Consider the following 121,234-nt stretch of genomic DNA (forward strand, 5'->3'; position numbering starts at 1 on the left):
ATTTCTCTGAATAGATAAGATGTTGGGACTCATGAAAAAAAATTACGTGGGATCCCCTCCCCCCCCCCCCCCCCCCAGTCTATACCAGGCCCATACCAAAATGTAAAAAAATAAATGCAGTGGGGTCCCTCCAAAATCCATACCAGATTCTTAACCTGAACATGCAGTTTGGCAAGTCAGGAAAAGGGGGACAAGCGAGCTCCCTCCCTTCCAACCCATACAATGTCCTCACCATGGGGTGGGGTGGGTTTTTGTGCCAGCTCTGCCCTCCCCACCCCAAGGCACCTTGTCTCCAAGTTGACGGGGACAAGGGCCTCTTCCCCACAACCGTGGCCTGTGTTTGTGGGGGTCTGCAGGCAGTGGACCATAGTACCTGAACCTATTCACCAAAAAAGTGTCAAAAAGTAATAAAAACACAAACACGATTTTGGAAAAGACCTTTATGAAAAAATAAAAACCAGCCTCCCCCGATGTAAATACGTCATCAATCACAACGCCTGCCGCACCCAAAAAAATAAATTAAAAAAGACGCTCTCGCCGTCATGGAGGCCCTCTGCCTACTGCAGGCTCCCCGTTTCACATCTTTTATATAGGTAAGGGATGGGGTCACCTGTCTACATCACCTGGAGACCACGCCCCTTCTGACGTCAGGGATCTAGCATGCACTGGTCCATGAGGTCAGAAGGGGGCAGTGCCACCAGGTGACGTAGACAGGTGACCCCGCCCCTTACCTATGTAAGAAATGTAAAATGGAGGAGGAGCCTGCAGTAGTTATTTTTTAATAAAGGATTTTTCAAAAATTGTGTGTGTGTTTTTAATAATATTTGACACTTTTTTGGTGAATAGATACAGGTAATATGGTCCCGATACTCACATGGGGGGGGCGGGATCTGGGGGTCCCCTTGGTAAAAGGGTCTTTCAAATTACGACAAGCCCCCTGACAGCAGACTCCCACAACCACAGGCCACGGTTGTGGGGAAGAGGCCCTTGTCCCCATTAACATGGGGACAAAGTGCTTTGGGGTGGGGTGGGGGGGGGGCAGAGCTTCCCCAAAGCACCCACCCCCCATGTTGAGGACATGTGGCCTCGTATGGTTAAGGAGGGGGGGCCCTCACTCGTCCCTCTCACTTTCCTGACCTGCCAGGCTGCATGCCGGGATATGGTATGGATTTTAGGGGAGAACTCACGCTGCTTTTTTTTGGGCTCCTAAGGGCCTGGTATGGACTGGGTGGGGGGGACGTCATTTTCTTCTATTGCCGGGCAATGCCGACATTCTTTTCTTTACATTCAGCTGTCAGTGGGGAAGCCCGCTGACAGCTGATGAGTCTTGGTTGGTAAGGATGCGGGCGGCCGGCTTCCCGGCTTGCTGCCAAACAACCAGCTATTTCTTCACACAGAATTTGCATCAGTCGATCGTTTTTTTTGACTGATCCGAATTCGAATTGTTCTGAAAAGTTAGTATTCAGAAGAAAATGAATAAATGAAACTAATTTTAACAGATTTCAATGAGATTCATTGCAATTTCATTTGGATACATCCGAATCTAGGAATAGCCAAAAATTTGTCGGAATTTGTATTCTCACCGAAACAAATTTCATGTGTCTAACACTTAATGGCCACCCACTAACAGCTGGGCTCCCAGCCAATGCAAATGGCCGCCGATGGCAGGGCCCACTCTCCAGGCATGGATCCACTACATATGTGTGCCATAACACCACCCCGCTGATAGCTGGGGACTCAATGACCACTCGGGACATCCTGGAAGACTTCTGGATACCAAAGGAAGCTCCTGACATCCCGCACAGCTGCCCAGCACCAGACCCGCCCACCAATACTTCCAATAGGTAGGAAAAATTCATACAAAAAATGGTCCTATAAGTGAGGAGGACAAAAAAGGAACGCAGTCATTGGCTTATCCTGAACATTTATGGGGTCGTATGCTGTCATGGACATCTTTCAGGAAAGCACATTATGGCCACTAGATGGAACTGACCATTATAGGAAATCCCATTTCATCATGACTGGGGGAATGGGGGTCACATTTCATCAACACATTTATAACAACCAGATCTGTAAGTGTTTTTGAAATCTTCCCGCACAAAATGTACTCAGCCAATGAAAGGTAAGAACTCCATTTTTATTTTTATCCTGCTATCAATGGCCAACACGGGACAACACTTCATCCATGTCTCTGGTGATCTCTGATCTCCTTATGAAGTGTTTCTTACATGATGAAGATCAGCCATGGAGTATATCTGAGGTGTATATCAGGGTGTGCTTCTTCCCCACATGTCCACCAACATTCATATAGAAGACATTTCCCGCACTCAAGGCACTAATACACCTCAAGGGTTGTGTGGGACCCCTGATGTACAGGAAGACATCACTTCAGTGAGGAAAATTTCCCTCACTCAGGACAGGAATACGGCTTCTCCCCTGTGTGAGATCTCTGATGTCTGTAAAGATTGGACTTCCTTGCAAAACATTTCCCGCACTCAGGACAGGAATGCGGCTTTTCACCCGTGTGCAATTTCTGATGTGTGGAAAGATGTGATTTGCGTGAAAAACATTTCCCACACTCAGGACAGGAATACGGCTTCTCATCAGTGTGCGATCTCTGATGCGTGTAAAGAGTGGACTTCTGTGAAAAACATTTCCCGCACTCAGGACAGGAATACGGCTTCTCACCAGTGTGCGATCTCTGATGTGTGGAAAGATGGGACTTCTGTGCAAAACATTTCCCACACTCAGGACAGGAATACGGCTTCTCCCCTGTGTGAAATCTCTGATGTGACGAAAGATATGACTTGCTTGAAAAACATTTCCCACACTCAGGACAGGAATACAGCTTCTTACCAGTGTGCAATCCCTGATGTGTGGCAAGATTGGACTTCTGTGTAAAACATTTTCCGCATTTAGGACACGAATACGGCTTCTCACCAGTGTGCATTCTCTGATGTATAGAAAGAGTGGACTTCTGCATAAAACATTTCCCGCACTCAGGACAGGAATCTGACTTCTCACCCGTGTGCAATCTCTGATGTGTGGAAAGATATGACTTGCTTGAAAAACATTTCCCACACTCAAGACAGGAATACAGCTTCTTACCAGTGTGCAATCTCTGATGTGTGGAAAGATTGGACTTCTGTGAAAAACATTTCCCGCACTCAGGACAGGAATATGGCTTCTCCCCTGTGTGCAATCTCTGATGTTTGTAAAGATTGGACTTCACTGAAAAACATTTCCCACACTCAGGACAGGAATACGGCTTCTCACCAGTGTGCAATCTCTGATGCGTGAAAAGACTGGACTTCTCTGAAAAACATTTCCTGCACTCAGGACAGGAATAGGGCTTCTCACCAGTGTGCAATCTCTGATGCGTGAAAAGATTGAACTTCTCTGAAAAACATTTCCCGCACTCAGGACAGGAATACGGCTTCTCACCGGTGTGAGATCTTTTATGTACAATAAGCTTGTATTTAAAGCGGAAACACTTCCCGCACTCAGTACAGGAGAACCTCTTTTCTGTTGGAAGGACGGCACCGTCCCTCACAGTCTGAGGTTCCTCAGGATAAGAGGAATACGATGATCCGGCACTGTCCCTCACAGTCTGAGGTTCCTCAGGATAAGAGGAATACGATGGTCCAGCACCGTCCCTCACAGTCTGAGGTTCCTCAAGGTAAAAGGAATACGATGGTCCGGCACTGTCCCTCACAGTCTGAGGTTCCTCAAGGTAAAAGGAATACGATGGTCCGGCACTGTCCCTCACAGTCTGAGGTTCCTCAGGATAAAAGGAATATGATGGTCCATCTACACTGTGTGGTGCCGGATGGACATTTGAGGTAGCCGGGTTTTCTCCTGGACTATACTGTGTGATGTCCTCATCTTCTACTTTACAGTCTGGAGACAAAGTGAGACAATCCTCTGAGGTTTTCCTCATCTCCCATCCATCTACTAAAATAGAAATACAAAGATTATTACTAGACATCAGCAGATTGGTTCCCCTAAACCAGGACTCCGCCCACATTAGACAGCTTTGTCTCTGAGGATCTTACAATTCCCCACTCAAGGTAACTAGTAAATGGGTCCTCTGATCTCCTACCAGTTCATTTCTTTATTCATGGACCTTAGTCAGAGGGTGAGAAAACAATGAGAACTGTCTTTTATAGGAGTGACAGTAATGAGGGGAATATAGGACGAGTGTCCCCTTCCCCTCTATCACTCATTGCCATCTTCCTAACACAAGAAGTGCTGCACTTCCTTATTTAGTCCATGATTTAGTCATGAATAGCAGAGGGGCTGAGCCGCACCAGAGGTCAGAGAGTGAGGATAGGGGGAGAACAACCAAGATGAAGACTGAACTGATCCTGAAGACCACCATCATTGGGTTACTGTAAAAGTCTGTCCTCCAATCAAATCATCAGATATAAAATAAAATGTCCAGCTGGTAGGAAATGGGCTTAACAAAAGAGAATCCATAATATGTGTATATATAGCAGTGGGTAGAGGGGAGAAAGCAGAAGTCAGGAGTCTGTAATGTACAACATAGAGTATATAGTATAGGGGTCAGGAGTATGTAATGTACAACATGGAGTATATAATGCAGGGATCAGGAGAATGTAATGTACAACATGGAGTATATAGTGCAGAGGTCAGGAGTATGTAATGTACAACATAAAGTATATAGTGCAAAAGTCAAGACTCATAATATTGGTATTCAGTAATCAGTGGTGGCTTACACGTATTCATGTCATATATGTATTTAGTGTTAATGACCCACCTGTGCTGATCTCTGTAAGAATGTCCTCCTCTTTACATGTCCCCATTATTCCATCCTCCCCAATAGACTGCTGATCATCCCTCACTTCTTCTTCTGCTTTAACCTCAACTTTAGAATCTCTCAGCTTTCCACTCTGAATATATAATAAAAATCACATCAATGGTAACAATGCAGATAATGTACAGATCCTAATGATACTATCAGTGATTGTTCCTCATCTACCTGATGATGGTGGGGGATGGTGTGATCTTCCTGTGTGGAATCCCGGGAATACAGAGGACGGGGACATCTCTCTGGTGGGTTCCTGGTATTTGGTGGCTCCATCATATCCTTGTGTCCTTCTGAAAACTCCTCCATCACTCCATATTCCTCATCCTCCTCTTTAACAACAATATTATAATCCCAGACGTTTCCACTCTAAATATATAATAAAACATTCATTGTAACAAACATGCTGTGTATAAATAATAACTACTAATAAGTGTCAATCATCTACCTGATGATGGTGAGGGATGGTGTGACCTTCCTGTGTGGAATCCTGGGAATACAGAGGACGGGGACATTTCTCTGGTGGGTTTCTGTAGCTGGATGACTCCACCATGGTGTCCTGATACAGATCTTTGTGTTCTTTTGGAATCTCTGACTCCTTCATCACCCCATCCTCATCATCCTCCTCTTTTATCTCTTCTTTAACCTCAACTTTAGAATCTCTCAGGTTTCCACTCTGAATATATAATAAAAATGACATCAATGGTAACAATGCAGATAATGTACAGATCCTAATGATACTATCAGTGATTGTTCCCCATCTACCTGATGATGGTGGGGGATGGTGTGACCTTCCTGTGTGGAATCCCGGGAATACAGAGGACGGGGACATCTCTCTGGTGGGTTCCCATTACTGGATCCATCTGTAGGAAACACACACACTGACTGAATACATTGTTTCTATGTGTTTATCAGATGATGGGGGATCTAGGTGGAGCCCCCGTACTGCTCTCTCCTTTACAATAAAGTCTCCTCTTACCCGGTGATGTGAGGGGCGGCTGATTGTCCATCATGACGTCCTTGTAGAGATCCTTGTGTCCTTCTAAATACTCCCACTCCTCCATGGAGAAACAGACAGTGACATCCTGACACCTTATAGGAACCTGACACACACAATGATACAGTCACCATCCAGACACAAATAGAAGACACTGCTGGAAGAAGCAGCAGAGAAGTGATGCATGATGATATATGTGGAGCAGAGGAGCAGAGCAGAGCGTGGGATCAGTGGCTGTGTGCAAGTGAGAGGAGCGGGTGTGTGACCGACTGCTTGTGGGTGTGTGAGTAACCGCCCCCCCCAGTAGAGTGGCGGGGGCGAGCGGTGCTAGAACCCCCCCCCCCGGAAGTAAAAGCGGGCGGCGAGCGGGTCAGTAACCCCCCCCTCCCTTGTGCGGGCGGCGAGCGGTGCAGTAACCCCCCTTTTGCGGCGGGCAGCGAGCGGTGGGGTAACCTCCCCCCCCCGGACAGAGAGGGAGAAGAGGAGACTAACAGAGCAAAGGCTGACCGGGAAGTGACAGAGGGAGGCGGGTGCAGAGGGGAAGACTGACCGACTGAGGGAGGAGGGAGGAATCCTTGTCAGGAACTGCAAGTGACAGGCTTAAAGGGACACACACTAGGTAAGTAAGACTGGTGACTGAGATTGAACACTGAGTGTCTGTGAGTACCTATTACTACCTGAGTGCCTGTGAGTACCTATTACTACCTGAGTGCCTGTGAGTACCTATTACTACCTGAGTATCTGTGAGGACCTATTACTACCTGAGTGCCTGTGAGTACCTATTACTACCTGAGTGCCTGTGAGTACCTATTACTACCTGAGTATCTGTGAGGGCCTATTACTACCTGAGTGCCTGTGAGTACCTATTACTACCTGAGTGCCTGTGAGTACCTATTACTACCTGAGTATCTGTGAGGACCTATTACTACCTGAGTGTCAAGATGGGAGAGCTGGACCTGCTGAGGTCTGAGGAGGGTTTAGATTTTGTGGGGATTAGAGACTTGGTTTAACAACTGTCATGACTGGATGGCAACCATTCAGGGGTATTCCCTTTATCGCAGAGATAGAGAAGGTAAAAAAGGGGGAGGGGTATGTCTGTATATTAAGAACAGTGTACAGGTAAGTATGAGGGATGATATTAATAATGGAGCCATGAACGAGGTAGAATCCCTATGGGTAGAACTTCAAAGGGAAGGCACTGTGGGGAAGGCATACTTGCCAACTGTCCCGTTTTTGGTGAGGCAATCCCAGCAAGTAGGACCCTGTCACGTGTAATTTAGTCTGCCGGGACTAGTCCCAGCAAATCAGTGTTGCCTCGGGCTGCCCGTAATTTGCTAAACCACATTGGACACAGAAAATGGCCATCATAAGGCAGGACTAATCAAAACCAATTATAGCTCTCGTGGGGGCAGTGCTGCGGTGTATTATCGTGAGATTCAGGCTACAGTCTAATTTGAATGAAAGTTTGTTAGCCAGTCGAGAATGCGCCTTGTCTTTCCGCCTGAAGTCTGCTATTGTCCCCCTGGGTAAGGAGCTGTGTGAGGGGTTCTCTCTCCTGTGTGTCTCTATCTGTCCCTCTCCATAGTAAGGGCCAATGGCGTGCCAGCGGGGAAGCGCTGTCAGATCCCGGCATCTCTCAGTGTGAAGGCAGCTCGGCTGCAGTGACAGCTCCTTCAGTCCGGGGGGGGATGGGCGGAGCCGCAACGAGAAGAAGCCAGGTGAGTGCCCAAGTCAGTGTGTGTGCTGTTGTATAGGAGGGGGATGGGGCAGCTGCATATAGAGGAATTGATCTTTCCCTATTCCTCCTGCAGTATTCAGTGGCTGCAGGAGGAATAGGGAAAGACCAATTCCTCTATATGCAGCTGCCCATCCCCCTCCTATACAACTTCTTTTGCTGGCCCCCCCAGTGCTCTCCAGCCCCCCCTCAATGCTCTTAACCCCCCTCCAGTGCTCTTAACCTCCCCTTAGTGCCCTTAGCCCCCCCCCGCCATTGCTCTTTAGCCCCCCCAGTGCTTTTCATCCCCCCATGCTCTCTGGCTCCCCCAGTGCTCCCTGGCTCCACCCTCTGTGATTTCTAGTTTTCCCCCGTGCTCTTCATCCCCCTGGCTTTCCCTGCCCTCCCCCCCAGTGCTACCTGTTCCCCCCCTCCCCCCAGTGCTCTCCATCTCCTGCACCTTCCAACCCCCCTGCAATGCTTTCCAAACCCCTCCCTTAATTCTCTTCAGCCCCCCCCCCGTGCCCTTCAGCTCCTCTAGTGCTCTCTGCTTGCCCTGTGCTTTCCGGCCCCCTTAGTGCTCTTCTGCAGTCTCTGACCATCTCCTGTACTGTGTCCGCAGTCTCTGATCATCTCCTGTATCATGTCCTCAGTCTCTCTCTGACCATCTACTGTATCGTGTCCTCAGTCTCTGACCATCTACTGTATCATGTCCTCAGTCTCTGACCATCTATTGTATCATGTCCTCAGTCTCTTGTATCATGTCCTGAGTCTCTGACCATCTACTGTATCATGTCCTCAGTCTCTGACCATCTACTGCAGGGGTCTTCAAACTATGGCCCTCCAGTTGTTTAGGAACTACAATTCCCATCATGCCTAGTCATGTTTGTGAATGTCAGTTTTACAATGCCTCATGGGATGTGTAGTTCAACAACAGCTGGAGGGCCGTAGTTTGAGGACCCCTGATCTACTGTATCATGTCCTGAGTCTCTGATCATCTACTCTATCATGTCCTCAGTCTCTTGTATCATGTCCTCAGTCTCTGACCATCTACTGTATCATGTCCTCAGTCTCTGACCATCTCTTGAATTATGTCCTTTTCATCCAAGGCTCGGCAGTTCCTAAATGTTTTGCAGGACAATTTCATGGGTCAGATGGTGAATGCACCGACAAGAAACAATGCGGTACTATACCTACTGATTACCAACAATACAGACCTGCTCACAGATATAGAAATACGGGGCAACTTAGGAAACAGTGACCATAGGTCAATTAGTTTCAGTATTAATTATAGTATTAATTATAGTAATAGGAAACACAAGGGTAATATAAAAACACTGAATTTCAAAAGAGCCAATTTCCCTAAACTGCGCTCTCTGCTAGAAAATATCAAATGGGATAGAACCCTGGGAACAAAGAACACGGAGGAAAAATTGGAGTGCTTCAAGAGCATACTTAACAAAGGGATTGACCAGTGCATTCCAAAGGGAAATACATTTAAAAGAGCAAAACTAAACCCTGTGTGGCTAAACTCCCACATAAAAATGCATATTAATGCTAAAGGAAAGGCTGAGGGGTCATTGGCAGCATTCAAGCATTACAAAGAGTGTAATAAGAAATGTAAAGACAAAATTAGGGCGGCTAAAATAGAACACGAGAGACATATAGTGGAAGAGAGTAAAAAGAACCCCAAGAAATTCTTTAAGTATATAAACAGTAAGAAAGCGAGGCCAGAACACATTGGCCCCATAAAAGACGATAAGGGAGTTTTGGCCACAGAGGACAGGGAAAAGGCGGTAGTGTTAAATAATTTCTTCTCTTCAGTCTTTACAAAAGAATTGGGGGGGGGGGGGTACACTAACCACGCTTGTAAGGCCAAACTAAACAACACACCTCAGGAAATACCGCCATGGCTAACAGAAGATAGACTTAGAACTAAACTAGAGAAACTTAACATAAATAAATCCCCGGGACCGGATGGCTTGCACCCGAGGGTTCTTAAAGAGCTCAGCCAGGTGATTGCCAGACCATTATTCTTGACCTGTAAGGATGGTATACAGACGGGTATGGTGCCAGCTGATTGGAAAAAAGCCAACGTGGTACCAATATTTAAAAAAGGGCCGAGATATATCCGGGTAACTATAGGCCGGTCAGCCTAACATCAGTAGTCTGCAAGATTTTGGAGGGGATGTTAAGGGACCACATACAAGACTTTAGTAATGAAAATGGTATTATTAGTAGAGATGGCCTTGCAGTTCGCCCGACGGTCGGTTCGCGGCGAATTTTGCTTGTTCACTACCCACCAAATTTTTGGACACATGGCGTCGTGCGCGGCGGCCATATTTGTTTACATTGGGGAGAACTTTGACCCGTGACACAGCCGTCAGGTGGAACGGGACAGCCAATTGAAACATTCCAGCACATGGACAGTCCCCCTACCCTATAAACAGACCAGATCTGGCGGCCATTTCACATTCCGCTTTCTGCCAGTGTAGGGAGAGGTCTGCTGTGCTCATTAGGGAGAGTTTGCTAGACACATATAGCGCTGTGAAGATCCACAAAAGCCCTTTTCAGGGCTGGTATTTCGGTATAGGCCTTCTACAGTCTCTTTTCAGGTTAGGGACAGGTATCCTGTGGTTGCTTTAGGGGCAGTTACAGATCGGCTGCAGTCACACAGAAATCGCTTTGTCAATGTCCACAAAAGTCATTTAAAGGGCTGCAAATTTTTTGGTATTGCTGTGCAGTGCACTAAAAAGGGGGGGAGGGGGTTAATCCACAATATAATATACTTTGTAGAAAGCATATTATAGTGGATTAGTACTATTATTGTGCACTGTGCAGCATTGTGACAGGTGTGGTGGTAATACTGAGCGTTTCTGCAGCAACACTACACACATTGGCAAACTCCCTGGGCAATTATTTGTAGAACTGGTGTGACAGACCAGTAGCCCCCCAATAGCACATATTGAAGCGGGGTGTTATTTAACAGTATACTTTTATAAGAGTGTATTTTAGTCCTGCAAAAATGTGGCCTCTCTTGCTGTGTGCTACACACAGTGACAATAGTTACTGGCCAATTATTTGTAGAACTGGTGTGATAGACCAGTGGCCCCCCAATACCACAGATTGAAGTGGGGTGTTATCTACCTTTTTGCAGATATACTGCGATTCTCTAGAGACTTTTGTCACAGGGTAATTAAAAAACATGACAGGCAGAGGAAGAGGCAGAGACGTACGCAGGGGTGGTAAGGGTAGGGCAAGAGCAGTAGGCCAGAGCCTAACTGTGAACTTTCAAAAGCAGCGTGCAATTACGACAAAGGACGCACCAGACTTGGTTGAGTGGGTCACTCAGCCTTCCTCTTCTGCACCCTTCTCATCCTCTCTATCTGCACCCCCAAAGACATCACCACCACCACCACATACCCTCCACTTGAGCCACTGGAATTATTTTCAGATCCATCACAAGACATTTGCGATGCACAGCCATTGTTGGCATCGGATCAGGAAGAGGAGGTAGCAACAGCCGCCACTCAGCAGTCTGACGACAGTACCCAGATCAGCCCAAGGAGGTTGGTCCCTGCTGTTGCTGCCTACTCCCAGATCTCGAATGTTAGTGGTGGGGAAGATGACGTGGATGATGACGAGTCTATGGACGTCACGTGGGAGTCCACAAGAGAGGAAGAGGAAGGGAGTTCAGAGGGAGAGACGGACCGGAAGATAGGGAGGAGAGGCAGGCAGAACTTGCATTGCAGAAGAGGTAGAAAGCAGACTGCAAATGTATCAGGAGCGAGCCATCAACCATGTACAGTCACATCTGGCGCTCCCAGGATGCCGGCACATGGCTCTGCAGTGTGGGCTTTTTTTAATGTGTCCGTTGCTGACAACAGTATTGCCATCTGCAGCCTTTGCAGTCAACGCATAAGTCGCGGTAAGCCCAACACTCACCTAGGGACAACCGCCTTAAGAAGGCACCTAAACTCCCATCACCGAGCCCAGTGGGAGAAACACCTTCAGAACCCACAAAGCCACACTCCAGGCTCTCACTGTCCAGCTCCTTCTCCTTCTCCTCTCTCCTCACATTTTCCCTCCACTCCACCTTCCATGATGGCGTTGTCACGTTGTTCTGGAAAAAGGCAGGCTTCTGTGGTCCAAATGTTGGAGCGTAAAAAAATGATGACGCCGGATAACCCTCTTGCCCAACATTTGACTGCTGGCTTGTCGCAACTGATAGCCCGCCAACTACTGCCATATCAACTGGTGGACTCAGAGGCCTTTCGTAAATTTGTGGCCATTGGAACACCACAATGGAAGGTCCCAGGCAGGAAATACTTCTTGCAAAGGGCATTCCAGAGCTGTATGGCCATGTTAAGCGGCAAGTGAATATATCTCTGGCACACAGTGTTGGTGCCAAGATTCATCTGACCACAGACACATGATCTAGCAAACACGGGCAGGGAAGGTATATCACTTTTACTGCCCACTGGGTGAACCTTCTGACGGCCGTTAAGCATGTAACCCGTGGCACCCGTGTAGATTTAGTTGTACCGCAATGGATTGCAAGCAGGCCTGCCTCTTCTTCTCCTCCATCATCCTCCCTCTCCTCCTCGGCTGACTCCTCCTCTTCCGCTGCTACCGTCTCTTCTCCTGCGCCGCCCAACATCCCCAGAACCTATTCCACATACCAGGTGAGACGTTGCCATGCTGTGCTGCGTCTGTTGTGCCTGGAAGCCAAGAGCCACACTGGTCCTGCACTCCTTTCAGCTTTGCATACACAGGCAGATCAGTGGCTGACACTGCTGAATTTGTCAGTTGGTAAAGTGGTGTGCGACAACGGTGCCAATCTGCTGAGCGCGCTGAAACAGGGCAAAATGACACACGTGCCATGCATGGCACACGTCCTGAACTTGGTGGTGCAGCGATTCGTTGGCAAATACACTGGGGTCCAGGACATCTTGCGGCAGGCCAGGAAAATCTCGGGCCATTTCCAAAGATCTTACACAGCCATGGCTCGCCTTGCTGAGATTCAGCGGCGACATAACCTGCCCCTCAGGCGTCCTATTTGTGACTGCCCGACGCGATGGAACTCAACGTTGCATATGCTCAATAGGCTGCTCCAGCAGAAATGTGCAGTTAATGACTACCTGTTCGAACTCGGCGGCAGGACAGGTTGTGGGGAGCTTGGGTATTTTTCACCTCCCCAGTGGCAGCTCATGCGGGATGTATGCAGACTTCTGCGGCCATTCGATGAGATCACCAAACTGGTCAGTCACGGCCAGGGCGCCATAAGTGACATCATACATAATGCCTTCTTTCATGAGCGTGCATTGTGTCGTGTCATTGATCAAGCCATCGAGGAGCAGGAGCACGAAGATCAGGAAGTTGCAATGTTGGATGAATTCCCAGGGGGTGCTACTCCATCTGAGACAAATCAACAGCAGGAGTCTGAAGAGGAGTCAGAGGAGGAGGATGGTGCTGGGGGGGATGAGGAGGAGCAAGAAGAGCATGCTTTAAACCTTTCTGGGATCCCTGGTGTTATCCGTTCTGCTTTTCCGTGCGCTGGCAGAGGAATGTCCAGTCACAGAGAGACAGTTGCGGGTAGCAATCCAACAGCGCCTGCACGAAGAGGGCGGTTGGAAGATGTCTTGGTCACTTCAGATATGAGATCCTTCTTTCAGCCGAACCATCGACAGCTGTACTCCGGATCCAGCATGAGGGAATGCCTAGACCGACAGGTGTCCGACTACATCGGGTTAACGGTCGATGTGGACGCTCTGAGGAGTGATGAACCCCTGGACTACTGGGTGGGCAGGCTTGACCTCTGGCCAGAGCTTGCACAATTTGCAATGGAACTGTTGGCTTGCCCCCAGTCCAGTGTCCTGTCCGAAAGGACGTTCAGCGCAGCAGGGGGGAACGTGACCGATAAGCGCACTCGCCTAGCTCATGACAGTGTAGACTACCTTACATTTATAAAAAATGAATGAGGCATGGATCTCTGAGGAATTCAACACATGTGACCAGTAGACCAGGTTTCATTGAAATTCCTCCACCCACAACAATTCCTGGTCCTTGGATTTGCTACATACAGCGGCATAAAAGGCATTTCATGTCCATTGAATGGCAAATTTTAGGGGCCTTTCAGGGCTGACAATTATTTTTTCTGTGAATGCCTACCGTACCTCTAGCCATCAAAAAATATGTTTTTTGCTGTCAGGTCAAACCATGTGAGCTAATTTTTGGAGCCTATACAGGCCGACACTTACGGTTCTGTATCCTGTGAATTCCTACCGTACATCTAGCCATCAAACAATACATTTTTTGCTGTCAGTTAAAACCATGTGAGCTAATTTTTGGAGCCTATACAGGCCGACACTTATGGTTCTGTGTACTGTGAATGCCTACCGTACCTCTAGCCATCATATACTACGTTCTTTGCTGTCAGTTCAAACCATGTGAGCTCATTTTTGGAGCCTATACAGGCCGACACTTATGTTTCTGTATCCTGTGAATGCCTACCGTACATCTAGCAATCAAAAAATATGTTTTTTGCTGTCAGTTCAAACCATGGGAGCGAATATTTGGAGCCTATACAGGCCAACACTTACGGTTCTGTGTACTATGAATGCCTACCGTACCTCTAGCCATCATATACTACGTTCTTTGCTGTCAGTTCAAACCATGTGAGCTCATTTTTGGAGCCTATACAGGCCGCCACTTCTGTATACTGTGTGAATGCCTAATGTACCTTCAGCCACAGAATATTACGTACTTAGCTGTCAGGTAAACCCATGTGGGCTAATGTTTGGGGCCTGGAATGGGCGACACTTACTTCTGTATCCTGTGAATACCTAATGTACCTTCAGCCACAGAATACTACATTCTTAGCTGTCAGTTAAACCCATGTGGGCTATTTTTTGGTGCCTTTTATGGCCGACACTTACTTCTGTATCCTGTGAATGCCATATTTTTCAGACCTTTTTCATGTACCTTCAGAATACAACGTTCTTAGCTGTCAGGTAAATGCATGTGGGCTAATTTTTGGGGCCTGGAATGGCCGACACTTACTTCTTTATCCTGTGAATGCCATATTTTTCAGACTGGAAATGAAAAACAATGGGTCTGTAAAGGTTCCGCCAAATTGTGGAATGGATGCGGACCCATTTTATAGATTTGTGAATGGACCCAATATGTATTAGACAATGTATTTACCAGCTGCTGTCAGTTCTGGCTGATTTATGAAAAAATAAATAAAATATTTTTTGCTGTAAAAAAAAAAAAAATTTAGGGCAACTTTTTCAATTGCAATACTTCTGTTATGACATTGTCCATGTGCTGGGACTATTTGTGCACAGCTAGTACGTCTTTTGTGGCTGCAAATATGACCTAAAGGTTTTTAAAGTTTGCCTCCCATTAAAGTTAATGGGGCCCGCCACGAACTCGCAGTTCGCGGACTTTTGAGAAAATTTGCGGCTGGTATTCGCGAACCGCCCCGGCCGATGTTCGTCCATCACTAATTATTAGTAGTAATCAGCATGGATTCATGAAAAATCGTTCTTGCCAAACCAATCTATTAACCTTCTATGATGAAGTGAGCTGCCACCTAGATTAAGGTAAGCCTGTTGATGTGGTGTACCTGGACTTTGCAAAGGCCTTTGACACCGTTCCCCACAAACGCTTACTGTTCAAACTAAGGAAGGTAGGTATGGACCATAAGGTGAGTACCTGGATAGAGAACTGGCTCCAGGGTAGGTTGCAAAGGGTGGTGATTAATGGGGAGTACTCAGATTGGGCGGGTGTGGAAAACGGGGTCCCCCAAGGTTCTGTCCTGGGGCCAATCCTGTTTTATTTATTCATAAATGATCTAGAAGGAGGGGATATCTAGTACAATCGCAGTATTTGCGGATGATACTAAACTAAGCATGCCAATATCTTCTATGCAGGATGTGAAAACCTTACAAGCGGACCTGAACAAAATAATGGGGTGGGCAACTACATGGCAGATGATGTTTAATGTTGAAAAATGTAAAGTAATGCACTTGGGTGCCAGAAACCAGAAAGCAAGCAACTCACTAGGGGGGGAACCTCTGGGTGAATCTAAGATGGAAAAGGACCTGGGGGTACTGGTAGACAACAGGCTTGGCAGTGGCATGCAATGCCAAGCCGCTGCAAGCAAAGCCAACAGAATACTGGGATGTATAAAAAATTAAAGTTACTTACTGGTAACTTCTTTTCCAGTAGTCTTTCAGGACAGGCACTTCTGAGAAAACCTGGCTCCTCCCTTCCTAGGAAACACCATCCCAATCAATTGGATTTAAGCCTCCCTCCAGCTGGCTGCCTCAGTTCTTCAAGAGTACCTCCGGCCACTGGGGAGACACAAAGATATATCATACTAACCTCCATCCTTTGATCATCTTATATTCAGAACTTCTTTGGGTGGGTATTAGTGCTGTCCTGAAAGACTAGTGGAAAAGACGTTACCAGTAAGTAACTTTAATTTTCCCTTAACGTCTTTAAGGACAGGCACTTCTGAGAGGATAAGCGAGTACTTACTTTCAGGGTGGGACTACCGCTTGCAGGACTTTTTGCCCAAAAGCCTGATCTTTAGCGGATAGTAGGTCCAGTCTGTAGTATCTGGAAAAGGTTGTATAGCTGGACCAGGTTGCTGCCCGACAGATCTGCTCCGGGGTAGCTCCAGCTCTTTCCGCCTGAGAGGTCGCCATTGCTCTTGTAGAATGCGCCTTGATACCCATAGGAACCTCCTTCCCGGAAAGCCTATAAGCCCCACTAACGGCTAGCCTAAGCCATATGGCTATTGACCGTCTGGACGCTTTAGTACCCTTTTTTGAACTAGTAAATAAAACAAAAAAGGAATCTGACTTCCTGAACTCCTTCGTGATGTTTAAGTATTGCAGAACATATCTTCTGATATCTAATTTGTGAAAATTAATTTCCTGTTCCCTTACAGGATCTGAACAAAACGTCGCTATCACTATCTCCTGGTCTCTATGGAACTTCGAGACCACCTTGGGAAGAAATGCTGGATCGGTCTTAAAAATAATTTGATCTGCAAAAATCTGTAAGAAAGGTGCTTTAACTGAAAAGGCCTCTAGCTCACTAACCCGTCTGGCGGTAGTGATTGCCACTAAAAAAACTGTCTTGAGGGTTAAGGTTTTCACCGAACAAGACTCAAATGGCTCAAATGGTTCTTTAATGAGAGCCTGCAAAACTAAGGACAGATCCCACATTGGAAATGGGAGACTTCCTGCTGGTCTTTGTCTATTCAAAGCCTTAAAGAAACGGATCACCCAGGGATCCTTTGCTAAGGGAATTTCTAGGAACATGCTAATGGCTGAAACTTGGCTTTTCAGGGTGCTGATGGCTAACCGCTTGTTTGCCCCCTCTTGCAGGAACTCGAGTACTGACACTGTGCTTCCTGCGTCTAAAGAGCTTGCTTTACACCAACCTTTAAAAAACTTCCAAGTTTTTAGGTAAATGCTCTGTGTCTCTTTCTTTCTGCTTCTTAGCAGAGTTGGTACCAGTTGGTCCGAGAAACCCTTGCTCCTTAACAGTTCTTCTTCAGGCTGCAAGGCTCCAACGTTGTGCCTGAGGACAGAGTACTGGGCCCTGATAGAGGAGATCTTCTCTCACTGGTAATAACCAGGGGGGTTCTACCGCTAGGTGTTTTAGGGTCGAGAACCATGGCCTCCTTGGCCAGTGTGGCGCTATAAGGATTAGCGTCATACTTTCCTCCTGAAACTTCCTCAGGACCGCTGGTATTAGCACCAGCGGAGGGAAGGCATAAGATTTGGGGAAAGCCAAAGGTTGAGCCAGAGCGTCCACTCCTAGAGCTCCATCCCATCTGTTCAGGGAAAAGAATTGAGGTGACTTTGCGTTTTGCCGTGAGGCAAACAGGATATTCGGTATTTCCCATCTCTGGGTAATCCCATTGAACACCTCCTGGTTCAGAGTCCAGCAGTGTTAATTTTGGCAGCAAATTTCAATTTAGTTTTAGTCTTAGTCTTAGGACTAAAATGGCATTTTAGTTTTAGTCCCATTTTAGTCTTCTGCAAGTGTTTTAGTTTTAGTCGTATTTAGTCGACTAAAACTCCAGTACATTTTAGTCGACTAAAACGTCCTACATTTTTGTCGACTAAAACTCATTTTAGTCATCTATAATCGAATGGGTGTAGTTCAATTGTAATTTGTAATGCATTATTTAAGCATTTCTCTACAATTTCCAAACTCATTATATACTACTGCTGGTCCTGGAGTGAAAAATCTAATATGTTATTATTTATGGTATTAAGCTTTGAGCATGCACCAGTGTTAATTTTGGCAGCAAATATCAATTTAGTTTTAGTTTAGTCTTTTGACTAAAATGCCATTTTAGTTTTAGTCGTATTTTAGTCATCTGAATTGTTTTAGTTTTAGTCGTATTTTAGTCGACTAAAATTGTGTTAATTTAGTCGACGAAAACGTTTTAGTCGGTTTTAGTCGACGAAATTAACACTGGAGTCCAGTCGCCTTCCCTTACTGTTCTCCTGCTGAGAAAGTCGGTCAGTTGGTTTAACTCTCCCTTGAGGTGAACCGCAGAAAGAGAGAGAACTTGAACTTTGGCCCATTGCAAGATTCTTTTTGCCAAACCCCAAAGGAGATTGCTCCTGGTTCCCCCCTGTCGGTTTACATATGCCACCACTGTGGCATTGTCCGACCGAACCTGGATTCTGCATCCCTGCAAGTCTTCCTGGAAGGCTCTGAGGGCCAGCTCTACTGCCCTCAATTTCCTCCAGTTGGAGGATTGTTTCGCTTCTTCCGGTCCCCAAGACCCCTGCGTTAGCTTGGATCCTAGATGGGCCCCCCAGCCTGTGCTGCTTGCATCTGTGGTGATAATGGTGGAAGCTATCTGAACCCAATAGAGGCCCTGCAATAGGTTTGAAGTTTTTCTCCACCACCACAGGGATCGCTTTACTCCGGTTGGGATGTGGATTAGAGTATCCAGGGAGTCCTGGCTGTGGTCCCACGCTTCCAGAATGCACAGCTTTAAGGGACAGAAATGCAGGCCTGCCCACTGAACTGCTGGGATGGCGGCTGTTAGAAACCCCAGTATGGACATGGCCTGTCTGACTGAGATTGCTTGGTTGGATTGTAACAGCCCTACCGCCTTGTCTATCCTCTGCTTTTTGTCCAGAGGTAAGAAGATTTTCTGTACAGTGGAGTCTATCTCGTAGCCCAGAAATAATATCCTTTGTGTTGGTACTGGGGAGGATTTTTCTAGGTTTAGTAGCCAACCCAGACTTTCCAGCATCCGTGTTGCATCTCGGAGGTCCCTTAACAATTGTTCTCGGGAATGGGCAAAAAGTAACAGGTCGTCTAGGTAAGCTATGACCGACAACCCCTGCAGATGCATGAATGCCAAAGTCTCTGCCATGACCTTTGTAAATATTCGGGGGGAAGAGGATAGACCAAATGGGAGGGCCTGAAACTGCCAATGCTGTATGTCCTCTCTTGTTTTTATGGCTAACCTCAGGAACTTCTGGCTTCTCTCTGCAATGGGAATGTGCAGATAGGCATCCTTGAGGTCTATTGAGGCCATATAACAGTCTGGGGGAAGGATAGCCCTTATCGAATATAACAGAGTCCATCCTGAACTTCCTGTATCTGATTGCACGATTCAGGGGCTTTAGGTTTAAGATCAACCTGTAACTGCCTGAGGGCTTTACCACCACAAAAATGTGGGAGTAGAGCCCCTCTCCTACTTCCCCTGGTGATACCCTCCTGATGACCTTCTGTTTGCTCAGGTCCTTGAGGGAGGAGAGTATGGCTGTGGCCTTCTTCTCGCACCTTGGCAGATGGGTAACTAACATCCTGGCTTGAGAACTCCAGCTGATAGCCCCATCTTACGACATCCATGATAAAATAGCTGGAGGTGATCTCTTCCCACTGTGGAAGAAAAGCCCCCAGTCTCCCTCCCACTGTGGTGAGGCTGTCACTGTGACTTTCTGGGCTGTTCAGGAGGGTGAAAAATAGCCCCCCCCCCATGGCCCTTCCCTTTTTGACTCCAGGATTTTCTCTGTCCTTCAGATTTTCTTGGAGCCAAAAAATTCTTTTGGGGATATGATCTTTTATTGAATCCCACCTTTTTCCCCTGCTTTACCAGAAAGGATTTTTTCCGATCTGCCGTTTGGTCTAGGATGGTCTCTAACCCTGGACCAAATAAGTAGTCCCCCGTCAATGGGATCCCACACAGCTTAGATTTGGATCACCCGTCTCCCTGCCAAGTTTTTAACTAAAGGGCTCTCCTAGCCAAATTGGTTAAGGCAGATGACCTGGCCGTCATGCGCACCGACTTCACAGAGGCATCCGCAATATATGCTACTCCCCGTAGCAGCATGGGGAAAGACGACAATATGGTCTCCTTGGCCGTACCAGCCTCAATGTGCGCCTTTATCTGAGTTAGCCAATACTCCATGTTTCTTGCTACCACAGTAATTGCCATAGAAGGTTTTAGGTTTCCTAAAGAAGAGTCCCATGCTTTTTTGAGGAGGGAGTCTGCTCTCTTATCCATGGGATCAGGAAGAGATCCCATATCCTCAAAAGCCAGATCCGTATGTCTGGAGACTCGTGAAAAGGCTGCGTCCAGTTTAGGTGATTTATTCCAGACGGCCGAATCATCTTCAGAAAAAGGAAACCTCCTTTTTAAAGCCCCGGAAAAAATGGTTTTCTTTCTAGGTCCTGCCATTCTTCTTTTATGGTGTCTACCAGGACCTTGTGTACTAAAAAAAAAAAATTTTCTTAGGTTTTCCCAGACCCCCATACATCTGATCATGTAGGGATAAGGTTTTCTTTTCCTCTTGGATTCCCAGAGTGGTTTGGATGGCCAGTAGAAGGCCCTCCACCTCTTCCAAAGACAGTTTGTACCTAGAGGTTCTGTTGGATTCCCCATCCGACCCCTCTGCCTCAGATTCCCCTTGGGAATTGGGGGGGGGGTGTGTGCTGTCACACTCTTCCCCCTGATATTCAAGAACCACTGGTGCTTCCCCACTTGTAGAGGGTAGTACCTGTGGCGTTGGAGCAATTTCCTGCCGTGCCGACTGGGGGGAACTCTGCGGAAGCTGAATGGTAGCAAACAAATCTTTAAAAGACTGAAAAGTGCTAGTAAGCTCCTTGACTGATGTAGCTAAGGCTGCATTTTTACTTTCTGTGTGCTCCCTGACTAAACTATCCAGACAATCCTTGCATAAGGGTTTAGTCCAGGATTCCCCCATGTTAGCTTTGCAGGAAGGGCATCTCTTCTTTGCAATATGGGCTGTTTTTGCTATCTCAGAGGCCTTAATCTGAAAAAATTTAAACAAACATAGTAAAAACATGTACTCTCACTAGCGCCCCCAGCCCGCACAGCTTGCCCCAACCGAGGGTGTTACTAGGGACGACCATCACCAAAAGATCCCACAGTGTAACCCTCAAGCCTCCCCGATCCCCTTATAGAGCCTCTAGGGGAAGGAAATGGAGCTAGAGGGAGAAGGTAAAGGAGTACCACCCCAGGTCTCCTTATGGTGGCTTGTGCTGTTCTCCCCCGGAGCAGTCCCTGAGGCCTGTGCCTCCGACATGGCTCTTGGAGTGGCTCACAAATCCTTCAGGCAGCTGTCCCCCAGCTCTTTGAAATGCACCAGCCTTCATATCTGGCCCGCTCACCGGCGCGACCCGGAAGTCGCGGTTGCTGACGGAAGTGCCCGCCCCTACCGGAAGTGACATCCTCCGTCATCCGGCCCGGCTGCTCCATACCGGCCGTACAGTGGGGGGGGGGGGTGGGGGGCGGTGCACAATCGTCGGACGCTCTCCCCGAGCGCGGAGAGCAGCCCCCCCAGCCTGGGAAACCCCCTGAGCGGGGCTGGGGTGATAAACATCTTTTTGCGGCCGACAGGTAGGCGGGTGCCCCCCCGGTGCTGTCTTTATGGCCGCTTCTGAGAGTACCTGACTCCCTTGTAGCTTCAGCCTCCCCGCCTCAGCTATGGCTCCTCTTTGGACGGTGTCTCCCCGCTGGAGGAAACACCAGAACTGAGGCAGCCAGCTGGAGGGAGGCTTAAATCCAATTGATTGGGGCGGTGTTTCCTAGGAAGGGAGGAGCCAGGTTCTCTCAGAAATGCCTGTCCTGAAAGAAGATAAGGGAAAAGGGGATTCACTTCAGAAATAAAGAGATTATTCTCCCACTCTACAAGACTCTGGTCCGGCCACATCTGGAGTATGCTGTCCAGTTCTGGGCACCGGTCCTCAGGAAGGATGTGCTGGAACTGGAGAAAGTCCAGAGAAGGGCAACAAAAATAATTAGGGGAATGGAGGACATAAGCTATGAGGAAAGACTACAAGCACTGAACTTATTCTCTCTGGAGAAGAGACGATTGAGGGGTGATATGATATCAATGTACAAATACTGTACTGGCAACCCTAGCATATGGAAAAACCTATTCAGTGAAAGGGAATACAATAAGACACGTGACCACTCACTAAAACTAGAGGAAAAGCGGTTTAACCTTAAAATACGCAGAGGGTTCTTCACTGTAAGAGCAGTAAGGATGTGGAATTCTCTTCCGCAAACAGTCATATCTGCAGGGAGCATTGATAGTTTCAAAAAACGATTAGATGGACACCTTAAAGACCACAACATACAGGGGTATACAATGTACAACATACAGGGGTATACAATGTACGGTTAACAGAAAACACACACACACACACACATCATAGGTTGAACTGGATGGACTGATGTCTTTTTTCAACCTCGCTAACTATGTAACTATGTAGCTCCTATACTTTCCTCAGAGCCCTCACTATTTTCCTCCCTCTGACACCAATGATAGAACATATTCTTCATGGCAGGCTAGGGAATGTTTTCTTCCTCCTGACCAGCAATGTAAGGGGCTCCATACTCCTGACCCCTGCACTCCATCATTGTGTTGGCTGCATATTGTAATGATTGCCCATTGGCTGCCTGTGTTGTGTAATAATTGCCCTTTGTAGGTGTAGTGATGTGATAATTTCTTTGCCCATCTTTCAAGTGTGTGTTCCTGTTATGCAGTGTTTGTTTTGCCCTTTTTCAATATGGCAACGGTGTGCTCTTTATCTCTCTGCAAGAAGGATGAGGTCATCAAAAAGGGCAGAGCAAGGAATGATGGGTAAGACTGTGAAGAAAAGAGACATGAGGAGACAGACATGTTCCTGCTGGAGAACAGACTTGTAAGTGCTGTAACATCCCCTCACTGAGACACACAGAGACACTGCTGATGATTTCATGTTCCTGAGGAAAGTATCTTATGCTGTATGGTTCACTGAATGTTATTTCTTCAATACATGGACATTTAAACACTCTGCTGTGTGGATTACTGTCTATATGGATATGTTTTCTCAATTGGGATTTCACTTGCTAATCACAAGCCCTGATTGAGTGGAGGCACTGGCACTTACTATAAATCCTGTCCTGATCACACAGATTATATACTCTGCTCCTAAATACTACACAGGTGGCGTCATCATACCCCAGTAGCCGCCAAGAGTGATTAAAATAGCGCTACATTTGGAGGCACTGCTGAGATACAAATCTTGGATCAGGACATTAAGGAACGACCATGTCATTGTTATCTACAGAAGCTGTGAGGCAGTGGGCCCTGGAAGAGGGACTGCCACCTAAAAGGACATTTGCTATTTCATATGTACCTATCCGTGTGAGCATCCACAAACTGCAGGAGGCGCTAAAAGCAAATGAAACCTTGCGGTATGCCGCTCCTGTGGATAAAAGAGAGGAAGATGAGAGTTATGAACTGTATACCCATTATCTCTGTCTCAGTGAGGTGGATTTAAATCCAGTTAAAGGGCCCTTTTGTATATATCCGAAAGGGGCTGAAGAAATTGGTTGTGCTGTAGTATTTCCAGTAAGTTCACCTCCAGTAAGGCGGAAGTTACCAGCCCTGCCTGATAAGTGTGAACCATTGAATACAACTGCTGCATCAGGAGAAACTGTAAAGCTGACTGCTGCGGCTGTTAAGCAGGAAACAAATATTGAGCATCTGTTGCTAAAAGTCACTGAAGTCATTGCCCAGAATTTACATGCTGATTCTTATCGCAAATTAAAGGCTTTTTCAGGAGTGCTACCTGTCCCTGTTGGAGAAGAAAGCTTTGAGGTGTGGAGAGATTTTGCACAGCAAGTGATAGAGGAATGGACCTGCTCAGAGGAAAAGAAAAAACAGCGCATCATGGAAAGTTTAAGACCACCAGCATCCATTATCATCAGAGCTTACAAGGAGACTCATGTGAGTACCAGTGCTCAAGAATATATTGATATTTTGACAGATGCTTATGGACTGCACCGTGACCCTGATCAGATGCTTGCTGATTTTAAACAGACAAAGCATAAAGAGGGAGAGGATGTTTCTGTGTTTGTGAGGAGACTAGAAGTACTACTGGGGAGGTTGCTCACTGACAAGGTCATCTCTCCTACAGATGTTGACAGATTAAGGACTGCTCAAATAATAAAGGGGCTACTGCCGCATCACCCAATATCACCAGTTCTAAGAGTGGTTTTGAGGGAGAGGAACTTTACTTTCACTGAAATTATGACTGAAGTAAAGAGACAGGAGTCTTATATTATTTTTAGTACCCCTTCCAAGAGCAAAGTTAAACAGAATTCTGGGGTGGAGCCCACAAATGAGACTGTTGCTAAGAACAAAGAAGTGGGTAGACTCCCACAGCCTAGAGCTCTATCTGCTGATAAAACCTCCAGTGATAAGCCTCTCTTCCACATTAAATGTTTCCGCTGTGGACAAGCAGGCCATACAGTTCGTCAGTGTCCACTGCTTACTGACAGTTCTGAAATTCACAGTAAAGCTGGACATATGTACCAAAGAAAACATGGAAGATCAAGAAAACAAACGTTTACCAAGCTACCTGGGGTAGGCCGCAGATGTACTTTCAATTTGTTTGTAAATGATATACCCACTACTGCTCTGTTTGATACTGGTTCTCAGCTGACAATCATATACAGGCCCTTCTATCAGCAACACTTAAACCACCTCCCTTTGCAACCTGTGGACACTTTGCCTGTTTATGGTGTGGGAGAAAATCCTGTTTTTATGGATGGTTGCCTAGAAGTCGAGCTTCGCATTCCTGGCGTGATAGCTGAGGAGGATCCCCCACTTAAAGTTATTGCTTATGTGAGCCCTCCACCTGGGGGTAATGAGTATGCTCCTATGATTGTGGGTTCCAATGTTGAAGCTGTTGAGGCTGCTTTCATACGGTTTCTTCAGCCTCAACAGGGAACTCCCCTACCTTCACTGCCTGTTGCTCCAGAACTTCAAAATATCTGCCAAACTTTTGCTCCTGATCTTCCTGGAGGGTGTGTGGGAAATCCATGGCGTCCCATAGAGCTTCCAGCAGGGGGAGTGAGAGTGTTGCGGGTTTATGTGGAAATCTCACCAAGTGCAAATGGTAGTTTCTTTTTGCTAGAGACTGATACAAAAGAGGCTGCAAAGAATGGCTGGGAGATAGTACCAGAAAGGAAAGACTATCGTGTAAAATGTCCAAGAATGGATGTTGTTACTGTTCGGAACATTACCACACACCCAGTTATAATACCAGCCTGGAAAGAGGTAGCCTATTGTTACCCAGTGGAAACCATTAGCTCCTACACTGCTAAAGTCAAGGAGAAAGAAACCAAATTAGACTTTCACTTGAATGATGCTGATAGTCCTGCAGAGCACCAACAAGCACTAGGAGAGCAGCTAATGGAATACAATGATGTTTTCTCTACCGATGACATGGATGTTGGGTGTGCAAAGAGTATTCAGCACAGTATTCGCCTAACAGATAGCACCCCATTTAGAGAAAGATCCAGGCGCATACCTCTTAAAGATCTGGATGATGTTCGAGAGTGCTTGCACAAAATGAAAGATGAAAACATCATTGCTGAGTCTAAAAGCCCGTATGCATCCCCAATAGTGGTAGTCAGAAAGAAAAATGGTGGAGTGCGAATATGTGTTGACTACAGGACTCTAAATCGGCGAACAGTCCCAGATCAATACACGCTACCTCGCATTGAGGAAGCTCTTGATGCCCTGCAAGGCAGTAAATGGTTCACAGTAATGGACTTAAGATCTGGTTATTACCAGGTACCAATGAGTGAGGAAGATCAAGAAAAGACGGCTTTTATTTGCCCCCTGGGATTTTTCCAGTTTGTTCGCATGCCTCAGGGCATTAGTGGTGCACCTGCAACCTTTCAACGTCTAATGGATCGGACCCTGGGAGACCTTTGTCCCACTCAATGTATCGTCTACCTTGATGACATAATTGTCTTTGGCTCCACTCTGGAGGAGCATGACCAAAGACTGTTTAAAGTGCTAGATCGTTTGAGGAAGGAAGGTCTGAAACTTTCACTGGACAAATGTAAGTTTGCTCGTTCTTCAGTAAACTTTGTGGGTCACATCGTATCTGCAGAAGGGGTAGCAACTGATCCTGCTAAGGTGGAGGCTGTGGTAACCTGGCCCCGTCCCACAAATCTGACAGAACTGAGGTCCTTCTTGGGATTTTGTGGCTATTATCGTCGATTCATTAGAGGCTATTCCAAGACTGCTCGGCCTCTTAATGACTTGCTCAAAGAAACCCCTGGCATGGACACAAACCGCAAAACTCATTTCAGTGAGAGATGGACTTCTGCTTGTGAGGAAGCTTTTCTACAGCTTAAGAAAAGTCTTACAGAAGCACCAGTGTTGGCTTATGCAGACCCACAAAAGCCATACATTCTGCATGTGGATGCCAGCTATGATGGATTGGGAGGAGTCTTACATCAAGAGTACCCAGGAGGACTTAGGCCTGTTGCTTATATAAGTCGCAGTCTAAGCCCAGTAGAAAAGAATTATCCTGTTCATAAACTGGAATTTCTTGCCCTGAAGTGGGCTATTGTTGAAAAGCTGCATGATTACTTGTATGGAACTCAGTTTGAGGTGAGAACCGACAACAACCCCCTGACTTATGTTTTGACTACAGCAAAGCTAGATGCCACTGGTCATAGGTGGCTTGCTGCCTTGTCTAATTATCAGTTCACTCTCAAGTACAAGCCTGGTCCCAAGAATATTGGGGCTGATGCTCTTTCTAGGCGCCCTGGATTACCCATGAACTTGGAAGAAAGTGACTGGGAGGAAGTACCTGGGCCTATTGTGGCTGCCTATTGTGCTACAGCTGCTGTACAAGGAGACAATATTGTTTTCTCTGACCTACGAGCTATTGATTCCCTGGGAGCTGGTGAAGAGTGTATTCCAAACATGTATTGCTGCCCCACTGCTTTAGGGGTGCCAGAAAACATCCAGCTGCAAAAGAAAGACATGATCCTTCTACAAAAAAAGAGATCCAATAATCAGACATGTCAGAGAGTCTGTTTTCCGCAAAGATCCTAACTACATGAGAAAATACCTACCTGAGCAGAGTACCTACTATTTTAAGGAATGGGAGAAGCTCAAAATAATTGATGGACTTTTATACAGGGTACATTTGTTTCATGATCATCCTGGAAGGAGACAGCTAGTGCTGCCTCAAGTCTATAGAAACTCTGTTATGAGAAGTTTGCATGATCAACATGGGCATCTAGGAGTTGAAAAAACCTATGGATTAATCCAAGACCGATTCTTTTGGCCACGAATGAGGGAAGCTGTTGTGGACTATTGCCGCCGTTGTGTGAGATGTCTGCAACGGAAAACTCTGCCTACTCGAGCTGCTCCTATGGAACACTTGAAAAGTTCTGGTCCCATGGATTTAGTGTGCATGGACTTTTTGTGTATTGACAATGACAGCAGTGGTGTGGGAAATATTTTGATTGTGACTGATCACTATACTCGCTATGCTCAAGCCTATCCCACCAAAGATCAGAAAGCAGTAACTGTAGCCAAAGTGCTGTGGGAGAAGTTTTTTGTTCACTATGGATTGCCAAATCGACTTCACTCTGACCAGGGGCGGGACTTTGAAAGTCGCCTAATTAAAGAGCTGTTAACATTGCTTAACATCAACAAGAGCCGCACCACCCCTTATCATCCAGAGGGTGATGCTCTCCCTGAACGTTTCAATCGTACCTTGTTGAACATGTTGGGTACTCTCCCTAATGGTGCTAAGCAGACCTGGAGCCGACATGTTGGAGCTATGGTACATGCCTACAATTGCACCAGACATGAATCCACTGGCTTTTCTCCTTATTTTCTTATGTTTGGGAGAGAAGCCCGTCTCCCTATTGACATTCAGTTGGGCGTGTCTACTGATGGAGTGGAACAGAGAAATCACTATCAGTATGTGGCACGACTTAAACAGAGTTTGAAAGAGGCCTATCAGATGGCTGAGGAAAATGCTGCGAAATTAAATGCTGCCAATAAAAGGCGTTTTGATTCCAAAGTTCGTTACAAAGACTTACAACCTGGTGATAAAGTGTTTCTCCGCAATTTGGGACCCTCAGCCAAACATAAGTTAGCTGATCGCTGGAGAAATGAGTTGTTTGAAGTTGTGGAAAAACTGCCTAGGATTCCAGTATACAGGATTCGAGGACCTGAGGGTCGGATCAAAGCCTGGCATAGGAATCATTTGCTTCCGGTACCACAAAGTGCAACTGTTGATGAGGAGCCACAATCTGACATTGCTACAGATTCTAATGATGTGCCTTGTGGCAACAGCGGAGACCAGAGTGATGACAGTGACTGGTTTACACCTCCACCAGAGTCTCCTGCACAGGTTCCTTCACCTAGCATTGATGGGGGCCTTCCTCAGAGGGGAGGTTTGAACCCAGCTACTCCGGCTTTTGAACCAACAGCCCAAAATTTTATGCCTACAGTTCCAGGCATAGTTGGAGCACCAAGTTTTCCCACTAATGCTGTCCCAGAGTTTTCTGGATTTATGCCTGAGGGGTTGAGGAGAGGAGATCGTGTTCGACGTCCTCCACCGGTGTTTACTTATGACACTTTGGGAAGACCCTGCTATGCTGTGCAGAACTATGTACAACCTCATGTTCTGACGGACATGATTGCAGCTCATTCTAGACTGGTTAGCATGATGCCTATTTGTTTTTAACCATACTTTCTTTGCAGCTAGCTCTGTAATAGATTGCTTCTGGAGAAGTGGTCTGCAGAAGGCGACAACGATGTTAATTTTTGTTGTTATTTTATGTGTATATCCTTGCCGGGTCGGAAGGATTTTCAGCAGGAGGAGAATGTAGTGATGTGATAATTTCTTTGCCCATCTTTCAAGTGTGTGTTCCTGTTATGCAGTGTTTGTTTTGCCCTTTTTCAATATGGCAACGGTGTGCTCTTTATCTCTCTGCAAGAAGGATGAGGTCATCAAAAAGGGCAGAGCAAGGAATGATGGGTAAGACTGTGAAGAAAAGAGACATGAGGAGACAGACATGTTCCTGCTGGAGAACAGACTTGTAAGTGCTGTAACATCCCCTCACTGAGACACACAGAGACACTGCTGATGATTTCATGTTCCTGAGGAAAGTATCTTATGCTGTATGGTTCACTGAATGTTATTTCTTCAATACATGGACATTTAAACACTCTGCTGTGTGGATTACTGTCTATATGGATATGTTTTCTCAATTGGGATTTCACTTGCTAATCACAAGCCCTGATTGAGTGGAGGCACTGGCACTTACTATAAATCCTGTCCTGATCACACAGATTATATACTCTGCTCCTAAATACTACACAGGTGGCGTCATCATACCCCAGTAGCCGCCAAGAGTGATTAAAATAGCGCTACATAGGCAATGTATGGTCAGGATTAGAGATGGGCTTGGGCGTGGTCGAGTTCGCACGTGCCCGATCCCGCCAGGAAGCCAACACTGCAATCCACTAATCACAGGCAGTGAGACATTTACTGATCTGTGCACCTGCGGATCGGGAAAAGTCTCACTGTCTGTGATTAGCGGAGTGCAGTGTCGGCTTCCTGGCGGGATCGGGCACGTGCAAACTCGAACACGCCCGAGCCCATCTCTAGTCAGGATGGTCATTGTCTTGTCTATTTATTGTCAGTGCTGTTTGTTTAGAGGAACATATTACTAGAATTTATCTTCAAAATAAAGGGAATGTTCCGGCCACAAAAGTGGGTTCTAACCCTGAAGGGGTTAATCTAGGTTTCCACACTATGTGTGTATCATCATCTGCTGGAGATAAAAGAGGTCACAGTGACTATGGAGGAAGAGGAGGAACATGACGGGGGGTTACTGGGTGTTAATAGAAAATAAGATCTTATTACCTCCTCTGCTGCCTATTCCAACAACGTCTCCTCTCTACTTCCTTCCAACTCACCTCTCACCCGGAACTTCCTGTCTGTATCTGACATCACTTCCTGTCTGTATTCCACAGAGACTTTCTGTCCGAGGAAGAAGAGAGGAGAAGTGGCAGCAGAGGAGGTAATAAGATATTATTTTCTATTTATAATCTTTAATTACATAAAGAAAATGTTCTCCTTCCGTTTTTATGCCAGAGGAAAGAAACAGAGGAACGCATAACACTGAGAATCAGATTGCAGTCCCCCGGTGAAATCAAATAAGTAGGATGAGCAGCAAAACTTCCTCCAGCTCTCCTGTAGCACCCTCACCAGGCAGAGCTGAGGTACTCATAATCTATTTGGGGAAGAGGCAGAGCTTAGGGTGACCCCGACACTCACCTCTGGAAATATTCAGCAGCTTTCCTCCCTCGTCACTACTAACATTAATCCCTTCCTCTGCCCCAACACCAACTGGGTCCCCAGATCTGTATATAGTGGATGACCGGGAACCCCACCGTGTCTATGCCATCTATACTCTGCATGTGTCAGAAGACACCAGACACAGCTACCTGCCCCCATCTAACACCGCTGTCCCCCGCTCCTCACCCCCCATCTAACACCACTGTCCCCCATTCCTCACCCCCCATCTAACACTGCTGTCCCCCACTCCTCACCCCCCATCTAACACCACTGTCCCCCACTCCTCACCCCCTATCTAACACCACTGTCCCCTGCTCCTCACCCCCCCCCCATCTAACACTGCTGTTCCCTGCTCCTCACCCCCCATCTAACACCGCTGTCCCCCGCTCCTCACTCCCCATCTAACACCACTGTCCCCCGCTCCACACCCCCTATCTAACACTGTTGTCCCCCACTCCTCATTCCCTTATTTAACATTGCAGATCTCAACTCGTCACACCCCATATTTGATGCTTCTGCCCCCCACTCTTCACCCAAACCCCATGCTGCCACCTTGCTTTCTCTCGCTTCTCTCATGATATCGCTCTTATCTCTATTAATAACACACAGACCTGACCAGAGAGGTGAGGAGGATTCTCAGAAGATTCTTAGAAGGACACAAGGATCTCTACAAGGACATCATGATGGAGAATCAGCTGCCCCTCACATCACCGGGTAAGAGGAGACTTTATTGTAAAGGAGAGAGCAGTACGGAGGGTCCACCTAGATCCCCCATCATCTGATAAACTCATAGAAACAATGTATTCAGTCAGTGTGTGTGTTTCCTACAGATGGATCCAGTAATGGGAACCCACCAGAGAGATGTCCCCGTCCTCTGTATTCCTGGGATTCCACACAGGAAGGTCACACCATCCCTCACCATCATCAGGTAGGTGAAGATGGATGTCGAGATCCTAAAAGTGATCTGACTGTATGAAAATATATTCCACTTTTAGGTATAAGGTTATTTGTGCTCACAGTTTAAAGAAACCATCCCCCGCTATTTTGTTTGTTTAGAATGAAAATCTGATAGATATAAAAGATGAGGTTAAAGAGGAAGAAGAGACGTATGTGAGGGGTGATCAGCAGTTCAGGGAAGAAGTTGGGATGATGGACAAAGTTAAAGAGGAGGAATCTTCTCCAGATATCAGCACAGGTGAGTGATGGCCACTAAATACAAAAACTGTTTGGGTATATGGATTGATGTTTGAGGATCAGTAGCCGATATATCGGGGGCCAGTATGCACTTTCCCCGATATATCGGAATCGGCCACCAAGGTGACCGATATTGCCGATATTTCGGGAAAGTGCATGTACCGGAGCGGAGTGATTCCTGCATCACTCTGGTATCGGCGTCTATAGCCAACAGTCGGCTGTCTTGTAATGACAACCGATGCGGCTGAGAAGCCACTCAGCTTTCATTACAAGACAGCCTTCTGCGGCTCGCCCGAGTCTCCCGTCCCAACGGGAGACCCAGGCAACCAGCCTGCATGGCTGCCGAAGACCTGATCAAAGCCGCATTCATGACATCACTTCCGGGTACTCGGCGCCAGATTCCAAAAAATGACAGCATTCAAAAAATCCAAACTTGTCGTTTTGAATGGTGTTAAGTGCAGAGGAGGGGTTTGGGGTCTTTTAGACCCTCAGGTCCCTCCAAAAGAGTACCTGTCAAGTGCTTAAAATACATTTTTTTTTTTTTAAATGTACTAAAATATCAGCCGATACCGATATTCAATGGCCAAAGTATTGGTATCGGCAACGAAAAACATCAGATGGACTGAAACAGAATGTCCCAGAGATGTTCTATTGGATTCAGGTCAGGCGAGTGTGGGGGCCATTCAATGGTATCCATCCTCCAGGAACTGGCTGCATACTCTCACCACATAAGGCTGGGCATTGTCGTGCACCAGGAGGAACCCAGGACCCACTGCACCAGCGTAGGGTCTGACAATGGGTCCAAGGATTTCATCCCAATACCTAATGGCAGTCAGGGTGCCGTTGTCTAGCCTGTAGAGGTCTGTGCGTCCCTCCATGGATACGCCTCCCCAGACCATCACTGACCCACCACCCAACCGGTCATGCTGAACGATGTTACAGGCAGCATAATGTTCTCCACAGCTTCTCCAAACCCTTTCACGTCTGTCACATGTGCTCAGGGTGACCCTGCTCTCATCTGTGAAAAGCACAGGGTGCCAGTGGTGGAGCTGCCAATTCTGGTGGTCAATGGGAAATGCCAATCGAGCTCCACGATGCCGGGCAGTGAGCACAGCGCCCACTAGAGGACGTTGGGTCCTCGGGCCACCCTCATGAAGTCTGTTTCTGATTGTTTGGTCAGAGACATTCACACCAGTGTCCTGCTGGAGGTCATTTTGTAGGGCTCTGGCAGAGCTCATCCTGTTCCTCCTTGCACAAAGGAGCAGATACCGGTCCTGCTGATGGGTTAAGGACCTTCTACGGCCCTGTCCAGCTGAAACTGATTAACAACCCCCTCTGCTACTTCACTGAGCAGATGAATATCACAGGAGTTTCCCTGACTTGATGCTATACTCTGATTATAAAGTGTTGCGCAGTGTATATGAGTGTGGAAAACTCTTGGTAATTTTTCTTGTCTTCTGACAGACGGACTCTGTGGTGGGAATAGAAGGACATCGGAGGAAGATGTGACTACAGAAGATAATGACATGGCATCTTCTCCAGAAGTAAATCCCGTTCCTCATAATATACATGACAGACCTCACCATTGGAGGAGATCATTGGAATCTCCTGATACTTCACATAGTCCTCTAATATCTGACAGTGCCGGCGGGTGCGGGAAACTATCTAATCTCAGGGAATCTTCTTTAAATCATAAAGGGGGTCATACAGGAGAGAATTCATTGTCATGTTCAGGGTGTGGGAAATGTTTTAAACACAAAAAAAGCCTTCTTAGCCATCAGAGAAAACACACAGATGAGCGTCTTTATTCATGTTCAGAGTGCGGGAAATGTTTTAGTCAAAAAGCAAGCCTTCTTCAGCACCAGAGAATTCACACAGGGGAGCGTCCCTATTCATGTTTACAGTGCGGGAAATGTTTTAATCATGAAGGAAGCCTTCATAATCATCAGAAAATACACACAGGGGAGCGTCCCTATTCATGTTCAGAGTGCGGGAAATGTTTTAAACAGAAAAGATACCTTCTTCAGCACCACAGAATACACACAGGTGATCTTCCCTATTCATGTTCAGAGTGCGGGAAATATTTTAGCCAAAAAGGAACCCTTCTAAAGCACCAGAGAATTCACACAGGGGAGCGTCCCTATTCATGTTTACAGTGCGGGAAATGTTTTAATCATAAAGTAAGGCTTCTTCAGCACCAGAGAATTCACACAGGTGACCTTCCCTATTCATGTTCAGAGTGCGGGAAAAGTTTTAATCATAAAAGAAGCCTTCTTAGCCATCAGAGAATACACACAGGTGACCTTCCCTATTCATGTTCAGAGTGCGGGAAATGTTTTAATGATAAAGGAGTCCTTATTAGGCATCAGAGAATACACACGGATGAGCGTCCCTATTCATGTTCAGAGTGCGGGAAATGTTTTAAGGATAAAGGAAGCCTTCTTAACCACCAGAGAATACACACAGGTGAGCGTCCCTATTCATGTTTGGAGTGCGGGAAACGTTTTAATGAGAAAGGAACCCTTCTTAGCCATCAGAGAATACACACAGGGGAGCTTCCATATTCATGTTTAGAGTGCGGGAAATGTTTTAGTCAAAAAGAACACCTTCTTCAGCACCAGAGAATTCACACAGGTGAGCGTCCCTATTCATGTTCAGAGTGTGGGAAAAGTTTTACTCAAAAAGGAAACCTTCTTAGCCATCAGAGAATACACACAGGGGAGCTTCCATATTCATGTTCAGAGTGCGGGAAATGTTTTAATCATAAAATAAGCCTAAATAGCCATCAGAGAATACACACAGGTGAGCGCCCTATTCATGTTCAGAGTGCGGGAAATGTTTTACTCATGAAGTAAGCCTTCTAACCCATCAAAAGAATACACACTGTTGAACGTCCCTATTCATGTGCCAGGTGTGGGAAATGTTCTAATCACAAAAGAAACCTTCTTAGCCACAGGGGTGAGCTTCCCTGATCATTTTTAGAGTGTGGGAAATGTTTTAATTATAAAGGAAACCTTCTTAACCATCAGAGAATACACACAGGGGAGCGTCCCTATTCATGTTCAGCGTGTGGGAAATGTTTTACTCATAGAGGATTCCTTCTTAGCCATCAGAGAATACACACAGGTGAGCGTCCCTATTCATGTTCGGAGTGTGGGGGAAACATTTTAATGAGAAAGGAAATCTTCTTAGGCATCAGAGAATACACACAGGGGAGATTCCATATTCATGTTCAGAGTGCGGGAAATGTTTTACTCATGAAGTAAGCCCTCTTAGCCATCAGAAAATGCACAGGGGTGAGCTTCCCTGTTAATTTTCAGAGTTGTCAAGGAATTTACCTTTAGACCACAAGCTGATTCAAAGAAGAATTCATTGAATACTTGTATACGAGGAGATAGGTTATATCGACATACTTCTGTGAGCTTCTATAACCCGTCTGGTTTGCATACGTGGTTCCTATCCTTATTCCTTTGGACAATGAATGATGGCCTATACCGCCTTTAATATATCCTAAGGAGGGGGGTTGAACAGTAGTCTATTGTATTCTTCTTCATCTACAAACATCTGTACAGGATATACGGAGTCAGGCAATGTAGTAAGTCTTTGTAAATGTGAAAACTTTAACAAAGAACATATGACAGGATATGCAGTAGCCACTGTTTAAATTATTAGCAGAATCTGCTGAAGAAATGCAGTTTCTAGGTATACTCTATATATGTATACATAAATGATTATAACACACATAATAATTATGAAACATTCATAATTTCTTTAACAAGAGTGTGGGAAATGTTTTAATCATATAAGGAAACCTTCTTAAACAGCAGAGAATACACACAGTTAAGCCTCCCTATTCATGTTCAGAGTGCGGGAAATGTTTTAATAATAAAGGAAACTTTCTTAGCCTTTAGAGAATACACACTGGTGAGCTTCCCTATTCATGTTCAGAGTGCGGGAAATGTTTTGCACTCAAATGTTTACTTGTTAAACACCGGAAAGTTCCTAAAGGTGAGCGTCTCTAATCTTGTGCAGAGTGCGGGAAATGTTTAACTAAGAAAGAACACCTACTTACACACAGGTGAGCGCCCTTTTTAATGTTACGAGTGTGGGAAATGTCTTCCAAACAAAGGTTTATTTCTTAGAAACCAGAAAGTTCATACGGGCGAGTGTCCTATTTCATGCTCAGAGTGCGGGAAAGTTTACAAATAAAGGAAATATAATGAAACATCAGAATACGCTGGATTGTAACGGGTGGAACTGTTTAGGCCATAAAAAAATGTGAAACCACCACAGTCCACTCGGGGTTAGTTTACACCCGCATCGCCCTCTGACCCACTGTGGGTTTGGCAGGCAGCTGGGAGCCCTTATGTTAACCCTGTAAAGTCCACGCCAGTATGCCGCAACTGTATGCATCAGGGCTGTTGCAGAACAACCCCATTCAGTTGACTAGCATTGCCCAATGTGACCGGGGGGTGTGAGGTTTGCAGCAGCCGCAAATTGCAGTGCCATGTGTACCGCCCCATCCGACTGCAATTTAAGCTTAGGGGGTGGTAAAATCATGAGTCAACTGTCTACCTTTACTGATCCCTCCCCACATGAGGCAACAGGCGGGAAACCATGACAAGACATGGGGCAACAAGTGAGCAATTAAGACAAAACATGGGGCAACAGGTGGGCAATCCGGACAATACATGGGATAATTAATGGTCAATCCTGACAATATATGGGGCATAAAACCAATGAAAATGGTGGCACTCCAACAGGTTATAGCGATGATATTTATTGCAGACAGTCAATACGGGATACAGAAAGGTGGACGCGTTTCACACGTAATATTCACATAAATATCTAAAACTACCAATCATCAGGGTAGAGGGTAATTCATAAAATGTCACTGGTCTTTGGTTATGGGGGTACAATAAAGGAATGCACGGGACCACCTAAGGCTGCTGTCCTTGTGACTGGCTCTGTATAGACCAAGAGGAAAGCCTTGCTTCTCTTCTCGTCTGGTACCTCCTATCCTTCCAGTGCTGGCACATTCCCTGTGCCTTCCACACTGGTTAGCATGGCTTCTTGGGGCTCCTCCAGGCTCCCGAGCCAGCCATCTCTGTGCCCAGCAGCCGGAACAGAGGACAGCGGTCCTGCAGAATGGTTCTAAGAGGATCCATAGACTCTGACACCAGATAAGCACTTGTATATTTTACCTCATGTGAGTGTTTTTAATCCATCACTATTAAAACCCTTTAAATAGGATACTACACTTTGCTGGTGCTTCCTGTAGGGTTACCACCTATCTAGGATTCACCTGGACAGTTCAGGTTTTGAGTCATGTGTTTGGGTTTCAGGCCACCTGAAATCCAGACACAATATTCAGAATGGACTGTGGCTCCCGGAATAACCAAGTACCACAACCACTGAGTGCATACATGTACACACCGGCCCTACCCCCATACACAGACAGGAGAGAAGAAAGGGCTTGATCTACTCCTCTTCCTCCCACCCCTACCCCTCTGTCTGCCCACCCACACTCCAATCCCTGGCGTTCTGTGCTTCAGGAAAGGGATGTGTGGGCTGGAAGTTTTAAGCTCAGCAACCGGCAGATACAGGGTGGATTAAAGGCTTTGATGCCTAAACCTCCATCCTCGGTAGAGTGAGCTCACCATCCAATGTCTATGATTGAAGTCTCTGCCCTCTCTCCATTCTCTCTGATGCCTCCAAGTGAGTAAGTACACTAAGGTAAGATTTAAGAGGTGCTCTGTGGACTCTGATGTAAGGGGGGCTTTGGGAACCCAAATGAAAGGGGAAATGCTGGAGACTCTCATGTAAGTGGGAGGTTTGGTGAGTAGAAACCCCCTTACGTTAGAGTTCCCCTTTACATCAGAGTGCACAGGGTTCCTCTTTAAAAATAAGATTTTGCAGTGCGTGGCTAAAGTGTTCGGGTTTGGCTTGAAGAAAAGGTGGCAACCCGAGCTTCCTGTGTGTTTCTGCTAGGCAGGAACACGGATCTCTACATTCCCACAGTTAAAGCACCTCCCCCACAATGAGTAAGCACTCCCTAGGAACACATTTAACCCTTTGACCCCACCCCCCTGATGTTAACCTCCTTCCCTGCCATTGTCATTAGTACAGTAACAGTGCATATTTTTTTTTAACACTGATCACTGTATTGGTGGCACTGGTCCCAAAAAAAGCATCAGTTAGCTGTGCAATTTGTCCACCGCAATGTCGCAGTCCCGCTATAAGTCGCTGATCGCCGCCATTACTAGAAAATATTAAAAAGATAAAATTCTATAAAAATATCCCATAGTTTGTAGAGGATATAACTTTTGCGCAAACAAATGAATAAACACTTATTGGGATTTTCTTTTACCAAAAATATGTAGCAGAATACAAATTGGCCTAAATTGATGAAGAAATTAGATTTTTTTACATTTTTTTTATTGAATGTTTTATGGCAGAAATGAAAAAATATTGTTTTTTTTTGTCAAAATCATCTTTTTTTTCTCGGTTTATAGCATAAAAAATGAAAATCACAGAGGTGATCAAATACCACCAAAAGAACGCTCTATTTGTGGGGAAAAAGGACATCAATTTTATTTGGGTACAGCGTGTCACGATTTGACCACGCCCACAGCGACTAGCTAACCGAGACGTGGTAAACCGTGACTGGGGAGTATAAGGGGATGACAGAATAAAGAAAATTCCTACTGAGTAATTAGATTGGCTGCGATACTTTCACAGCCTGCACTGCCTTTGGTCACCACTAGAGGGAGACTCCACTCCAATCCAGCTGGCTGACCACACACAGGCAGATACAAATCATACATACAATCTGGTGCACTCTAAGGGTTGGGGAACAGTCTAGGAATTACCACACACTACTAGGATTCCTCCAGCTATCCTACAAGCCAGAACCCCTGTGTTAATTGAAGTTTGCTAATGAACAATTCAGAGGAGAACTGGGTGAAAGATTTGTGGTCAGATGAGACCAAAATCAAACTCTTTGGCATCAACTCAACTCACCATGTCAGAGGAGGAGGAATGCTGCCTATGACCCCAGGAACACCATCCACACCGTCAAACAGGGAGGTGGACACATTATGCTTTGGTGTTGTTTTTCTGCTAAGGGGACAGGACACTTCATCGCATCAAAGGGCCATGTACCATCACATCTTGGGTGAGAACCTCCTTCCCTCAGCCAGGGCATTGAGAATGGGTCGTGGATGGGTCTTCCAGCATAAGAATGACCCAAAACACACGGCCAAGGCAACAAAGGAGTGGCTCAAAAAGCACATTAAGGTCCTGGAGTGGCCTAGCCAGTCTCCAGATCTTAATCCCCTAGAAAATATATGGAGGGAGCTGAAGGTTCAAGTTACCAAACGTCAGCCTCGAAACCTTAATGACTTGGAGAGGATCTGCAAAGAGGAGTGGGACAAAATCCCTCCTAAGATGTTTGCAAACCTGGTGGCCAACTACAAGAAACGTCTGACCTCTGTGATTGCCAACAAGGGTTTTGCCACCAACTACCAAGTCATGTTTTGCAAAGGGGTCAAATACTTACAGTATATCACTCATTAAAATGCAAATCAATTTATAACTTTTTTGAAATGCATTTTTCTAGATATCTTTGTTGTTATTCTGTCTCTCACTGGTAAAATAAACCGACCATTAAAATTTTAGACTGATCATTTTTTTGTCACTGGACAAATGTACAAAATCAGCAGGGGATCAAATACTTTTTTTCCTCACTGTAAAAATAGTGATCTTATAATAGCCTCTACCTGGTCATGATCCAATGTGGAGAATCTACGCACCCCAGAAGAAATAGAACGGGATACAGAGTCAGCACAATATCATATACAGAATTTCGCTTATCTAACAGTTCCTGCCTATACCTATATAATCAATGAGACTTTCTAAACTCTGTGGACATCAAGGATGGATACTTGAATGTTCCTGTTTTTCTGACGCACCAGCAATTCTTCCCCTTTGCTGTGGGCCTTCAGCTTCTCTTGTTCATCATCTCTTCTGCACTTTGAGTGTTCACCAAGGCGCTGGCCCCCATGGCTAGCCTTGCTGTGCTCCCAGGGTATCCCCATTGTGGGATATCTGGAACACCTCCATTAGCTTAGGTTATGGCTGACAGCATAGCTAGAACTGTCCTGACATTGCAAAGGTTCAACTGGTCCTGAACCTTCAGAACTCAATACTGGAACCAACTCATCACTTACAATATCGGAGACTCATTCTAAACACAGCTCAAGCAAGAGTTTTTCTTCCCCAAGAGAATCTTAAAACTCTCTGTTCCTAGGCTCAGGCTCCTCAGTCCAAGGGTCACCCAACTTTTTGCTTCTGCATGAGATTTCTGGAGCTCATAGTAGTGTTCTTCTAGATCAGGGGGTCTCCATACTTTCTAAACAATGAGTCAGTTTACTGTGCTTCAGACTTTAGGGAGGGGGCATACTCTGGCCAATCGGAGGAGAAAGGGCCTCGTCAGTTGGGAAAAATGGGGCCATCTATGATTCAGGTTCAAGCGCAATTTGCTATCTCCTCCGTCACAGCAGCTCTGAGCTCAGAGCTTCTACGAAAAGGAAGTTGGATCACACAGTTGCAGGATTTGCATCGTAGAGACCTCCCTCTTGTAATAGTGAGGGTAAGCAGTAATGGCAGGGATTATCTTAGCAACAACCTAGCAACAAGGCAGGATGGGGAGGACGCCATCTCAGGGGGTTTTTTTGGGCTAGGCTCTGGTAGGTACATAAATGGCCTACACCTATAGGATGGGAATTATTCAACTTTATTCAAATCTGCACAGTTAGTTTTCATCTACAGGCGCTCCCCAACCTGAATACGCATTTTTTTGGGAACAACGAACTGATACCTGCTGACCGCAATACGTATATATATACATTGTGGTTTACTGGGGTTATGGCCAAAGCTATATGCCATAACCCCAGAATCGTTTTTTCAAGCCGGCGGCTGGCTTTCTCATGAAACCATTCTGAGCGGCTTATGAGCTTTCTGAAGCAGCGGGAAGGGACATACCCCCCTCTCCTGCCGCTCACCGGTGTTTGGGCTTACCGTTTTCATCGGTTCGCCTAAGAAACGATCGGATGGTGTGGCTGGCTGCTGCCATAGACGATCAAAGTGTAGATACTCTTTGATCACCCCAATGGCCTTGGAGGAACGGAGTGACATCATGACGTCAGTTCTGATCCAGGCTAGAAGTAAATCTTTTTTTCTTTTTGCTTTTAAAGTTAAAGAAGAGATTTGGGGTCTTTTTGACAGCCATAAAGAGGACCTGTCATCCTTATTTCTATTACAAGAGATGTTTACAATCCTTGTATTAGGAATAAAAGTGATGGAAAAAAAAAAGGGATAGAGTAAAGATAAACAGTAAAAAAATAAAAAATAAATAAGAAAAGAAAAATGTAAAGAGCCCCGTCCCTCCGTGCTCGCACGTAGAAGCGAACACATACGTTAGCTGTGCAGGCATATGTAAACCATATTCGCACCACACATGTGAGGCGAACATTAGAGCGAGAGCAAATATTCTAGTGCTAGATCTTCTGTGTAATTCTAAACAGGTCACCTGTGAAGGCTTTTTAAAGGTCACCTATGGAGATTTTTAAGTACCGCAATTTGTCTACGAGTGTACGCAATTTTAAAGCATGACATGTTAGGTATCTATTTACTCGGCATAACATCATCTTTCACATTATACAAAAAAAAATTGAGGTTTAGGGGTATTGTGTTTTTTTAATGAATTAAAATATATTTTCCAACCAAAAATTGAGTTTGCAAAATCGCTGCGCAAATACCATGTGACATAAAAAATTGCAACTTTCCCCATTTCTTTCTCTTGGGTCTCCGCTAAATAAAATGTATAATGTTTGGGGGTTCTAAGTAGTTTTCTAGCAAGAAATACTGATACTGTTCGGAAGAAGATGAAGGGAGAACACCCTGAAGGCCAGTCCTGAAAAGTTACCTGTTAGAGCAAATAACCAAAACATCACCGAGAGTACTCAACTGTTTTGCTGCGAGGAACAAATACGCCTACAGTCACCGTAAGTACGCTAAGTACAAAAATCCCAATATGGTCCACAAGGTGGTGACCTGACTTCTCTCAGATGGAACGCACAAACAGGAAGTGATGAGGTAAAGACAGGAAGTGACACTGACAGGAAGTGATGTAGGTCCACAGAGGAAGTGATGTCAGATATAGAAAGGAAAGAGGCGAGTCGGGAGGAAGAAGAGAGGAGAAGTGGCAGCAGAGGAGGTAATAAGATATTATTTTCTATATATAATCTTTAATTACATAAAGAAAATGTCCTCCTTCCGTTTTTATGCTGGAGGAACAGAAACAGTGGAACGCATAACACTGAGAATCAGATTGCAGTCCCCTGGTGAAATCACATAAGTAGGATGAGCAGCAAAACTTCCTCCAGCTCTCCTGTAGCGCCTTCATCAGGCAGAGCCGAGGTACTCATAATCTATCTGGGGAAGAGGCAGAGCTTAGGGTGACCCCGACACTCACCTCTGGAAATATTCAGCAGCTTTCCTCCCTCGTCACTACTAACATTAATCCCGTCCTCTGCCCCAACACCAACTGGGCCCCCAGATCTGTATATACAGGATGACCAGGAACCCCACCATGTCTGTGCCATCTATACTCTGCATGTGTCAGAAGATACCAGACATGGCTACCTGCCCCCATCTGACACCGCTGTTCCCGCTCCTCACCCCCCCATCTGACACCACTGTCCCCCGCTCCTCACCCCCCATCTGACACCACTGTCCCCCGCTCCTCACCCCCCCCCCCCCGTCTAACACTGCTGTACCCCACTCCTCACCCCCCATCTAACACCGCTGTTCCCCGCTCCTCACCCCCCCATCTAACACTGCTGTTCCCCGCTCCTCACCCCCCATCTAACATTGTTGTCCCCCACTCCTCATTCCCTTATTCAACATTGCAGATCTCAACTCCTCACAACCCTTATTTGATGCTTCTGTCCCCCACTCTTTACCCAGACCCAATGCTGCCACCTTGCTTTCTCTCGCTTGTCACATGATATTACTCTTATCTCTACTAATAAAACACAGATCTGACCAGAGAGGTGAGGAGAATTCTTTATTCTAATATAGAAAGCATATTATAGTGGATTTGCATTGTGCACTGTGCAGCATTGTGACTGGTGTGGTGAGTGTTTCTGCAGCGATACTACAACTACAAAGAGTGACAAGTATTATAACTGGCGCAATAGACCAGTGACCCCCCCTAAACCATAGATTGAAGCGGGGTGTTATCTAACAATATACTTTTAGAACAGTGTATTTGTGTCCTGCAAAAATATTGCCTCTTTTGCTGCGTTAACTGTGCTACACACAGTGACAACAGTTACTGGCCAATTTTTTGTAGAACTGGTGTGATAAATCAGTGCCCCCCCCAATACCACAGATTGAAGCGGGGTATTTATATGCAGGAGTGAGAATAAAAAGAACCTATGCGCTTGATCATATGCCAGATGTTATAGATAAAAACTGAGTGATAGATAAAGAGTCAAGATAGGGAATTAAAGGAATTAGCAGCCAATTCTGTATAGTGTCACCACATACATAAATAGATAAAAGGCAATAAAATCATCGTGCAATTGATCCCCCAATAAAACTTGATAAGAGAACTCACTTAAAATATACACATCAATAATAAATATCAAAAATTGTGACATCAAAATAAGTAATGTGATAAAGTGCATATGTGCCAAAAGTGCATAAAAATGCATAAATATGTGAGAACAGACTCCAATAAGTAGCAGCAAAAAGCTATAACCAATAATAGCGAACAAACGTCACTGTGAAGGAAAAGTGACAGTGAATGAAAGTGCCAAGTGGTGGTAGACTAAACAAAGTCACCAATAAGATATGATCCAAAGTGAAAATAATAAATAAATGCACAGTGAAGGAATAGCAATATATGATTGTGTAAATAAAAGCTGTGACTGTGACACATATGCACTTTATCACATCACTATTATTTTGATGTCACATTTTTTGATATTTATTATTGATGTGTATGTTTTAAGTGAGTTCTCTTATCAAGTTTTATTGGGGTATTTATATATCTTCTTCCACATATACTGCGCTTCTCTAGAGACTTTTGTCACAGGGTAATTTAAAATGCAGGCAGAGGAAGAGGCAGGCCCTTACGCAGGGGTGGTAGGGGTAGGGCAGAAGCAGTAGGCCGGAGCCAAAGTGTGAAGTTTCAGAAGGTGCGTTCAATTGCGTCAAAGGACGCACCAGACTTGTTTGAGTGTCTCACTCAGCTTTCCTCTTCTGCACCCTTCTCATCCTCTCTATCTGCACCCTCTTCACTCTCTGCTGTGTGCGCCACCAAAGACACCACCACCACCATATACCTTCCGCTTGAGTCCCTGGAATTATTTTCTGATCCATCACAAGACATTTGCGATGCGCAGCCATTCTTGGCATCGAATCAGGAAGAGGAGGTAGCAACAGCCGCCACTCAGCAGTCTGATGACTGTACCCAGATTAGCCCAAAGAGGTTGGTCCCGCTGTTGCTGCCTACTCCAAGATCTCAAATGTTAGTGGTGGGGAATGTGACGTCGATGATGAATTGTCTATGGACGTCACGTGGGTGCCCACAAGAAAGGAAGAGGAGGGGAGTTCAGAGGGAGAGATGGACCAGCAGATAGGGAGGAGAAGCAGGCGGAATGTACATTGCACAGGAGGGACAAAGCAGACTGCTAATGTATCGGGAGCGAGCCATCAACCATGTACAGTCACATCTGGCGCTCCCAAGACGCCGGCACATTGCTCTGCAGTGTTGGATTTTTTTAATGTGTCTGCTGCTGACAATAGTGTTGCCATCTGCAGCCTTTGCAGTCAACACATAAATCGCGGTAAGCCCAACACTCACCTAGGGACGACTGCCTTAAGAAGGCACCTGGATACCCATCACGAGCCCAGTGGGAGCAACGCCACCAGAACCCACAAAGCCACACTCCAGGCTCTCACCGTCCAGCCTCTTCTCCTTCTCCTCTCTCCTCACAATTGTCCTCCACTCCACCTTCCATCATGCCGTCCTCACGTTGTTCTGGAAAAAGGCAGGCTTCCGTGGCCCAAATGTTGGAGCTTAAAAAAAAAATGATGATGCCGGATAACCCTCTTGCTCAACGGTTGACTGCTGGCTTGTCGGAACTGATTGCCCGCCAACTACTGCCATATCAACTGGTGGACTCAGAGGCCTTTCGGAAATTTGTGGCCATTGGAACACAACAATGGAAGGTCCCAGGAAGGAAATGTTTCTCGCAGAAGGGCATTCCAGAGCTGTATGGCCATGTTCAGCAGCAAGTGAATATACAGTATCTCTGGCACACAGTGTCAGTGCCAAGATACATCTGACCACAGACACATGGTCTAGCAAACACGGGCAGGGAAGCTATATACAGTGGGTACGGAAAGTATTCAGACCCCCTTAAATTTTTCACTCTTTTGGTTTATTGCAGCCATTTGCTAAAATCATTTAAGTTCATTCTTCTTCATCATGAATGTACACATAGCACCCCATACTGACAGAAAAACACAGAATTGTTGACATTGTTGCAGATTTATTAAAAAAGAAAAACTGAAATATCACATGGTCCTAAGTATTCAGACCCTTTGCTCAGTATTTAGTAGAAGCCCCCTTTTGATCTAATACAGCCAGGAGTCTTTTTGGGAAAGATGCAACAAGTCTTTCACACCTGGATTTGGGGATCCTCTGCCATTCCTCCTTGCAGATCCTCTCCAGTTCTGTCAGGTTGGATGGTAAACGTTGGTGGACAGCCATTTTTAGGTCTCTCCAGAGATGCTCAATTGGGTTTAAGTCAGGGCTCTGGCTGGGCCATTCAAGAACAGTCACGGAGTTGTTGTGAAGCCACTCCTTCGTTATTTTAGCTGTGTGCTTAGGGTCATTGTCTTGTTGGAAGGTAAACCTTCAGCCCAGTCTGAGGTCCAGAGCACTCTGGAGAAGGTTTTTGTCCAGGATATCCCTGTACTTGGCCGCATTCATCTTTCCCTCGATTGCAACCAGTCGTCCTGTCCCTGACGCTGAAAAACACCCCCACAGCATGATACTGCCACCACCATGTTTCACTGTTGGGACTGTATTGGACAGGTGATGAGCAGTGCCTGGTTTTCTCCACACATACCGCTTAGAATTAAGGCCAAAAAGTTCTATTTTGGTCTCATCAGACAAAAGAATCTTATTTCTCATCATCCTGGAGTCCTTCAGGTGTTTTTTATCAAACTCCATGCAGGCTTTCATGTGTCTTACACTGAGGAGAGGCTTCCATCGGGCCACTCTGCCATAAAGCCCCGACTGGTGGAGGGCTGCAGTGATGGTTGACTTTCTACAACTTTCTCCCATCTCCTGACTGCATCTCTGGAGCTCAGCCACAGTGATCTTTGGGTTCTTCTTTACCTCTCTCACCAAGGCTCTTCTCCCCCGATAGCTCAGTTTGGCCGGGCGGCCAGCTCTAGGAAGGGTTCTGGTCGTCCCAAACGTCTTCCATTTGAGGATTATGGAGGCCACTGTGCTCTTAGGAACCTTAAGTGCAGCAGAAATATTTTTGTAACCTTGGCCAGATCTGTGCCTTGCCACAATTCTGTCTCTGAGCTCTTTTAGGCAGTTCCTTTGACCTCATGATTCTCATTTGCTCTGACATGCATTGTGATCTGGAAGGTCTTATACAGACAGGTGTGTGGCTTTCCTAATCAAGTCCAATCAGTATAATCAAACACAGCTGGACTCAAATGAAGGTGTAGAACCATCTCAAGGATGATCAGAAGAAATGGAAAGCACCTGAGTTAAATATATGAGTGTCACAGCAAAGGGTCTGAATACTTAGGACCATGTGATATTTCAGTTTTTCTTTTTTAATAAATCTGCAACAATGTCAACAATTCTGTGTTTTTCTGTCAGTATGGGGTGCTTTGTGTACATTCATGAGGGAGAAGAATGAACTTAAATGATTTTAGCAAATGGCTGCAATATAACAAAGAGTGAAAAATTTAAGGGGGTCTGAATACTTTCCGTACCCACTGTAACTTTTACTGCCCACTGGGTAAACCTTCTGTCGGCCGTCAAGCATGTAACCCGTGGCACCCGTGTAGATTTGGTTTTACCGCCACGGATTGCATGCAGGCCTGCCTCTTCTTCTCCTCCCCCTTCTCCATCCTCCCTCTCCTCCTTGGCTGACTCCTCCTTTTCCGCTGCTACCATCTCTTCCGATGCGCCGCCCAAGATCCCCAGAATCTATTCCACATGCAAGGTGAGACGTTGCCATGCTGTGCTGCGTCTGTTGTGCCTGGAAGGCAAGAGCCACACTGGTCCTGCACTACTTTCAGCTTTGCGTTCACAGGCAGATCAGTGGCTGACACCGCTCAATTTGACAGTTGGTAAAGTGGTGTGCGACAACGGTGCCAATCTGCTGAGCGCGCTGAAACAAGGCAAAATTACACACATGCCATGCATGGCACACGTCCTGAACTTGGTGGTGCAGCGATTCGTTGCCAAATACCCTGGGGTCCAGGACGTCTTGCGGCAGGCCAGGAAAATCTTGGGCCATTTCAGAAGATATTACACAGCCATGGCTTGCCTTGCTGACATTCAGCGGCGACACAACCTGCCCTTCGTCTTATTTGTGACTGCCTGACATGATGGAACTCAACGTTGCATATGCTTGATAGGCTGCTCCAGCAGAAACATGCAGGTAACGACTACCTGTACGAACTCTGCGGCAGGACAGGTTCTGGGGAGCTTGGGTTTTTTTCACCGTGCCAGTGGCTGCTCATGTGCGACGCATGCAGACTCCTGCGGCCATTCAATGAGATCACCAAACTGATCAGTGATATCGTACATTATGACTTCTTTCTGGAGCGTGCATTGTGTCGTGTCATTGATCAAGCCATCGTGGAGCAAGAGCAGGAAGATGAGGAAGTTGCAATGTTGGATGAAATCCCAGGGGGTGCTACTCCATCTGAGACAAGTCAACAACAGGAGTCTGAAGAGGAGTCAGAAGAGGAAGGTACCGGGGTGGATGAGGGGGAGCAAGAAGAGCATGCTTTAAACCTTTCTGGGATCCCTGGTGTTGTCCGTGGATGGGGGAGGAGAACAAGGATGACATTATCCTGGATGATGAGCTGGAGCCAGGCCACTAAACCGATTCCAGTTTAGTGCAAATGGGGGCCTTCGTGCTCCAGTGTTTTAAGGGGGGACCCCCATATAAAAAGCATTAAGGGCAAGGACCAGTACTGGGTGGCAACGTACTTAGACCCCCGGTACAAACAAAAAATGACGGAAATGTTTCCACCATCACAGAGGGCGATCAGAACGCAGCACTTCCAGGCCTTGCTTCGAGAAATGCTGCATTCTGATTTTGCGTTTGCTGGCAGAGGAATTTCCACTCACAGAGAAACCGTTCCGGGTACCAACCCAACAGCGGCTGCAAGAAGAGGGCATTTTGAAGATGTGTTGGTCACTTTAGATATGAGATCATTCTTTCAGCCGACCCATCGACAGCTGTACTCCGGATCCAGCATCAGGGAATGCCTAGATCGACAGGTGTCCGACTACATCTGGTTAACGGCCAATGTGGATGCTCTGAGGAGTGATGAACCCCTGGACTACTGGGTGAGCAGGCTTGACCTCTGGCCAGAGCTTGCACAATTTGCAATGGAACTGTTGGCTTGCCCCCCTGTCCAGTAGGGATGCACCGAAATGAAATTCTTGGCCGAAGCCGAATAATAATGAAATGTTTGGCCGAAGGCCGAATACCGAACGCGGTGTTTCGCATTTTTTCCATTTATTTTGCCAATTTTTTGTCCTCTCTCTTGTCCTCTCGTGTGTCTCTCTCTCTTGTCCTCTCACTCTCTCTCTCTTGTCCTCTCATGTCTCTCTCTCTCTCTCTCTCTCTCTCTCTCTCTCTCTCTCTCTTGTCCTCTCATGTCTCTCTCTCTCCCTAAATGTTACTGTAGGGAATGGGATTCAGTGCACACTGCAGCCTTTTACCATAGGGTTAATGTTAGTGACACTGTAGGGATTGGGAAGGATGCTGGGAATGGAAATCAGGAAGCATGCAGGCAGCCTTGTAAATTTTAATTGCAGATACAGGGCACTGGGCAGGTCAGGGTTAATGTGGTAACATCAATTACTCAGTGACAGTCAGTCAGTGTCAGTGTGGACTCGATCAGATTATAGTGACAGTCTCTCATAGTGGTGGTAGTAGGAGGCTGGAGGTTGACTAGTAGGAGCCTGGAAAGGAGCACAGCCGCATACATACATTACTCACTCGTGCACTGCAGCCCGCCCCACACATTCAGTGAGTCTTACTCTCCTCCCTAGTTTTTTCAATGGCACATTCAGGAAGCCAATCACGCCATTAGTAGCGGCACAGCGGAACCAATCAGGTGTGCAGGCACGCTTGATTGGTTCGCTGTGCAGCTAATCACGGCGTGACTGGCTTCCTGAATGTGCCATTGAAAAAACTAGGGAGGAGAGTAAGACTCACTGAATGTGTGGGGCGGGCTGCAGTGCACGAGTGAGTAATGTATGTATGTATGCTCACCGCTGAAGTGTCCCGGCTTCACGGAAGTCTGTGAGTCCTCCTGTCCTCCTCCAAGTCCCTTCCCCCTGTAAATTTCGTGACCTCGGCGATATGAATATCGCCTACGGCCACAGAACGATAGTCGATATCATATCGACTATCGTTCAGCCCTATTGTTCGGCACAAAATTATTCGGCCTTTTGACTTATTCGGCCGAATACCGAAAGTGCTATTTTTTCTATTTTCGGCCGAATAATGTTCGGCCGCCGAATATTCTGTGCATCCCTACTGTCCAGTGTCCTGTCCGAAAGGACGTTTAGCGTAGCAGGGGGGATCGTGACCGATAAGCGCACTCGCCTAGCTCATGACAGTGTTGACTACCTCACATTTATAAAAATGAATGAGGCATGGATCTCATAGGAATTCAACACATGTGACCAGTAGACCATGTTTGATTAAAATTCCTCATGACAGACCACAAATGTCCGCCAGACCGCTATCCACCCACAACAATTCATGGTCCTTGTCTTCGGTAAATACAGCGGCATAAAAGGCATTTCATGTCCATTGAATGTCTAATTTTTGGGGCCTTTCATGGCCGACAATTATTTTTCCTGTCAATGCCTAATGTACCACCGGCCACAGAATACAACGTTCTTAGCTGTCAGGTAAACGCATGTGGGCTCATTTTTGGGGCCTGGAATGGGCGACACTTACGTCTGTATCCTGTGAATGCCTAATGTACCTTCCGCCACAGAATACAACGTTCTTAGCCAGTGGCGGCCGGTTGATAGGGGGCTCAGGGGCGCCCCCCCCCCCCAACCAGCATCTTCAAAGAAAAAAAATTACCATTTAAAGCCCACTAGGGGCGCCGGACCTATTGCTGGCTATGGTGGGGGAAGGGTTTGGCATCCCACGTGCTGACAGCAGAGGCGCCGATTGGCGGCCTTCTGGGTGTCATCGGGGTGCAGAGCAATGCGCCCGACACTCCCCACTTCTACACTTGTAGTCCTGTGATTGGTCCAGACTCCAGCCTGGATCAATCATTCAGGACATCCCGGCTGACGTCATCGTGGGGGCGGTGCATGCGTCCCAGTTCCCGCCCGCCGTCAGAGCGAGGAGGAGCAGCGTGTGGTCAAGATGTCTCACAGAGTCACAGTCGAGTCAGCCAGCCCAGGAGAGCAGGTAAGTGATTGAAGCCGCTGCCTCAGTGCCTTGTGCATCCTCAGAACTGCGTACTAGGGCTTTGGTTGCTACGGGTTACTGCATCGTCAGCACTGGATGCTAGGGCTTTGGTTGCTAAGGGTTACCGCATCCTCAGCACTGATCTTTTACATTTGTGAATGCATGTATAGATATACATATATAGGTATGGGTGCGTTTTTACTCCTACATACAACGCCGGAATGGATCTGCTGGAATGCTGAGCTGCGTGCAATCCCCCCGTGTGTTATAATAGCATGCAGCACAATGTATTGTAATGTCAGGCTGCACACAGCCATGCATAATGTATATACCCACAAGGCGCTATATGAGATAATGATGATGGGTGTATAATACAATGATGAGGATGATGATGAAGGGTGTATTATATGGAGATGATGATGACAATGGGTGTATAATACAATGATGAGGATGATCATATTTTCAATATCCTATGTGTATGCGGTATCTATATCTTGGCACGGCATGATGAGAAACCTCCAATCACACCCCCCCCCCCCCAATTCTGTGTATAAATTATCTTATGTATATATGTAACCTATATATATATATTATGTATATATATATACAGTGGGTACGGAAAGTATTCAGACCCCCTTATATTTTTTACTCTTTGTTATATTGCAGCCATTTGCTAAAATCATTTAAGTTCATTCTTCTTCCTCATGAATGTACACATAGCACCCCATACGGACAGAAAAACACAGAATTGTTGACATTGTTGCAGATTTATTAAAAAAGAAAAACTGAAATATCACATGGTCCTAAGTATTCAGACCCTTTGCTGTGACACTCATATATTTAACTCGGGTGCTTTCCATTTCTTCTGATCATCCTTGAGATGGTTCTACACCTTCATTTGAGTCCAGCTGTGTTTGATTATACTGATTGGACTTGATTAGGAAAGCCACACACCTGTCTATATAAGACCTTCCAGATCACAATGCATGTCAGAGCAAATGAGAATCATGAGGTCAAAGGAACTGCCTGAAGAGCTCAGAGACAGAATTGTGGCAAGGCACAGATCTGGCCAAGGTTACAAAAAGATTTCTGCTGCACTTAAGGTTCCTAAGAGCACAGTGGCCTCCATAATCCTCAAATGGAAGACGTTTGGGACGACCAGAACCCTTCCTAGAGCTGGCCGTCCGGCCAAACTGAGCTATCGGGGGAGAAGAGCCTTGGTGAGAGGTAAAGAAGAACCCAAAGATCACTGTGGCTGAGCTCCAGAGATGCAGTCAGGAGATGGGAGAAAGTTGTAGAAAGTCAACCATCACTGCAGTCCTCCACCAGTCGGGGCTTTATGGCAGAGTGGCCCGACGGAAGCCTCTCCTCAGTGTAAGACACACGAAAGCCCGCATGGAGTTTGCTAAAAAACACTTGAAGGACTCCAAGATGGTGAGAAATAAGATTCTCTGGTCTGATGAGACCAAAATAGAACTTTTTGGCCTTAATTCTAAGCGGTATATGTGGAGAAAACCAGGCACTGCTCATCACCTGTCCAATACAGTCCCAACAGTGAAGCATGGTGGTGGCAGCATCATGCTGTGGGGGTGTTTTTCAGCTGCAGGGACAGGACGACTGGTTGCAATCGAGGGAAAGATGAATGCGGCCAAGTACAGGGATATCCTGGATAAAAACCTTCTCCAGAGTGCTCTGGACCTCAGACTGGGCCGAAGGTTTACCTTCCAACAAGACAATGACCCTAAGCACACAGCTAAAATAACGAAGGAGTGGCTTCACAACAACTCCGTGACTGTTCTTGAATGGCCCAGCCAGAGCCCTGATTTAAACCCAATTGAGCATCTCTGGAGAGACCTAAAAATGGCTGTCCACCAACGTTTACCATCCAACCTGACAGAACTGGAGAGGATCTGCAAGGAGGAATGGCAGAGGATCCCCAAATCCAGGTGTGAAAGACTTGTTGCATCTTTCCCAAAAAGACTCCTGGCTGTATTAGATCAAAAGGGGGCTTCTACTAAATACTGAGCAAAGGGTCTGAATACTTAGGACCATGTGAAATTTCAGTTTTTAATTTTTAATAAATCTGCAACAATGTCAACAATTCTGTGTTTTTCTGTCAGTATGGGGTGCTATGTGTACATTCATGAGGAAGAAGAATCAACTTAAATGATTTTAGCAAATGGCTGCAATATAACAAAGAGTGAAAAATTTAAGGGGGTCTGAATACTTTCTGTACCCACTGCATATATATATATATATATATATATATATATATATATATATATATATTCTAGATAGAGTGGTTAGATGTACACATTGTATTTAATATATATATATATATATTATTATTATTTTTTGAGTCATCCTTTTATCCTGCTGATCACATGTAGCCTCTTTGCAGCTCCTTCCTCTTTACATACATTCCAGCAATGACTCAATGACATTTCTTGAGGTGTGGTTAAAGGAGAGCTAAAGGTAGTTTTTTTTTTTTTTTTAGGGTAGGTGATAATTATTACCCCCGTAAGATATTTTTTGTGATCTGTGTCCAATTGGGGAGATTTCTCTTTGATTCCTGCCTCAAAGCCAATCAGGAAGTGGGAGGGAATCCTCGGTTGTCACCAGGAGTAATGTTTATATTATCAACAATCTCTATCAGTTTCCATGTGCTGCTGCACCTTTGTCTTGCTTTTGTTTACACAGCAATACCACTTCTCCTGATCATTGGCATATAGTCAGTACAACATGTCACTGTATAATGACCACTGTAAAAATCATTAAGTAGTCAATTATAAGGTTCATTTGTTCGATATTCTCATTGTGTGTGTACGAGGCTTCAGGGTGGCACGCAAAAAGCCTTCAAACCTCCTGTAAAACTGACATTCACAGACATGACTAGGCATGATGGGAATTGTAGTTCCAGAACAACTGGAGGGCCATGGTTTGAAGACCACTGAAATAGACACTTGCATAGAGCAGTGCCATACCGATCTCTCTTCTAAACATTCCCATATTGTCATTTGACTCCTAGGTACTGATCATTGTGGAAGCGAGGCAAATTTGTTAACCATGAAAGAAAATTCAGTTTTATCTTTAAAACAAAACCCCTTCACAAGGCGTTCAGATGAAGAGAAAAAGAAGATAAAGGAGCTTGGACCAGATCGGCCCAACTTGGAAATTAAGCAACAGTCAAGTGATCGTGGTCGAGCTTACAATCGGTGCTTTTCCACCACTTGTTATGAGAGACGGAGTTGGCTAGCTGGATGCAATGTGAGTCATGCCTTCTATTGTTTTCCCTGTTTGCTGTTTCAAAGTCCTGGAACTGAAACGTTGTGGACAACAACAGGGGTTCGCGACTTACAGCAGCTCACTGGAAAGTGCAAGCAGCATGAAAGTAGCCGAAGCCATCATGACAATGTTATGAGGCTCCAGTTTTTTGGGAGGCATAGCATTGCTGAACAGCTAGATGAAGGCTATGGGAGTGGCATTAGAAGGCACAATGAGGAAGTCACCAAAAATCGACACATCCTGTCTAGAATAATAGACTGTGTGAAATTTTGTGGTGCATTTGAACTGGCTTTGCATGACGAGAGTGAGACTTCAGATAATACTGGGATATTCCGTGGCTTGGTCGATTTTGTTGCTTCTCTAGATGGAGTTTTGAAAGAGTACCTCGAGAACGCCACTGTGTTTAAGGGAACTTCGAAAACCGTGCAGAACGAGCTATTGGACTGTATGTTGTCTGTTGTGAAAGAACACATTATCCAAGAAGCACGAAACAGTGATTTTCTGTCAATCCAGGCCGACGAGACCACTGATATTGCCACACAGTGCCAACTTGTGCTTGTGCTGCGCTACATTGATGCCAAAAGCAACATACAAGAGAGGTTTTTTGAGTTTATTTCTCTGCATTCAACTACAGCTGATTCCATTGCTACAGCACTACAAGAGCGTCTTGCTGTCATCCTTCCAGAGGATCAGAAGAGTAAACTCATCTGCCAAGCCTATGATGGAGCTAGTGTGATGAGGGGTGCCACTGCAGGTGTTCAGAGGAAGATACAAGATGTTTACCCAAATGCCCATTACATCCACTGCTATGCACATCAGCTTAATCTAATAATTCAGCAGGCCACTTCTCGCATATCCAAAGTAAGACATTTTTTCTCTAACCTTGGAGGGTTTGCCAGCTTTTTTTCAAGATCACCTAAGTGCACAGATGTTCTTGATAAAGTAGTTGCCCATAGACTACCAACATCAAGCAGCGTCAGATGGAACTTCCACAGCCGTGCCGTCAATACAGTGTTTGAGCACAGAGAGGACCTCGTTCGCTGTTTTAAAACAATACAGGATTCAGGTGACTTTGACCTAACTACCACCAGAGAGGCAAGAGGCTTTGCCATGCTGCTGGAGGATCAGGATTTTAGATTTTTTCTGACCCTTTTCCACAACATCATGCCACATGTGAACTTCCTCTATGCCAAACTCCAGCGGAAGGACATAGATTCGGTCTGCATTAAGGGGAGCATCCAGCAGTTCCAGCAGAGCATACAGAAGATCAGGTAGCAGCTTTATTCATCCTTTTCCTTGTTGTTGTTGTTGTTTCAATTATTATTACTTCTTCTACATTTTTCAGAGATTCTCTTCATTACTTGGTTGGCCAAATCAGTGAAGGTGGTTCTCAACCGAAGAGGTGGTGCTCGCTTGATCCAGAAGCCCATAAACTTATTGCAACCGAGGTTAGTTTTTATTTGTAGAAAGTATTTGGTTTTTTTGATAGCTCCCTCTTTTGGATATGAAGATTGGAAAGAAAAATATTTTTCTTACAATAAAAATGATGTGATCTATAAGAATTTGTTGTTTGGTTTTTTCCTCTAGTGGACAACATTGGTATTACAGCCTTCATAGCTCCCAGACCATCAGAAATGCCTACAATTAATAAAAATGTACTTAGAATGTCCTGTTCATGTGTATGGAGTTCTGAGAAATTCTGGATTCAAAAACACTGAAAATTATCTTCCTTTATAATAACTTAAAACTGAACATTTTAACAAGTGCTTTTTGAAATCATAATTTCTCAGCATTCCATACAAATGCCCAGGACATTCTGAGTACATATGTTAAGTTTCATGCATTTCTGATGCTCAGGGAGCTAACGCATGACATTGACATTTTGTCACCAGTAATCCCAAGATTCATCCACAGCGGGGCCCAAGGTGTAAAGGCTCCGCCCTGGATAGGGAAAATAGGGAAAAGAAAGGAAGGAAATAGAACAGGGAAGAAAACAGGGAGAAAAAAAGCATGAGCAAGAAAAAGTGAATGGGAGGGGAGAAAAGTGAAGAGAAAAGGGGATGGGAGAAGGGGAGGTGGAAAAGATAAGAGAATAGGAAAAAAGGGGAAAAGAGGGAAGGCAAGCGGGGAAAGAAAAAATAAATAGAATAGAAAGAATGGGAAGGAACAAAAGAAAAGAAACAGTGAGAAAAAAATGTGGAGGGCTGGTGGGATTTTAAGGGTACCAGATAGAAAATTAAATAACTAGAATATATAAAACATAAAATATTTATTGATGCATATTAAAAACAGGGTAGATTATACAAAAAAATAATCATGTAGAGAATGACATATATAACAGAAAAAGCTGTAAAAGCGACATATAGGCATAAGGCAATGTGGAAAATAAATTGCGGTCCAATGAGGAGCATCAGACAGATCCCGACATGTTTCGCGGGCACAAAGGGTCCGCTTCTTCAGGGGTGTGGAACACGTTCTGCACAGGATATGCCTTAATAAGCCTGTATGATACAACAACAGTCATTAATACAGTAATATAAATACATAAACCAGGGGAAGCATGCAAGTGTGGAACAACCATATGCACTCCAAAAGGGCCACCATGAATAGATCCTAATTAACCACACCAGGGCGGGAACGCCTCCCAGGGGGACGCCTCCCCAGCGGATGTGGAGGGAAAACACCAGGGGTGGAGCTCCAAGGATAGATACCACAGTGTCAAGGAGAGTTCTATGATATAGACATCCCCAGGGATGTGGTACCTTTTTTCTAAATTTAATACAAACATAACTTTTCTTCTTCATTTTGTCACCAGTACCTAATCTTGTTTTTTTTATCATTCTCGATAGGTCTGTGATACCATCCTCCTACACACCATGGAGCGCTTCTCCTTCACAAACCACCTGGTTAGTGCCACCCTGCTTCAAGCGAACAAGTTTAAACAGTATGCAAGGGAATTTCCAAAGGAGGCCCTGAGCACAACTGTGAAGACCTATCCTGTACTCGATGGGAGTAAGTTAAGAACAGAGCTTAGTCTCATCTACTCCAAGGAGGAATTTCGAACCTGCCATGGTGCTGTGGACCTATTCCAGCTGCTTGTGGAGAACAATCTTAAAGAAGTCTTTGGAGAGACTGTCACTCTCCTGAAGATTCTCATCACCACACCCATGACCACAGCAGAGGCTGAGAGGTGCTTCTCAACTCTGAAAAGAATAAAAACTTTTCTGAGGAACACCATGACCCAGGAGAGGTTGAATGCATTGGCCATGCTGTCAATGGAAAAGAGACTGGTGACAGAAATGAAAGATTTCAACCAGAAGGTGATAGAAAAATTTGCATGCCAAAAGGAAAGAAGAGCAAAATTTCTTTTCAAATAGTACCTGGTGACTTTTTGCGGTTTGGTTTTCTTGTTTCAGGTTTGTGAATTTTGTTAATAAAATGTTGAAAGCAATCCAATTGTCATTTTTCTTCCATTTTCCTTCCAGTTCACAATTTTTGTGCCGGTCTATCACATAAAATACATTTACGTTTTTGGTTGGAAGATAACATGACAAAATGTGGATTATTTCAAGGGGTGACTATGGATACTTTTTCAAGGCACTGTTCCTTGATTACTGAAGGCCCCTTTCACACTTGTGTGACGTCAAAGTCACACAATTTTTTGCAGCAAATCAATACCTATTACATTTTTCTTTTTGCGCCCCCCAAAAATTTTGAGCACCAGATGCCACTGATCTGCTTTATCATACAGCGATCTACATTGATTGTATTGTGTGGGGGTGCAGTGCACAATCTTTTTGCCCGAAGGGAGAGATAGGAGTTTACTGTAGGGCCAGGCTGGAGAGATTGCTTGTAGGGAAAACATAGGATAGGAACAATCTGCTTTAATCAGACAGCGATCTACATTGATTGTATTGTGTGGGGGTGCAGTGCACAATCTTTATGCCCTGACCTGAGCCAAGTGAGGAGGAGAAAGGAGAAAAAAAAAACTTTTATGAGTGTGTTAGGTGGGCGGCGTGCGGTGCTGCACATTTCATGCAACCTCAGTGCATATGTTTGTGCTTAATCTGCATTTTAAAAAGAAAAAACATTTTTTCCTTCATATTTTGCTTTGACATACAGTCTTTAGACAGACATTGCTTTTCTAACCTGCTCTTCAAAAAGCACCAATGTGAGCGGAAAATAATTCTTTTTCAGTATTTAGGGTAAAAAAAATATTTTTCAGTTTTTTTCATTCAAATCTTTTTTTTTTTTTTTTTTATTTTTTTTATTCAATAGCGGAATAGAACAACAACAGTATCCAACCTGTTAGGCGTGTAGCGGGCATTTCCTGCAAGCTCAGTGCATATGTGTCTGCTTAATCTGCATTTTAAAAAGAAAAAAAACTTTTTTCTTTCATATTTTACTGTGACTTACAGCATTTAGACAGACACTGCATTTCAAATCTGCTATTCAACAAGCACCAATTAAGGGGACAATTATTTTTCAGTTTTTCATTCATACGTTACAGTGACATACACCCATTGCATACTGTTGTATTGCACCTTGCAATAAAAAACAACTATTTAGGGGCAAAAAAAGTTAATTGAGGCCCTGTCTGCATATGTTAAAGTGAGATACACCCATTGCATACTGTTGTATTGCCCCTTGTATACTGTTGTTCTAGTCCGCTATTCAATAAACACCCATTTAGGGGAAAAATATTAAATTGCGGCATAGTCTGTATCTGTACGTGTGAGATACACCCGTTGTATACTGTTGTTCTATTCCGCTATTCAATAAACACCCATTTATGGAAAAAATATTACATTGCGGCTTAGTCTGCATATTTTACTGTGAGATACACTCTTTAGATACTGTTGTTCTATTCCGCTATTCAATAAACACCCATTTAGGGAAAAAATATTACATTGCGGCTTAGTCTGCATATGTTACAGTGAGATACACCCATTGGATACTGTTGTTCTATTCCGCTATTCAATAAACACCCATTTAGGGAAAAAATATTACATTGCGGCCTAGTCTGCATATGTTACAGCGCAACAAGGCACACAGGTCTCGCATGGAGGCCCAGTTACTGGTGGTGAAGTGGTGCTGTTCCGCAGAGTGACTCACGCGTGCGTGCTGCAGCTGAAACTCCACTATGGCCTGCTGCTGCTCGCACAGTCTGGCCAGCATGTGCAAGGTGGAGTTCCACCTTGTGGGCACGTCACCTATGAGGCGGTGAGCGGGAAGGCCGAGGTTACGCTGCAGCGCTGACAGGCGAGCAGCAGCAGGGTGAGAATGCCGAAAGTGCGCACAGACGGCCCGCACTTTCTGCAGCAGCTCTGACATATCGGGGTAATTTCTAAGGAACCTCTGCACCACCAAATTCAGCACATGCGCCAGGCAAGGGATGTGTGTCAAACCGGCTAGGCCCAGAGCTGCTACGAGAATTTCGCCCGTTATCGCACTTATATGCTGTGGACAGAGAAGAACTCCTGGAACTCTTCTGGCCTTAGCTCAGTGATATAGAGTTTGGAAGACTAATGTCATAGACAGGTTGGCAAAATGTTTAGGGCTTTAGAAAGGGCCTCCAATGGCTTGTCAATGTGGTGCCTTCTCCACTCTCCATCTCACTAATAAAACCCCAATGGATGACTCTCTATGAACTGATCACACTCCAATCACCGATCATCTAATCATTGGTAAAAAAGAAGACTCGGCACAGAATATTGTACGAAGAGTTTTTATTGTACAAGATCAGAATAAGCGATTACCACACAGTAATGATATGAATAAAATAAAGCTTAAATCTTTTATAATAGAATTAACAAATGTGTCAAATGTATTAATAATCATACATTGGTTGGACCAATAAAAGACTAAAAGGTCGGCTACTTCAATAAATCAAAAAGGAGCAACAACATGAAGCAATCAATAAAAAAGGTTCACCAGTGAAAGATAAATCCTGATTGGCTGCTGTGGGTTAATGCATGTTACAGTGATCTTTTTCCATCCAGTAGGTTAGATCTATATACATATTTATAAGTAGAACACAAAAAGAATAAAGCATTTCCCATTGGGTCCTCATGCAGTTGCATAATAGGCCATGTATTGTAATGATTGCCCACTTGTTGCCTTGTGTATTGCCCGTCTATTGCCTCATGTATTGTCATGAATGATCACCTGTTGCCTCATGCATTGCCATAATTGTCCATCTCTTGCCCCCTATAATGTAATGCTTGCCCACTTGTTGCCCCATGTCTTGTCATGATTTCCTGCCTCATGTGGGGAGGGATCGGTAAAGGTAGACATTTGAGTCATGATTTTTCCACCTCCTTAAGCTTAAATGGCAGCCGGATGGGGCGGGACACATGGCACTGCAATTTGCAGCTGCTGCAAACCTCACACCCCCTGTCACATTGGGCAAAGCTATTCAAATGAATTGGGTTGTACAGCAACAGCCCCGATGCATACGGTTGCGGCATACTGGCGTTGGCTTTACAGAGTTAACATAAGGGCTCCCAGCTGCCTGCCAACCCCACAGCGGCTCAGAGGGCGATGCGGGTGTAAACCAACCCCGAGTGGACTGTGGTGGTTTCACAGCTCCAATCGGGTCTCGGAAGTTGTAACCCGGAAGCGGCGGCATGACGTCAAGTCCGGGTAATTCGACGTCACGACGGCGCCAAATTCAAACATCTGTCACTATTCAAAAATGCAAATTTCAGCATATTGAATAGAGTGAAGTACGGGGGAGGGGTTTGGGGTCTTTTAGACCCCCGATCCCTCCATAAAGAGTACCTGTCACTGCCTATTACTGTCACATTCCTTCCCTCCCCCCGATCCCTCCATAAAGAGTACCTGTCACTGCCTATTACTGTCACATCCCCCCCTCCCCCCGATCCCTCCATAAAGAGTACCTGTCACTGCCTATTACTGTCACATCCCCCCGATCCCTCCATAAAGAGTACCTGTCACTGCCTATTACTGTCACATCCCCCCCCCTGATCCCTCCATAAAGAGTACCTGTCACTGCCTATTACTGTCACATCCCCCCCTCCCTCTGATCCCTCCATAAAGAGTACCTGTCACTGCCTATTACTGTCACATTCCCCCCCCCCCGATCCCTCCATAAAGAGTACCTGTCACTGCCTATTACTGTCACATCCCCCCCTCCCTCTGATCCCTCCATAAAGAGTACCTGTCACTGCCTATTACTGTCACATTCCCCCCTCCCTCTGATCCCTCCATAAAGAGTACCTGTCACTGCCTATTACTGTCACATTCCCCCCTCCCCCCCTCCCACCGATCCCTCCATAAAGAGTACCTGTCACTGCCTATTACTGTCACAAGGGATGTTTACATTCCTTCTCACACCAATAAAAGTCATCAGATTTTTTTTTTACAACTGTGCTAAAATTAAAAAGTTAAATAAAGTGAATAGGAAACTAAAACTTTAAAGCGCCCCGTCGCCGTGACCTCGCTCACGAAAGAAAACGCATACGCAAGTCGCACCCGCAAATGAAAATAGCGTTCAAACCACACATGTGAGATATCGCCGCGATCGCCAGAGTGAGAGAAATAAATAAAAAGATCTCCTCTGTAACTCTAAACTGGTAACCGCTAAAAATGTCTAAAGCGTCGCCTATGGAGATTTTTTTTTATATTGGTAGTTTCCTGACAGACTCCATGGCAGCATACGTATCGGGTTTGGCCCCGCCTCCAAACCTACCCATAGGACCTCACTCCCATAAATCTTTGCTCCTGTTCAGCACACGTGTTCTTTTTTTGTCCTCCAAAGGATTACCTGATATCCTACCTGAAGATGGATTCCGGGTGATGAATGGCTCTACCTGTCGGGTATGGAGCTCTCCAATAAGCCCCAGCTGCTGCGGGGTATGGAGGAGGGGCGAAGATGTAGCAGCCTTGGCCAAAAAGCCCAGCTGCTGCGGGTGGCCGGTACCCTTGAAAGAGATAAGTCCGGTGTGCATCCATCCCTGGTGGTCTGTGGTTCGTGAGTACACTCCATGGCAGCTATTTTGTATGCTTATATTGCCTTTGTTTATATGTTTTCTCTTACCTGGTCTTTCCTGCCTTCCCTGGTGGCTAGTGGTCCGGGGCCGGTCAGCGGTTCACTTCCTGACCGGCCGCCGGTGCGGTGCGCTACTGCGCATGTGTGGCGCCTCCAGAACGAGGCTTGGCTCTCGCGCGTGCGCAGTAAGAGCGCGGCGCATGCGCAGTGAGTTGGCGTCGGCGGCGAGCGCTGATGACGTCACCAGGCGCCATATTTAAACCCCAGAACTGTCAGCAGTGTTGTGTTTATACACACTGCTGATACTGGGTGTTCCATACTCCGCATCTGATCGGTTTTTGGACGCCTGCTGTTCGCTGCCGCTCTGCCTGCTAACCTCTGGTTCTTGGTGAGTACTGGCCCCAGTTTGGGAGCCCCCCCCCCCCTCCCCCCCCCTCCTCTTTTGCTGGTTTTCTGACATTGCTGTCCGGCTCATTCTTGTAGGTCAGCATCAGAATGGAAGCTACTTTGCCCTCCGGTGGTCAGCCCGCCCCTAACAGGTATTTGGGGCTTCTTAGTGGGGCTGTGGGTTATAGGGGGTGGGGGTAGGAACTCAAGTGTTCCTAGCTTCCTGTCTGTTTTTTCTGTTTTTTCTCTTGTTCACAGCCCTCCTCGTTCAGAGACTAGGCACTCTTCTCAAAGAAGTGAAAGACGCTCAAGCTCTCGCCACCGGCACTCTACAGGAAAGTCCCGTTCGGGCTCACATCATCAAAAATCATCTACTTCAGCCAGCCACGCACGGAGACCTGACAAAGCAGGTTGCAGAGGCTGTGGCGCTAGTGTCCCGGAGAGGAAGCTTTTCTGTGATAGATGTTTCTCCCAGGCTGCGGGAGAAAGGGATACTTCCGATCAGCGCATTGAGGCTTTGGTCAAGAGAGTGGTTAAGGACTCTTTGGCAGAGTTGGGTGTCAGTCGTTCTCAAGACACTGCAACGGCTTCCCCAAGCCCCTCCCCTGTAGCACTACAGGTACAGGAAGATTTCGAGTCAGCCCACACAAGCCATCAGTCGATGCTCTTGTCAGGTAGCGACTCTGAAGATGAGGATCCCTGCGTGGGTTTTGAATATACCTTGGTGCCTTCCCTGGTTAAAGCGGTCAGAGAGACCTTAAATTGGGAGGAGTCAGCTGTTCCCCCTCCCAAGCAGAAGAAGTACTTTAAACAGCTCAATAAGGAGCGTGTTAATTTTCCCTTCCTGGGAGAGTTGGGTGAAATCATCTTGGAGGAGTGGAAAAAGGTGGAACGAAAGAATTCCTTAGTATCCAAGATGGCTAAACTTTACCCCTTCAAAGAGGATGATGTGAAACATCTTGAGTCCCCTCCCCTAGTCGACGCAGCAGTCATGAGACTGGTCAAGCACGTGACCCTTCCCTTAGAGGATACGGTCTCATTTAAAGACCCGTTGGACCGAAGGATGGACTCTGATTTGAAGAGAATCTACCTTACAGCAGGTATGGCCTGTAAGCCAGTCCTGGCTTTGGCTGCTCTATCCAAAGCCATGGAGTCTTGGGCTGATGTGGTAGACGAATCGGTCAGATCGGTTTCGGAGGAGGTGGCCAGAAGCGCTCCAATCCAGGAGCTTAGGCTGGGCGCGTCGTTCCTTGGGGAGGCTTCCATAGACTTGATCCGTCTATTGGCAAGAGTTATGCTGTCCTCGGTCACAGCTAAGAGAGCTCTTTGGCTCCGCCCTTGGGTGGCGGATCCGGCATCAAAGCAAGTTTGGTGCCGTATTCCCTTTGAGGGGTCCTCCCTTTTCGGGAATAAACTGGACGAGGCCATAGCCCGGGCTACAGGCGGTAAGTCTGGGTTTCTTCCCCAGGATCGGCGCCAGTTCAACGTCAAGAAAGGACAGCCTACCAGAAAATTTGTGCCTGACCGGGCCAGGGAAGCTCGTTCTTATAGACCTGGTCGGGAGTTCAACCGGAACTGGAGATCCAGACAGTCTTCCAGGAAGACGACAAAGAACGTCTCCTCTGGGGACCGCGAGCCCACTAAGTCCTTTTGAAGGTGGGCCCGCTCAGACATGTCGGGTGGGTGCACGTCTACGCTCCTTCCGACATGTCTGGGCGGCTTCGATTCAGGACCCCTGGGCCGTCAGGACGGTGTCTTCAGGCCACAAGTGGGTCTTCAAGGAGAGGCCAGGCTCAAGGTTCCTGCCTACTGCCATACCATGTCTAGAAGAAAGGCGTCAGATTTTGTTTTCTTACGTCGAAGCTCTCATTGCTCAAGGGGCTGTCATCTCCGTTCCAGAGTCAGAGCGAGGCCAAGGAATATATTCTCCGCTCTTTCTGGTCCAAAAGAAGAACGGATCATGGAGACCAGTAATAGATTTGACCTTCTTGAACAAATTCATAAAAAAAGAAAGGTTCAAAATGGAGACCCTGTTGTCCATACAGCAGTCAGTCCAGCCGGCAGATTGGATGGTGTCCATCGACTTGAAAGACGCCTACTTTCATGTCCCTGTGGACGAAGATTTTCAAAGGTTTCTCCGGTTCGAAGTGGGAGGATTACATCTTCAGTTTATCTGTCTCCCATTCGGGCTCTCAACATCTCCACGGACCTTTTCAAAAATCTTATTGGCCGTGGTAGCCCTACTGAGATTGAAAGGTATTCGTCTTCACCACTATTTGGACGATCTACTCCTGTTGTCCCAAGACAGAGACCAACTATTAGTTCATCTGGAGCAGGTCGTGTCCACTCTCCAGAAGTTTGGTTGGTTACTCAACAAGGAGAAGAGTCACCTGATTCCAACTCAGTCCCTGATCTACTTGGGCGCTCTGTTCGACACAGAGAAGGCGACTATCTCTCTTCCAGAGGAAAAGATAGGGACTCTCCGAGACAGGATTCGCTTTGCCCTCTCATCCTCTCATCTTCAGGCACGTCAATGTCTGAAGGTGATCGGGACTATGGTCGCAGTAGTCCCCATGGTGAAGTGGGCCCTGTGGAGGATGAGACCCTTTCAGAAGGGATTCCTTCAGCAATGGGATACGTGGCATCTGGATCAACGCATCTTCCTAACCCCTTCAATGAGAGCGAGTCTTCCTTGGTGGCTATGCAGAGACCACCTGCTGAACTGCCACTCTCTGAAACCAGCTCCGTGGGTAGTGGTTACCTCGGACGCCAGCAACATAGGCTGGGGTGCCCACTGTCTGTCGGAGGTGGCACAGGGCAGGTGGGAGTTTTCCACTCGAGGAATAGTATCCAACATACTAGAACTCCGAGCAGCATTCCAAGCTCTTCGAGCATTTGCTCACCTGACAAAAGACCAACCTGTCATGCTGCGCCTGGACAACACCTCAGCAGTGGCATACATCAGGAAACAAGGGGGTACACGCAGCTGGTCCCTATTGAGGGAAGTGGAGCCGATTATGTCCTGGGCACAGAAAAATCTCTCGAATCTTTCAGCGGTTTATGTTCCAGGAGTCCAGAATGTCAAAGCAGACTTCTTGTCCAGAGTGGATCTGGACAACAACGAGTGGTCCCTTCACAAGGAAACGTTCGACTGGATCCTAACATTGGGGTTTTCTCCAGAGGTAGATCTCTTCGCCTCCCCCTGCAATCACAAACTGCCGAAGTACTACTCAAGATTCAGAGATCCACAAGCATCAGGGATAGATGCACTCTCGGATCAGTGGAGATTCCACAGGGCATACGCCTTCCCACCAATTCCGATTGTGTTGCAGTTCCTTCGGAGACTCAGGTCGGAGCCAGTGGAGGTAGTGGCGGTGATTCCCTTCTGGCCGAACAGGCCATGGTTTCCCCTTCTGACGCTACTCAGTGTCCAAGATCCAATCCCGCTACCCTTCAGACCGGACCTGTTGTCCCAGGGGTCTGTACTCCATCCGTGCCCAGACCGTTTACATCTCAAGGTCTGGATGTTGAGAGGAGGAGGTTACAGGCTTTAGGCTGTCCAGAAACGGCAATCTCGACATTACTTAGTGCTAGAAGAAGCTCAACGAACAGGGTGTATCAGAGAATCTGGGAAAAATTTTCTGCACAACTGAATACAAGGCCTGATCCTCAATCTTCAATTAAGATCCAGGATGTATTGAGCTTTCTCCAATCAGGACTGGATTTGCCTCTATCAGTGAGTTCGCTCAGAGTCCAGGTCTCGGCTATTTCTGCTTTTACAGGGATCTCCTGGGCCACTCATGCCCTAATTCGTCAGTTCTTCCAAGGGGCAGTGAGAATCAGACCTCAGAGAAAACCCAGGTTTCCCAAGTGGGATCTGCCACTAGTTCTGGATTTCCTGGCGAGTCAAATTCAAGACATGTTTGATTCTTTGACCATAAGAGAACTTACACTGATAACAGTATTTCTGGTGGCTATAACCTCAGCAAAAAGAGTGTCGGAAATTGGGTCCTTTGGGACACAAGAGCCTTTCTTAACCTTTTTTCCTGACAGAGTGGTGCTCATTCCCATGCTGGATGCGAGACCAAAAAGGACCTCTGTCTTCCATGAAAACATAGAAACAGTATTACCAACCTTTAGACAGGAAGAGGAAGATTCTTCGGTTCATCCGCTGGATGTTGGAGAGTGTATTAAGAAATATTTAAATGCCACTTCCTCTTTCAGAAAATCAGAACATCTTTTCGTTACCTTTTATGGAAAAAACAAAGGTTCAAGAGCCTCGACGAGATCCATTTCCTCTTGGATCATCCAGACCATCCAGTGGGCTTATAGGGCTAAGGGCTTGACCCCTCCAGCAGTAGTTACAGCTCATTCGACGCGGAGCATCTCTACCTCCTGGGCAGTATCCAGACATGTGGCTCCTGAAGTCATTTGCAGAGCAGCATCGTGGTCCTCTATTAACACTTTCTTATCCCATTACTGTGTTGAGCCAGCGGCTCTTTCTTCTGTGAATTTTGGTTTGCAAGTCCTGTCTGTTTGACAAAATGCATTAAAACTTTTCTGTTCAGCACCTGCCCACCCTGTGTGTACGGCGAGTTATTTCCCGATACGTATGCTGCCATGGAGTCTGTCAGGAAAACGGAAAATTTATATCAAATACTTACCGTAATTTTCCTTTCCTGATGGACTCCATGGCAGCAGGAGTTCCCTCCCGGATTTCTGTGGAGGATAGTTACAGAACACGTGTGCTGAACAGGAGCAAAGATTTATGGGAGTGAGGTCCTATGGGTAGGTTTGGAGGCGGGGCCAAACCCGATACGTATGCTGCCATGGAGTCCATCAGGAAAGGAAAATTACGGTAAGTATTTGATATAAATTTTCCGTTTTGTCGCCATTCCACGGGTGTGCGCAATTTTATTTTTTATTTTTTTTCCAATCATAAATTTTATTGAGGATTTAGACTGAGGCTATATAATAGAAAAAAAAAAAAAAAGAATGGCGTAGCCGTGCAAATAGGAAAAAGAATGAAAGAAAGAGAATTTCTTCCATAAACGATTAGGACAAAACAAGTTGGGATCTTCACCTCTTCTGGGCCGGAAGGATTTCCCCCTTTAATGACCCGGCCACTTTTTTCAACTTGGCACTGCGTTATTTTAACTGACAATTGCGCGGTCGTGTGACGCTGTACCCAAATAAAATTGATGTCCTTTTTCCCCCACAAATAGAGCTTTCTTTTGGTGGTATTTGATCACCTGTGCGATTTTTTAGTTTTTCACGCAATAAACAAAAATGTGAGCGACAATTCTGAAAAAAAATCCCAATATTTTTCACATTATGCTATATAACATTTCCAAAAAAAAAAAAATCTAAAGTTTTTATTATTTTACCCCAATTTGTTTTCGGCTACTTATTTTTGGTAAAACAAAAAAAAACGAAAAAAAAAAAATCGCAATAAGTGTATTTTAATTGGTTTGCGCAAAAGTTTTTGCGTCTACTAACTAGGGGAGAGATTTATGTCATTTTTATTGTATATTTTTTTTTTTTCTTACTAGTAATGACGGCGATCTGCGATATTTAGCGGGAATGCGACATTGCGGCGGACAGATCGGACCCCTAACTGACATTTTTGGGGGGGGAGCAGTGACATTACTACAGTAATCAGTGCTACAAATATGAACTATCACTGTACTAATGACACTGGCAGGGAAGGGGTTAATACTGTGGGTGATTAAAAGGTGTTAAATGTGTACCTAGGGGAGTGATTCTAACTGTGGGGGGGGGGGGGGCGTGGCTTGTGAAATGACCATAGAGACCTGTGATCCTATATAGAAGGCGCTCTGTGATCATTCCAGGGAGAAGAACGGTCAGATGTGTTTAACCACTTGCCTACTGTGCACTTAAACCCCCTTCCCATCCAGGCCAATTTTCAGCTTTCAGCGCTCTCACACTTTGAATGACAATTGCGCGGTCATGCTACACTGTACCCATATGAAATTTTTATCATTTTTTTCACACAAATAGAGCTTTCTTTTGGTGGTATTTAATCATCTCTGGGTTTTTTATTTTTTACAAAAAAAAAGAAAAAAGACAGAAAATTTTGAAAAAAAAAAACGTTTTTCTTATTTTCTGCGAGTAAATTTTGAAAATAAATTTTTCTCCTTCACTGATGTGCGCTGATGAGTCGGCACTGATGGGCACTGATAGGCTGCACTGATGGGCACAGATGAGGTGGCACTTATGGGCACTGATGAGGTGGCACTTATGGGCACTGATGAGGAGGTACTAATATGCCGCACTGATGAGCACTGATAGGTGGCACTGATGAGCACTGAGAGGGGGCACTGAGAGGTGGCACTGCTGGGCACTGAGAGGCGGCAGTGACGGGAGGCACTCATGGGCACTGGCGGATGGCACTGATGGACACTGACGGGTGGCACTGATAAGCACTGATGGGCAGCACCATCAGTGCCCACACTCAGTGCCCATAGTTCTGCCAGTCAGTGCTCATCAGTGCCTAGATGAGCAGGCACTGATGGGCACTGACTGACAGCACTATGAGCACTGATTGTGGGCATTGATGGGGGGCACTGATGGTGGGCACTGTGTGTGTTTTTTTACCTCTAGTAATCAGGGCACTGGTGATCGGTGCCCTGATTACATTTCTTCTGTGTCCCTGGCGCTGTGAGGCTCCCCCTCCTTCCTCACACTGCAGGCTTCGTGTGAGGAAGGCGCGCTGGTGATGAGAGATGATCTCATATGTTTACATATGAGATCATCTCTCATTGGACGGTCCGATCACGTGGTGAATGGCTGCTGTGATTGGCCATTCACCACGATCTGTGATCGGCTGTGTCCAAGGGACACGCCGACACAGATTTTCCCTGATGCGCGCTCGCGGGAGCGTGAGGGGAGACTGTTTCTGGGAGGCCGTATAAATACGGCCTCCCGAAAATTCAAGTCCGCGCTGCAGCCGTATATAGGCTGTAGCGCGGATGGGAAGAAGTTAACATCCGACCGTTCTTCTCTCTCAGCGGGGAACGATCGCGGATGACCAGAGGCAATCGGAGCTGCCTGACCCACGCATTGGCTTCCCTGCTGATGAGCGGGGGTGGGAGTGTTCCGGCGGCAAGCGCTCGCCCCCTAGCTGCCTCCAAGCGTCTGACGTAGACCTACGTGGGTTTGCCTGGGAGAGTAAAAAGGCGGCACGTGGTCGGGAAGTGGAGAAGTTTGAGTTGAGGTGACGGGGCGGAATATATGGAGGAAATCCATTAGAAGATAAATCTTCCCCCAATCCGATCTGTGTGAGAGGACAAAACATCAATTCCCACTTCTCACCATCAAACGCTCCCCACAGACACACGCGGTAGGCGGGATCTATCTGCTATGTGTAGGAGGGGCCTTCCTAGTATTATCTCTCACTTCTCTATTCCATATAAACCGCAATTCATCTAAACGGCTCTGCGCAATTTTATACCGGAACATGTTAGGTATCTATTTACTCGGCGTGACCTCATCTTTCACATTATACAGAAAAATTGGGAGAACTTTACTGTTTACTTATTTTTAAACGCGGCACAATGTAATTCTTCCCCAAAAAAAGGCGTTGGAAAGACCGCTGCGCAAATACCGCGTGACAAAAAAATATTGCAACGACCGCAATTTTATTCTCCAGAGTCTTTGCTAAAAAATATATTTAATGTTTGGGGGTTTAAAGTCATTTTCTAGCTAAAATATTGATTTTAACTTGTAAACCACTTAAGTCAGAAATGGGCTTGGTCCTGAAGGAGCTAAAACATTTCCCGCACTCTGAACATTAACAGGTAAGCTCACCTGTGTGTATTCTCTGATGGCGAACAAGGGTTCCTTTATTAGAAAAACATTTCCCGTACTCTGAACATGAATAGGGACGCTCACCTGTGTGTATTCTCTGATGGCTAAGAAGGTTTCCTTTTTTATTAAAACATGCACTCTGAACATGAATAGGGACGCTCACCTGTGTGTATTCTCTGATGGCTAAGAAGGGTTCCTTTATTATTAAAACATTTCCCGCACTCTGAACATGAATAGGCATGCTCACCTGTGTGTATTCTCTGATGACTAAGAAGGTTTCCTTTGTGATTGAAACATTTCCCGCACTCTGAACATGAATAGGGACGCTCACCTGTGTGTATTCTCTGATGCCTAATAAGAACTACTTTATCATGAAAACATTTCCCGCACTCTGAACATGAATAGGGACGCTCACCTGTGTGTATTGTCTGATGGCTAAGAAGGGATTCTTTTTGATTGAAACATTTCCCACACTCTGAACATGAAAAAGGTCGCTCCCCTGTGTGTATTCTCTGGTGCCTAAGAAGGTATGTTTTGTGACTAAAACATTTCCCGCACTCTGAACATGAAAAAGGTCGCTCCCCTGTGTGTATTCTCTGGTGCCTATGAAGGTATGTTTTGTGACTAAAACATTTCCCGCACTCTGAACATGAATAGGGAAGGTCACCTGTGTGTATTCTCTGGTGCTGAAGAAGGTTTCCTTTGTGACTAAAACATTTCCCGCACTCTGAACATGAAAAAGGTCGCTCCCCTGTGTGAATTTTCTGGTGCTGAAGAAGGTTTCCCTTGTGACTAAAACATTTCCCGCACTCTGAACATGACAATGAATTCTCCCCTGTATGGTATAAAGAAGATTCCCTGAGATGAGATGGTTTCCCGCACCCGTCTGCACTGTCAGATATTAGAGGACTATGTGAAGTATCAGGAGATTCCAATGATCTCCTCCAATGGTGAGGTCTGTCATGTATATTATGAGGAACGGGATTTACTTCTGGAGAAGATGCCATGTCATTATCTTCTGTAGTCACATCTTCCTCCGATGTCCTTCTATTCCCACCACAGAGTCCGTCTGTCAGAAGACAAGAAAAATTACCAAGAGTTTTCCACACTCATATACACTGCTCAACACTTTATAATCAGAGTATAGCATCAAGTCAGGGAAACTCCTGGGATATTCATCTGGTCAGTCAAGTAGCAGAGGGGGGTTGTTACCAACAGGTGCACTAGATGGGCAACAATGAGACGACCTCCAAAACAGGAATGGTTTTACAGGTGGAGGCCAGTGACATTTTCCCTACTCATCTTTTCTGAGTGTTTGTCACTAGTTTTGCATTTGGCTGGGGTCAGTGTCACTACTGGTAGCATGAGGCCATACCTGGACCCTATAGAGGTTGCACAGGCAGTCCAACTCCTCCAGGATGGCACCTCAATACCTCCCATTGCCAGAAGGTTTGCTGTGTCTCCCAGCACAGTCTCAGGAGCATGGAGGAGATTCCAGGAGACAGGCAGTTACTCTAGGAGAGCTGGACAGGGCCATAGAAGGTCCTTAACCCATCAGCAGGACCGGTATCTGCTCCTTTGTGAAAGGAGAAACAGGATGAGCCCTGCCAGAGCCCTACAAAATGACCTCCAGCAGGACACTGGTGTGAATGTCTCTGACCAAACAATCAGAAACAGACTTCATGAGGGTGGCCTGAGGGCCCGACGTCCTCTAGTGGGCGCTGTGCTCACTGCCCGGCACCGTGGAGCTCGATTGGCATTTGCCATTGAACACCAGAATTGGCAGCTCCACCACTGGCACCCTGTGCTTTTCACAGATGAGAGCAGGGTCACCCTGAGCACATGTGACAGACGTGAAAGGGTCTGGAGAAGCCGTGGAGAACATTATGCTGCCTGTAACATCGTTCAGCATGACCGGTTGGGTGGGGGGTCAGTGATGGTCTGGGGAGGCGTATCCATGGAGGGACGCACAGACCTATACAGGCTAGACAATGGCACCCTGACTGCCATTAGGTATTGGGATGAAATCCTTGGACCCATTGTCAGACCCATTCTGTTTCAGTCCATCCGATGCCCCCAGGTTACACCACAGTCGGTTCAGGAGCTCAGTAATTCCCTGGTCCAGATCTGGGAGGAAATACCCCAGGACACCATCCGTCGTCTCATTAGGAGAATGTCCCGACGTTGTCAGGCATGAATACAAGCACGTGGGGGCCATACACACTACTGAGGACCATTCTGAGGTCCTGCAGTGACATTTCACCAAAATGGACTCGCCTGCTGCATCATTTTTTTCACTTTGATTTTCGGGGTGTCTTTGAGTTCAGCCCTCTGTAGGGTGATAATTTTAATTTCCATCAAACTATGTGGCATCCTTTCCTTCCTAACACATTACCCAGTCCATACCAGTATAGATCCTAACACATTACCCAGTCCATACCAGTATAGATCCTAACACATTACCCAGTCCATACCAGTAAAGATCCTAACACATTACCCAGTCCATACCAGTAAAGATCCTAACACATTACCCAGTCCATACCAGTAAAGATCCTAACGGATTACCCAGTCCATACCAGTATAGATTCTAACTAATTACCCAGTCCATACCAGTATAGATTCTAACGAATTATCCAGTCCATACCAGTATAGATCCTAACACAATACCCAGTCCATACCAGTATAGATCCTAACACATTACACAGTCCATACCAGTATAGATCCTAACACATTACCCAGTCCATACCAGTATAGATTCTAACACATTGCCCAGTCCATACCAGTATCTAGGGCCTGAATCTAGGGAAGCAACTGGCAACAATGAAAAGAATCTCCATAGTGAAGGAGAGCTGGGAACGTATCCAGGTACAGACAGGGGCCTACACAGAGGAGGGCGGAGATACAAGGGTGCAGGCATCAAAGCAGAGTAGTTGGGTGACAGGAAGGGTTGAAGGGAAAAATGCCAGGAGGCCGATCCTGGGCTGGAGCACCCCAATAAATACGCCCTGATGCGTGATGTTGGGGAAACCAGTCAGGGACAACATTGCTGGAGCAGAGCGACGCCCCTAGATGCCAGGGGAAGAACTCCTCAAGTAGGGGCGGGAGCAAGGGAAAGGAAAGACAGGTTCTGGTGGTAAGGGACTCTGAAGGACAGAGAGTGCATTCTGTCAAAAAGACCATAGGTTTGACTAACCCTGACCTTAGTAAAACACTGTCTACTGTCTACAAGGAACTGTTCCGCCTCACCCCTCCGGGGATTGTGCGCTGCAAGCAGCGCTGGACGGAGGATATTCCTGACTTGCAGGGGGACGACTGGGATGACTTGTGGACAGATCCTTTTAAACACCTGGTGGCGGCTAGAGATAAGTTCATCCAATTTAAATTTCTCCACAGAGTGTATTATACGCCTGCCCGCCTGGCCAGGATCTTTCCGTCTGTGTCCGCTGAGTGTTGGCGATGCTCGGCTGCCCCAGCGGATGCCCGACATGTATTTTGGGACTGTGCTCTGGTTCAGCGCTACTGGTCGGAGGTTGTCTCCTGCCTTGGAAGGGTGCTTATGACTCCGGTTCCGCTGACCCAGAGCGTCTGTCTCCTGGGCCTGGTGGAGGAGGTGGTCCCCTCGGTGGCTCACAGGACGCTGTTGATTATACTACTGTTTTATGCCAAGAAGGCCATCCTACTACACTGGAAAAAAGTGTCACCCCCTTCGATTCCCTTCTGGAAGGGGCTGGTGAACGCTGTTTTACCTTTGTATAAGGCCACTTACGAGTCCCGTGGTTGTCTCCGGAAGTTCGAAAAGGTGTGGAAGGCATGGGTGGAATCCACCGAGACGGTGGGCTAATTGTGAATGGGAAGTGTCTGTATCTTATGGTTTATTTGGGCCCGCACTCTCACTGGTTCTTTTCTTTCAGTCAGGAAACCTCTGCTATTTCTGACCTGTAACTTTGTGTTCTGATCCAGTTGTCATGTATGTTTTTTTTTTTTTTTTTTTTTTTTGTGTGTCCTGTACCCCTGGGCCTGGGGGGGCGGTCTGGACCGGTTATGCTGTCCCGGCCGCCCCTGCCCCCCTATGCTTTACTCTGTTCTATAGGTAAGCTGCCAGGGTTGGGAGGGTGGGAGGGATGGGTCGGGAAGGGTTGTTGTGCTGTCCCGCCATGTTAGGGACTGGTGTTTGTCACTGTCTGTATTTTTTTCTTGTTATAAAACAATAAAAATAATTTCTCAAAAAAAAAAAATGTCCTCTAGTGGTCCCTGTGCTCACTGCCCGCCACTGTGGAGCTGGATTGGCATTTGCCATTGAACACCAGAATTGGCAGCTCCACCACTGGCACCCTGTGCTTTTCACAGATGAGAGCAGGTTCACCCTGAGCACATGTGACAGACATGAAAGGGTCTGGAGAAGCCGTGGAGAACATTATGCTGCCTGTAACATGGTTCAGCATGACCGGTTGGGTGGGGGGTCAGTGATGGTCTGGGGAGGCAAATCCATGGAGGGACGCACAGACCTCTACAGGCTAGACAATGGCACCCTGACTGCCATTAGGTATTGGGATGAAATCCTTGGACCCATTGTCAGACCCATTCTGTTTCAGTCCATCCGATGCCCCCAGGTTACACCACAGTCGGTTCAGGAGCTCAGTAATTCCCTGGTCCAGATCTGGGAGGAAATACCCCAGGACACCATCCGTCGTCTCATTAGGAGAATGTCCCGACGTTGTCAGGCATGTATACAAGCACGTGGGGGCCATACACACTACTGAGGACCATTCTGAGGTCCTGCAGTGACATTTCACCAAAATGGACTCGCCTGCTGCATCATTTTTTCACTTTGATTTTCGGGGTGTCTTTGAGTTCAGCCCTCTGTAGGGTGATAATTTTAATTTCCATCAAACTATGTGGCATCCTTTCCTTCCTAACACATTACCCAGTCCATACCAGTATAGATCCTAACACATTACCCAGTCCATACCAGTATAGATCCTAACACATTACCCAGTCCATACCAGTAAAGATCCTAACACATTACCCAGTCCATACCAGTAAAGATCCTAACGGATTACCCAGTCCATACCAGTATAGATTCTAACTAATTACCCAGTCCATACCAGTATAGATTCTAACGAATTACCCAGTCCATACCAGTATAGATCCTAACACAATACCCAGTCCATACCAGTATAGATCCTAACACATTACACAGTCCATACCAGTAGTAGTAGTAGTAGTACCATACCAAAAAGACCATAGGTGCCAGGCTGTCTTTTTTTTTTTTTTACCGGGCGCTCAGCTTCGGCACATCACGGATCTGTTGGACAGATTATTGGGTGGGGTTGGGGAAGACCCGGCTGTCATGGTACACGTGGGTACCAATGACAAAGTCAGAGGAAGATGGAGAGTCCTAAACAATTTCAGGGACTTAGGCGCTAAGTTGAGGACTAGGACCTCCAAGGTGATTTTTTTTAGAAATACTAACTGTACCTCGAGCCACACCAGAGAGGCAGCGGGAGATTAGGGAAGTTAACGAGTGGCTGAGGAGCTGGTGTAGTAAGGAGGGTTTCGGGTTCCTGGAGAACTGGGCTGACTTCTCAGCTGTCTACCGGCTCTTTAGTAGGTACGAATTGCACCTAAATGGGGAGGGTGCAACTGTACTGGGTGAGAAGATGGCCAACAAGTTAGAGGGGCTTTTAAACTAGGTGATGGGGGGGAGGGTACAGATGATGAATTAACCAGCGGGGAGCAAGGTTCAGCGGGCACAAATGGGGACATTAGCGGTAGGGTGCTCAGAGTTCCTAAACCCAAGGTGGGTATGGGGAAAAAAAAATAAATAAATCACAAGAGCAGCCTTAAAACAACATCAAACGAGGATATAGTATGCAACCGGACAAAACTACCAGGTCTGTACACCAATGCTAGAAGCCTGGCCAACAAGATGGGAGAGCTGGAGCAGCTGATGTATGAGGAGGACTTCAATTTCGTGTGGATTTTAGAGACTTGGTTTGACAGCTCTCATGATTGGCTGGCGACCATACAGGGGTATTCCCTTTATCGCAGAGATAGAGAAGGTAAAAAAGGGGGAGGGGTATGTCTGTATATTAAGAACAGTATACAGGTAAATATGAGGGATGATATTAATAATGGAGCTATGGACGAGGCAGAATCCCTATGGGTAGAACTTCAAAGGGAAGGCACTATGGGGAAAGTAATATTGGGCATATGCTAAAGGCCCCCCAACCAGAGGGAGGAGGGGGAGGTGGACCTCCTTTCACAGATTTGAATGGCAGCAAGGATGGGAAATGTCATTATAATGGGGGACTTTAATTATCCATATATAGATTGGGCAGAAGGAACCGCACATTCATCCAAGGCTCGGCAGTTCTTAAATGTTTTGCAGGACAATTTCATGGGTCAGATGGTGAATGCACCGACAAGAAACCATGAGGTACTTGACCTACTGATTACCAACAATACAGACCTGATCACGGATATAGAAATATGGGCCAAATTAGGAAACTGTGACCATAGGTGAATTGGTTTCAGTATTAATCATAGTAATAGGAAACACAAGGGCAATATAAGGACACTGAATTTCAAAAGAGCCAATTTCCCTAAAATGCGCTCTTTGCTAGACAATATCAAATGGTATAGAACCCTGGGAACAAAGAACACGGAGGAAAAATGGGAGTGCTTCAAGAGCATACTAAACAAAGGGATTGGCCAGTGCATTCCAAAAGGGAATACATTTAAAAGAGCTAAAATAAACCCTGGGTGGCTAAACTCCAACATAAAAATGCATATTAATACTAAAGAAAGGGCCTTCAAAAAATACAAGGCTGAGGGGTCATTGGCAGCATTCAAACATTACAAAGAGTGTAATAAGAAATGTAAAAGGTGAAATCAAAGCAGCTAAAATAGAACACGAGAGACATATAGCGGAAGAGAGTAAAAAAAAAAAAAACCCAAGAAATTCCTTAAGTATATAAATAGTAAGAAAGCGAGACCAGAACACATTGGCCCCATAAAAGACAGCAAAGAGAATCTGGCCACAGAGGACAGAGAGAAAGCGGAAGTGCTAAATAATTTTTTCTCTTCAGTCTTCACAAAAGAATCGGGGGGCTACACTAACCCAGCTTGTAATGCTAAATGAAATAATACACCTCAGGAAATACCACCATGGCTAACAGAAGATAGACTTAGAACTAAACTAGAGAAACTGAACATAAATAAATCACCGGGACCGGATGGCTTGCAACCGAGGGTTCATAAAGAGCTCAGCCAGGTGATAACCAGACCGTTATTCTTGATCTTTAAGGGTAGTCTACAGACGGGTATGGTGCCAGCTGATTGGAAAAATGCCAACGTGGTACCAATATTTAAAAAATGTCCGAGATATATCCCGGGTAACTATAGACCAGTCAGCCTAACATCAGTAGTCTGCAAGATTTTGGAGGGGATGTTAAGGGACCACATATAAGACTTTAGTAATGAAAACGGTATTATTAGTAGTAATCAGCATGAATTCATGAAAAATCGTTCTTGCCAAACCAATCTATTAACCTTCTATGATGAAGTGAGTTGCCATCTAGGTAAAGGAAGGCCTGTGGATGTGGTGTATCTGGATAAAGGAAGGTCTGTGGATGTGGTGTATCTGGATAAAGGAAGGCCTGTGGATGTGGTGTATCTGGATAAAGGAAAGCCTGTGGATGTGGTGTATCTGGATAAAGGAAGGCCTGTGGATGTGGTGTATCTGGATAAAGGAAGACCTGTGGATGTGGTGTATCTGGATAAAGGAAGGCCTGTGGATGTGGTGTATCTGGATAAAGGAAGGCCTATGGATGTGGTGTATCTAGGTAAAGGAAGGCTTGTGGATGTGGTGTATCTGGATAAAGGAAGGCCTATGGATGTGGTGTATCTAGGTAAAGGAAGGCCTGTGGATGTGGTGTATCTAGATAAAGGAAGGCCTGTGGATGTGGTGTATCTGGATAAAGGAAGGCCTGTGGATGTGGTGTATCTGGATAAAGGAAGGCCTGTGGATGTGGTGTATCTAGGTAAAGGAAGGCCTGTGGATGTGGTGTATCTGGATAAAGGATGGCCTGTGGATGTGGTGTATCTGGATAAAGGAAGGCTTGTGGATGTGGTGTATCTGGATAAAGGAAGGCCTATGGATGTGGTGTATCTAGGTAAAGGAAGGCCTGTGGATGTGGTGTATCTAGGTAAAGGAAGGCCTGTGGATGTGGTGTATCTGGATAAAGGAAGGCCTGTGGATGTGGTGTATCTGGATAAAGGAAGGCCTGTGGATGTGGTGTATCTAGGTAAAGGAAGGCCTGTGGATGTGGTGTATCTGGATAAAGGATGGCCTGTGGATGTGGTGTATCTGGATAAAGGATGGCCTGTGGATGTGGTGTATCTGGATAAAGGAAGGCCTGTGGATGTGGTGTATCTGGATAAAGGAAGGTCTGTGGATGGGGTGTATCTGGATAAAGGAAGGTCTGTAGATGTGGTGTATCTGGATAAAGGAAGGTCTGTGGATGTGGTGTATCTGGATAAAGGAAGGCCTGTGGATGTGGTGTATCTGGATAAAGGAAGGCCTGTGGATGTGGTGTATCTGGATAAAGGAAGGTCTGTGGATGTGGTGTATCTGGATAAAGGAAGGCCTGTGGATGTGGTGTATCTGGATTAAGGAAGGCCTGTGAATGTGGTATATCTGGATAAAGGAAGGCCTGTGGATGTGGTGTATCTAGATAAAGGAAGGCCTGTGGATGTGGTGTATCTGGATAAAGGAAGGCCTGTGGATGTGGTGTATCTGGATAAAGGAAGGCCTGTGGATGTGGTGTATCTAGGTAAAGGAAGGCCTGTGGATGTGGTGTATCTGGATAAAGGATGGCCTGTGGATGTGGTGTATCTGGATAAAGGAAGGCCTGTGGATGTGGTATATCTGGATAAAGGAAGATCTGTGGATGTGGTGTATCTGGATAAAGGAAGGTCTGTAGATGTGGTGTATCTGGATAAAGGAAGGTCTGTGGATGTGGTGTATCTGGATAAAGGAAGGCCTGTGGATGTGGTGTATCTGGATAAAGGAAGGCCTGTGGATGTGGTGTATCTGGATAAAGGAAGGCCTGTGGATGTGGTGTATCTGGATAAAGGAAGGTCTGTGGATGTGGTGTATCTGGATAAAGGAAGGCCTGTGGATGTGGTGTATCTGGATAAAGGAAGGCCTGTGAATGTGGTATATCTGGATAAAGGAAGGCCTGTGGATGTGGTGTATCTAGATAAAGGAAGGCCTGTGGATGTGGTGTATCTGGACTTTGCAAAGGCATTTGACACAGTTCCCCACAAATGCTTACTGTACAAACTAAGGTACATAGGTATGGACCATAGGGTGAGTACCTGAATAGAGAACTGGCTCCAGGGGAGAGTCCAGAGGGTGGTGATAAATAGGAAGTACTTGGGAGGGTGTGGAAAGTGGGGTCCCCCAAGGATCTGTCCTGGGACCAATCCTGTTTAATTTATTAATAAACGACCTAGAGGAGGGGATATCTATCACAATCTTTGTATTTGCGGACAATACTAAACTAAGCAGGCCAAATTCTTCTATGCCGTATGTGGTAACCTTACAAACGGACCTGAACAAAATAATGGGGGGGCAACTACATGGCAGATGGCAGTGGCCACTTACTAAAACTAGAGGGAAAAAGGTTTAACCTTAAAATACGTAAAGGGTTCTTTACTGTCAGAGCAGTGGGGATGTGAAATTCTCTTCCACAAGCAGTGGTATCAGCGGGGAGCATCGATAGTTTCAAAAGACTATTAGATCGGCACCTTAAAGACCACAACATAGAGGGGTATACAATGTACGGTTAACATAAAACACACACACACACATCATAGGTTGAACTGGATGGATTGATGTCTTTTTATCCTCACCAACTATGTAACAGTATAGATCCTAATACATTACCCAGTCCATACCAGTATAGATGCTAACACATTACCCAGTCTATACCAGTATAGATCCTAACACATTACCCAGTCCATACCAGTATAGATCCTAACACATTACCCAGTCCATACCAGTATAGATCCTAACACATTACCCAGTCCATACCAGTATAGATCCTAACACATTACCCAGTCCATACCAGTATAGATCCTAACACATTACCCAGTCCATACCAGTATAGATCCTAACGCATTACCCAGTCCATACCAGTATAGATATCCAGCATGATATTTTCCCCATTGAGATCTGATGAGTTTTCAAAGTGTTCCTTTCATTCTTTGGAGCAGTGTATGTTGGTCGAGCATTTCAAAGTGTAAAAGAGATCTGTGGTGGAACTGGGAGCAATCACAACACCAAACTGTGACAACTAACCAGATCAATGATACCACCCAACCAAACATCACTAAGTAAGCTTTAACCCATTCTTGCATAATTACCCGAGCTGATATCTGGAGAAGTTTCTTCCTCTTTAACTGCGTCCATCATCCCAACCTCCTCTGTAAAATGCTGATCACCCCTCACATACGTCTTTTCCTTTATAACCCCAATTTGTACATTTATCAGATCTTCATCCTAAACCAACAAAATGGCAGAAATAATATTAAATACAAAAAAATAATAATAATAGAAGAATGATATCTCTTAGGGCTTGGGATCACTTTCCTACATACTCATCTACCTGATGATGGTGGGGGATGGTGTAACCTTCCTGTGTGGAATCCCGGGAATACAGAGGACGGGGACATCTCTCTGGTGCATTTCTGTAACTGGATGACTCCACCATGGTGTCCTGGTACTGCTTTCTGTGACCATTTGGAAACTCTGCCTCCTCCATTACAAAATCCTCATCATTCTCCTCTTTTATCTCTTCTTTAATGTTGACCTGTGTGGAATCCCCGGAATACAGAGGACGGGGACATCTCTCTGGTGGGTTCCTGGTATTAGGTGGCTCCATCATATCCTTGTGTCCTTCTGAAAACTCCTCCATCACTCGATACTCCTCATCCTCCTCTTTATACTCTTCTTTAACAACAATATTATACTCACCGAGGTTTCCACTCTGAATATATAATAAAACATTTATTGTAACAAACACACTTGTGTATAAATCAGAACTATCAGTGATTGTTCCTCATCTACCTGATGATGGTGAGGGATGGTGTGATCTTCCTGTGTGGAATCCCGGGTATACAGAGGACGGGGACATCTCTCTGGTGGGTTCCCATTACTGGATCCATCTGTAGGAAACACACACACTGACTGAATACATTGTTTCTATGTGTTTATCAGATGATGGGGGATCTAGGTGGAGCCTCCGTACTGCTCTCTCCTTTACAATAAAGTCTCCTCTTACCCGGTGATGTGAGGGGCGGCTGATTCTCCATGATGACGTCTTTGTAGAAGTGGATCTACAAATCCTCAATCATAAATCCATATACCCAAACAGTTTTTGTATTTAGTGGCCATCACTCACCTGTGCTGATGTCTGGAGAAGATTCCTCCTCTTTAACTTTGTCCATCATCCCAACCTCTTCCCTGAACTGCTGATCACCCCTCACATACGTCTCTTCTTCCTCTTTAACCTCATCTTTTATATCTATCAGATTTTCATTCAAAACAAAAAAAATAGCAGGGAATGGTTGCTTTAAAATGTGAGCACAAATAACCTTATACCTAAAAGTGGAATATATTTTCATACAGTCAGATCACTTTTATGATCTCAACATCCATCTTCATCTACCTGATGATGGTGGGGGATGGTGTGATCTTCCTGTGTGGAATCCCGGGAATACAGAGGACGGGGACATCTCTCTGGTGGGTTCCCATTACTGGATCCATCTGTAGGAAACACACACACTGACTGAATACATTGTTTCTATGTGTTTATCAGATGATGGGGGATCTAGGTGGATCCTCCGTACTGCTCTCTCCTTTACAATAAAGTCTCCTCTTACCCGGTGATGTGAGGGACGGCTGATTCTCCATCATGACGTCCTTGTAGAGATCCTTGTGTACTTCCAAGAATCTTCTGAGAATCCTCCTCATCCCTCTGGTCAGGTCTGTGTTTTACTAATAGAAATAAGAGTGAGATCATGTGACCTCCCAGAATCCTCCTCACCTCTCCGGTCAGATCTGTGTTTTATTAATAGAGATAAGAGTGATATCATGAGAGAAACAAAAGAAAGCAAGGTGGCAGCATTGGGTCTGGGTGAAGAGTGGGGGACAGAAGTGTCAAATATGGGGTGTGAGGAGTTGAGATTTTCAATGTTGAATAAGGGAATGAGGAGTGAGGGACAACAGTGTCAGTGGGGGTTGTGGAATATAGGTGAGCAGTGTGGGAAGGGGGGTGAGGAGAGGGAAACAACAGTGTTGGAAGAGGAGTGAGAAGTAGTGAACAGGGGTGATAGATGGGGGTGAGGAATGGGGGACAGCGGTGTTAGATGGGGGTGAGGAATGGGGGACAGCTGTGTTAGATGGGGGGTGAGGAGTGGGGGACCAGTTGGTGTTGGGAGAGAGGATGGGATTAATGTTAGTAGTGACGAGGGAGGAAAGCTGCTGAATATTTCCAAAGGTGAGTGTCGGGTCACCCCGAGCTCTGCTTCTTTCCCAGATAGATTATGAGTACCTAGGCTCTGCCTGGTGAGGGTGCTACAGGAGAGCTGGAGGAAGTTTTGCTGCTCATCCTACTTATGTGATTTCACTGGGGGACTGCAATCTGATTCTCAGTGTTATGCGTTCCTCTGTTTCTTTTCCCCCGGCATAAACAGGGAAGGAGGACATTTTCTTTATGTTATTAAAGATTATATATAGAAAATAATATCTTAATACCTCCTCTGCTGCCACTTCCAGCTACGTCTCCTCTCTATTTCCTCCCGACTCGCCTCTGAAATTCCTATTTATATCTAATATCACTTCCTCTGTGGACCTACATCACTTCCTGTCAGTATCTTACATCACTTCCTGTCTGTGCGTTCCATCTGAGAGAAGTCAGGTCACCACCTTGTGGACCATATTGTAGGGTGACCAGATTTTTAAAATGAAATCCAGGGACGTATTTTTTTTTTTTGGCAAATGGTAAACTATTTTATGAGCATATTTCCTTGAAATGATCTATGCGGTGTATGTGGGATGTGTTTATGGAATGATTGTATGATATATATGTTATTTCTCACATTTCGTCCATGAGATAGAAAAAAAAAAGATAAAGATACTTTTTAGAATTTTTGGGATGGGGCTACCAAAAGTTAGGAAGATAAGATAAAGGAAAAACTTGGAGGGGGGATGGGGCGGCTAAATTCAAATCTAATTCGGGCAGGAGTAATGGTGTCACCCTCTCTGTAATAGGTAAGAAATACTGCAGAGCTGCAATGTGCAAATAGTGGTGAAACACCCCCCCCCCATATATAATTATAATAAAATGTAAAATATGCACATTAAAGTGGAGCTCCACCCATTTTTACAAGTTGAGATGTATGTAATCCCCTTCAAATATGCTTTTGACAATGTAAACAATTTTTTATTTTAAGGAAATACCTTTAATCTTCTTTATTAATCTGCACCTCCGGGTCCTGCTGCTTTCGGCGATTATGTCATTCGGCAATTCGCAAGGGCTCCTGGGACATGTATCCCAGCAGCCCTTGCAATTCGCCTAGTGACGAAATCTCGTGTGATTTCCAGTTCTCAGGGATGTATTGCATTCAGTCCGTGCTCCGCCCCCACCCCTCCTCGCCTCCTCTCAGTGAGCTCTATGGGATGTATTGCATTCAGTCCATGCTCCGCCCCCGCCCCACCTCCTCTCAGTAAGCTCTATGGGATGTATTGCATTCAGTCTGTGCTCCGCCCCGCCTCCTCTCAGTGACTGAAAGCATTACATTCCGTAGAGCTCACTGAGAGGAGGCGGGGCGGAGGCGGGGCAGTTTGTCGGATGCATTATCCGACGATAGACAGAGAGCAGAGGGGAGAGAATCTAATGTTAAAGGGCAACGCTGACTGGAACATTAAAGGGTAACTGACTGGAACATTAAAGGGGAACGCTGACTGGAACATTAAAGGGGAACGCTGAGTGGAACATTAAAGGGGAACTCTGACTGGAACATTAAAGGGGAAAGCTGACTGGAACAATAAAGGGGAACTCTGACAGGGACACAGATGTAAACGGGCACTCTGACAGGGACACTGATGTAAAGGAGGACTCTGACGGGTTCACATCCATGTCCCCGTCAGAGTGCTCCTTTATATCTAGTGTGTCCCCGTCAATGTCCTCCTTTACATCCATGTCCCCATCAGAGTGCCCCTTTACATCTAGTGTGTCCCTATCAGAGTCCTCCTTTACATCTGTGTCCCTGTCAGAGTGCCACTTTACATCCAGTGTCCCCACCAGAGTCCTCCTTTACATCCAGTGTCTCAGTCAGAGTGCACTTTATGTGTTCCCCTTTATTATTCCAGTCAGAGTTCCCCTTTAATATTGCGGTCAGATTTCCCCTTTAATATTCCAGTCAGAGCTGCCCTTTATTATTCCGGTCAGAGTTCCCCTTTAATATTCCGGTCAGAGCTCCCCTTTATTATTCCAGTCAGAGCTCCCCTTTATTATTCTGGTCAGAGTTCCCCTTTAATATTCCAGTCAGAGTTCCCCTTTAATATTCCAGTCAGAATTCCCCTTAATTATGTCGGTCAGAGCTCCCCTTAATTATTCCGGTCAGAGTTCCCCTTTATTATTCCGGTCAGAGTTCCCCTTTAATATTCCGTTCAGAGTTCCCCTTTATTATTTTGGTCAAAGTTCCCCTTTAATATTCCAGTCAGAGTTCCCCTTTAATATTCCGGTCAGAGTTCCGCTTTATTTTTCCGGTCAGAGTTCCCCTTTATTATTCCGGTCAGAGTTCACCTTTATTATTGCGGTCAGAGTTCCCCTTTATTATTCCGGTCAGAGTTCCCCTTCAATGTTCCAGTCAGAGTTCCCCTTTAATATTCCGGTCAGAGTTCCGCTTTATTTTTCCGGTCAGAGTTCCCCTTTATTATTCCGGTCAGAGTTCACCTTTATTATTCCGGTCAGAATTCCCCTTTATTATTCCGGTCAGAGTTCCCCTTCAATGTTCCAGTCAGAGTTCCCCTTTAATATTCCAGTCAGAATTCCCCTTAATTATGTCGGTCAGAGCTCCCCTTAATTGTTTCGGTCAGAGTTCCCCTTTATTATTCCGGTCAGAGTTCCCCTTTATTATTCCGGTCAGAGTTCCCCTTCAATGTTCCAGTCAGAGTTCCCCTTTATTATTCCGGTCAGAGTTCCCCTTCAATATTCCGTTCAGAGTTCCCCTTTATTATTTTGGTCAAAGTTCCCCTTTAATATTCCAGTCAGAGTTCCCCTTTAATATTCCGGTCAGAGTTCCCCTTTATTATTCCGGTCAGAGTTCCCCTTCAATGTTCCAGTCAGAGTTCCCCTTTAATATTCCGGTCAGAGTTCCGCTTTATTTTTCCGGTCAGAGTTCCCCTTTATTATTCCGGTCAGAGTTCACCTTTATTATTCCGGTCAGAGTTCCCCTTTATTATTCCGGTCAGAGTTCCCCTTTATTATTCCGGTCAGAGTTCCCCTTCAATGTTCCAGTCAGAGTTCCCCTTTAATATTCCAGTCAGAATTCCCCTTAATTATGTCGGTCAGAGCTCCCCTTAATTGTTCCGGTCAGAGTTCCCCTTTATTATTCCGGTCAGAGTTCCCCTTTATTATTCCGGTCAGAGTTCCCCTTCAATGTTCCAGTCAGAGTTCCCCTTTATTATTCCGGTCAGAGTTCCCCTTCAATATTCCGTTCAGAGTTCCCCTTTATTATTTTGGTCAAAGTTTCCCTTTAATATTCCAGTCAGAGTTCCCCTTTATTATTCCGGTCAGAGTTCCCCTTTATTATTCCGGTCAGCGTTCCCCTTTATTATTCCGGTCAGAGTTCCCCTTCAATGTTCCAGTCAGAGTTCCCCTTTAATATTCATATATTATATCTGTGTCCCCATGAGAGTTCTCTTTTACATCGTGTCCCCGTGCGGTGAGAGTGCCCCTTTAATGTGACTGTTCTGTAATCAGATAATATTCCGCCATTTCTCACTATGAATCTCACATAAGAATAATCCGTTCCGTCCCGCCATGCATTATTCCACAGGACACCGGTCTGGAAATAACACAAAATTTCATCATTAGGAGATTCGGAAGGGCTGCTGGGATACACGACGCCGCTATCCCAGGAGCCCTTGCCAATCGCAGAGTGATGTCATCGCCTATAGGTGGCCGGACCCGGAAGTGCGGATGAATAAAGAAGAAAAACGGTATTTCCATACAAAAATGAATAGTTTGCATTGTGTGTGTCTATGTCTGACTCCTCCTCTCTCTCTCTGTCTCCTGCACTTGTGTGTTCCGGGAAGCGGGGGAAGGGATATAGAGGGCGGCAACTTCCTACTCAGCCGATGTCTCTATAGCAACCTGTACTATGCCTAAACCATAGTACTGCCCATGTGTGGGATTGCCTGCTGCATTCTGGGTAGCCAGAATGAACAGCAAGCAGGAAGGTCACTAAGTCTTACACTGCGGCTTCAGATGCCCTTAGTAAAGATGGCAACGCACAGGCAGCAGTTTTAAAAGTAAGATTTTCACTAAACAAATACACTGTTCAACTCATAAATATGCAAATAGCGGTTTTGTCAAGCGAGATGTATTAATATTAATGGACTATTTTTGTTTAAAAAATGATTCTGAGGGTGGAACTCCGCTTTAATCTGTCCCATTACTTTTGGTCCCTTAAAAAGTGGGAGGCACATATACAAACTGTTGTAATTCCTTCACCGTTCACCTGATTTGGATGTAAATACCCTCAAATTAAAGCTGAAAGTCTGCAGTTAAAGCACATCTTGTTTGTTTCATTTCAAATCCATTGTGGTGGTGTATAGAGCCAAAAAGATTAGAATTGTGCCGATGTCCCAATATTGATGGCCCTGACTGTATATACATATATATATATATATATATACATACACACATGCATACACGTCCAATAATTAGTCACCAACTTTGAGCTAGGCTTGTATTGTCAGCTGAGTCAATACTGGATGTCCCAGGGATAGATAATTTCACCCTTAGAACGATGAGGACAGTCTATTCCTTTGTTTCTTTCTTAATGAAGTTTCATCTTTAACCTTTGGGTTTCAAATCCTTATCACATCTTTTTATTTATTGACCTGGAAGGTGGGGACCGTTCAGTATTGTCAATTGTGACCGACTCGTTACATAAGACTGTAGCTTCATTTGCACTGTTAAGGGTTGGTCAATATAGTTGTATGGGGCCCGGCCTCTCAAGGTTTTTCTTCCTGCCCTTGAATGAATCGCGTCAGACAAAGGTCAGATTCACATTCAGCAAAGTTATATTTCATCAATTTTTATCATTTTATATAGATATAACCTGACAATATGCAGATGACGGACAGGTACGTGATTCTGCACAGAACGGCCGCCCTGCCACAGTACATGTATGTGGGATGGTCAAAGAAAAAAGTCTCCCTGATAAAGAGAGTCTATGACCTGGTGGATTGCATGGAGAACTCCTAGGCCCAGCTGAGGACATTTAGCGCCTTAAGATTGAAGATGTGGTGGATGTCTCCTTTTGGTTTGGGAACTGTGGACAGAGAAGAACTCCTGGAACTCTTCTGGCCTTAGCTCAGTGAGATAGAGTTTGGAAGACTAATGTCATAGACAGGTTGCCAAAAAGTTTAGGGCTTTAGAAAGGGCCTCCAATGGCTGTCAATGTGGTGCCTTCTCCACTCTCCATCTCACTAATAAAACCCCAATGGATGACTCTCTATGAACTGATCACATTCCAATCACCGATCATCTAATCATTGGTAAAAAAGAAGACTCGGCACAGAATATTGTACGAAGAGTTTTTATTGTACAAGATCAGAATAAGCGATTACCACACAGTAATGATATGAATAAAATAAAGCTTAAATCTTTTATAATAGAATTAACAAATGTGTCAAATGTATTAATAATCATACATTGGTTGGACCAATAATAATCCGGCTAATTCAATAAATCAAAAGAAGCAAAAAATTTAAGCAACCAATCATCAGGTATGCATTCTTGACCGTGATGCTATTGAGGACCCTATAATCAATGCAAGGTATCAACTCACCCCCTTCTAAGAAGGTTCACCAGTGAAAGATAAATCCTGATTGGTTGCTGTGGGTTAATGCATGTTACAGTGATCTTTTTCCATCCCATAGGTTAGATCTATATACATATTTATAAGTAGAACACAAAAAGAATGTATTGTCAGAATTGTTTGTCTGCTGCCCCATGTATTGTCATGAATGCCCACTTGTTGCCCCCATGTATTACCAACAGGTGCGCACACCGTGGTGAACAAGCACGATATTACGTGTGAAACGCGTCCACCTTTCTGTATCCCGTATTGACTGTATGCAAAAAATATCATCGCTATAACCTGTTGGAGTGCGACCATTTTCATTGGTTTTATGCCCCATATATTGTCAGGATTGCCCACTTATTATCCCATGTATTGTGCGGATTGCCCACCTGTTGCCCCATGTTTTGTCTTAATTGCTCACTTGTTGCCCCATGCCTTGTCATGGTTTCCCGCCTGTTGTCTCATGTGGGGAGGGATCGGTAAAGGTAGACAGTTGAGTCATGATTTTACCACCCCCTTAAGCTACAATGGCAGCCGGATGGGGCTGTACACATGCCACTGCACTTTTCAGCTGCTGCAAACCTCACACCCCCCGGTCACATTGGGCAATGCTATTCAACTGAATGGGGTTGTGCCGCAACAGCCCCGATGCATACGGTTGCGGCGTACTGGCGTGGGCTCTACAGGGTTAACATAAGGGCTCCCATCTGCCTGCCAACCCCACAGCGGGTCAGAGGGCGATGCGGGTGTAAACCAACCCCGAGTGGACTGTGGTGGTTTCACATTTGTTTATGGACTAAACAGTTCCACCCGTTACAATCCAGCGTCCATTTCTCGTAGTACCAGCAGGGGGTGCACTCTGATGTTTCATTATAGTTCCTTTATTTTTACACTTTCCTGCACTCTGAACATGAAATAGGACGCTCGCCCGTATGAACTTTCTGGTTTCTAAGAAATAAACCTTTGTTTGGAAAACATTTCCCGCACTCGTAACAATAAAAAGAGCGCTCACCTGTGTGTTCTTTCTTACTTATATATTTCCCATACTCTGCACAAGATTAGAGACGCTCGCCTGTATGAACTTTCCAGTGTCTAACAAGAAAACATTTGAACACAAAACATTTCCCGCACATGAATAGGGAAGCTCACCTGTGTGTATTCTCTAAAGGCTAAGAATGTTTCCTTTATGATTAAAACATTTCCCACACTCTGAAAATTAACAGGGAGGCTCACTCCTGTGCATTTTCTGATGGCTAAGAAGGCTTATTTCATGAGTAAAACCTTTCCCACACTCTGAACATGAATATGGAGCTCATCTGTGTGTATTCTCTGATGGCGATTTAGGCTTACTTTATGATTAAAACATTTCCCGCACTCCAAACATGAATATGGAATCTCCCCTGTGTGTATTCTCTGATGGCTAAGAAGGTGTGCTTTATGAGTAAAACATTTACCGCACTCTGAACATGAATAGGGACGCTCCCCTGTGTGTATTCTCTGATGGCTAAGAAGGTTTCCTTTCTCATTAAAACGTTTCCCGCACTCCAAACATGAATATGGAAGCTCCCCTGTGTGTATGCTCTGATGGCTAAGAAGGCTTCCTTTATCCTTAAAACATTTCCCGCACTGTGAACATGAATAGGGACGCTCCCCTGTGTGTATTCTCTGATGGCTAAGAAGGTGTCCTTTCTCATTAAAACATTTCCCACATTCTGAACATGAATAGGGACGCTCCCCTGTGTGTATTCTCTGATGGCTAAGAAGGCTTCTTTTCTCATTAAAACATTTCCCACACTCTGAACATGAATAGGGAAGCTCACCTGTGTGAATTCTATTGTGCTGAAGAAGGTATCTTTTCTGTTTAAAACATTTCCCGCACTCTGAACATGAATAGGGACGCTCTCCTGTGTGTATTCTCTGATGCTGAAGAAAGTCTGCTTTGTGACTAAAACATTTCCCGCACTCTGAACATGAATAGGGACGCTCTCCTGTGTGTATTCTCTGGTGCTGAAGAAGGTTTCCTTTTCTACTAAAACATTTCCCACACTCTGAACATGAATAGGGACGCTCCCCTGTGTGTATTTTCTGATGATTATGAAGGGTTCTTTCATGATTAAAACATTTCCCGCACTGTAAACATGAATGGGGACGCTCCCCTGTGTGAATTCTCTGGTGCTGAAGAAGGTGTGCTTTTTGACTAAAACATTTCCCGCACTCTGAACATGAATAGGGACGCTCACCTGTGTGTATTCTCTGATGGCTAAGAAGGCTTCTTTTGTGTTTAAAACATTTCCCGCACTCTGAACATGACCATGAATTCTCTGCTGTATGAACCCCTTTATGGTATAAAGAAGATTCCCTGAGATGAGATGGTTTCCCACACCCGTCGGCACTGTCAGATATTAGAGGACTATGTGAAGTATCAGGAGATTCCAATGATCTCCTCCAATGGTGAGGTTTGTCATGTATATTATGAGGAACGGGATTTACTTCTGGAGAAGATGCCATGTCATTATCTTCTGTAGTCACATCTTCCTCCGATGTCCTTCTATTCCCACCACAGAGTCCGTCTGTCAGAAGACAAGAAAAATTACCAAGAGTTTTCCACACTCATATACACTGCTCAACACTTTATAATCAGAGTATAGCATCAAGTCAGGGAAACTCCTGAGATATTCATCTGCTCAGTGAAGTAGCAGAGGGGGTTGTTAATCAGTTTTAGCTGGACAGGGCCGTAGAAGGTCCTTAACCCATCAGCAGGACCGGTATCTGCTCCTTTGTGCAAGGAGGACCAGGATGAGCACTGCCAGAGCCCTACAAAATGACCTCCAGCAGGACACTGGTGTGAATGTCTCTGACCAAACAATCAGAAACAGACTTCATGAGGGTGGCCTGAGGGCCCGACGTCCCCTAGTGGGCTCTGTGCTCACTGCCCGGCACTGTGGAGCTCGATTGGCATTTGCCACTGAACAGCAGAATTGGCAGCTCCACCACTGGCACCCTGTGCTTTTCACAGATGAGAGCAGGTTCACCCTGAGCACATGTGACAGATATGAAAGGGACTGGAGAAGCCGTGGAGAACATTATGCTGACTGTAACATCGTTCAGCATGACCGGTTGGGTGGTGGGTCAGTGATGGTCTGGGGAGGCGTATCCATGGAGGGACACACAGACCTCTACAGGCTAGATAATGGCACCCTGACTGCCATTAGGTATTGGGATGAAATCCTTGGACCCATTGTCAAACCCTATGCTGGTGCAGTGGGTCCTGGGTTCCTCCTGGTGCACAACAATGCCCGGCCTTATATGGTGAGAGTATGCAGCCAGTTCCTGGAGGGTGAAGGAATTGATACCATTGAATGGCCCCCACGCTCGCCTGACCTGAATCCAATAGAACATCTCTGGGAAATTCTGTTTCAGTCCATCCGACGTTTTTCTTTGCCTATAACAATACTTTGGCCATTGAATATCGGTTTTGCCCGACATTGGCCAATATTTTCGTACATTTAAAAAAAAATATATATATATTTTAAGCATTTGACAGGTACTCTTGTGGAGGGATCTGAGGGTCTAAAAGACCCCAAACCCCTCCTCTGCACTTAACCCTCCTCTTATGTTAGAATTCCGTTACTATCCATGATGTTTAGGGTCGGTTTTGACCCGGGTTTTCATAAAATACCCTCTGAATAATTATTTATCATCAAATTTGTTTCTTACCTCTTGGTTACCTTGTTAGGCTTCTTTATCCTTGAAAAGATTGGTTTTAATATTTTTGGTGTGACCCCCTTTCTTTTGATAGCATACCTCTCATTTTCAAATTTAAAAAATGGTAAAATAAAGTCAGCAACTCTGAGAAGCAGACAAGCAGGAAGAGAGATAGGCCCCTCCCTAACTACAGCTCACAGGGTTGAGAGGGGATTGGCTGTCACTGTTACTAAGCAGAGAGAGTGTTTATGATTTCAGTTTTGGAACTTATTAGTGTCCTAAAATCCTATATTATAACTGGGTCAGAATTGACCCTAACACCATGAACGTCTTCATTTTCACCACAGTATTTTATAATTCAGTGAAAAGGATTATTTTTCTATTACATTGTTTAAATAGAGGTTCCTGACAAAGTAAAAAAATCTTGATGCAATAAACTAATTTATGTGATACTTATAGACATTCAAAACCTGAAAACGGGTCGGTTCTGATCCTAACATAAGAGGAGGGTTAAAAGCATTCAAAATGCCAAGTTTGGCTGTTTTGAATGCTGCCATTCTATTGAATCTGGCGCCGAGTACCCGGAAGTGATGTCATGACATCACTTCCGGGTTTTTACATGGAGACCCGATCAGAGCCGAATGCGGCTTTGATCGGGTCTTTGGCAGCCGTGCAGGCTGGTTGCCCGGGTCTCCCGTTGGGACGGGAGACCTGGGCAAGCCACGGAAGGCTGTCTTGTAATGACAGCTGAGCGGCTTCTCAGCCGCATCGGTTGTCATTACAAGACAGCCGACTGTCGGCTATGGATGCCCGTACCAGGGTGATGCAGGAATCACTCCGGTACATGCACTTTCCCGAAATATCGGCAATATCGGTCACCTTGGTGGCCAATTCAGATATATCAGGGAAAGTGCATATCAGCCCCAGTTTTTGTATTTAGTGGCCATCACTCACCTGTGCTGATGTCTGTACAAGATTCCTCCTCTTTAACTTTGTCCATCATCCCAACCTCTTCCCTGAACTGCTGATCACCCCTCACATACGTCTCTTCTTCCTCTTTAACCTCATCTTTTATATCTATCAGATTTTCATTCTAAACAAACAAATAGCACGGAATGGTTTCCTTAAAATGTGAGCACAAATAACCTTATACCTAAAAGTGGAATATATTTCCATACAGTCAGGTCACTGTACGATCTTGACATCCATCTTCACCTACCTGATGATGGTGGGGGATGGTGTGATCTTCCTGTGTGGAATCCCGGGAATACAGAGGACGTGGACATCTCTCTGGTGGGTTTCCATTACTGTATCCATCTGTAGGAAACACACACACTGACTGAATACATTGTTTCTATGTGTTTATCAGATGATGTGGGATCTAGGTGGACCCTCCGTACTGCTCTCTCCTTTACAATAAAGTCTCCTCTTACCCGGTGATGTGAGGGGCGGTGATTCTCCATCATGACGTCTTTGTAGAAGTGGATCTACCTATCCTCAAACATCAATCCATATACCCAAACAGTTTTTGTATTTAGTGGCCATCACTCACCTGTGCTGATGTCTGGAGAAGATTCCTCCTCTTTAACTTTGTCCATCATCCCAACCTCTTCCCTGAATTGCTGATCACCCCTCACATACGTCTCTTCTTCCTCTTTAACCTCATCTTTTATATCTATCAGATTTTCATTCTAAACAAACAAAACAGTGGGGGAATGGTTTCTTTAAAATGTGAGCACAAATAACCTTATACCTAAAAGTGGAATATATTTTCATACAGTCAGATCACTTTTACGATCTTGACATCCATCTTCATCTACCTGATGATGGTGAGGGATGGTGTGACCTTCCTGTGTGGAATCCCGGGAATACAGAGGACGGGGACATCTCTCTGGTGGGTTCCCATTACTGGATCCATCTGTAGGAAACACACACAGTGACTGAATACATTGTTTCTATGTGTCTATCAGATGATGGGGGATCTAGGTGGATCCTCCGTACTGCTCTCTCCTTTACAATAAAGTCTCCTTTTACCCGGTGATGTGAGGGGCGGCTGATTCTCCAGCATGACTTCCTTGTAGAGATCCTTGTGTTCTTCTGAGAATCCTCCTCACCTCTCTGGTCAGATCTGTGTTTTATTAATACAGATAAGAGTGATATCATGTGACAAGAGAGAGAAAGCAAGGTGGCAGCATTGGGTCTGGGTGAAGAGTGGGGGATAGAAGCATTGAATAAGGATTGTGAGGAGTTGAGATCTGCAATGTTGAATAAGGGAATGAGGAGTGGGGGACAACAGTGTTAGATGGGGGGCAAGGAGCGGGGGACAGCGGTGTTAGATGGGGGGTGAGGAGCGGGGGACAGCGATGTTAGATGGGGGGGGAGCGGGGGACAGCGATGTTGGATGGGGGTTGTGGAGTGGGGACAGCTGTGTTAGATGGGGGGTGAGGAGCAGGGGACAGCGGTGTTAGATGGGGGGTGAGGAGCAGAAGACAGTGGTGTTAGATGGGGGGTGAGGAGCAGGGGACAGTGGTGCTAGATGGGGGGTGAGGAGCAGGGGACAGCGGTGTAAGATGGGGGATGAGGAGCAGGCAGAGAGCAGCGATGTTAGATGGGGGTGAGGAGGGGGGAACAGCAGTGTTAGATGGGGGATGAGGAGCAGGGGACAGTGGTGTTAGATGGGGGTGAGGAGCGGGAGACAGTGGTGTTAGATGGGGGTGAGGAGCAGCGGACAGTGGTGTTAGATGGGGGCAGGTAGCTGTGTCTGGTATCTTCTGACACATGCAGAGTATAGGTGGCACAGGCATGGTGGGGTTCCCGGTCATCCAGTATATACAGATCTGGGGGCCCAGTTGGTGTTGGGACAGAGGACGGGATTAATGTTAATAGTGACGAGGAAGGAAAGCTGCTGAATATTTCCAGAGGTGAGTGTCGGGGTCACCCCAAGCTCTGCCTCTTCCCCAGATAGATTATGAGTACCTCGGCTCTGCCTGGTGAGGGCGGTACAGGAGAGCTGGAGGAAGTTTTGCTGCTCATCCTACTTATGTGATTTCACCGGGGGACTGCAATCTGATTCTCAGTGTTATGCGTTCCTCTGTTTCTTTCCTCTGGCATAAAAACGGAAGGAGGACATTTTCTTTATGTAATTAAAGATTATAAATAGAAAATAATATCTTATTACCTCCTCTGCTGCCACTTCCAGCTACGTCTCCTCTCTACTTCCTCCCGACTCGCCTCTGAAATTCCTATTTATATCTGACATCACTTCCTTCGTGGACCTACATCACTTCCTGTCAGTATCTTACATCACTTCCTGTCAGTATCTTACATCACTTCCTGTCTTTACTTCATCTTTTCTTGTCTGTGCGTTCCATCTGAGAGAAGTCAGGTCACCACCTTGTGGACCATATTGTGATTTTTGTATTTAGCACTTACGGTGATTGTAGGCGTATTTGTTCCTCGCAGCAAAACAGTTGAGTTCTCTCGGTGATGTTTTGGTTATTTGCTCTAACAGGTAACTTTTCAGGACTGGCCTTCAGGGTGTTCTCCCTTCATCTTAATCCCAACAGTATCAGTATTTCTTGCTAGAAAACTGTTTAGAACCCCCAAACATTATACAATTTTTTTAGCAGAGACTCAAGAAAAAAAATGGGGATAATTGAAATTTTTTATGTCACACGGTATTTGCAGCGGTATTGCGCAAACATGCAAAAACTCAATTTTTTTTGAGAAAAAAATACACTTTAATTCATTAAAAACAACACAATACTCCTAAACCTACGTTTTTTTCTATAATTTGAAAGATGATGTTACACCGAGTAAATAGACATGTCATGCTTTAAAATTGCGCACACTCGTAGAATGGCGACAAACCATTGTACTTAAAAATCTCCATAGGCAAACCTTGAAAAGCCTTCACAGGTGATCTGTTTAGAGTTATATGGAAGATCTAGCGGAGATCCAGCACTAGAATTACTGCGCTCGTTCTAGCGTTCACGGTGACACCTCACATGTGTGGCGTGAATACTGTTGACATATGCGTGTGCAACTTACGTATGCATTCGCTTCTGCGGGACGGGGCTCTTTACATTTGTTTTTCATATTTTTTCTACTTTTTATCTGTACACTGTCCCTTTTTTTTTTGTTTTTTTTAATCACTTTTATTTATAATGTAAACATCCCTTGTAATAGAAATAAGGATGACAGGTCCTCTTTAAGGAGAGATCTGGGGTCAGAATGACCCCAAACCTCTTCTTTATCTTTAAAAGCAAAAGATTAAAAATAAAAAAATAAAAAATATTTACTTCCAGCCTGAACCAGAAGTGACGTAATGACGTTGCTCTGGTCCTCCAACGCCATAGAGGACTTTCCACTCTGAACTATCCTTTCGCCCCCACATCCGGTCCCCATCCAAAGCTTACCACCTCAGCCTCTGCACCATCTCCAAGATACGGCCCTTTCTAACCAACGACACCACCAAGCTTCTAATCCACTCCCTGGTCATCTCTTGTCTCGAATAGGCCCGAACATTGGGTGTTCGAGGTTCGGCCGAATTTAGAACTTTTTGCCCAAAAAGTTCGGAATTCGGCAACCAGAACCGCCCAAAATGCAATGCTTCAGGAAATGGGCTTTAAAAAGCCCGTGATTGGACCAGAACCATTAGCAAAAGCCAATTGAGGGGGCAGGAGAATGCTAGGAATGTGATTGGAGTGACTAGGGGGTCCCTAGACCAATCATTAGTGAATACGCCCCCCCAGTATATAAGATCGCCCCCGCCATATTCCTAGCATTGTTATATTGGATATGGAAGAGAGTGGAAGCAGTTCTGTTAATTTTACTTGAAAAGTGTCATTTAGCTATTTATTAGTGTCAGGAAAGGGATATCTAGTGTAGTTAGAGTGCTCCTTTACACTTTAGTTAGCTTCAAAAATTTAGTTTCTGTAGGGAAAGTGTTAAGTGTCAGGGGACTGTAGTGTAGTCTAGGGTTAACTGGCAGTGACTGCTATGGCAGGGTGACAAAACCCTTCCATAGCAGGGTGACCGCTATAGAGAAATTATAATTTCTCTTAATAGCTTCGGGACAGGCATATGGCTTCTCACCAGCCAAGCATTTTTTATGCTGCAGGGGCTGCCACTGCCAGTGCTTTTTTGAGGACATGTTTGATGTCAGACATGACATCTGAACATGTGTATAGGGGGTATATATAGACATATATGTCTGAATATATACCCCTAGACATATATAGGTGTGATAGTAGCAGAAATAAATGCTTGCGCTAATGAAATAATTTACAGTAATATATTTCCCCCCAAAAATGCCAGCAAAAACACACCTGGGCATTTTTTTTTTTTTTTTGACGCTAGCGTTTTTTTTTGCATTTTTTGGGGTTCTTTTGAGGCAGGCAAAACATCTGAACTTGTGTATAGTGGTGTATATACACACATCCATATATTTATATACACACCTAGACATATATAGGTGTGATAGTAGCAGAAATATATGCTTGCGCTAATGAAATCATTTACAGTAATATATTTCTGCTACTATCACACCTATATATGTCTAGGTGTGTATATAAATATATGGATGTGTGTATATATACCACTATACACAAGTTCAGATGTTTTGCCTGCCTCAAAAGAACCCCAAAAAATGCCAAAAAAACGCTAGCGTCAAAAAAAAAAATGCACAGGTGTGTTTTTGCTGGCATTTTTTGGGGGTTTTTGGAGGCAGGCAAAACATCAGAACTTGTGCACAGTACCACTATACACAAGTTCAGATGTTTTTCCTGACTGCAAAGATCCCAAAAAAATGCCTTCTATTAAACCGGCAAGGTGTTACAGAAGCGGAGCCAACCCCCTGTCAGAAAGTTTTCTAATACAAACAATCTTTTTTTTATGGTTCTGGACATGCTACAGAGCTGAAACTTCACATGTACACTTTTTAGACCCCCCCCAGATCTGAAATCCAAAGTAAAAATAAAAAAATCTCTTTTTTTTTTTTTTTAATTTTTTCAATAATTGACTTTTTTATCAAAAATGACAATTTTTAAGAACTTTTTTTTGTGTGATTTTGTGTCTGGGGGGTCTAAAAGGTGTACCTGTGAAGTTTCAGCTCTGTAGCATGTCCAGAACCAGAAAAAAAGATCATATAGGTGTTAAAGTTAAAGGAGGGTCCCGACCCACATCCCTGTTCTACTGAAAAAATATCTTTTTTTTTTCATGGTTCTGGACATGCTATAGAGCTGAAACTTCACATGCACACCCTTTAGACCCCCCAGATACTAAATCCAAAGTCAAAATCAAAAACTCTCTCTTTTTTTTTTTTAATTTTTTCAATAATTGGCTTTTTTTATCAAAAATGACAATTTTTAAGAACTTTTTTTTGTGTGATTAATAGTTAATGGGGCATGACCCAGAACCCTATGTACTTTTTAGGGGCATTTATTGGGTTTTGGGGCTTCAAAATGGTGTTTTTTGATTACCGAAGTTCGGGTCCCATTGATTTCAATGGGGTTCTGAAATCCGGGCCGAACTTTCGGGAAGTTCGGATGTTCTGGCCGAACCGAACTTTTCAAAAGTTCGATCATCCTTAGTCTCGAATACTGCAACTCCCTCCTCATTGGCTTACCTTTAAATAGGCTATCCCCCCTTCAGTCCATCATGAACGCTGCTGTCAGGTTCATCCACCTTACAAACTGCTCGGTGTCTGCTTCCCCTCTTTGTCAATCCCTCAATTGGCTGCCACTTAACCTATGAATTAAATTCAGGATACTAACCATAACTTACAAAGCCATCCATAACTTGGTCCCCAGCTACATCACTAACCTGGTCTCAAAATACTAACCAAATCTTTCCTCCCAGGACCTCCTTCTTTCCAGCTCCCTTGTCACCTCTTTCCATGCTCGCCTCCAGGACTTCTCCCAAGCCTCTCCCATCCTCTGGAATGCTGTACCCCAATCTATCTGACTACTGTATCTCCTACTTTGTCCACTTGCCGACAATCTCTGAAAACACAACTTTTCAGAGAAGCCTATCTGGTCCCACCCTACAAGTGTACATTTATTTTCTCCATCACCACATAGCCCCACAATTGATACCTCTTGTATCTCTTGACCCTTTCTCTTAGATTGTAAGCTCTAACGAGCAGGGCCCTCTGATTTCTACTGTCTTAAAGTGTATTGTAGTTGTACTGTCTACCCTCAAGTTGTAAAGCGCTGTGTAAACTGTCGGCGCTATATAAATCCTGCATAATAATAATATTAATAATAGGGGCAATCAAAGAGTATCTACTCTTTGATCGTCTATGGAAGCAGCCAGCCGCACCGTCGGATCTCTTCTCAAGCGAACCGGCAAAAACGGTAAGCCCGGAAAACACCGGCGAACGTAATCTCTTCCCGATGCTTAAAAAAGCTCATAAACCGAGAGGGGCGTGGCCGGCATCCTGAGGTGATGGACGCTTAGTTCTGAGCTCTGGATGAGCGGGATTGTTTAGGCGGCTCACAGCGACAAGGAAGGTAGCAAATTCATCTCTAGACACCTCTACTATTACCCCACAACTTTACTTTTCACATGAGGAAACGCAAGTCGCGGGAAGGACCCCGCAAACTTAAAAATTTCTTCAGTACAGCGGGGCCTCAGAGAAGTCAAAATGGCACCTGCCTCACAGCACTGCCACACAGACACACAGCAGCAGCTGCTGCTGCTGTGTCTCATGAGACAGATTCCTTAAGGCAAGAATATACACATGAGGGGAATGGTCACCCTGACACCTTGATTTTCCAGAGCCCAGTGAAACAGAGGAAGCTGGACATTACAACTACTCAATTGAGTACCTCTCCCTCCTCTGTAATTACTCCACCTGACACAAATCTCTTTGGGGAAAAACTGGATGCTTTTCCCACTGCTGGCCAGCCCATAATTGATTCCACAATGAAGGATATGCTTATTACACTGCGGGGAGCTTTGCAACATGACATGTCAAGCTTTATGAAACAAACTAAAGTTGAAATGGAAGCTCTAGGTAATAGGGTTGATCAAGTGGAATTTAATATGAGTGATTATGCTCAGGCTCACAATGAATTAGTAGATGCCCATGATGCTCTGTTGGATGAAATGCGCACCATGAAAATAAAAATGGCGGACTTGGAGGACCGCTCCCGCCGCAACAATATTAAGTTTCGCGGCATTGCTGAGTCGTTTCCTGCGGCGGAACTCCGCTCCTATCTACAAAAGATGATTGCTGAACTCCTCCCTGATGTGCAAGGTCAGGATTTGACAATTGACAGGGTTCATAGGCTCCCTAAGCCGTCCTTTTTGCCTGAGAGAGTACCTAGAGACGTCATTGCAAAAATACATTTCTTTCATGTGAAGGATCGCATAATGCAATATGCAAGACAACGTGCCTCCCTGCCTGAACCATATGCAGGTATCTCACTCAAAACAGATCTTTCCCAAGCCACTGTAGCTGCCAGGAAAAATCTTAACACCATCACAAAAATCCTGAGCAACAATAACATCAAGTACAGGTGGAAGTTCCCGACTAAACTTGAAATTGAAAGGAACAACAGGACCTTTTGGATTTCTGACCTGGATGATGGCCTCCTCTTAATGAGAAAATGGGGACTACTCCCCCCAGAGGATGATGAAGACATCGCGGACAAACCCTCTCAAGCGGGCAATTCGGGTCGCTGACCCTCCTACCACACCGCGCTGTGGTTCCTCCGCCTTGGAATTATTACACCGAGCTCTCTGGGCCCCTACCTGACTGTACTCCCTTAAGTTGCTTTTCCCCTCCTAAATTGACAGATCCCGTCCGGCTGGACTATTGATCTTAACCCCTTAGAGATGCGTATAGGATTCGCCTATACAATGGGCCGCTGGAGGCCCTCTGTTGCCAGGGCGGCTGCCTGTATGTTCAAATTTTCCCCTTTTTTGTTGTCTTATATATATTTTTTTTATTTTTATTTCATCAGCAAACCTTTTGTTGGTGCACCGTGCACTTCTTTATCACCTGATGTGACTTTGTGGCACTCCCTTTGTATACTTTTTCTATTGTGTTGCCATGGTACTGAAACTAGTATCTCTTAATACAAAGGGGCTAAATAGCCCACACAAAAGGAGATCTCTTTGGAAAGACGCTGTTAACAAACAAGCAGATATTCTATGCGTACAGGAGACGCACTTCACAGCACTGAACCCACCTAAATGCTCTCACAGATCTTTTCCACATATTTTTCAGGCAAACTTTTCTAAAAAACAAAGGGGTGTCATGATGGCATTCAGGGACACTCTGTCCTTTCACTTACTGGACCTAGTTACGGATGTCAATGGCCAGTTCCTGATTGTTGTGGCAACCGTCAATAACATTACCTATACCCTGGTCACACTATATGCTCCTAATACCCATCAACAAAAGTTTGTTCGGAAAGTGATGAAGAAGGTGAGATCAGTGCAGAGGGGGTATGTTCTTCTTTGTGGAGACTTTAATATCACCATGGACCCATCTATAGATTCCACAGCTAGAACTCGCAAGAAAAAATTAGGTCTGGCTCCCTATGTTTTTCAAGAGGACTTCCACGATCCCTGGCGGTGTTTGAATCCCACTGGACGGGACTTCACTTTTTTCTCTAATCCGCATTCCTCTTATAGCAGAATTGACTATTTCCTGGTTGATCGTAAGCTGTTGTTGAAAGTATCTGATGCAACAATTGATAACATTTCCTGGTCTGACCATGCGCCGGTCTCTCTTGAGATCACGGATGGTCACCCCAGGTTCAATACCTCTTTATGGAGGAATAATACCTTTTTGCTGGCTGATCCGGCTTGCACTGAGGAATTGAAGGTCCGCCTTCAGGAGTTTTTTTTCTTCAATGCAGGGGGCTCGGTTGATATATTTAATCTATGGTGTGCTCCCAAGGCATTCATTCGGGGATTGCTAATACAGATGAATGCCAGAGTTAAACGTAAAAAAACACAATATATATCGTCTCTTCTGGCGGAGATTGCTCGGCTGGAGAATTTGCATAAAATTAATTTACAGGACTCGGTACTGACAGAACTCACTAAGGTTAGATCTGATCTTAGATTGGCCCTGTTAGATAACCATGATAGGTATATCCTAAAATTAAAAGCATCCTCCTATTCGCAGAGAAACAAAGCAGGGAAATGGTTAGCCATACAGTTGCAGCAACAACACACTAGAACCCGGATCTCCCAACTGGCTCATCACGCCAAAGGTACCTTGGCTATTAGCCCACATGACATAGCACAGAACTTTAGCGATTACTACTCCTCATTGTATAATTTGCGGGAGGACCCTGGTGTACATCAGCCCTCTCTAGAGGAAATTAACACTTTCTTGGACAAATTGAGGTTACCCGCAATAGATGCATCGACCCTAGAATTAGTAAATAGACCTATAGACCCTCAAGAAATCACCAAGGTAATTAAAGATCTTCCATCCCATAAAGCGCCAGGCGCAGACGGCCTGTCCTCAGAGTATTATAAAGCGTTCTGTGACATTCTCACTCCTCACTTGTCTAATCTTTTTAACGAGGCAGTCTCCACTGAGCAATTTCCCAAAGAAATGATGGAAGCTATTATTATTACTCTACCGAAACCGGGGAAAGACCCCACTCTCCCTCAACACTACCGGCCTATATCTTTACTAAATTCTGATGTGAAGATATACGCAAAGGTACTCGCAAATAGGCTCTTGGAAGTTACCCCGACTCTTATAAGTCCTGAACAGGTCGGCTTTGTTAAAGGCAGACAAGCACCAGACGGCACTAGGAGGATGATTAATTTAATTCACCAGGCTGGGACCCGTCAATTGCCTTCCGTGCTCGTTAGTTTGGACGCGGAAAAGGCTTTTGATAGGGTCCATTGGCAGTACCTGGACAGAGTCTTATATAAATTCGGCATTTCAGGCCTGCTTTACTCTGCCATAATGACCTTATACAAAAACCCTTCTGCAAAGGTATTTACCTCTGGTTCTTTATCTAGATCTTTTTGACCTATCCAACGGCACCCGACAGGGCTGTCCATTGTCCCCAATCATATTCACTTTAGCCATCGAACCGTAAGGGGCAGCTATTAGAGCAGACCCTCTTATTAGAGGGATAACAATAGGTAACCAGGAGCACATAATAGGGCTTTTTGCAGACAACGTTATTCTGTCGCTTTCCGATCCACAAACATCTCTCGCCCAAGTTCAACAAGTAATAGACACCTTTGGCCAAGTATCGTACTACAAACTTAACACAACCAAATGCCAAGCACTCCCACTTTATTTAACCCAAGATAACTTGGCCCATTTGAAAGCTCAATTCCCCTTTCAATGGGAACATAGCACCATTTCCTACCTAGGCATCCAGCTGACACCATCCACCTCTGAACTATATGAGGCTAATTTCCCACCTCTACTCCGTAACATAGAACATGATATGAAGCAGATAAATAAAGCACAACTATCCTGGCTAGGTAAAATGGCTGCATTTAAGATGCAGCTTCTTCCCAAACTATTATATTTTTTCCGCACCCTCCCAATATCACTACCATCTAGTTTCTTTGTGAAATGTAATACCCTTCTTAGGACCTTGATATGGTCTGGCAAAAGACCGAGAATAGCCCTTATAACGCTGGTGAGCAAGAGAACCCACGGAGGCGCGGGGCTCCCCAACATCCCCTTTTATCATACCGCCTCACTCCTTGACCAAATGCAATATTGGCTACAGGAACCTTCAGACAAACTTTGGGTTTTCATGGAGAGATCCCTTCTAGTGCACCAGGATCTAGAGGCAATATTAGCTGCCTCATCCTTGTCCTCCTTGACCCACCGCATCCATCATCCTACTATAACGGCCACACTAACTGCCTGGCGATCCTTACTGTCCATTCGCCATCAGACCCTTGAAAGGCGTAATTTAGATATTCCATTGGGGGCTTACGAATGGATCATTCCATCCTTCTCGACATTAAAAATGGCCACAACTATTGGCTCAGCGTTAAGGATAGCTCTCTCCCCACAGACTGCTTTAAAACCGCACAAATTTGCCATTTTCACAAAACTAACAAACTTGCCTTCCAGGTATCCATCCCTGCTACGGCATGGGACTTCCTTAGGGGCCACGTTATATCTGGCACACTCCTTTAAAGAGAGTGCTCCTAATCTCAGCTCATTATCTGTATAGAAGACACCTGGTAGCCAGAAATGCTGATTGATAGGGGATCAAATACTTATTTCACTCATTAAAATGCAAATCAAATTATAACTTTTTTGAAATGTGTTTTTCTGGATATTTTTGTTGTTTTTCTGTCTTTCACTGGTAAAATAAACTGACCATCAAAATTATAGACTGATCATTTCTTTGTCAGTGGACAAATGTACAAAATTAGCAGGGGATCAAATACTTTGTTTGTTTATCAATCAAATCAAATCAAATGTTGTTGATTCTATGAGTTAGAAAATGCACTAAATTTAAGATGTTAATATGGTCCAACGCTGTTATTTTGAGATTGTCATTATGTATAAATTCTACATCACAAGTTGTTGCTGGATGTGTTATGTGCTCTGACACTTCTGTTGAAAATTGTTTATGAAATATAAAAATTAATTTAAAAAAATGTTATTGTAAAAAAAACAAAAAAAAAAAAACAACTGCGCACGCTCGTGGAATTGCGACAAACTACGATACTTAAAAATATCCATAGGAGATGCCTAAAAAGCCTTCACAGGGTACCTGTTTAAAGTTACAGAGGAGTTCTAGTGCTAGAATTATTGCTTTTGGTGTAATGTTTGCGGTAATACCTCACATGTGTGGTGTGAATACCGTTCACATATGCATGCGTGACTTACGTGACTTGAAAGCTTGGACACCCCACATCGATGACCCCAGCCTCTTCCTCACTGCTCACACTTGTTTTAGCAGCCCTGGTTGCCGCTGGCCATCTTTCCTCCTCAATGTTAATAGGAGCAGACCTGGTTCCTGCTGCTGCAGCCTTCAGGGCATCAGGTGGCCACTTCCCGGTACGCTCTACCTGCATGCACTCTTTCCCTGACAATCGGGTTTCCTGTGATGCGTATACTGGACCACTGCCAGTTTGCATGGCCTCCAGCTGCATGGTCACCCAGAGCTTTCCTCTCCCATAGCCATGAAGAGGTCCTGATTCCAAAGCCTACAAGGCCTGAGTGACTCTGGGATCCCATGACACACACAGCTTTCTGGGCCGACCTCCACTTCTCTCCCCCCACAGCAGCAGATAGCCGCAGTGCCCACACTGGCTCCATTCTTGCACCCGCAAAGTCACTGGAGACATACCAGACCTAAGTGCTCCACGCCTCCTCCGATGCATAACGTCAGGCACCATCCGCACTCCTGTATCCCACAGGATGGATGTCTTTGGCTTTCCGGTCTGTTCCCATGTCTGCCCAGCAGGTTCTTCGCCAACAGGTGGAATGATCGCTGATGCGCTCTCTCTCTCTCTCTCTCTGCCAATCTCCATGCTGCTTCTCCACATACGTGTCTCCCTCTCCACCACACCCGAAGGAGAAAGTAATTTATGGACATTCCTTGTCACTCCTGATTGGCTGGGCGCAAATTACGTCTCCACCCACATTCCTTTCCCGCGTGGTGCAGTAACCCCTCCAATGCTGCTCTCTCTTAACACAGCCGACATGGAAGTTACTGCAAAGCGGACCATGTCCCTCGCCAGACATGCATCCGCTCTTCTTGCTTGTAGCAGGGCCCCAGCTGCGCCTCCATCACCTTGAGCCAGCTGTCCCTCTTTGACAGTCCAGAGAATTGTCTTGCTGTCGTATGCATGGTCAACAGTCCTCCTCCCAGGACATGTACAAGCAAGACCCGTCACCATACTGTCTCTGAAGAAAGTCCCACTGCCCTTCCCGGCATGGCCGACAGATTTCTTCACAGTACTGACTCTGACACTGCCACTGTATAGAATAAATTTCCCACTGTTTTATGCACGGTCAACATCTTTCCATGTAGACTTGGCACACTGATCCACTTGCCCTTGGCCGCCATTTTCTATGTCCATACTTGCACCTTTTACTGTTAAGCAGACACAGTCCATATTCACATAGAGATGCCTTTTTCTTGCCTCCCAATACTTCACAGGAGTGTACATTTCATAGCCCAGACTGAAGCTTTCCGCCATTTGTAGGTACAGATTGCGATTCTGACTGGAGTCTTTGCGTTGCCACGGGCAACCATCTTTGTGGAATTTTCTCTTCATCCCACTCTCTCTATCTCCTGTAGAGCAGGCCTCACACTTGGATTGAGCATTAGAACAAATTGCCGGAAGCAAAAATGACGTTTTTGAAATTTTTCTTTGTGCCATTAGAAACGAGGCCGGTAACCCAAGGAGACATCCCGGACGAGCCTCCCCCCCAAATGTAGCACTACTCCCTTGGGAGCTGCTGATTAGGGGTACCCCTGGGTTACCATTAGCAATAATGTGACGGTTTGACATTTTCACAAGTGTTTTACCTCAGTCAGTAAACAGTCCAGTAGTTTTGGTTTTTGTGTTTTTATTTGGAACTTGGATAGGAGAAGGGAATGAGTGGGATATTCCAACTGTATACAACTATGCACAAATGGCTGGGAGGACTTGAAAATGCTGAGTAATGCTAATCACGGCTAGGCCGCTGCTTCACTTTGCCCCTAGCTGTGAAGTATAAATGAATGAGCTTTCTGAGGTAATCTGTACTGTATTGCTGAACAACTTCAGGGCCCTTCCTGGCACCCCCTTTGTTCCTAATCTTCAGGGTCAACTACACAGCACCCCCTTTGCTGATAAACTTACTGTGTGAGCTAGCTCCTTGATCCCCTGACTTCTCTGGAGTGGTCCCTTCTCTTAGGCAGACCCTTAGGCAGAACTCCTGGTATTCACGATACTGTTTTTCCCAACAGTCTCTGCCAGCAGCTCCACTTGTCAGCACTCTGGATCCTCTGCAGCTCAGCTCCACACACCTGGTTCACTAGGCCGACCACCTGAACCACCCTCCTCACACCTGCAGGAGGAGAGACAGCCGCCTACCTTCTCCTGGGACTTTGATCCCGCCAAAAGACACCCTGTCACATGCCCCCCCCCCGTATTTATGGGCAATCCCAGGATGCATTGCAGCAAGGCCCTGCCACTGGGACTTCCATAAAACACAATGTGTAACTGGCTAGGTTTCCTCCACTGTCCAACAAGGTCTCTCATTGGACACAGCGGGGACACTCCCTCAGACCCAGTGAATCACACCTAGAAACACATGACAGGCAAACTAACAGATCAGGCTCCCCTGATAAGCAGAAGGAGCAAATAGATGCTTTTTCCTAGCACCTACCTAGGAGGGTGCTACATACTTGTGAGATATTGGCTTTTGGTTTTTACTAATAGTTTGATTTCATTTCAATGTCCCCATTTGTGTGAAGACAGTTTTTAGGTTTTAGTATAAGAAATAATTGATTTACCAATTCCTTTTTATTTTATTATTTTATTTTTTGCTATAAACAAAAAAATGTATGTCATTTTTATTTATTTATTTATTTTTTATTAGTAATGGCGGCGATCTGCGATTTTTAGCGGGACTGCGACATTGCGGCGGACAGATTGGACCCCTAACTGACACTTTTGACACTGGGGGGGGCCAGTGACATTACTACAGTAATCAGAGCTAAAAAATATGCACTGTCACTGTAATAATGACACTGGCCAGGAAGGGGTTAACACGGTGGGTGATCAAAGGGTTAAATGTGAGCCTAGGGGAGTGATTCTAACTGTATGGGGGAGGGGCTTGTGAAATGACAATAGAGACTATATAGAAGGCGCTCTGTGATAAATACAGAGAGAGGAACGGTCAGATGTTTTTACAACAGCCGACCGTTCACTCTCAGTGGAGAGCGATCGCGGGTGTCCGACGGCAATCAGAAGCCGGCGATGCGCACTCGCCCCCTAGCTGCAGGCACGCAACCCGACGTATGGCTAGGAGGGCCAGCCTGCTGCAGTATAACTGCGACGGGCGGTCCGGAAGAAGTTAAACAAACTTTGCACCAATCCCACAACTGCACAATCTCATATAATCACACATTGATACAATCGACACATTTAACCACTTGCCTCCCGGGAATTAAGGTCCGTGCTGTAGCCGACTTTCAGCTATAGCGCGGGCCAGAAGTAGTTAATCCCTGAGGAAAGGCCAGAGATTTAACAAGATGGATTTTGCAGTTTACCATCCCCCGTCTAATGCAGAGACCCACATGGCACTCGCTCTCTGTTATCTTTTAAAGGGAACAGTGCATAAAATATTTACATTTGCTGTATTGTGTAAATATTATAAATTGGACTCACCAGTCCTGCCGCAGGATTCCGTTAGTAAATAGGAATCCAATCTTCACCCATCACGGTGAGCTTGGTCTTGGCGACCTTCAAGGACTGGGTCCCCTTGTTTTAGAGGGACCATGGCCTTGGATCTGTAGAGCACCCTGCACGGAGCGCCTTTGGGGTTTGGTATTACCAAGGGTCCGGATCCCAGGGTCCAGCGCCTAAAAAAAGGACAACATTACAGGCAAATCCTCGTATCTTCTCCCCGAGGCTCGGGTACCATCTTTTTAGTCCACTGATTGTTTAGGATGGATCCCGATAGATAACCCCTTAGATCCAGAGATCTTTGATCGGGGGATGTAGAATAATCTTCTTTCTTCTTTGAAGACAAATGTGGAGAGACTCTCCACTGTGACCATCACCTTTACACACTGGCAAAAAAACTGGGAGGTACTTCCTGTGTGGGAGGGATTATATTAGGGGGGGAATCCTTTCTGATTGGTTGCCAGTGTCCTTCACCTGTAGTTGGCTATATAACCCATATAGGGCTGACATTAACGATTATTTTCACAATTGATTAATTGGCCGATTATTGTTTTGATTAATCGACTAATCGGATAAAAACCTAAAAAAAAAGAAAAGTTTGGTGTATAATTTAGTTAATATTCTTGAATATCTATATGCAGTGGTAAAAATAAATATCCAGCTATATAGTTGGATATTTAATCCACTCTGAGACAGATATAGAAAACTTCTCAATCAAACGAATCTTCAAATAGTGGATGTGGTTTTTGCTCAAAAGTTATATTCATTTTAAAATTTAATGTAAAGTGCCCGTTCACATACGAGCGACGCTACCTCGGAGCGGCTGCCACGGACTTCATAACATTGAAGTCTATGGCGGTCGCCTCCTGGTCGCCCCAAAGAAGCTCCGGACCCTTTTTCTAAGTTGGAGCGACTTGTGTTGCTCCTATTAGAACGGGTCCGCAGCTTCCCTATGGGAGGCGACCTGTGAGGCGACCAGGTCGCCTCACAGGCCGCCTTAGTGTGAACGGGGGCTAAAAGCAAGTGGAATTTTCAAACAACGCTCGTCCATTCAACGAATATACAAATAATTTTTGTACAAATATAGATGGAAATATTTTTGCCCAAAAATCCAATCCATGTATGGGCAGCAAAAGACATTTAGTAGCAGAAGCATGCTTTTTTTTTATCACCTGTCATGATGGGGTTAAAAAAAAAAAAATCCCTTTATAGTAAAAAAAAAAAGAAGATATCGCTACTGTAATATAATTATAATTTCTACTGTGAAACAGTGACAGTATTAATCTTGTATCATGTATAAAAAAAATATGCTCAGAAGTCGGATATGCCGGATATTTTACCTGGGAGTCAGACATGAAGCTATGTGGAAGGGGGGGGGGGGAATTAACATTTTTATATTAAAGTAGTACTAAAAGCTGAGACTTTTTTTTTTTTTCATGGATATAATATTTTTAATATAATGCACAATACTAGTAAACTTTTACTCTAAATGTAATTGTAATGTCTTATATCACCTCTAGTCTATCGGCCTCCACCTTCTCTGGGTTCAGATGCTGAATCTTCCCTGCACAGAGCCCTTAAAGTGATTGTAAACGTTGGATTTTTTTCTTTTTAACAATCTCGTCATACTTATCCGCTCTGTGTAATGATATTACACAGAGCAGCACTGATTCTCCTCTTCCGCCCTCTGACCCCCCCCCCTCCACGGCACTTCTTGCCCCTCCTGCCTTCAAAGTGCCCCTATAGGAAGCAGCAAAGTATAGTACTGTATAGAGCGTCCCTATAGCAAGGTAAAAAAAAACCTCTGCCTTTTAGAATCACTCGGTTCCTTCTCTTGCCCAGGACTACATTTCCCATGAGGCATTGCTCCTCACACATTCGCAAGTTCTCTGCCATCTACATACATGTATGGATGGTGTACTGAGCTGTATGTGCGTTGCACTGTATTTTCCGATATCTAAACAAATAATGCATTCTGTATGCAGGACAACTAATCGGCTGACCGATTAATCGATTACGAAAATAGTTGACAACTATTTTCATAATCGATTAGTTGTCGATTAATTGATTAGTTGTTTCAGCCCTAAACCCGTATGTTATGATTTATGGCTCTGAGTCCCGTGATGTAAGAAAAGATGAGAAGACTCAGCACAGAATATTGTACGAAGAGTTTTTATTGTACAAGATCAGAATAAGCGATTACCACACAGTAATGATATGAATAAAATAAAGCTTAAATCTTTTATAATAGAATTAACAAATGTGTCAAATGTATTAATAATCATACATTGGTACGACCAATAAAAAGCCGGCTACTTCAATAAATCAAGCTCATGTATTGTCATGATTGTCCATCTCTTGCCCCATGTATTGTGGTGATTGCCCACTTTTTGCCCAATAAATTGTCATCAATGCCCACCTGTTGCCCCATGTATTGCCATTAATGCCAAACTGTTGCCCCCCATGTAATGTAATGATTTCCCACTTGTTGCCCGTCTTGTGATGATTGCCCACTTGTTGCCCCATGTACTGTCATGGTTTCCCGCCTGTTGCCTCATGTGGGGAGGGATCGGTAAAGGTAGACAGTTGAGTCATGATTTTACCACCCCCTTAAGCTTAAATGGCAGCCGGATGGGGCGGTACACATGGCACTGCAATTTACGGCTGCTGCAAACCTTGCACCCCCCGGTCACATTGGGCAATGCTATTCAACTGAATGGGGTTGTGCCGCAACAGCCCCGATGCATACGGTTGCGGCGTACTGGCGTGGGCTTTACAGGGTTAACATAAGGGCTCCCAGCTGCCTGCCAACCCCACATCGGGTCAGAGGGCGATGCGGGTGTAAACCAACCCCGAGTGGACTGTAGTGGTTTCACATTTGTTTATGGACTAAACAGTTCCACCCGTTACAATCCAGCGTCCATTTCCCGTAGTACCAGCAGGGGGCGCACTCTGATGTTTCATTATATTTCCTTTATTTGTAAACTTTCCCGCACTCTGAACATGAAATTGGAGCCTCTAATATAAGTGTGAATTCTTTGCCGTTTGAAACGTACATCAGGAGTGAAACATTTCCCGCACTCGGAATATGAATAGGGACGTTCACCCACATATCTTCTCTGCTGCATAAAGAGGCCTCCTTTCTGATTAAAACATTTCCCGCACTCTGAACATGAAATAGGACGCTCGCCTGTATGAACTTTCTGATTTCTAAGAAATAAACCTTTGCTTGGAAAACAAAAGCACTCGTAACATTAAAAGGGGCGATCACCTGTGTATAAGTAGGTGTTCTTTCTTAGTTAAACGTTTCCCGCACTCTGCACAAGATTAGAGAGGCTCGTCTGCATGGAGTTTCTGGTGTCTAAGAAGTAAACATTTGAGTGCAAAACATTTCCCACACTCTGAACATGAATAGGGAAGCTCCCCTGTGTGTATTCTCTGATGTCTAAGAAGGCTTCCTTTATGATTAAAACTTTTGCCGCACTCTGAACATGAATAGGGACGCTCACCTGTGTGTATTCTCTGATGGGTAAGAAGTTGTGCTTTAGAATTAAAACATTTCCCGCACTCTGAACATGAATAGGGACACTCACCTGTGTGTTTTCTCTGATGGATAAGAAGTATTGCTTTAGAATTAAAACATTTCCTGCACTCTGAACATGAATAGGGATGCTCCCCTGTGTGCTTTCTCTCATGGCCAAGAAGGCTTTGTTTATGATTAAAACATTTCCCGCACTCTGAACATGAATAGGGACGCTCACCCGTGTGAATTCTCTGATGGCTAAGAAGGGTTTGTTTATTATTAAAACATTTCCCGCACTCTGAACATGAATAGGGAAGCTCCCCTGTGTGAATTCTCTGATGGCTAAGAAGGGTTTGTTTATTATTAAAACCTTTCCCGCACTCTGAACATGAATAGGGAAGCTCCCCTGTGTGAATTCTCTGATGGCTAAGAAGGGTTTGTTTATTATTAAAACATTTCCCGCACTCTGAACATGAATAGGGACGCTCACCCGTGTGTATTCTCTGATGCCTAATTAGGGATCCTTTATCATTAAAACATTTCCCGCACTCTGAACATGAATAGGGACACTCCCCTGTGTGAATTCTCTTATGGATATGAAGGTGTTCTTTTCGAGTGAAATATTTCCCGCACTCTGAACATGAATAGGGACGCTCCCCTGTGTGAATTCTCTGGTGCCTAAGAAGGTTTCTTTTCTGTTTAAAACCTTTCCGGCACTCTGAACATGACAATGAATTGTCTCCTGTATGGTATAAAGAAGATTCCCTGAGATGAGATGGTTTCCCGAACCCGTCGGCACTGTCAGATATTAGAGGACTATGTGAAGTATCAGGAGATTCCAATGATCTCCTCCAATGGTGAGGTCTGTCATGTATATTATGAGGAACGGGATTTACTTCTGGAGAAGGTGCCATGTCATTATCTTCTGTAGTCACATCTTCCTCCGATGTCCTTCTATTCCCACCACAGAGTCCGTCTGTCAGAAGACAAGAAAAATGACCAAGAGTTTTCCACACTCATATACACTGCTCAACACTTTATAATCAGAGTATAGCATCAAGTCAGGGAAACTCCTGGGATATTCATCTGGTCAGTCAAGTAGCAGAGGGGGTTGTTACCAACAGGTGCACTAGATGGGCAACAATGAGACGACCTCCAAAACAGGAATGGTTTTACAGGTGGAGGCCACTGACATTTTCCCTACTCATCTTTTCTGAGTGTTTTTTTTTTCCTTTTAAATCAGAAAAAGTTTTATTATAAAGAAAGAAAAGTCCATTCCATTCGGTACACAATATTTCCGCTTTGTACAGTCATAGACACAGCGATCATAACCTTCATATATAGTCAATCCTGCATGTTTCCATTCCCCACCTCCACTGACTCCACCCACTCCCCCAACATCTCACTGACTCCACCCACTCCCCCAACATCTCACTGACTCCACCCACTCCCCCAACATCTCACTGACCCCACCCACTCCCCCAACATCTCACTGACTCCACCCACTCCCCCAACATCTCACTGACTCCATCCACTCCCCCAACATCTCACTGACTCCATCCACTCCCCCAACATCTCACTGACTCCACCCACTCCCCCAACATCTCACTGACTCCACCCACTCCCCCAACATCTCATTAAAGTGGAGTTCCACCCATTTTCGTAACTTTAGATGTATGTAATCCCCTTTAAAACGACTTTTACCAATGGAAACTTTTTTTTTTTTGCTAGTAAATACCTTATTTTCTTGTTTATTCCTCCTCTCCTCACTTCCGGGTCCGATCGGCGATGACGTCATTTGGCGATTCGCAGTGTGTGCTGGGATGTTATTTCATGCCAGAAATCTCACAGTATTACCCAGTAGCTGAGCTGTACTGTGTGTATTGAGGCCGTTACCTGCCCCGCCTCCTCTCAGTGAGTTGTACTTTATGTATTGTATTCAGGCCGTTCTCTGCCCCGCCTCTACCCCGCCTCCTCTCAGTAAGCTCAGTGAGGATATAATGCTTTCAGTCCTCGCTCACCAGGATACAACCAGCACATCCTGCCTGTCCTCCTCCAACAACTCCTCTGACTCTTCCTCGCTGGTAGAAGGGTCCAACATGGTCCCGAAGCTCCGTACACTCACTTCCCCGTTCCTCAGGACTCTAGGCATGACCCATATGTACTGTCCTAGTCCCATTCTGCCCACCTATACTTTAGTCAGCATAACTGAAGAGATTCATAGAGCTAACACACCAGGATCGTTTGATTTGTACTATTAACCTTGATCAGAAAGCAGCTAGAAGGGGCAGTGTTAGTAGAGTGCAGGTGAAAGAGAGGAAGAGAGGATGGAGAGTGATGGGGATGAAGATATTGGGGGGGGGTAATAGAGAGACTCACACTTACTTGCACAAGATGACAGCCCGGCGTTGTCCCTTTCAGCCGTGGAGATGAGATCCTGTAAAGTACGGAAGGGGCAGGTAGCAGAGAGGAGCAGCAGCAGTGACGCCGCCGTGCCTAATGCACACCATTCTCCATGGATCGCCCCTGTGTCAGCGCACACCTCTCCGACATCGATCCCCCCTGTTGCTTGAAGCAGTGAGTGATGTGATGGTCAGATGGTGAACCGGAGCTGCCCTCTGTGCTGAGCTCTCCATCGATCCACAATCACAATGACACGGCTCCTTCAGCAGCAGCAGCATGTTACTACAGCCAGCGGCTTCTCCGGCGTGGACGGCCCGGCTCCTGCCTCCTCCCCAGCCAATGGCATGGGGTTTGCCTTTCGGCCAATCAGGAAGCGCGTATCGGACGCGCTTCCTGATTGGCCAGGAGGAGGAGGATCGGTGTGACAATAGCGAATTTTCATTCGCTATTGTCACACAATGGGTGGGCTCGGGACGCACTGCTCTGCGCCCCAGGTCCGCCCTTTGCATCTCCCTATTAGAGCCTCTGGCTCTAATCAGGTGATGAAAAAAAAATCCCCATTGAACTCCATGCGTCCGGCGCCCCTGCATGTAGATTAGGGGGCCGGACGCATGGATGGGGGGGGCGGCACCCCTAACAAGCCAGCCACCACTGCTGCTTGACCACTCTGTGACACGAGGGTCAAAAGTTCCGGTAAGAGGCTACGGGTGTCAGCACAGGGTGTAACTCATCTCTCTCATAATTCACTGGTGATTGGATCGGGTCCTTTCTTTCTACCTGCAGTTCTACTCCATTAGATTGTTCATGGACTGTATTACTGTGATAGATTGTTTAACATATGTCTGACACAGCTCCTAATATACATCTACTACTTTATATGGACTGTGATCTTCCCATTGAGCTAGCAGCCTTGCGTACATATATTTTATATTGTCTTAGTATTTTTTTTGTCTTAAGCGCAAATATCATTCCCTTTTTTTTTTGTAAACGTTGACAACTAACCAGATCAATGATACCACCCAACCAAACATCACTAAGTAAGCTTTAACCCATTCTTGTATAATTACCCGAGCTGATATCTGGAGAAGTTTCTTCCTCTTTAACTGCGTCCATCATCCCAACCTCCTCTGTAAAATGCTGATCACCCCTCACATACGTCTTTTCCTTTATAACCCCAATTTGTACATTTATCAGATCTTCATCCTAAACCAACAAAATGGCAGAAATAATATTAAATACAAAAAAATAATAATGATAGAAGAATGATATCTCTTAGAGCTTGGGATCACTCTCCTTTATTCTCATCTACCTGATGATGGTGAGGGATGGTGTGATATTCCTGTGTGGAATCCCAGGAATACGGAGGACGGGGACATCTCTCTGGTGGGTTCTCAATACTGGATCCATCTGTAGGAAACACACACACTGACTGAATACATTGTTTCTATGTGTTGATCAGATGATGGGGGATCTAGGTGGAGCCTCCGTACTGCTCTCTCCTTTACAATAAAGTCTCCTCTTACCCGCTAATGTGAGGAACGGCTGATTCTCTATCATGACATCCTTGCAGAAATGGGTCTACAGATCCTCAAACATCAATCCATATACCCAAACAGTTTTTGTATTTAGTGGCCATCACTCACCTGTGCTGATGTCTGGAGAAGATTCCTCCTCTTTAACTTTGTCCATCATCCCAACCTCTTCCCTGAACTGCTGATCACCCCTCACATACGTCTCTTCTTCCTCTTTAACCTCATCTTTTATATCTATCAGATTTTCATTCTAAACAAACAAAATAGCAGGGAATGGTTTCTTTAAAATGTGAGCACAAATAACCTTATACCTAAAAGTGGAATATATTTTCATACAGTCAGATCACTTTTACAATCTTGATTTCATCTTCACCTACCTGATGATGGTGAGGGATGGGGTGATCTTCCTGTGTGGAATCCCAGGAATACAGAGGACGTGGACATCCCTCCGTACTGTTCTCTCCTTTACAATAAAGTCTCCTCTTACCCGGTGATGTGAGGGGCGGCTGATTCTCCATCATTATGTCCTTGTAGAGATCCTTGTGTCCTTCTAAGAATCTTCTGAGAATTCTCCTCACCTCTCAGGTCAGGTCTGTGTTTTATTAATAGGGATAAGGCAGGAGGTTCAACAATACATTGAGGAAATTACAGGTGTAGATATTACTAATGACCCGTAGGTTTGCATATTTCACAAAACTGGTAAATCACAAAAACTGTATAAAAGCACGATAGTCCTAACTTATTGAACGCAGCAAAGGGGGCAATTCCAAGAAAATGGCTAGAACTTGACAGTCTTACAATTAGCAATTGGTATAAATCAGTTAAATATACAATATGGAATACATGGGAAGCAGACAGGAAGACCAGATGGAGAGTTTTTCAAACAAGTGGGTTAAGTGGGCAGAGTTCAAGAAGACGAGTAAATATTTAGAAATCTGGATGGATTAGAGTATGAGGGTGGAATATGGGTAGATTAAGAAGAAAGGGAGGTGGTAAAATAGATGACTAGATGAGTATTACCGAGTGGAATGGGAAGTGAGAGGGATCTGGGGAGAAGGGTTTCTTGGGTAAGGGTTTTAGTAAGATTATAGATATGTATTTGTATCTTCTGTTTTTTGAAATTAATAAAATATAAAATTTTGATTAAAAAAAAATAAAAAAGAGTGATGTCATGTGACCTCCCAGAATCCTCCTCATCTCTCTGTTCAGGTCTGTTTTTTATTAATAGAGATAAGAGTGATGTCACGTGACAAGCGAGAGAAAGCAAGGTGGCAGCATTGGGTCTGGGTGAAGAGTTGGGGACAGAAGCATCGAATACGGGGGTGTGAGGAGTGGAGATCTGCAATGTTGAATAAGGGAATGAGGAGTGGGGGACAACAGTGTCAGTGGGGGATGTGGAATATAGGTGAGCAGTGTGGGAATCGGGGTGAGGAGAGGGGGGACAGCGGTGTTAGGTGGGGGGTGAGGAGCTTGGAACAACAAGTTTAGATTGGGGGTGAGGAGTGTTGGACAGCAATGTTAGTTGGAGGGTGAGGAATGGGGGACAGCAATGTTAGATGGGGGTGAGGAATGGGGGACAGCAGTGTTAGATGGGGGTGAGGAGTGGGGGACAGCAGTATAGATGGGGGTAAGGAACGGGGGACAGCAGTGTTAGATGGGGGTGAGGAATGGGGGACTGCAGTGTTGTATGGGGGGTAAGGAATGGGGGACAGCAGTGTGGTATGGGAGGTAAGGAATGGGGGACAGCTGTGTTAGATGGAGGTTGTGGGATGGGTGGACAGCTGTGTTTGAAGGGGAGGTGAAGAGCAGGGGACAGTGGTGTTTGATGGGGGGTGATGAATGGGAACAGTGGTGTTAGATGGGGGTGAGGAGTGGGGGACAGGGGTGTTAGATGGGGGTGAGGAGTGGGGATAGCGGTGTTAGATGGGGGGTGAGGAGCGGGGGACAGTGGTATTAGATGGGGGGTGAGGAGTGGGGGCAGCGGTGTTAGATGGGGGGTGAGGAGCGGGGGACAGCGGTGTTAGATGGGGGGGTGAGGAGCAGGGGACAGGGGTTTTAGATTGGAGTGGGTAGCCGTGTCTGGTGTCTTCTGATACATGCAGAGTATAGATGGCACAGACACGGTGGGGTTCCCGGTCATCCCGTATATAGAGATCTGGGGGCCCAGTTGGTGTTCAGGCAAATTACGGGATTAATGTTAGGTGGGGGGGGGGGGTTTGCTGAATATTTCCAGAAGGGAGTGTCCAAATCACCATGAGCTCTGCTTCTCACCCACATAAATTTTGGATACCTCGGATCTGTCTGGTGGGGGCGCTGCAGTAGAGCTGGATAAAGTTTTGCTGTTGGAAAGCTTGCTGTGCGTCTATGCTTTTAATTTTTCACCGGGGGACCAGAAAGAGATCCTCAGTGTTTCTGTTCCCCCAGCGGCAAAAAGGAAGGAGGACATTTTCTTTAGGTAACTAAAGATTATAGATATAAAATAAGATCTTATTACCTCGTCTGCTGCCACTTCCAGCAAAGTCTCCTCTCTAATTCCTCCCTACTCACTCTGGAACTTTCTATGTATACCTGACATCGCTTCCTGTATGTAACTACATCACTTCCTGTCTTTAACTACATCACTTCCTGTCTGTGCGTTCTATCTGAGAGAAGTCAGATCACCACCTTGTGGACCATATTGGGATTTTGTAGAATATGGGGAGGAAATTTCGGGACTTTATATGAGACTCATGACCAACAGAGTCTCCATCACTACATGGCACCCCCTTTACAGTAACACTCTGGGTGAGCTGGCTTCTTGATCCCCTGACTTCTCTGGAATTATCCCTTCTCTCAGGCAGACCCCTGGTCAGATCCCTTAGTACTCATGATACTGTTTTTCTCAAAGTCCTCTGCCCAGCAGCTCCACTGGTCAGCACACTCCTGGTCCCTAGGCCGACCGCCTGGACCACCTTCCTCACGCTGCAGGAGGAGAGACAGCCTTCCACCTCCTCCTGGAACTTTGCTCCCACCAAAAGCCCCCCTCCTATTTATGTGCAATCCCAGGATGCATTGCAGGAATGCCCTCCCACTGGAACTGACATAAAACAGAGTGTGCCACTGGCTAGGTTTCCTCCACTGTCTAATGAACTCCTTAATTGGCTACAGTGGGGACACTCCCTCAGACCCAGTGAATCACACCTAGAAACATGTGACAGGCTAAACAAACAGAATAGCTCACCTGATAAGCAGCAGGAGCAACTCAATGCTTTTACCTAGCACCTGTCTAGAAGGGTGCTACATTTTTTTTTTAGCAGAGACCCTAGAAAAAAAAATGGAGATAGTTGCATTTTTTTATGTCACGCGGTATTTGCAACACGTTACCCCTAAACTTAAATTTTTTGTATAATGTAAAAGATGATGTTCCGCTGAGTAAATAGATACCTAACATGTCATGCTTTAAAATGGCGCATGCTCATAGAATGGCGACAAAGTACGGTACTTAAAAATCTCCATAGTCAACCTTTATAAAGCCTTCACAGGTGACCTGTTTAGAGTTATGGGCCATACACACTATAAGATTTTCTGAAGACGTTTTCCTTTAGATTTACCAAAACCAGATAATATGAGGTCAAACCTAAACATTTTCAATTTGTATGCAATCCGGCAGGCCCTTGCTCTACATAGAAAAGGTAAATCTGAAGGAAAAAGTCTTCAGGAAATTGTATAGTGTGTATGGCCCTTTACACAGAAGACCTAGTGCTAGAATTATTGCTCTTCCTGTAACGTTCGCGGTGATACCTTTGTGTACGGTGTGAATACCGTTTACATATGCGTGCGCGAATTACGTATGCAGTCGCTTCTGCGCATGAGCTTGGAGGAATGGGGTCTCTTAAATTAGTTCTCTTCTCATTTATTTTACTTTTTATTTTTACACTGTCCATTTACATTGTTTTTTGCCACTGATGGGACCCTTTCTGCTTCCAGTAGCTACAGTCCACCCCCCCCCCCCACCCCCTAAAGTCTGAAGACAGTAAATTGTTTACAAAGTTTGGAGACCCCCCACCCTGTTCTAGAAGAACACTACTTTGAGCTCCAGAACTCTCAAGCAGAAGCAAAAATGTGGGTGACCCTTGAACTGAAGAGCCAGAGCCTAGGAACAGAGAGTTTTAAGCCCCGTACACACGTAGCGATTGTCGGCCGTAAATATTCGGCCGCCGAACGATCGGCCGATTGTCGGCTTGTTAGTATGATGCTTCTGACAACCGACTGCGACTTTTCGGCCGAACAGATTCGGGTGTGCAGGCTATAAAATTTTTGTTGGCCATCACCAGAACGGCCGATTGTTCGCCAGTCAGTACAGAATTCGGCCGACTAACAGCAGATGAGCAAGACTGGGCATGCTCAGAGAAGAAAAAACACACGGAAAGTTAACCATCACATGGCATCACTTCTGCAGTCGGCTGTTGTTGGCCGACAAAATTCGTGTGCAGTCTTTAGCACTTTTCAAACGACAGGACAGCACCGGACAAAAGACGGCCGATCGTTCGGCCGACATTCGGTACGTGTGTACGGGGCTTTAAGCTTCTCTTGGGGAATAAAATCTCTGGCTTGAGTTGTGTTTAGGATGAGACTCAGATATTCCACGTGATGAGTTGGTTCCAGGGCTGAGTTCCGATGGTTCAGGTCCCAGTTGAACCTTGGCAATGTCAGGACAGTTCTAGCTATGCTGTCAGCGAGAACCTAAGCTAATGGAGGTGTTCCAGAAATCCCGCAATGGCGATGCCCTGGGAGTAGGGTTGAGCGAACACCTGGATGTTCGAGTTCGGCGGGTTCGACCGAACTTGAAAAAACTGTCCGGGTTCGTGACCTGGACTTAACCCGAACTTTATCCCGATCCCGAACCCCATTGAAAGTCAATGGAGACCCGAACTTTTGAGCACTAAAATGCCTCTAAAACAAACAAATGGCAGCAAAATCATCTTAAGAGCATGGCAAGTGCTCTGCAAACAAACGTGGATAGGGAAATAACTTAAAAGAACATGAAAAACAGAAAAATAAAAAATAATCATCTTGAATGATGTAGGAGGAGGACGAGGCCCATATGGAGTAGGAGGTTGAGGTGGCGGAGGATATGGCAGTGTAGGTGGAAGCGGCGGTGGTGGTGGAGGAGGTGGAGAAGGCCCATATGGAGTAGGAGGTTGAGGTGGCGCCGTGGCGGTGGATGTGGCGGTGTAGGTGGAAGCGGCGGTGGAGGAGGACGGAGGTAGCCAACACTGGTTTTTGTTTTTATTTTATTTCTTTTTAAATTAGGGTACACCCCAAAAGAGTGAGAAAGATCAAAAATACAACAATGGCTGGGTAAGGACGGCATACATGTCTATTCTGCACAACGTACGGACAAGTCCTGTGGGATCCATGCCTGGTTCATTTTAATGAACGTGAGCTTGTCCACATTGGCTCTGGACAGGCAGCTGCGCTTGTCTGTGATAACGCCCCCAGCACGTTCAGATAATACACTGGCTGCAGGGCAGGCCAGCACCTCCAAGGCGTAAAGGGAAAGCTCAGGCCATGTGCCCAATTTTGAGACCCAGGAGTTGAAGGGGGCAGACCCGTCATTCAGTACGTCTAGGCGTGTGCACACATACTGCTCCACCATGTTAGTGCTGGGTCGTGGTGCTGCTGGTGGAGCTCCTGTTGCAAGGAGAGGACGGGGTCGATCTGTGGCAGCTACATGCACAAGTGAAACACCTTTCTCATCTGCGAGTAGGCGACAGAACCTTACAGCAGTATTTGGCAGGGC

At 45.5% G+C, this 121,234-nt stretch overlaps 3 protein-coding genes and 1 pseudogene across 4 annotated transcripts; all 4 read right to left on the reverse strand.

Moving 5' to 3' along the window:
* Positions 1 to 4,114: 4,114 nt before the first annotated feature.
* On the reverse strand, positions 4,115 to 115,997 carry LOC309550234 (uncharacterized protein; the record flags this gene model as incomplete). The annotated part of the gene is made up of 5 exons (XM_082250645.1): positions 115,940 to 115,997; positions 92,840 to 92,937; positions 5,277 to 5,504; positions 5,003 to 5,197; positions 4,115 to 4,126 (listed from the first exon to the last, which is right to left on the reverse strand). Exons 1-5 carry the CDS (start codon positions 115,971 to 115,973, stop codon positions 4,115 to 4,117), a joined length of 567 nt encoding a protein of 188 aa, XP_082106771.1. The 5' UTR covers positions 115,974 to 115,997.
* LOC309548760 lies at positions 55,399 to 73,556 on the reverse strand (annotated as a pseudogene). Its single transcript has 3 exons — positions 73,511 to 73,556; positions 69,670 to 70,579; positions 55,399 to 55,454 (listed from the first exon to the last, which is right to left on the reverse strand). The product of its transcript is annotated as an uncharacterized misc_RNA (transcript).
* Positions 89,179 to 92,825, reverse strand: LOC309548761 (uncharacterized protein; the record flags this gene model as incomplete). Its single annotated transcript, XM_082248709.1, has 2 exons — positions 89,179 to 90,251; positions 92,774 to 92,825. 2 exons carry the CDS (start codon positions 92,823 to 92,825, stop codon positions 89,179 to 89,181), a joined length of 1,125 nt encoding a protein of 374 aa, XP_082104835.1.
* Positions 105,598 to 115,477, reverse strand: LOC309548763 (uncharacterized protein; the record flags this gene model as incomplete). Its single annotated transcript, XM_082248711.1, has 3 exons — positions 105,598 to 105,689; positions 111,402 to 112,259; positions 115,444 to 115,477. 3 exons carry the CDS (start codon positions 115,475 to 115,477, stop codon positions 105,598 to 105,600), a joined length of 984 nt encoding a protein of 327 aa, XP_082104837.1.
* Positions 115,998 to 121,234: the final 5,237 nt, after the last annotated feature.

Source organism: Pelophylax lessonae, assembly GCF_965119305.1.
Source record: "Pelophylax lessonae genome assembly, chromosome: 3".
Lineage (NCBI taxonomy): Eukaryota > Metazoa > Chordata > Amphibia > Anura > Ranidae > Pelophylax > Pelophylax lessonae.